Raw genomic sequence first — 144,179 nt, 5'->3', positions numbered from 1 at the left:
CATTTTTAGTATCTGACCTTTACCTTTTAAATAAAGCAAGGTATGTTTAACAAGTGTTTTTGTTTTGCAGATTTTCTTTAGCACTTATTAGCTTTTGTGTCCACTGGCATACTGGGAGTGGTAAGTTTTATTCAGTCAAGTTTTATCATTCTGGTTTGTCAAGATGTATGTTTGTGACTTGTCTTTTGTTTTAGTTGGTGGCTTTCACATTGGAGGTTATCCTAGATACTATGATGCTGGCTTCCTTATGCAGGATGATGTGAATCCAGATCCCATCAGGCCACTAGGATCCCAAAATTTCTCTTACAGTGCTGGCGTTAAGGGTGTGTATAGCAGTGCAAGTTTTAGTCCTCAAACTTATCCCAAGCCAGAACAGCTTAATTCTCAAACTGTAGTCCAGAATGTGGCTCAGCCTAGTGTCCAGCTACCAGCGCAAGCCAGCTTACAGTCTGTGGCCCAGCCTGGTGTCCAGCTACCACCGCAGGCCAGCTACCAGGCACCATCACAACCCAGCAGCCCACAGTCAGTACTATCCAGCTACCAATCAGTGCCCCAGCCCAGTGGCCCGCAGTCTGCACAAACAAGTTACCAGGCTGTGTCCCATTCCAGTGGCATGCAGTCAGCACAAGTCGGCTATCAGTCTGTGTCTCAACCTAGTAAACAACCAGGACTGGCTCGTTACCAGGCTCCACACGCCAGCTATCAATCTGTGTCTCAACCTAGTAAACAACCAGGACTGGCTCGTTACCAGGCTCCACACACCAGCTATCAATCTGTGTCTCAACCTAGTAAACAACCAGGACTGGCTCGTTACCAGGGTCCACAAGCCAACTACCAATCTGTCTCCCAACCTAGTGTACAGGTTCCATCACAAACGAGCAGTCTACAGTCGGCACAAACCAGCTACCAGTCTGCATCACAACTTGCTGGTCTGCAGTCAGCAAGTGCTAGATACCAAGCTGCGTTCCGTCCCAGTTTCCAACTACCAGCACAAGCTGGCTATTCGTTTGTCTCCCAGTCCAGTGGTCTTCAGTCCACACAAGCCAGATACCAGGCTGTGTCCCAACCCAGTGGCCTGCAGTCAGCACAAGGCAGCTACCAGTCTGCACCACAATTCAGTGGTCTGCAGTCCACAGGTGCCAGATTCCAAGCAGTGTCCCAGCCTAGTGCCCAACAACCAGGACAAGCTGGCTATCCGTTTGTCTCCCAGTCCAGTGGTCTTCAGTCCACACAAGCCAGATACCAGGCTGTGTCCCAACCCAGTGGCCTGCAGTCAGCACAAGGCAGCTACCAGTCTGCACCACAATTCAGTGGTCTGCAGTCCACAGGTACCAGATTCCAAGCTGTGTCCCAGCCTAGTGCTCAACAACCAGGACAAGCTGGCTATCCGTTTGTCATCCAGTCGTCTTCAGTCCGCACAAGCCAGATACCAGTCAGTGGGCTCCAGCTTTCAAGCACCAATTTATAAGCCTGCATCTCAACTGGCCAACACTGGTCTTCAGCCCTCTATGCCTGTGGAGTCAAGTTTCCAGTCTTATTCCAGTTCTGTTTCCCAACCCCTGGAGCAACCCAGTAATGTTTTTGTTGCTTCTGGCTATGAGTCCGTATTGCATTCTCCTCAACCTGGTTTTCAGGATCAAGCACCACTGCACTCCCAACCTACCCAAAGCAAGCGTTTGTCTTCAGGTGTGTTGAGACGGTTGCAGCAGTGAATTCATAGCTGAGTAACTGATGTCTTTCATGGTTTAATGTTTGCTTTTTGAAAAAATAAATTGCTTTAAATGTGCTTGTGGTTTTGGTGTTTTCTGAATTTAAATGTGCAGATGATTTTAATGTTGCCAAATATTGATGTGCAAAGCTTGTCGCATACCAAAAAGATTTGAGGCTGTAAAGGTGCTTTAGCAAAAAATTAAGTGACCGTTCTGTTACTTTTCAATATCGAGTGTAGATTGTGTTTTTTTTTTTTTTTTTTTTTTTTTTTTTTTTAAAGCAGTTTAACAAGGCAGCAACATAAAACATAAAGGGGTGTGAATACTCTTGCAAGGCACTTTACAAAATGGGGGAAACTAGTTTGTCCTACACTGGTTGATTACACATTCACACCACTTGTGGGTGTACAGTTGGTGGTCATGGTCTACTTATTCCAAAAGAGTCTTCACTTTTGACTGATTTGATTTCCTTAAACTGAAGTTTTAAAGGAATTTGAACAAATGGAATGAGTCCTTGAGTGATTGTTTTGTCTCTTGGATTTGGATATTTCTCTTTATGTTTCTCTGAAATTGTGCATCCTGTTTGATCATGACGCATATTGAACACTACATGTACATGTCTGGAGATTGTTGAATGGTTCTTTATGAATATCTTTGCAAACACTTTCATGAAGAAAAACACTTTCTCAAATCTTAAGTTTATTAAAGAACTGACAGGTATTGTGCTCAACTGTTTAGATATGCAATACATGGCAATAACCTGCAGGGGAAATCAGTGATCCACCATCAATGAACTGACCAGCCAGCAAGAAGAAAAAAATATAAGCACAAACATATAGTTCTAAATGGGTTTTCACTTTAACTTCTGCCATTAAACAAATATATGACACTAAAATATCTATTGCATTTATTAAATGCCATAGTCTGGCACTGAGGGAATGCACCTCTAAATACAGATGTGCGGGACTCTCACACAATACAAATTATAAGCAAAGTGAAAAATATACAGACCAGCGTTACCAAGGGAATTTATTAAGTACATTAAAGAAACACACTGAGAAGACTACAAAGTGAAATGATTGTGATCCATCTGTTTTCCACTTTCCGCCTTTGCAAAATTGGAATACTCTTTCTCTAGCGTAACATACAAACATCTAACTGGATTTATTTTCCACATTTGTACTTTACACAAAACATAATCTTGAAAAAAGCATCTTGCTCTAATGATAGACATTTAAAAGTAGTCTAAGACATGTCTTATTAAATCTAGTAGTCTGGGCAAATAAATCTAGTAAAACTTTACTTTCAATAACTAACATAATTTTTTTATTGAATATATTCATTATACTAGACAAAAAAAATGGCAGGTGCTTGACAAAACCAGTTAGAATGTCAACCTTTTCTGTGATAAGGACTGTGACACCTGAACCTAATAATTGGATATTACAGGTTCCCATGACAACTGATTGTCTGGACAATTGGTAAATGGCAGTTGCACACACTATTTAAAGTCTAGTTCAACAACAGTAATGTGCTGTGGGAGGCAATTGTGTCTCCTGATTTTGTATTGGAGTTGCTAAGGTGGTTGTTGGAGTTGCTGTTTTGCCTGAACATGGGGGGTACCACTGGCCAGCTCTTAAGGTTTAATATTCATTTTTAGTATCTGACCTTTACCTTTTATATAAAGCAAGCTATGTTTAACAAGTGTTTTTGTTTTGCAGATTTTCTTTAGCACTTATTAGCTTTTGTGTCCATTGGCATACTGGAAGTGGTAAGTTTTATTCAGTCAAGTTTTATCATTCTGGTTTATCAAGATGTATGTTTGTGACTTGTCTTTTGTTTTAGTTGGTGGCTTTCGCATTGGAGGTTATCCTAGATCCTATGATGCTGGCTTCCTTATGCAGGATGATGTGAATCCAGATCCCATCAGGCCACAAGGATCCAAAAAATTATCTTACAGTGCTGGCGTTAAGGGTGTGTATAGCAGTGCAAGTTTAAATCCTCAAACTGAGCCCAAGCCAGAACAACTTAATTCTCAAACTGTAGTCCAGAATGTGGCCCAGTCTAGTGTCCAACCAGCACAAGCCAGTTTCCAGTCTGTGGTCCAACCTGCTGACCAACAACCACCGCAGGCCAGCTTACAGTCTGTGGCCCAGCCTAGTGTCCAGCTACCAGCACAAGCCAATTCCTTGTCTGTGGCCCAACCTGCTGACCAACAACCACCGCAGGCCAGCTATCAGTCTGTGTCTCAACCTAGTAAACAACCAGGACTGGCTCGTTACCAGGCTCCACACGCCGGCTATCAACCTGTGTCTCAACCTAGTAAACAACCAGGACTGGCTCATTACCAGGCTCCACAAGCCAGCTACCAATCTGTGTCCCAGTCCAGTGGCTTGCAGTCAGCACACGCTCGTTACCAGGGTCCACAAGCCAACTACCAATCTGTCTCCCAACCTAGTGTACAGGCTCCATCACAAACAAGCAGTCTACAGTCGGCACAAACCAGCTACCAGTCTGCATCACAACTTGCTGGTCTGCAGTCAGCAAGTGCTAGATACCAAGCTGCGTTCCGTCCCAGTTTCCAACTACCAGCACGGGCTGGCTATCCGTTTGTCTCCCAGTCCAGTCGTCTTCAGACCGCACAAGCCAGATACCAGGCTGTGTCCCAACCCAGTGGTCTGCAGTCAGCGCAAGCCAGCTACCAGTCTGCACCACAATTCAGTGGTCTGCAGTCCACAGGTACCAGATTCCAAGCTGTGTCCCAGCCTAGTGCCCAACAACCAGGACAAGCTGGCTATCCGTTTGTCTCCCAGTCCAGTCGTCTTCAGACCGCACAAGCCAGATACCAGGCTGTGTCCCAACCCAGTGGCCTGCAGCCAGCACAAGGCAGCTACCAGTCAGCTGAAGCACGTTACCAGTCTGTGTCCAAGTCCAGTGGTCTGCAGTCAGCGCAAGCCAGCTACCAGTCTGCACCACAATTCAGTGGTCTGCAGTCCACAGGTACCAGATTCCAAGCTGTGTCCCAGCCTAGTGCCCAACAACCAGGACAAGCTGGCTATCCGTTTGTCTCCCAGTCCAGTGGTCTTCAGTCCGCACAAGCCAGATACCAGGCTGTGTCCCAACCCAGTGGTCTGCAGTCAGCACAAGCCAGCTACCAGTCTGCACCACAATTCAGTGGTCTGCAGTCCACAGGTACCAGATTCCAAGCTGTGTCCCAGCCTAGTGCCCAACAACCAGGACAAGCTGGCTATCCGTTTGTCTCCCAGTCCAGTGGTCTTCAGTCCGCACAAGCCAGATACCAGGCTCTGTCCCAACCCAGTGGTCTGCAGTCAGCACAAGCCAGCTACCAGTCTGCACCACAATTCAGTGGTCTGCAGTCCACAGGTACCAGATTCCAAGCAGTGTCCCAGCCTAGTGCCCAACAACCAGGACAAGCTGGCTATCCGTTTGTCTCCCAGTCCAGTCGTCTTCAGTCCACACAAGCCAGATACCAGGCTGTGTCCCAACCCAGTGGTCTTCAGTCTGCACAAGCCAGCTACCAGTCAGTGGGCTCCAGCTTTCAAGCACCAATTTATAAGCCTGCATCTCAACTGGCCAACACTGGTCTTCAGCCCTCTATGCCTGTGGAGTCAAGTTTCCAGTCTTATTCCAGTTCTGTTTCCCAACCCCTGGAGCAACCCAGTAATGTTTTTGTTGCTTCTGGCTATGAGTCTGTATTGCATTCTCCTCAACCTGGCTTTCAGGATCAAGCACCACTGCACTCCCAACCTACCCAAAGCAAGCGTTTGTCTTCAGGTGTGTTGAGACGGTTGCAGCAGTGAATTCATAGCTGAGTAACTGATGTCTTTAATGGTTTAATGTTTGCTTTTTGAAAAAAATAAATTGCTTTAAATGTGCTTGTGGTTTTGGTGTTTTCTGAATTAAAATGTGCGGATTTTAATGTTGCCAAATATTGACATGCAAAACTTGTCACATCATACCAAAAAGATTTGAGGCTGTAAAGGTGCTTTAGCAAAAAATTAAGTGACCATTCTGTTACTTTTCAATGTCGAGTGTAGATTTTTTTTTTTTTTTTTAGCAGTTTAACATAAGGCAGCAACATAAAACATTAATAAATAAAGGGGTATGAATACTCTTGCAAGGCACTTTACAAAATGGGGAAACTAGTTTGTGTCCTACACTGGTTGATTAAACATTCTCACCACTTGTGGGTGTACATTTGGTGGTCATGGTCTACTTATTCCAAAAGAGTCTTCACTTTTGACTGATTTGATTTCCTTAAACTGAAGTTTTAAAGGAATTTGAACAAATGGAATGAGTCCTTGAGCAATATTGAGTGAGTGTTTTGTCTCTTTCTCTTGGATTTGGATATTTCTATTTTTTTCATGTTTCTCTGAAACTGCATCCTGTTTGATCATGATGCATATTGAACACTACATGTACATGTCTGGAGGTTTTTGAATGGTTCTTTATGAATATCTTTGCAAACACTTTCATGAAGAAAAACACTTTCTCCAAAATCTTAAGTTTATTAAAGAACTGACAAGTATTGTGCTCAACTGTTTAGATATGCAATACATGGCAATAACCTGCAGGGGAAATCAATGATCCACCATCAATGAACTGACCAGCCAGCAAGAAGAAAAAAATATAAGCAATATAAGCACAAACATATACAGGTCCTTTTCAAAAAATTTGCATATTGTGATAAAATTCATCATTTTCTGTAATGTACTGATAAACATTAGACTTTCATATATTTTAGATTCATTACACACATTTGAAAGTAGTTCTAGCCTTTTGTTTTAATATTGATGATTTTGGCATACAGCTCATGAAAACCCAAAATTCCTATCTCAAAAAATTAGCATATTTCATCCGACCAATAAAAGAAAAGTGTTTTTAATACAAAAAAGTCAACCTTCAAATAATTATGTTCAGTTATGCACTCAATACTTGGTCGGGAATCCTTTAGCAGAAATGACTGCTTCAATGCGGAGTGGCATGGAGGCAATCAGCCTGTGGCACTGCTGAGGTGTTATGGAGGCCCAGGATGCTTCGATAGCGGCCTTAAGCTCATCCAGAGTGTTGGGTCTTGCGTTTCTCAACTTTCTCTTCACAATATCCCACAGATTCTCTATGGGGTTCAGGTCAGGAGAGTTGGCAGGCCAATTGAGCACAGTAATACCATGGTCAGTAAACCATTTACCAGTGGTTTTGGCACTGTGAGCAGGTGCCAGGTCGTGCTGAAAAATGAAATCTTCATCTCCATAAAGCTTTTCAGCAGATGGAAGCATGAAGTGCGCCAAAATCTCCTGATAGCTAGCTGCATTGACCCTGCCCTTGATAAAACACAGTGGACCAAAGTACTTTTTTCGGATGAAAGCAAATTTTGCATGTCATTCGGAAATCAAGGTGCCAGAGTCTGGAGGAAGACTGGGGAGAGGGAAATGCCAAAATGCTTGAAGTCCAGTGTCAAGTACCCACAGTCAGTGATGGTCTGGGGTGCCATGTCAGCTGCTGGTGTTGGTCCACTGTGTTTTATCAAGGGCAGGGTCAATGCAGCTAGCTATCAGGAGATTTTGGAGCACTTCATGCTTCCATCTTCTGAAAAGCTTTATGGAGATGAAGATTTCATTTTTCAGCACGACCTGGCACTTGCTCACAGTGCCAAAACCACTGGTAAATGGTTTACTGACCATGGTATTACTGTGCTCAATTGGCCTGCCAACTCTCCTGACCTGAACCCCATAGAGAATCTGTGGGATATTGTGAAAAGAAAGTTGAGAGACGCAAGACCCAACACTCTGGATGAGCTTAAGGCCTCCATAAAGCATCCTGGGCCTCCATAACACCTCAGCAGTGCCACAGGCTGATTGCCTCCATGCCACGCCGCATTGAAGCAGTCATTTCTGCAAAAGGATTCCCGACCAAGTATTGAGTGCATAACTGAACATAATTATTTGAAGGTTGACTTTTTTTGTATTAAAAACACTTTTCTTTTATTGGTCGGATGAAATATGCTAATTTTTTGAGATAGGAATTTTGGGTTTTCATGAGCTGTATTGCCAAAATCATCAATATTAAAACAATAAAAGGCTAGAACTACTTTCAAATGTGTGTAATGAATCTAAAATATATGAAAGTCTAATGTTTATCAGTACATTACAGAAAATAATGAACTTTATCACAATATGCTAATTTTTTGAGAAGGACCTATAGTTCTAAATGGGTTTTCACTTTAACTTCTGCCATTAAACAAATATATGACACTAAAATATCTATTGCATTTATTAAATGCCATAGTCTGGCACTGAGGGAATGCACCTCTAAATACAGATGTGCAGGACTCTCACACAATACAAATTATAAGTAAAGTGAAAAATATACAGACCAGCGTTACCAAGGGAATTTATTAAATACATTAAAGAAACACACTGAGTAGACTACAAAGTGAAATGATTGTGGTCCATCTATTTTCCACTTTCAGCCTCTGCAAAATTAGAATACTGTTTACAAAACTTAATTTCACATCTAATTTTATGCTACGGACTCTCTCTTCATAACCTTGGATTTAAGGTCTCTTTTGACTCTGGAGGCTGTCTTTGTATTTTATTGAAATCATTTGAAGTTTCTCTAGTATAACATGCAAATATCTAACTGCATTTATTTTCCACATTTGTACTTTACACATAAAAAAAAAAATCTTGAAAAAAGCATCTTGCTCAGTACATAGCAAGAGTGGCTTATAGACAACTCTGTGAAAGTCCTTGAGTGGCCCAGCCAGAGCCTGGGCTTAAACTCAATTAAATATTTCAGGAGAAAGCTGAAAATGCGTCTGCCCTCATTCAACCTGACAGAGCTTGAGAGGTGAAGATGTGAAAAAAAGAATGCCAGATAACTGCCAAATGTTGATGTGCAAAGCTTGCCGCATCATAACAAAAAGATTTGAGGCTGTAAAGGTGCCTTAGCTAAGTATTATTAATGCAATGCACTATTTTTAATACATTTATGACAATTCTGTTTTTTACTTTTAAATATGGCATATGGAGTGTAGATTGATGTGAAAAAATAATCTAAAGCAGTTTAACATAAGGCAGCAACATAATAAAACATGTAAAAATAAAGGGGTATTAATACTTTCGCAAGGCACTGTACAAAATGGGAAACTACTTTGTGTCTTACACAGGTTGATTATACATTCACACCACTTGTGTGCATACAGTTGGTGGTCATGGTCTGCATATTCCAAAAAAGTCTTCACTTTTAACTGCTTTAATTTCCATAAACAGGTTTTCACAAACTGAAGTTTTAATGGAATTTTATGAACAAATGGAATGATTCCTTGAGCAATATCAAGTCACAGTGAGTGTTTTGTCTTATCCACTTGGATTTGGAGATTCTTTTTTTTTTTTTTTTTCGTATTTCTTTCAAACTGTGCATCCCGTTTGATCAGCATAAGCATATTGAATACTACATGTCATATATGGAGATTTTTGAATGATTCTTTATGAATATCTTGGCAAAATCTTTCATGAAGAAAAACAAACAATTCCTCCAAAATCTTAAGTTTACTGAACTGAAAGGTATTGTGCTCAACTGTTTGGATATGCAATACATAGCAATAACCTGCAGGGGAATCAATGATCCACCATCAATGAACAGACCAGCCAGCAAGAAGAAAAAAATATAATATAAAATATAAGCAATATAAACACAAACATAGCTCATAGTTCTAAATGGATTTTTACTTTAACTTCTGCCGTTAAACAAATATATGACACTAAAATATTTATTGCATTCATTAAGTGCCATAGTCTGGCACTACATCATGAGGGAATGCACCTCTAAATACAGATGTGCAGAACCCTCACACAATACAATTATAAGTAAAGTGAAAAACATACAGACCAGCATTACCAAGGGAATTTATTAAGTAGCCTACATTAAAGAAACACACTGAGTAGACTACAAAGTGAAATGATTGTGATCCATCTGTTTTCCACTTTCCGCCTTTGCAAAATTGGAATACTCTTTCTCTAGCGTAACATGCAAACATCTAACTTCATTTATTTTCCACATTTGTACTTTACACAAAACATAATCTTGAAAAAAGCATCTTGCTCTAATGATAGCCATTTAAAAGTAGTCTAAGACATGTCTTATTAAATCTTAGCCTAGAAATCTAGACGCACCCTAGCGGCAGCAAAAATTATTTTGCAGCCAGGTGGGTCTAGACACTCTCAATAGACCTTCTAGCTGCAAAAACCCAAATTGGGTCAGGCCAATCACAACGTGTATAGAGTAGGCGGGGCGGGCTTAACATATGACGACAGAGTTGCGACGGCTGCCACTTGAAAAACAAAGAATGGCGGCTGCAGCTGTCGAACAGCGGTCTTTCGAATCGGCTTTGGCCGCGACTCTGGAGGACTTGGAGTTAAGTTTTTCTTTAAGAAACGGGCAAAGAACGGCACTTAAGTCATAACGTCACTTAACGTCACCTTCTTCGTTGCTCTGATTGGTTGAAGCGCTATCCTATTGCGTGCATAGGGATTTTGAGAGACAACCGTTTATCCTGCCCCTCGGAGTAAGCCGCGTCTATGGAGAGTTTCCAGACTAAACATCTTGATGTAAGTCTGGCTCGCCAGGCTAATTAAATCTAGTAGTCTGGGCAAATAAATCTAGTAAAACTTTACTTTCAATAACTAACATATTTTTTTTTATTGAATATATTCATTATACTAGACGAAATTGGCAGGTGTTTGACAAAACCAGTTAGAATGTCAGCCTTTTCTGTGATAAGGACTGTGACACCTGAACCTAATAATTGGATATTACAGGTTCCCATGACAACTGATTGTCTGGACAATTGGTAAATGGCAGTTGCACACACTATTTAAAGTCTAGTTCAACAACAGTAATGTGCTGTGGGAGGCAATTGTGTTTCCTGATTTTGTATTGGAGTTGCTAAGGTGGTTGTTGTTTTGCCTGAACATGGGGGGTACCACTGGCCAGCTCTTAAGGTTTAATATTCATTTTTAGTATCTGACCTTTACCTTTTATATAAAGCAAGGTATGTTTAACAAGTGTTTTTGTTTTGCAGATTTTCTTTAGCACTTATTAGCTTTTGTGTCCATTGGCATACTGGAAGTGGTAAGTTTTATTCAGTCAAGTTTTATCATTCTGGTTTGTCAAGATGTATGTTTGTGACTTGTCTTTTGTTTTAGTTGGTGGCTTTCGCATTGGAGGTTATCCTAGATCCTATGATGCTGGCTTCCTTATGCAGGATGATGTGAAGCCAGATCCAGATCCCATCAGGCCACTAGGATCCAAAAAATTCTCTTACAGTGCTGGCGTTAAGGGTGTGTATAGCGGTGCAAGTTTTAGTCCCCAAACTGAGCCCAAGCCAGAACAACTTAATTCTCAAACTGTAGTCCAGAATGTGGCCCAGTCTAGTGTCCAACCAGCACAAGCCAGTTTCCAGTCTGTGGCCCAACCTGCTGACCAACAACCACCGCAGGCCAGCTTGCAGTCTGTGGCCCAGCCTAGTGTCCAGCTACCAGCACAAGCCAATTCCTTGTCTGTGGCCCAACCTGCTGACCAACAACCACCGCAGGCCAGCTATCAGTCTGTGTCTCAACCTAGTAAACAACCAGGACTGGCTCGTTACCAGGCTCCACACGCCAGCTATCAGTCTGTGTCTCAACCTAGTAAACAACCAGGACTGGCTCGTTACCAGGCTCCACACGCCAGCTATCAGTCTGTGTCTCAACCTAGTAAACAACCAGGACTGGCTCGTTACCAGGCTCCACACACCAGCTATCAATCTGTGTCTCAACCTAGTAAACAACCAGGACTGGCTCATTACCAGGCTCCACAAGCCAGCTACCAATCTGTGTCCCAGTCCAGTGGCTTGCAGTCAGCACACGCTCGTTACCAGGGTCCACAAGCCAACTACCAATCTGTCTCCCAACCTAGTGTACAGGCTCCATCACAACTTGCTGGTCTGCAGTCAGCAAGTGCTAGATACCAAGCTGCGTTCCGGCCCAGTTTCCAACTACCAGCACAAGCTGGCTATCCGTTTGTCTCCCAGTCCAGTCGTCTTCAGTCCGCACAAGCCAGATACCAGGCTGTGTCCCAACCCAGTGGTCTGCAGTCAGCACAAGCCAACTACCAAACTGCACCACAATTCAGTGGTCTGCAGTCCACAGGTACCAGATTCCAAGCAGTGTCCCAGCCTAGTGCCCAACTACCAGGACAAGCTGGCTATCCGTTTGTCTCCCAGTCCAGTCGTCTTCAGTCCGCACAAGCCAGATACCAGGCTGTGTCCCAACCCAGTGGTCTGCAGTCAGCACAAGCCAACTACCAGTCTGCACCACAATTCAGTGGTCTGCAGTCCACAGGTACCAGATTCCAAGCAGTGTCCCAGCCTAGTGCCCAACAACCAGGACAAGCTGGCTATCCGTTTGTCTCCCAGTCCAGTCGTCTTCAGTCTGCACAAGCCAGCTACCAGTCAGTGGGCTCCAGCTTTCAAGCACCAATTTATAAGCCTGCATCTCAACTGGCCAACACTGGTCTTCAGCCCTCTATGCCTGTGGAGTCAAGTTTCCAGTCTTATTCCAGTTCTGTTTCCCAACCCCTGGAGCAACCCAGTAATGTTTTTGTTGCTTCTGGCTATGAGTCTGTGTTGCAGTCTCCTCAACCTGGCTTTCAGGATCAAGCACCACTGCACTCCCAACCTACCCAAAGCAAGCGTTTGTCTTCAGGTGTGTTGAGACGGTTGCAGCAGTGAATTCATAGCTGAGTAACTGATGTCTTTCATGGTTTAATGTTTGCTTTTTGAAAAAATAAATCGCTTTAAATGTGCTTGTGGTTTTGGTGTTTGCTGGTTTTCTGAATTTAAATGTGCAGATGATTTTAATGTTACCAAATATTGACATGCAAAACTTGTCACATCATACCAAAAAGATTTGAGGCTGTAAAGGTGCTTTAGCAAAAAATTAAGTGACTTTTTTTTTTTTTTTTTTTTTTAAGCAGTTTAACATAAGGCAGCAACATAAAACATTAATTAATAAAGGGGTATGAATTCTCTTGCAAGGCACTTTACAAAATGGGAAACTAGTTGTGTCCTACACTGGTTGATTATACATTCACACCACTTGTGGGTGTACAGTTGGTGGTCATGGTCTACTTATTCCAAAAGAGCCTTCACTTTTGACTGATTTGATTTCCTTAAACTGAAGTTTTAAAGGAATTTGAACAAATGGAATGAGTCCTTGAGCAATATTGAGTGAGTGTTTTGTCTCTTTTTCTTGGATTTGGATATTTCTCTTTTTTTCATGTTTCTCTGAAACTGTGCATCCTGTTTGATCATGACGCATATTGAACACTACATGTACATGTCTGGAGGTTTTTGAATGGTTCTTTATGAATATCTTTGCAAACACTTTCATGAAGAAAAACACTTTCTCCAAAATCTTAAGTTTATTAAAGAACTGACAAGTATTGTGCTCAACTGTTTAGATATGCAATACATGGCAATAACCTGCAGGGGAAATCAATGATCCACCATCAATGAACTGACCAGCCAGCAAGAAGAAAAAAATATAAGCAATCTAAGCACAAACATATACAGGTCCTTTTAAAAAAAATAGCATATTGTGATAAAGTTCATTATTTTCTGTAATGTACTGATAAACATTAGACTTTCATATATTTTAGATTCATTACACACATTTGAAAGTAGTTCTAGCCTTTTGTTTTAATATTGATGATTTTGGCATACAGCTCAAAAAATTAGCATATTTCATCCGACCAATAAAAGAAAAGTGTTTTTAATACAAAAAAAGTCAACCTTCAAATAATTATGTTCAGTTATGCACTCAATACTTGGTCGGGAATCCTTTTGCAGAAATGACTGCTTCAATGCGGCGTGGCATGGAGGCAATCAGCCTGTGGCACTGCTGAGGTGTTATGGAGGCCCAGGATGCTTCGATAGCAGCCTTAAGCTCATCCAGAGTGTTGGGTCTTGCGTTTCTCAACTTTCTCTTCACAATATCCCACAGATTCTCTACGGGGTTCAGGTCAGGAGAGTTGGCAGGCCAATTGAGCACAGTAATACCATGGTCAGTAAACCATTTACCAGTGGTTTTGGCACTGTGAGCAAGTGCCAGGTTGTGCTGAAAAATGAAATCTTCATCTCCATAAAGCTTTTCAGAAGATGGAAGCATGAAGTGCTCCAAAATCTCCTGATAGCTAGCTGCATTGACCCTGCCCTTGATAAAACACAGTGGACCAACACCAGCAGCTGACATGGCACCCCAGACCATCACTGACTGTGGGTACTTGACACTGGACTTCAAGCATTTTGGCATTTCCCTCTCCCCAGTCTTCCTCCAGACTCTGGCACCTTGATTTCCGAATGACATGCAAAATTTGCTTTCATCCGAAAAAAGTACTTTGGTCCACTGTGTTTTATCAAGGGCAGGGTCAATGCAGCTAGCTATCAGGAGATTTTGGCGCACTTCATGCTTCCATCTGCTGAAAAGCTTTATGGAGATGAAGATTTCATTTTTCAGCACGACCTGGCACCTGCTCACAGTGCCAAAACCACTGGTAAATGGTTTACTGACCATGGTATTACTGTGCTCAATTGGCCTGCCAACTCTCCTGACCTGAACCCCATAGAGAATCTGTGGGATATTGTGAAGAGAAAGTTGAGAGACGCAAGACCCAACACTCTGGATGAGCTTAAGGCCTCCATAAAGCATCCTGGGCCTCCATAACACCTCAGCAGTGCCACAGGCTGATTGCCTCCATGCCACGCCGCATTGAAGCAGTCATTTCTGCAAAAGGATTCCCGACCAAGTATTGAGTGCATAACTGAACATAATTATTTGAAGGTTGACTTTTTTTGTATTAAAAACACTTTTCTTTTATTGGTCGGATGAAATATGCTAATTTTTTGAGATAGGAATTTTGGGTTTTCATGAGCTGTATGCCAAAATCATCAATATTAAAACAATAAAAGGCTAGAACTACTTTCAAATGTGTGTAATGAATCTAAAATATATGAAAGTCTAATGTTTATCAGTACATTACAGAAAATAATGAACTTTATCACAATATGCTATTTTTTTGAGAAGGACCTGTAGTTCTAAATGGGTTTTCACTTTAACTTCTGCCATTAAACAAATATATGACACTAAAATATCTATTGCATTTATTAAATGCCATAGTCTGGCACTGAGGGAATGCACCTCTAAATACAGATGTGCAGGACTCTCACACAATACAAATTATAAGTAAAGTGAAAAATATACAGACCAGCGTTACCAAGGGAATTTATTAAATACATTAAAGAAACACACTGAGTAGACTACAAAGTGAAATGATTGTGGTCCATCTATTTTCCACTTTCAGCCTCTGCAAAATTAGAATACTGTTTACAAAACTTAATTTCACATCTAATTTTATGCTACGGACTCTCTCTTCATAACCTTGGATTTAAGGTCTCTTTTGACTCTGGAGGCTGTCTTTGTATTTTATTGAAATCATTTGAAGTTTCTCTAGTATAACATGCAAATATCTAACTGCATTTATTTTCCACATTTGTACTTTACACATAAAAAAAAATCTTGAAAAAAGCATCTTGCTCAGTACATAGCAAGAGTGGCTTATAGACAACTCTGTGAAAGTCCTTGAGTGACCCAGCCAGAGCTTGGGCTTAAACTCAATTAAATATTTCAGGAGAAAGCTGAAAATGCGTCTGCCCTCATTCAACCTGACAGAGCTTGAGAGGTGAAGATGTGAAAAAAAGAATGCCAGATAACTGCCAAATGTTGATGTGCAAAGCTTGCCGCATCATAACAAAAAGATTTGAGGCTGTAAAGGTGCCTTAGCTAAGTATTATTAATGCAATGCACTATTTTTAATACATTTATGACAATTCTGTTTTTTACTTTTAAATATGGCATATGGAGTGTAGATTGATGTGAAAAAATAATCTAAAGCAGTTTAACATAAGGCAGCAACATAATAAAACATGTAAAAATAAAGGGGTATTAATACTTTCGCAAGGCACTGTACAAAATGGGAAACTACTTTGTGTCTTACACAGGTTGATTATACATTCACACCACTTGTGTGCATACAGTTGGTGGTCATGGTCTGCATATTCCAAAAAAGTCTTCACTTTTAACTGCTTTAATTTCCATAAACAGGTTTTCACAAACTGAAGTTTTAATGGAATTTTATGAACAAATGGAATGATTCCTTGAGCAATATCAAGTCACAGTGAGTGTTTTGTCTTATCCACTTGGATTTGGAGATTCTTTTTTTTTTTTTTTTCGTATTTCTTTCAAACTGTGCATCCCGTTTGATCAGCATAAGCATATTGAATACTACATGTCATATATGGAGATTTTTGAATGATTCTTTATGAATATCTTGGCAAAATCTTTCATGAAGAAAAACAAACAATTCCTCCAAAATCTTAAGTTTACTGAACTGAAAGGTATTGTGCTCAACTGTTTGGATATGCAATACATAGCAATAACCTGCAGGGGAATCAATGATCCACCATCAATGAACAGACCAGCCAGCAAGAAGAAAAAAATATAATATAAAATATAAGCAATATAAACACAAACATAGCTCATAGTTCTAAATGGATTTTTACTTTAACTTCTGCCGTTAAACAAATATATGACACTAAAATATTTATTGCATTCATTAAGTGCCATAGTCTGGCACTACATCATGAGGGAATGCACCTCTAAATACAGATGTGCAGAACCCTCACACAATACAATTATAAGTAAAGTGAAAAACATACAGACCAGCATTACCAAGGGAATTTATTAAGTAGCCTACATTAAAGAAACACACTGAGTAGACTACAAAGTGAAATGATTGTGATCCATCTGTTTTCCACTTTCCGCCTTTGCAAAATTGGAATACTCTTTCTCTAGCGTAACATGCAAACATCTAACTGCATTTATTTTCCACATTTGTACTTTACACAAAACATAATCTTGAAAAAAGCATCTTGCTCTAATGATAGCCATTTAAAAGTAGTCTAAGACATGTCTTATTAAATCTAGTAGTCTGGGCAAATAAATCTAGTAAAACTTTACTTTCAATAACTAACATATTTTTTTTTTATTGAATATATTCATTATACTAGACAAAATTGGCAGGTGCTTGACAAAACCAGTTAGAATGTCAGCCTTTTCTGTGATAAGGACTGTGACACCTGAACCTAATAATTGGATATTACAGGTTCCCATGACAACTGATTGTCTGGACAATTGTTAAATGGCAGTTGCACACACTATTTAAAGTCTAGTTCAACAACAGTAATGTGCTGTGGGAGGCAATTGTGTTTCCTGATTTTGTATTGGAGTTGCTAAGGTGGTTGTTGTTTTGCCTGAACATGGGGGGTACCACTGGCCAGCTCTTAAGGTTTAATATTCATTTTTAGTATCTGACCTTGACCTTTTATATAAAGCAGGGTATGTTTAACAAGTGTTTTTGTTTTGCAGATTTTCTTTAGCACTTATTAGCTTTTGTGTCCATTGGCATACTGGAAGTGGTAAGTTTTATTCAGTCAAGTTTTATCGTTCTGGTTTGTCAAGATGTATGTTTGTGACTTGTCTTTTGTTTTAGTTGGTGGCTTTCGCATTGGAGGTTATCCTAGATCCTATGATGCTGGCTTCCTTATGCAGGATGATGTGAAGCCAGATCCAGATCCCATCAGGCCACTAGGATCCAAAAAATTCTCTTACAGTGCTGGCGTTAAGGGTGTGTATAGCGGTGCAAGTTTTAGTCCTCAAACTGAGCCCAAGCCAGAACAACTTAATTCTCAAACTGTAGTCCAGAATGTGGCCCAGTCTAGTGTCCAACCAGCACAAGCCAGTTTCCAGTCTGTGGCCCAACCTGCTGACCAACAACCACCGCAGGCCAGCTTGCAGTCTGTGTCTCAACCTAGTAAACAACCAGGACTGGCTCGTTACCAGGCTCCACACGCCAGCTATCAATCTGTGTCTCAACCTAGTAAACAACCAGGACTGGCTCATTACCAGGCTCCACACGCCAGCTATCAATCTGTGTCTCAACCTAGTAAACAACCAGGACTGGCTCATTACCAGGCTCCACACGCCAGCTATCAATCTGTGTCTCAACCTAGTAAACAACCAGGACTGGCTCGTTACCAGGCTCCACACGCCAGCTATCAGTCTGTGTCTCAACCTAGTAAACAACCAGGACTGGCTCATTACCAGGCTCCACACACCAGCTATCAATCTGTGTCTCAACCTAGTAAACAACCAGGACTGGCTCATTACCAGGCTCCACAAGCCAGCTACCAATCTGTGTCCCAGTCCAGTGGCTTGCAGTCAGCACACGCTCGTTACCAGGGTCCACAAGCCAACTACCAATCTGTCTCCCAACCTAGTGTACAGGCTCCATCACAACTTGCTGGTCTGCAGTCAGCAAGTGCTAGATACCAAGCTGCGTTCCGGCCCAGTTTCCAACTACCAGCACAAGCTGGCTATCCGTTTGTCTCCCAGTCCAGTGGTCTTCAGTCCGCACAAGCCAGATACCAGGCTGTGTCCCAACCCAGTGGCCTGCAGTCAGCACAAGCCAGCTACCAGTCTGCACCACAATTCAGTGGTCTGCAGTCCACAGGTACCAGATTCCAAGCTGTGTCCCAGCCTAGTGCCCAACAACCAGGACAAGCTGGCTATCCGTTTGTCTCCCAGTCCAGTCGTCTTCAGTCCGCACAAGCCAGATACCAGGCTGTGTCCCAACCCAGTGGTCTGCAGTCAGCACAAGCCAGCTACCAGTCTGCACCACAATTCAGTGGTCTGCAGTCCACAGGTACCAGATTCCAAGCTGTGTCCCAGCCTAGTGCCCAACAACCAGGACAAGCTGGCTATCCGTTTGTCTCCCAGTCCAGTGGTCTTCAGTCCGCACAAGCCAGATACCAGGCTGTGTCCCAACCCAGTGGTCTGCAGTCTGCACAAGCCAGCTACCAGTCAGTGGGCTCCAGCTTTCAAGCACCAATTTATAAGCCTGCATCTCAACTGGCCAACACTGGTCTTCAGCCCTCTATGCCTGTGGAGTCAAGTTTCCAGTCTTATTCCAGTTCTGTTTCCCAACCCCTGGAGCAACCCAGTAATGTTTTTGTTGCTTCTGGCTATGAGTCTGTATTGCATTCTCCTCAACCTGGTTTTCAGGATCAAGCACCACTGCACTCCCAACCTACCCAAAGCAAGCGTTTGTCTTCAGGTGTGTTGAGACGGTTGCAGCAGTGAATTCATAGCTGAGTAACTGATGTCTTTCATGGTTTAATGTTTGCTTTTTGAAAAAAATAAATTGCTTTAAATGTGCTTGTGGTTTTGGTGTTTTCTGAATTTAAATGTGCAGATTTTAATGTTGCCAAATATTGATGTGCAAAGCTTGTCACATCATACCAAAAAGATTTGAGGCTGTAAAGGTGCTTTAGCAAAAAAAAAATTAAGTGACCATTCTGTTATTTTTCAATATCGAGTGTAGGTTTTTTTTTTTTTTTTTTTTTTTTTTAAGCAGTTTAACATGGCAGCAACATAAAGGGGTATGAATACTCTTGCAAGGCAAAAACAACTAGTTTGTGTCCTACACTGGTTGATTAAACATTCTCACCACTTGTGGGTGTACAGTTGGTGGTCATGGTCTGCTTATTCCAAAAGAGTCTTCACTTTTGACTGATTTGATTTCCTTAAACTGAGGTTTTAAAGGAACAAATGGAATGAGTCCTTTAGCAATATTGAGTGAGTGTTTTGTCTCTTTCTCTTGGATTTGGATATTTCTCTTTTTTTTCATGTTTCTCTGAAATTGTGCATCCTGTTTGATCATGACGCATATTGAACACTACATGTACATGTCTGGAGATTTTTGAATGGTTCTATATGAATATCTTTGCAAACACTTTCATGAAGAAAAACACTTTCTCAAATCTTAAGTTTATTAAAGAACTGACAGGTATTGTGCTCAACTGTTTAGATATGCAATACATGGCAATAACCTGCAGGGGAAATCAATGATCCATCAATGAACTGACCAGCCAGCAAGAAGAAAAAAATATAAGCAATATAAGCACAAACATATAGTTCTAAATGGGTTTTCACTTTAACTTCTGCCATTAAACAAATATATGACACTAAAATATCTATTGCATTTATTAAATGCCATAGTCTGGCACTGAGGGAATGCACCTCTAAATACAGATGTGCAGGACTCTCACACAATACAAATTATAAGTGAAAAATATACAGACCAGCGTTACCAAGGGAATTTATTAAATACATTAAAGAAACACACTGAGTAGACTACAAAGTGAAATGATTGTGGTCCATCTATTTTCCACTTTCAGCCTCTGCAAAATTAGAATACTGTTTACAAAACTTAATTTCACATCTAATTTTATGCTACGGACTCTCTCTTCATAACCTTGGATTTAAGGTCTCTTTTGACTCTGGAGGCTGTCTTTGTATTTTATTGAAATCATTTGAAGTTTCTCTAGTATAACATGCAAATATCTAACTGCATTTATTTTCCACATTTGTACTTTACACATAAAAAAAAATCTTGAAAAAAGCATCTTGTTCTAATGATAGCCATTGAAAAGTAGTCTAAGACATGTCTTATTAAATCTAGTAGTCTGGGCAAATAAATCTAGTAAACCTGTACTTTTAATAACTAACATAATCTTTTCATTGAATATATTCATTATACTAGACAAAAAAATGACAGGTGCTTGACAAAACCAGTTAGAATGTCAGCCATTTCTGTGATAAGGACTGTGACACCTGAACCTAATAATTGGATATTACATGTTCCCATGACAACTGATTGTCTGGACAATTGTTAAATGGCAGTTGCACACACTATTTAAAGTCCAGTTCAACAACAATAACATATGCTGTGGGAGGCAATTGTGTCTCCTGATTTTGTATTGGAGTTGTTAAGGTGGTTATTGGGTTTGATGTTTTGCTTGAACATGGGGGGTACCACTGGCCAACTCTTACGGTATAATATTCATTTGTTGTATCTGAACTTTAGCTTTTATGTAAAGCAAAGTATGTTTAACCAGTGTTTTTGTTTTGCAGATTTTCTTTAGCACTTATTAGCTTTTGTGTCCATTGGCATATTGGAAGTGGTAAGTTTTATTCAGTCAAGTTTTATCATTCTGGTTTGTCAAGATGTTTGTGACTTGTCTTTTGTTTTAGTTGGTGGCTTTCACATTGGCGGTTATCCTAGATACTATGACGCTGGCTTCCTTATGCAGGATGATGTGAATCCAGATCCCATCAGGCCACTAGGATCCAAAAATTTCTCTTACAGTGCTGGCGTTGAGGGTGTGTATAGCAGTGCAAGTTTTAGTCCTCAAACTGAGCCCAAGCCAGAACAGCTTAATTCTCAAACTGTAGTACAGACTAGTAATGCATCTGTGGCCTCTAGCAGCCAGCAACCAGTGCAGACTGGCTCCCAGTCCAGGGGTCAATCCATTGTCAAGCCCCAGAAAAGTAGACTTCAATTTGGTTCCAGGCTGTCTTCTGTTGGCAGGCCTATACTAACCTCAGGTCTTGGCCAGCAGTCAGCACAAGCCAGTTTCCAGTCTGCAGCTCAGCCCGGTGACCAGCAATCAGCACAAGCTAGCTACCAGTCTGTGGCCCAACCTGCTGACCAACAACCAGCGCAAGCCAGCTTACAGTCTGTGGCCCAGCCTAGTGTCCAGCTACCAGCACAAGCCAGCTCCCTGTCTGTGGCCCAACCTGCACAAGCCAGCTCCCTGTCTGTGGCCCAACCTGCACAAGCCAGCTCCCTGTCTGTGGCCCAACCTGCACAAGCCAGCTCCCTGTCTGTGGCCCAACCTGCACAAGCCAGCTCCCTGTCTGTGGCCCAACCTGCACAAGCCAGCTCCCTGTCTGTGGCCCAACCTGCACAAGCCAGCTCCCTGTCTGTGGCCCAACCTGCACAAGCCAGCTCCCTGTCTGTGGCCCAACCTGCACAAGCCAGCTCCCTGTCTGTGGCCCAACCTGCACAAGCCAGCTCCCTGTCTGTGGCCCAACCTGCACAAGCCAGCTCCCTGTCTGTGGCCCAACCTGCACAAGCCAGCTCCCTGTCTGTGGCCCAACCTGCACAAGCCAGCTCCCTGTCTGTGGCCCAACCTGCACAAGCCAGCTCCCTGTCTGTGGCCCAACCTGCACAAGCCAGCTCCCTGTCTGTGGCCCAACCTGCACAAGCCAGCTCCCTGTCTGTGGCCCAACCTGCACAAGCCAGCTCCCTGTCTGTGGCCCAACCTGCACAAGCCAGCTCCCTGTCTGTGGCCCAACCTGCACAAGCCAGCTCCCTGTCTGGGGCCCAACCTGCACAAGCCAGCTCCCTGTCTGGGGCCCAACCTGCCGACCAACAACCTGCACAAGCCAGTTTACAGTCTGTGGCCCAACCTAGTGTCCAGCTACCAGCACAAGCCAGTTACCTGTCTGTGGCCCACCCTAGTGTGCAACCAGTACAAGCTAGTTACCAGTCTGCATCTCTGCTCAATGTACAACAGTCAGCACAAACTGGCTACCAATCTAGTGGACAACTAGGACAAGCTCGTTACCAGGCTTCATCACAACCCAGCAGTCCACAGTCAGCACCAACCCGGTACCAGGCAGTGTCCCATCCTAGTCGCCTGCAGTCTGTACAAGCCAGCTACCAATCCGTGTCCCAGCCTAGTGTCCAACTACCAGCGCAAACCAGGTACCAGGCTCCATCACAACCCATCAGCCCACAGTCCGTACTATCCAGCTACCAATCTGTGCCCCAGCCCAGTGGCCCTCAGTCTGCACAAACCAGTTACCAGGCTGTGTCCCAACCTAGTGGGCAACCAGGACCGGCTGCACAAGCTGGTTATCAGTCTGTGTCTCAGTCCAGTGGCTTGCAGTCAGCACAAGCCAGCTATCAATCTGTGTCCCAACCTAGTGGACAACCAGGACCGGCTCATTACCAGGCTCCATCACAACCCAGCAGCCTACAGTCAGCACCAACCAGGTACCAGGCAGTGTCCAATCCTAGTCGCCTACAGTCTGTACAAGCCAGCTACCAATCCATGTCCCAGCCTAGTGTCCAACTACCAGCGCAAACCAGCTACCAGTCTGCGCCCTGTCCCAGTGGTCTGCAGTCAGCACAGGCCAGCTATCAATCTGTGTTTCAACCTAGTAAACAACCAGGACAGGCTCATTACCAGGCTCCACACACCAGCTATCAATTTGTGTCTCAACCTAGTAAACCAGGACAGGCTCATTACCAGGCTCCACAAGCCAGCTACCAATCTGTGTCCCAGTCCAGTGGCTTGCAGTCAGCACACGCTCGTTACCAGGGTCCACAAGCCAACTACCAATCTGTCTCCCAACCTAGTGTACAGGTTCCATCACAAATTAGCAGTCTACAGTCGGCACAAACCAGCTACCAGTCTGCATCACAACTTGCTGGTCTGCAGTCAGCAAGTGCCAGATACCAAGCTGCGTTCCGTCCCAGTTTCCAACTACCAGCACAAGCTGGCTATCCATTTGTCTCCCAGTCCAGTGGTTTGCAGTCCGCACAAGCCAGATACCAATATGTGTCCCAACCCAGTGGTCTGCAGTCAGTGCAAGCCAGCTACCAGTCTGCACCACAATTCGGCGGTCTGCAGTCCACAGGTGCCAGATTCCAAGCAGTGTCCCAGCCTAGTGCTCAACCAGGACAAGCTGGCTATCCGTTTGTCTCCCAGTCCAGTGGGCTTCAGTCCGCACAAGCCAGATACCAGTCAGTGGGCTCCAGCTTTCAAGCACCAATTTATAAGCCTGCATCTCAACTGGCCAACACTGGTCTTCAGCCCTCTATGCCTGTGGAGTCAAGTTTCCAGTCTTATTCCAGTTCTGTTTCCCAACCCCTGGAGCAACCCAGTAATGTTTTTGTTGCTTCTGGCTATGAGTCCGTATTGCAGTCTCTTCAACCTGGCTTTCAGGATCAAGCACCACTGCACTCCCAACCTACCCAAAGCAAGCGTTTGTCTTCAGGTGTGTTGAGACGGTTGCAACCGTGAATTCATAGAGTAATGTCTTTCATGGTTTAATGTTTGCTTTTTGAAAATAAATTGCTTTAAATGTGCTTGTGGTTTTGTTTACTGGTCTAATGAATTTAAATGTGCAGATGGTTTTAATGTCTTATGTTGATGCGACGAGCTTTGCACATACCAAATGTTTTTAGGCTGTGAAAGTTTTCTGTGCAATATACTCATTTATGTGACAGTTCTGTTTTACTTTTCAATATGGCATATGGAGTGTAGATTGCTGTGGGAAAATAATTTAAAGCCGACTAACAAAGGCAGCAACTTAAAACATGAGAAGGAAAAAAAGGGTATGAATACTTTTGCAAAGCACTTCACAAAATTGGAAACAAGTTTGTGTCCTACACTGATTATATGTTCACACCACTTCTGGGCATATAGTTGGCGGTCATGGTATGCATATTTCAGTGGTGGCTACTGGTCTGTCAAATAGGGGAAGCTCATTTTCGGTCTACATCATAAAATTGTCTATTTATTTAAAAGTAAATTCTGCCCTACGTTCCTTTACAAGAAAATGGTCTGTGACCCTGTCGTACCAACTAGGCGTCTTTTCCAGTGACTTTTCGTGTGCAGTTTCATATGAATGAATGATCTAAAAAAAATATTAAACTCTGTAAAAGTGAAACAAGGAACGTGGTGTATAATTGTGTGAAATGTATGATGAAAATCAAGCAATTTCGCCAAGCAAATATACAGAAATAGGTTGCAGCAGTTTTTATTTCGACTGAACTTGAGAAATCCACGATGGGACTGAGCGGCCGCAGAGAGCGCAAACGAATAGCTTCAGCGATTCCTTATAGGACAAAATCGCTGTCAGTCAAAAGGAGATGCAATCTTTCGACAGACCCTCCAATCATCACGCAGAAGCTCAGCGTCCAGGCCAGCCCACTCCTCATTCACCCCCAGAGACGCTGAGCGTCCGTGGGCGGGACATAATCGCAGCGTTTATCCAATGACCGTCTAGTTTCAAAGCACTGAAAAAAAACGTTCAAAGCAGCCCAGTGTTGCCAGACGTACGATAATTATCGTATTTGTACCATAATTTTGACCTCTGTACGATGTACGATCAATAATACCACAATGTACGATAATTTCTGAATTTTGTGACACCATGGTCGTTGTAATTATAGAGCTTCTATTCTCAAAGATGTAGTTGTGTGGATCCTACGTCTACCTTCATGATTGTGAGGAGACGTGAACGTGGTGTTACGCATCCAATCTTACGTCTTCTCAACCAATCATCGTGGAGAATGGCTCTCTCTCACGAGCACAAGTTAACGTTCCTGTCGCACCAACACGGTCTCACCCCTATTCGTCACATACTGCCGTTTGGTCATTTTCCCCTCACGTCCATAAGCTGACGTTGAGGGTACCCCCTCTTCGTCGCGTGGCACCGTAGAGGGTCATCCGATAGATTTGAATGCAAATCCCTCATCTTTGGATTTTGACGAAAGGGGGTTAGGCATCCAGATGAGAGCAGTTGCGTACAAATACCACGCAGAATCTTCTACGGCAATTACGTCACCAGCGAGGCTCAGTTCGACCAGTTCACCTGATACGTGGTGTACACCTTCAAGCAGGTAAGTGACCGCAACAATCTTTTCATTATTTTAATTATTTCACTGTTTCTGCATCACTTGCATGGGGTCATGTGTTAAAACGGAAGCTTAGTGGAACAGTTAGCGCGGCTGCTAAGTTAGCCTACGATTGAGATTAGCCGAAGCTAACTTCTAACTCGTGCAGTTTGAAATCGATACATAAATAAAACTGTTTTTAATCATATTCACGTGGCTGAAATCAGCTCTACAAATCAACCAGCCTAGTATCGCGTATCATGTAAAAAGTCCGCACATTTACCATATTTTTACCATAGTAACGTTCACTGTTGCTCGACAATGTCCTGTAAATGCACACTAACCACTAGCTTACTATGGTTTTACCACTGTAACTGTAGTCTTACTGTGGTATTTGTAGTACAAGCACACTAACCACTAGCTTACTATGGTTTTACCACTGTAACCGTAGTTTTACTGTGGTATTTGTAGTAGGCTATAAGCACACTAACCACAAAGCTTACTATGGTTTTACCACTGTAACCGTAGTTTTACTGTGGTATTTGTAGTAGGCTATAAGCACACTAACCACAAAGCTTACTATGGTTTTACCACTGTAACTGTAGTTTTACTGTGGTATTTGTAGTATAAGCACACTAACCACTAGCTTACTATGGTTTTACCACTGTAACCGTAGTTTTACTGTGGTATTTGTAGTATAAGCACACTAACCTCTAGCTTACTATGGTTTTACCACTGTAACCGTAGTTTTACTGTGGTATTTGTAGTATAAGCACACTAACCACAAAGCTTACTATGGTTTTACCACTGTAACCGTAGTTTTACTGTGGTATTTGTAGTATAAGCACACTAACCACAAAGCTTACTATGGTTTTACCACTGTAACCGTAGTTTTACTGTGGTATTTGTAGTATAAGCACACTAACCACAAAGCTTACTATGGTTTTACCACTGTAACCGTAGTTTTACTGTGGTATTTGTAGTATAAGCACACTAACCTCTAGATTACTATGGTTTTACCACTGTAACCGTAGTTTTACTGTGGTATTTGTAGTATAAGCACACTAACCACAAAGCTTACTATGGTTTTACCACTGTAACCGTAGTTTTACTGTGGTATTTGTAGTATAAGCACACTAACCTCTAGCTTACTATGGTTTTACCACTGTAACCGTAGTTTTACTGTGGTATTTGTAGTATAAGCACACTAACCTCTAGCTTACTATGGTTTTACCACTGTAACCGTAGTTTTACTGTGGTATTTGTAGTATATGCACACTAACCTCTAGCTTACTTTGGTTTTACCACTGTAACCGTAGTTTTACTGTGGTATTTGTAGTATAAGCACACTAACCTCTAGCTTACTATGGTTTTACCACTGTAACCGTAGTTTTACTGTGGTATTTGTAGTATAAGCACACTAACCACAAAGCTTACTATGGTTTTACCACTGTAACCGTAGTTTTACTGTGGTATTTGTAGTATAAGCACACTAACCACAAAGCTTACTATGGTTTTACCACTGTAACTATAGTTTTACTGTGGTATTTGTAGGATATGCACACTAACCACTAGCTTACTATGGTTTTTTTATTTTACGGTATACTATTTGTAAAGCACAGGAACCACAATGCTTACCACACTTTTAAAAAGTTTTTGTGAAGTAATTATTATTCAGTATTTTTTTTTTTCTGTCTTGCAGTTATGTCAGATCACCTACTCCAGGAGCTCTTTTAAGAAGCCATCTCTGGTAAAAGCCATCACTGTATGAACTGTAATCCATAATTAATCTACACATAGTTTTTCTCTCTCTCTTTCTGTGATTTATCATGACATTTTTAAAATCTCATAATTTTGACCAATTCTGTCAGAAAGCTGCTAGAATTAACAGGGAACTTGAACTCAAAGCTCCCAATGCGGATCTTGAAGAAGCTGTCAAAGAGGCTAAACAAGTCCTTCAATGATTCAATCTTTCACAGTAATGTTGAAGACATTTAGCTATAACTGATTTGCTTTAATCAACGCAGCCTTATTTTAGGTGTTAATAATAACTTTCCTTACAGTCCTTCCTCTCAAATATTTTGGTCACAGATTTTGTTTAGCACATTGTCCCAACATGTGTGTATTTCTCTTTGTTTCAGGGTAAAGGGAAGACCAAAGGAAGGCCTGTCATGGGATTTGAATTGGGCCATGTTGTGCATTCATGGAAAAGACCAAAAGCAAAGGCAAACATTCCAATGGTATGTCAATGTTGGTCTGAGCACCTTGACTGAACTGTACTGCAATATCATATATCAATATATATATGATATTGTACAAGTGTACTCAAATTCTCAGATTTTTCACTTTTACTTCTGTCATTGGCCATTGCCTCAACTCTCATGTTAATTGTGTCCATTGTAAGTAGTCAGAGTGTTTATACCAATCCAGTTCATATTAAGTCCATTGTATTCTCTCTATATCAACCTTTACAAATTGGCACTGCCTCTTCCTGTTCTAACAGTACATGATATCTGCCCACAACTCAGAGGCTCAGAGCCTTTTTTTTTCTATGTTGATTTTTATTTAACACGTCTGTCTAAGAAGCACAAGTCTGGAAATGCTAGTTTATCTTGTCACAAATCAGATCATTGGTAAATTTGGCCAAATCAGATTGCTTAAAGCGGTTCATACCAAGAGCAAGAACAACAATAAGAACTATTTTAGCATCCACACCAACGGACGATAGCGTTCTGTTTACACGCTACAGTCATCTGCCATCTGTTGTCAATGTTTTTGTTGTTCATCATGTGATAAATTCTCTTTCTTCCTGTCTTGCAGGATTTCTCACAGACTACTTATGTATATACATATACAGTGATAGTGACAGGAGTGCCCACAGTAGAGATGGGAGTGTTGACTGTAGAGGAGAAAGTTAAATAATAATAATATTTTATGGGACATTCATATTTGTACTTAACTAGCACACTGTAAATACTGTTACATTTCTATTCCTTAAATTTATTTGTCTTTTACTATACTAAGTGCCTTTTTATTTTATTTATTTTATACATTTATTTATTTCATAATTTTACTATGTTTAATATGTTTATCTGTGCTGCTTTCTTGTTTTATTGCTGCTGGTCTTTTTGAGCTACCAAACAAATTTCGTTGTATAACTACAATGACAATAACGTATCTTTATCTTTATCTTTATCTTTATCTTTATCTTTATCTTTATCTTTATCTTTTAATTGTTATTAACCAATAATTTGTCTTGCATTTAGTCACAATAGAAGCAAACAACAATTACAGGAGAGATATATTTTTAAAGGTAATAATTGTAAAATATTGAAGTATTGTTCTAATCATTTTTTTTGGCCTATTAGTTTGTTAAACATAAGCATTGAATATTATCTGGCATCTTAATGTTTTCTGTAAACAAATTCTCTTTTTATTTTTGAATATTAGACAATCTTTTTAAGGGGTTTTCTATTGCCTATTTTTTAATTACCTCTATGCAAATGCATTTCAAATGCAATCAACTACTTGTTTTGTCTTTTTTTTTTTCTTTCGTAATGGCACAAACTGGAGAGAGAGAATGCTGTTCTGGGCACTGTTTATCTGTGAAAAGTTTGATGTCAATAAACATTGGGAAATGACTACAAAATGTGTGATTCATTATTTTATTCTTATAGTTCATCTGTCAGGTCTAAGAATTGCAATTTTGTAAGGTCCATTTCCAGGAAACAGAAGTGATTAATTGTTTACCCTTAATACACTGTAAATGTTACAGAAGCTAAATTAAACAGTAGGAAAAAGCTTCATGTTTAAATAATCATTAGAGGTGCATGTTTTTTTGTTTTGAAAGCAAATTAAATATTTTGAATTATTGTTCACAGCAATTTATATCTAAGTTTTGAGTTTAAATATTGTACATACATTTATATTAGTGTGAACATAATTTACAATGGGAACCATTATGCCCTTATTTAAAAAAATACAAATTATCCCAGTAATCAAATCTATTGCTGTATCAAGTTAACCAAACAATCCAATCTGTTGTTCCAGTTTTATGTTGAGTGGGGACAAATAAATATTTAACTGATTATCAATATATTTGCCACAAGAACCCGGAAGAACCTGTTATAAATGACCATATGTGGACAAGTAAGTGAGACGACTCTGCTCAATTGGGTTGCCATTTGGAACTCGCTGTGATTGGACTATCTTTTAATCCAAATGAAAAACAACGCTTAATGTTGCAAAGTCCGTGTTGCTCTTATTATTACATCAGTAATACCTTCAGTTAACAACGAAGTGTTGCTATGTTGTGAGAACTTCCTAATTTACAGAGATCCTAACCCTAACCCTAAGCAGATCTTAAACTACAAATAACAGCGCCATTTTTTCGTGTTCTATAGATAGAATGGAAGAGGTTTGTGGGTAATGTAGTTTAAAATGTTTAATATTAAAATAGTGGAAAATGCAATGTTTTTTGAACAAAGGTTTATCTAAACATGTTCATTGTGTAAATATCTATGACATATTTAAGAGGCAGGCTGAAATTTGTTTTTTTACTAAGATCACTTTTTAAAACACCTTTATACCACATTTCCATGTATGTTTGAAAACTGTGTCCAACATTATGTAATTAACATAGCATAAGTAGTTGTCCTGCCAATTTTCTCTTTGACATTATAATCAGACACTGATTTACAGCCATTTGAAATGTTCATTTTTTTGCTCTTCCATGGGACTCTACTGGGCCCCTGGAGATGGAAGGGCAGTTAAAACACAAATCTATTCTCATCATGGACAACACACTGTGCTGAGTCACATTTTTTAGATTGTCTTTTCAACAATTTGCCAATATGTAAGTTGCAAGTCATAGTTATCTTAGAATAAGAATAGACATTTCCTATTTGAATTGCGCTCCATTTATTTCATTAGATCAGGAGCAAGAACACAGTGATGACAGGAAATTAAGACACCAGTTTAAACAACCAATACATATTGTGACACTTCTTTGTACTATCACACAATGTCAGTGTGTCATTCAGTAAGAAAAGGTACAGACAGTGTGGTTTATGCAAAAGCCATACAATTCATTCAATGCAAAGGATCATAATATAAAAGACATCATTTGTATCTTTGTCAAATATTCCTCATCTTTGTCCTTTGTCCATCTTTGCAAAACATCAGTAATGTGCATGCTCATCTTATTTATTATACAGTACAGGATTCATGTTGATCTTTCCCTGGTCCATCACCCTCAGCTGTGCATAAAGTGCCTGTAGCAATATAGTCCATGCAGTCTCTTCTAATAAATCTTTCAGCCTTCCCTTCATGTAATGAAGGTCATTAATATGACCAAATGTCACATCTTAATTAAAACACTCATGGTAATTATGTGTATTGTTAACTAAACGGTGTATTTACCAAACACCATTCCTAATAAAGAATATTTACCATACGTTATTATCCAATACATCACTAAGACAGATACAGTAACATATTAAGACAAATGATATTCAAGAGAAATAAAAATGCGTTATGTTAAAACCATGTTATTTTAACCAGATGAAGCCTCCCAAATGCATGCATGGTTAAATGTCTTCAGCATCATAGAATCACATTCAGTTTCCTGCTCATCATCAGAGCTCTCTTGGTTTTCTTCCTCTTGCTTATCCATATCCCTATCTTAATAATCCCCTTCCATGTCATGAACAATTTCGGTTGTTATTCATCACACTACAGTACAACTGACGGACAAAAGACATGTGACCAATTCAAATCATATCACTTTATTTTCACAATACCATGATCACAAGTGTACAGGCGGTGACATTTTTTTGTGCAAACTGCAGCATGACAGTAAAGACAACAAATGTTCAATATATAGGCAACACACATATAAGGGACTCAATACAGGCAGAGAACAATATGGTAAATAGTATGCTATACAGAGATCATGAAATTAAAACAATCACAGTACGCATACCTTTGCAGCGCAGTGTGGAATGAATTAGTGCAAACAGAATGTCATGGTGCAGAATAGTGAGTTAGAGTCCAGACAGTGCATCTATTAGAGTGCTGTGCATATGAGCTTGATGTGCTGTGTATTGTTTCTGGTACAAGTTCAGTGCAGTCTAATTGCCTGTGGAAAAATGTGTCTGCTGGTGCAGGTTCTGCAATAACTTCTGCCTGATGGTAACGATGAGAGTAATCCATGGCTCTGGTGGCTGGAGTCTCTGATGGTCCTCTGTGCTTTCCTCACACACCAACTGATGTAAATATCCTGGAGGGACATAACATGTATTTAGGGTGTTGTAAATCAATAAACAATATATATTTTTATTTTTAATTGTTGCATTGGACTTACCATTGATTCTTGTTGGAGATATGGGCCAAAAGGATCCCTTCACAACTATTTTGCAGTTGTTCAGTTGAAACAACTGAGTAAACAGTGAAGTTTACTTTTATGGACCGTAACATCTGAGCTGTCACAGTAGAGTTGTTCAGGAATGCAGTCTTCATCGCAGTTAACTGGTGGTTTCAGGCTGCAATGATGCATCTGGTGGCCATTGAATTGATATCGTCAACTGCCTTCATCCTCCTTCAAACAAACAGACAAAACAATAAGTCAACAATATTTCCAGAGAAATAGTGTTGATGAATAGGTGCAGGTGTCAGTACTCACCATATTTGGCCAATCCTGCCCAAATTCCAGATAATGGAATTGGAGATGATAGCACAGTTGATATGCCAATTCTAGGAGCTATAAAAAAAGAAGTGCATGTGAAAATGGTAACTGCTGTCTTTTGAGAGATTAACATCAATTGCTATACCCCATATAACCCTAGCCCATGTAACTACATTGCTTGATGTATTGCATACATACATACCAGTGGAAATGTGCAACTTTTCAGCTCTGTGTTTGGGCACAAGAAGACCATGTTCATTCCTCATTCATCAGGACTGGCTTGCTGGGACTGATTTTCTTTGCATTTTTTGGTCTTCAGCTTTAAAACAATACAATATTTATTGACCCAATTTTTAATTATTATTGTTGTTTAAACATAAATTAAGCAGTTATAATTATATACTTCAAGCTCAAGTTCCCTGGCAACTCTAGCAGGCTCCTGAGTTCATCTGTACACATTTCTATTCAGAGTCTGAGAAAAGGCCATCTTGCAAACTCTAAGCTTCTATTTTTCAACAGAGCACAAAATAATGTGTTAAGTGAGGGAGTAAAGAAATAAGATGAAGAGAAATAGGCAGAATTGTGTAAGTTTAACAAAATGAGAAGAAAGCAGCATTAGAAAAAAAACAACAACAATTATTTAACAGCAAACTAAAATGAAATATAATTACCTGCTGATGGTTTTGTTGTAAGCAGTTTAAAGGCCTCTTCACACCAAGGATGAGTCCACACCACAGCTATTTGACATAAAATGACACAGAAACAATATGGTTGGAATCTCTTTCAGAACAGATTTTTCCAGATTCCAAAACATTGACAGCCAATCAAAATCCACCACACTATAAATAGCCTGAGCATTTAAATGCAGACAACATAACTGCAGCACACGCTTATAATAAAAAAAAAAAAAATGTTATTTTCTGTTAGTGTGTTAGTCATTATAATTCTTGCTCTTGGTGTGAACAGCTTTAAGTGATCTGATTTGGCCAAATTAACTGAAGGTCTGATTTCTCACATGACAAGTTAGAGATAGGAGTGAGTGTTGACTAGAAGAGAAAAAAATAAAATAAAAATCAGTAGACATGCAAGGCTTGGTAAATTGTATTAGTTATTAATATTTTGACATGACACTTTGTTGGTTGTTCTTTCTGATGGGGCTGTAGGGTATGTAAAGATGCTGCACAATTTAACTACAGTACAGTTCAGTCAAGGTGCTCAGACCAACATTGACATACCATTGGAATGTTTGCCTTTGCTTTTGGTCTTTTCCATAAATGCACAACATGGCCCAATTCAAATCCCATGACAGGCCTTCCTTTGGTCTTCCCTTTACCCTGAAACAAAGAGAAATACACACATGTTGAGACAATGTGCTAAACAAAATCTGTGACCAAAATATTTGAGAGGAAGGGCTGTAAGGAAAGTTATTATTAACACCTAAAATAAGGATGCGTTGATTAAAGCAAATCAGTTATAGCTAAATGTCTTCAACATTACTGTGAAAGATTGAATCATTGAAGGACTTGTTTAGCCTCTTTGACAGCTTCTTCAAGATCAGCATTGGGAGCTTTGAGTTCAAGTTCCCTGTTAATTCTAGCAGCTTTCTGACAGAATTGGTCAAAATTATGAGATTTTAAAAATGTCATGATAAATCACAGAAAGAGAGAGAGAAAAACTATGTGTAGATTAATTATGGATTACAGTTCATACAGTGATGGCTTTTACCAGAGATGGCTTCTTAAAAGTAGGGATGCACCGATACGAATCGGCCGATCATGCTTGCGCGTTTTGTCAGTAAAGCCGGTTCTGTAATCAGCGGTAAATGCCATCAGGTGCGTGATTTCACGTTGAGCCGTATATACTACACACAGCCGTTGTTTACCGACGAGCTGCGCAAATCAATGTTCATTATCAGTGTGAATGTGCGCAGCTCGTCAGTGAACAACGGCTGTGTGTAGTATATACAGCTCAACGTGAAATCAAGCACCTGATGGCATTTACCACTGATTACAGAACCGGCTTTACTGACAAAACGCGCAAGTGATCGGCCGATACGGATCGGTGCATCCCTACTTAAAAGAGCTCCTGGAGTAGGTGATCTGACATAACTGCAAGACAGAAAAAAAAAATACTGAATTACAATTACTTCACAAAAACTTTTTAAAAGTGTGGTAAGCATTGTGGTTACTGTGCTTTACAAATAGTATACCGTAAAATCAAAAAACCATAGTAAGCTTTGTGGTTAGTGTGCTTATACTACAAATACCACAGTAAAACTACAGTTACAGTGGTAAAACCATAGTAAGCTTTGTGGTTAGTGTGCTTATACTACAAATACCACAGTAAAACTACGGTTACAGTGGTAAAACCATAGTAAGCTAGTGGTTAGTGTGCTTATACTACAAATACCACAGTAAAACTACGGTTACAGTGGTAAAACCATAGTAAGCTAGTGGTTAGTGTGCTTATACTACAAATACCACAGTAAAACTACAGTTACAGTGGTAAAACCATAGTAAGCTTTGTGGTTAGTGTGCTTATAGCCTACTACAAATACCACAGTAAAACTACGGTTACAGTGGTAAAACCATAGTAAGCTTTGTGGTTAGTGTGCTTATAGCCTACTACAAATACCACAGTAAAACTACGGTTACAGTGGTAAAACCATAGTAAGCTAGTGGTTAGTGTGCATATCCTACAAATACCACAGTAAAACTACAGTTACAGTGGTAAAACCATAGTAAGCTTTGTGGTTAGTGTGCTTATACTACAAATACCACAGTAAAACTACAGTTACAGTGGTAAAACCATAGTAAGCTTTGTGGTTAGTGTGCTTATAGCCTACTACAAATACCACAGTAAAACTACGGTTACAGTGGTAAAACCATAGTAAGCTTTGTGGTTAGTGTGCTTATAGCCTACTACAAATACCACAGTAAAACTACAGTTACAGTGGTAAAACCATAGTAAGCTTTGTGGTTAGTGTGCTTATAGCCTACTACAAATACCACAGTAAAACTACGGTTACAGTGGTAAAACCATAGTAAGCTAGTGGTTAGTGTGCTTATACTACAAATACCACAGTAAGACTACGGTTACAGTGGTAAAACCATAGTAAGCTAGTGGTTAGTGTGCTTATACTACAAATACCACAGTAAAACTACGGTTACAGTGGTAAAACCATAGTAAGCTTTGTGGTTAGTGTGCTTATACTACAAATACCACAGTAAAACTACGGTTACAGTGGTAAAACCACAGTAAGCTAGTGGTTAGTGTGCTTATACTACAAATACCACAGTAAAACTACGGTTACAGTGGTAAAACCATAGTAAGCTAGTGGTTAGTGTGCTTATACTACAAATACCACAGTAAGACTACAGTTACAGTGGTAAAACCATAGTAAGCTAGTGGTTAGTGTGCTTATACTACAAATACCACAGTAAAACTACGGTTACAGTGGTAAAACCATAGTAAGCTTTGTGGTTAGTGTGCTTATACTACAAATACCACAGTAAAACTACGGTTACAGTGGTAAAACCATAGTAAGCTAGTGGTTAGTGTGCTTATACTACAAATACCACAGTAAAACTACGGTTACAGTGGTAAAACCATAGTAAGCTAGTGGTTAGTGTGCTTATACTACAAATACCACAGTAAAACTACAGTTACAGTGGTAAAACCATAGTAAGCTTTGTGGTTAGTGTGCTTATAGCCTACTACAAATACCACAGTAAAACTACGGTTACAGTGGTAAAACCATAGTAAGCTTTGTGGTTAGTGTGCTTATAGCCTACTACAAATACCACAGTAAAACTACGGTTACAGTGGTAAAACCATAGTAAGCTAGTGGTTAGTGTGCATATCCTACAAATACCACAGTAAAACTACAGTTACAGTGGTAAAACCATAGTAAGCTTTGTGGTTAGTGTGCTTATTAGGGATGCTCATATTGACCGTTTAACCGTTAACCGACAGTAAGAATTTTAACCGATTATTACTATCAGTTAAACGGTTTAAAAGGGTTTTTTTCTATTCTTTTTTTTTTAACGTTTGCTGCATGGTGAAAGAAATAATGCTATTTGTAAGTTATCTGTTTACTCACGCGCGCGTGTCGACACGTGCAGTGTGGCTGTACAGACATATTTCGCTTCACCTTTACTTAGTAAACAGATGTAGTATATGCAACTCAATGGCAAGAGGCGATATTGGGTTATTAGAGAGTGAATCCGTGAGTGAATGTATTCAAATTCTGAATGAATTATAGTCTAGAAAGTGCGCAATAGGCGCTCCCGTTACAATCACTGGAAAGCTATCACTCATCTTAGAGTAGTTCATCGCAATCTCATAAAGTTATTAAAAAGTAATAAAATAACCTTTACACTGCACAATTAATCTCTTATTTATATAATGCCAACACTTTCTTTGTTTTAATAAGAGAGTTCGTGAAAGTGTAGTTTCAGCAAAACTGAAACCGGCACTTTGGTTGGTGAGTGGATTGTAACATAGCCTCCTCTGATTGGCCACAGTGATAATCAAATCAACATACATGTCTGTGATTGGCTATTGCTGAACGCTGTAAAACACGCGCTTCTCCTCACGCATATGACAGTGGATGGAAGTCCCGAACCGCAAATTGAAAGGGTTTTTGTGATGGTGTTTTTTTCGCGGATCTAAGAGTTAACAGGCAGCGGTCCTGCCTATCCGTACAGCATGTGGACATGTTAAAAACTAGGCACACTGAGGTATTGGCTGGCCTGCTATATATTTTTATGTCCGACGAGAAGAATAAGACCGGTACAGTTCTTCAAAGCGCATAAAAGGATTCAGTGTGTTTTAGTTTTGTCATCTTAATTAGGTAGTTATTTAATTTATACATATTTAGTGTAGGCCTATTTATATTATTCTTTTTTTTCATTCAGATTTTCTCTGTTCTCAGAACCGCTGCTGATGCGTGATAATTTAAGTTATATGTCAATACAGTTTTTTATGTTGCACTGTATGCTGCTGTTTGCACGTTAAAATAAAACATTTGCTTGTATTTTTAATGTATCATCACAGATACTCGTGCATTCTATTTTTATTTTAAACTAATTTATTATTCAAATTTTATCAGTTAACGGTTAATGTTCGGATAACGAGCAGCGGTTGTCGGTCAGGAAAATTAACCGAAATGAGCATCCCTAGTGCTTATACTACAAATACCACAGTAAAACTACAGTTACAGTGGTAAAACCATAGTAAGCTTTGTGGTTAGTGTGCTTATAGCCTACTACAAATACCACAGTAAAACTACGGTTACAGTGGTAAAACCATAGTAAGCTTTGTGGTTAGTGTGCTTATAGCCTACTACAAATACCACAGTAAAACTACAGTTACAGTGGTAAAACCATAGTAAGCTTTGTGGTTAGTGTGCTTATAGCCTACTACAAATACCACAGTAAAACTACGGTTACAGTGGTAAAACCATAGTAAGCTAGTGGTTAGTGTGCTTATACTACAAATACCACAGTAAGACTACGGTTACAGTGGTAAAACCATAGTAAGCTAGTGGTTAGTGTGCTTATACTACAAATACCACAGTAAAACTACGGTTACAGTGGTAAAACCATAGTAAGCTTTGTGGTTAGTGTGCTTATACTACAAATACCACAGTAAAACTACGGTTACAGTGGTAAAACCACAGTAAGCTAGTGGTTAGTGTGCTTATACTACAAATACCACAGTAAAACTACGGTTACAGTGGTAAAACCATAGTAAGCTAGTGGTTAGTGTGCTTATACTACAAATACCACAGTAAGACTACAGTTACAGTGGTAAAACCATAGTAAGCTAGTGGTTAGTGTGCTTATACTACAAATACCACAGTAAAACTACGGTTACAGTGGTAAAACCATAGTAAGCTTTGTGGTTAGTGTGCTTATACTACAAATACCACAGTAAAACTACGGTTACAGTGGTAAAACCATAGTAAGCTAGTGGTTAGTGTGCTTATACTACAAATACCACAGTAAAACTACGGTTACAGTGGTAAAACCATAGGAAGCTAGTGGTTAGTGTGCTTATACTACAAATACCACAGTAAAACTACGGTTACAGTGGTAAAACCATAGTAAGCTTTGTGGTTAGTGTGCTTATACTACAAATACCACAGTAAAACTACGGTTACAGTGGTAAAACCATAGTAAGCTAGTGGTTAGTGTGCTTATACTACAAATACCACAGTAAAACTACGGTTACAGTGGTAAAACCATAGTAAGCTTTGTGGTTAGTGTGCTTATACTACAAATACCACAGTAAAACTACGGTTACAGTGGTAAAACCACAGTAAGCTAGTGGTTAGTGTGCTTATACTACAAATACCACAGTAAAACTACGGTTACAGTGGTAAAACCATAGTAAGCTAGTGGTTAGTGTGCTTATACTACAAATACCACAGTAAAACTACAGTTACAGTGGTAAAACCATAGTAAGCTTTGTGGTTAGTGTGCTTATAGCCTACTACAAATACCACAGTAAAACTACGGTTACAGTGGTAAAACCATAGTAAGCTTTGTGGTTAGTGTGCTTATAGCCTACTACAAATACCACAGTAAAACTACGGTTACAGTGGTAAAACCATAGTAAGCTAGTGGTTAGTGTGCTTATACTACAAATACCACAGTAAAACTACGGTTACAGTGGTAAAACCATAGTAAGCTAGTGGTTAGTGTGCTTATACTACAAATACCACAGTAAGACTACGGTTACAGTGGTAAAACCATAGTAAGCTAGTGGTTAGTGTGCTTATACTACAAATACCACAGTAAAACTACGGTTACAGTGGTAAAACCATAGTAAGCTAGTGGTTAGTGTGCTTATACTACAAATACCACAGTAAAACTACGGTTACAGTGGTAAAACCACAGTAAGCTAGTGGTTAGTGTGCTTATACTACAAATACCACAGTAAAACTACGGTTACAGTGGTAAAACCACAGTAAGCTAGTGGTTAGTGTGCTTATACTACAAATACCACAGTAAAACTACGGTTACAGTGGTAAAACCACAGTAAGCTAGTGGTTAGTGTGCTTATACTACAAATACCACAGTAAGACTACAGTTACAGTGGTAAAACCATAGTAAGCTAGTGGTTAGTGTGCATTTACAGGACATTGTCGAGCAACAGTGAACGTTACTATGGTAAAAATATGGTAAATGTGCGGACTTTTTACATGATACGCGATACTAGGCTGGTTGATTTGTAGAGCTGATTTCAGCCACGTGAATATGATTAAAAACAGTTTTATTTATGTATCGATTTCAAACTGCACGAGTTAGAAGTTAGCTTCGGCTAATCTCAATCGTAGGCTAACTTAGCAGCCGCGCTAACTGTTCCACTAAGCTTCCGTTTTAACACATGACCCCATGCAAGTGATGCAGAAACAGTGAAATAATTAAAATAATGAAAAGATTGTTGCGGTCACTTACCTGCTTGAAGGTGTACACCACGTATCAGGTGAACTGGTCGAACTGAGCCTCGCTGGTGACGTAATTGCCGTAGAAGATTCTGCGTGGTATTTGTACGCAACTGCTCTCATCTGGATGCCTAACCCCCTTTCGTCAAAATCCAAAGATGAGGGATTTGCATTCAAATCTATCGGATGACCCTCTACGGTGCCACGCGACGAAGAGGGGGTACCCTCAACGTCAGCTTATGGACGTGAGGGGAAAATGACCAAACGGCAGTATGTGACGAATAGGGGTGAGACCGTGTTGGTCGCACTTAGGTCAGTTGTTTCAAAACTGAGGTTGTTAGTTTAAAAATAAAGTATAGAAATTGAGTGCTGAAAAGGATAAATAGCTGTAACATCTAGATAAATAGCTGTATTTTGAACGTTTGACTCGGGTAAGATAATTAGTTTTTATCATTACAATAAGGTATAGAAAATGAGTGCTGAAAAGGACAATAGCTGTAACATCTAGATAAATAGCCGATCTTTATTTTGAACGTTTGACTTAAATATGATAATTTTCTCCCAAATACGATAATTTTGAGCTTCTGGTACGATACTTGGACATTTCCAATCTGGCAACACTGAAGCAGCCCCATTGAAGTCAATGGACGCTGGGCTTCAATGGGAAAATGCACTGTGACGCTACGGGAATGTATGAGAAGAAAATCAAGTCAGCCGACCTGCTATATCTAACTGATTCTGAACGAATTCGTCTTTGAGATGAACGTTTTCTAACGCATTTTTAGTCAATAAAATGTTAATACAATAGTACGTAATTTGACCATTAATTTTGTGACATTATAGGGGAAGCTGAGCTTCCCTTGCAGTCTTAAAGAAATCGTCACTGGCATATTTAAATGTCTTCACTTTTAATTTCCTTAAACTGAAGTTTTAATGGAATTTGATGAACTAATGGCATGAGTCCTTGACCAAAATCAAGTCACAGTGAGTGTTTTGTCTCATCCTCTTGGATTTGGAGATTTCGGTTTTTTTTTTTCTTCTTTGAAACTGTGCATCCTGCTTGATCAGCATTAGCATATTGAACACGTTATGTGACCCTGGACCACAAAACCAGTCATAAGGTTAAATTTTACAAAACTGAGATGTCTATATATCATATGAAATCTGAGGGTGCAAAAAAATCAAAATACTGAGAAAATCACCTTTAAAGTTCTCCAAATTAAGTTTTTAACAATGCATATTACAAATTAAATTTAGATTTTTGGCATAAAAGAAAAATCAATCATTTTTACCCATACAATGTATTTTTGGCTATTGCTACAAATATACCCCAGCGACTTAAGACTGGTTTTGTGATCCAGGGTCACATGTGTACATATATGGAGATAGTTTATTCACCTCCAAGGTGTATATGACTTTCAGATGAATCCAATTGTTTTATTTTAAAGTTTTCTGGCTCTTCCAAGCTTTACAATGGTAGTTACGTGGGCCTTTTTAACAAACCTATAGGGGTTATGCCCAACAGGCTTCCGTTTTCTGCTAAACAGGTCTCGTTGCTTCCGGTTCACGCGTTTTGCATATCCCTCTTTAAATATGAACATGATTTACTCAAGATTCATTCAAAGTAGACACTAAAAATGATCATAACCAATGTCCATCACATATGTGGATTGATATATAAAAGTTTTAAATTTTTATTCTTTTCACTAACATTTATATATAAATATCGAATGAAACGTCCACAATAAACAGCTGGCTTGTTTAACTGATTACCTTAAAAGTCCGTCGATATCGCCATTATTTATTACGGCTATTAACACGTTCTCCGACAAGCGGAAGCAATGAGACCTGTTTTCCGGGGTTGGTCAGGTGACGTTCGACATATAGCCTATAAGGTGCATCCATAAGTGATTGTTCTAAAAAAAAAAAATATTTACAAAAAAACGTTACAAATGGTCTTCATTTACTTTGGGAAATTTGTACTTTTAGGAGTACAAAGATGGGTACTTCAACTCAAGTAAAATTTCTACTGAAAAAAACGACTTTTACTTGAGTTAGGCTGGCCATGTATTAGTTTTCAAAAAAGAGGACGGGGCATTCTTAACCCTCTGGTTGTGTTCGGGTCAAATTGACCCGAAAAAGATTTTCATTTTCCCAAAAATACTAGTTAATGTTATCGCCTTGGACTCAAATTTCCTGACTTTGTTCACACAGGGTATAAGTACTTCTCATAAAATTTTTAAAAAATTTATTTATTTTTTGTGGGTTTTATTTAACCTAGTCACACTCCTGGTGTTCCCGGTCAAAAATGACCGGACTCCAAACAATTGCTTATAAATCTCTTATTATGCTATATTATCGCTAAATATTGGATTCATTCTTTTTGTCAACTTGTTTTCTTTCATTTAGGACTGGTTTTGTGTTTCTATTTGCATCTGATTAATCGTAGGCCTCATTTATCTGAGAGTAGGTACCGTGTTTTTTGAGTGAAAAAATCATTTTTTATGAATAATTTTCACAATATTAAACCAAAAATTATAAAAATTTGCACAGTTTCTCACACTAGTGTGCCTTAATGTTTAATCAGGAAGTTTGCTTTTAAATGCTTTTATTTTGTACAAAATTGCAAAAAGTCACACTTGTGGTGTTCCCGGTCAAAAATGACCGGACTCCAAAGAATTGCTTATAAATCTCTAATTTTTCTATATTTTCACCAAATATTGGATTCATTCTTTTTGTCAACTTGTTTTCTTTCATTTAGGACTGGTTTTGTGTTTCTATTTGCATCCGATTAATCGTAGGCCTCATTTATCTGAGAGTAGGTACCATGTTTTTTGAGTGAAAAAAATCATTTTTTGTGAATAATTTTCACAATATGAAACAAAAAATTATAAAAATTTGCACTGTTTCTCACACTAATGTGCCCTAATGTTTAATCAGGAAGTTTGCTTTTAAATGCTTTTATTTTGTACAAAATTGCAAAAAGTCACACTTGTGGTGTTCCCGGTCAAAAATGACCGGACTCCAAAGAATTGCTTATAAATCTCTAATTTTTCTATATTTTCACCAAATATTGGATTCATTCTTTTTGTCAACTTGTTTTCTTTCATTTAGGACTGGTTTTGTGTTTCTATTTGCATCCGATTAATCGTAGGCCTCATTTATCTGAGAGTAGTTACCGTGTTTTTTGAGTGAAAAAAGCATTTTTTTATGAATAATTTTCACAAAAATAAACAAAATAATATGAAAATTTGCACTGTTTCTCACACTACTGTGCTTTTATGTTTAATCAGGAAGTTTGCTTTAAAAAGCTTTTATTTTGTACAAAATTGCACCAAGTCACATTTGTCAAAAATGTCCGGCCATTGAAAGTGAATGGGGGAGATCACAAAAAACAGGACCTTTATTTGAAATGGTTTTATTTTCTAAAAAGGGGCACAAATTAACACTTATGCAGTTCCCTGTAAAATCTGACGATTGTGACACAAAAAAAGAACACATTCAGATTATTTATATTATAACATTTTATGGAACAACAAACCAAAACTGTTATATTTCAGTTCCTGCAAACAGACACTGTCAAACTGAGACAATATCATGTAACAACAAATCTGACTATTGTGACAGAAAAAAAAACACATTAGCATTGCCATATAGAGAACCACTTCAACGAACACCTGGTTGTTGTTTGAACTCATGCATGCATTGACACTAGCATTATGTGTCTTGCAAATGGTATTTTTTTTTTTAATTATTCACATGACTCTCAAATAAATTTTGCAAATGTTTGCTCTCCATTTGCAACAGACCATGGATGTTTTCACATCTTTTGGGGCACAAAATGTGCATCTCTTCATTTTCTCTCAAAACCTATTGTCATAATGTTTTAAATGTTCAGGAGCACAACATGCAACTGAACACTAATTGTGATTTTTTTTTGCCCCGATTTTCCACCGATTTACAGTCTGGAGAAACTGAGGATAGTTGCTGAAAGTCAGGGCAAATCTTCAGATTTGAGTCGATGGATTCCATAAAATTGCGTAGTGTATGATGGTCACAGACTCCGAATTTTTAGCTTCAGACTTTGATTTCATCTAGTCGGAGGATAATCAAACATGTTTGATATTTTTAGCCCATTTGAGAACCTATACTGTTTTCATTTGTTATGCGACTCATAGCAAAAAGGCGCACGTTTCTGCATGAGTTTGTTGTGATCAGACTTCAAAGTCTGCTAGTGTATTATCCTTATGTAGTGTATGATGGCCAGTTTTCCTCTGTCACTGTTTACAAAGTTGGTAAGTGTATGATGCCTATTGTTTAAAAAAATCTGTTCAGATTTTAAAAGTCATGTAGTGTATTCCAGCCTTTATGCTCATTCTTCCCCATTCATTTTCAATGGGCGGCCATTTTTGGCAAGTGTGACTTTGTGGAATTTTGTACAAAATTAAAGCAATTAAAAGCAAACTTCTTGATTAAATATTAAAGCACACTAGTGTGAGAAACAGTGCAAATTTTCATATTTTTTCAACTCATATTGTGAAAATTATTCATAAAAAATGATTTTTTCACTCAAAAAATGAGGTGCCTACTTTGAGAAAAATGAGGCTTACAGTTATTCAGATGCAAACAGAAACACAAAACCAGTCCTAAATGAAAGAAAACAAGTTGACAAAAAGATTGAATCCAATATTTGGTGATAATATAGCATAATGTGAGATTTATAAGCAATTGTTTGGAGTCCGGTCATTTTTGACCGGGAACACCACAAGTGTGACTTTTTGCAATTTTGTACAAAATAAAAGCATTTAAAATCAAACTTCCTGATTAATCATTAAAGCACACTAGTGTGAGAAACTGTGCAAATTTTTATAATTTTTTGTTTCATATTGTGAAAATTATTCATAAAAAATGATTTTTTCACTCAAAAAACAAGGAACCTACTCTCAGATAAATGAGGCCTACGATTAATCAGATGCAAATAGAAACACAAAACCAGTCCTAAATGAAAGAAAACAAGTTGACAAAAAGATTGAATCCAATATTTGTTAAAAATCTAGCATAATGTGAGATTTATAAGCAATTGTTTGGAGTCCGGTCATTTTTGACCGGGAACACCAGGAGTGTGATTGGGATCTGAACACAACCACTATCAACCTTCGTTTTATTATGGGTAGAATGTGAAATGTTTCAAAACAAGCTTTTCAGTCAAATGGAATTCATGCGAAATTTCAAACTTTTAACCCACAGGAGAAAACCAAGCTGCAACAGTTTAAAATCAGCCCAGTTCCATGAAAAAAAAAAATGTGAATTTGGCAACCCTGCACCCAAAGCGATTTAAATACTCTGCGTATTGATAGCGACTCTGGGATGCATGGAAATTATATTTAATATTATGTTTGCGGGAGCTGCGTTAAGAAAACAGTCCAGGTTCTCTTGAGACTAGCATATTCTCACCGGTGCATGCGCTACGCCAATGTCCTACAGTACGTCATCCACCCAGAATGGCTTCTGCCTACGACAGTTAGCACTATATATAATTTTCTAGGATCCTTCAGGCCCACACAATGCAAAAACATGATTTAAAGGTTCTACATTTAAATTTGAAGTAAACATTGGTGCAAAAAAATATTATTGGAGAGGATTTATTAAAACACATTAAACAAATACACTGAGTACAAAGTGAAATGATGGTAGTTCACTTGTCGGTTTTCCATGTTGCTTATCTCTGCAAAAGAGCAATACTGTTTACTGTTTTCTCATAGCTGTTTAGAAACCAGGACAAAGATCCCTCTGGTCCTAAGTAAGTAATCTGAAGACATCTCACATGCTGTGCGTTCATTGCAACAAAGGTGTCTTGACCAGGGTCTTTTGGTAGCTTTTAAAGCCTAGTTTGTACTTGAATGAAAAGACTTCTAATATTAGACTGAAGCTTTTTAAATACTTAATACATTCATTTTGGCTTCAGTTTGATTGCATTTAAATGGAGCTTAATGCCGATATCAATATTGTGATAAAAAGTACAAATGAAATGGTGTAAACTCATCACACAGGATTAAAACAAAACTTCATTTCACAACACATTTTATGCTGCTGGCTCTCTCTTTATAACCTTGGGTTTAAGGTCCCTTGACTCTTGAGGCTGTCTTTGTGTTTCACTGAAGTCATTTGAGGTTTCTCTAGCGCAAGTGTGCGTGTGAACATTTAACTGCATTTTTTTTTTCCACATTCGTAGTTTACACAAAAATGATCATTATCTTGAACCCCTTAAGTTAAAACTACTGCAAAAGAAGCTATGATCACGTTTACGGTCAGCCGTGACACTTTAGTGCCATTTACATTGATGCGGAGATGCAGAAAACAAACAAAATACTTCATCTACATTAATTAACACGACTAATACCACAGACTGAAACTGAGTATACGAGTTATTGAAAGAGGTTTCTACTGCGTTTGAAATGGCCCATAGGAGATGCCGTCTCTATGGTCACATCTGATCTCCGTTTAAAGTGCGCTGCTTTAAAACACAGTTACATTTCAAATTGAAACAAAAACAATCCATATCCACACCACTTATGGCACCAGAACAATCATTTCAATACTATCCATAAGCTCGGCTTAGTCAAACCGACGCACTTAGGGTCCAAGTTTTCAGCAATTCACAAAATGTCAAGCAAAATGCATCCGACAATAAAAGGATATGATAATAATACAAAACGTGGAGAACCAAGTTTACAAATGAAAAGTATCTGAATGTGTGGAATTCAGGAACATGGTCAAAACAACGCACAAATATCCCTGTGGAGCGGAATTCACTTTGTTCCAGAAATTAAAAACAGAAATATTCCAAACATGCTGTTAAAAGCATGAATATAATATAATAATAGGATATAATAACAATATCATTTCGGCTTGTCTCTCAATTTGTAAAATCAAACAAAATGTCTTTACAAAAATGCACTGTACCAGAAATCTGAAACTTACTCAAGACATTTCAAAATTTAAAATATAAATTTTAATTGAATTTATATAAAACAACCAAATATGTCAATTCTGAGACTGCTTTTATGTTACCAAAATTTCCAGAGTAAAAAGTGTATAGTTACCCTATATATTTTCATTGCAAATTAATTACTATAAACACATTTTGTTTTGTTTTTTACAAACCGAGGGACATACACTACCAGTCAAAAGTTTTTGAACAGTATGATTTTTAATATTAATGTCACTGAGTCTGCATTTATTCGAAGTACAGCAAAAACTGTAAAATTCTGAAATATTTTTACTATTTAAAATAACTGTTTTCTATTTGAATGTTTTAAAAACTAATTTATTCCTGCGATTTCAAAGCTGTATTTTTAGCATCATTACTCCAGTCACATGATCCTTTAGAAATTATTGTGATATTCTGATTTGCTGCTAAAATAAAACATTTATTATTAGTGTTGAAAACAGCGGAGTAGAATTTGTTTTGTAACATTATAAATGGCTTTGTCATCACTTTTGATTAATTTAAAGCATCCTTTATAAATAAAATTATTAATTTCTATCAAATTATACTGAAGTTTTTGAATGGTATAGTGTATATGTTACTAATTATATTTTAAAATATATTTAAATAGAAAAAGTTATTTTACATAGTAAAATATTTTAAACTTTTTTACAGTTTTTGCTGTACTTTGGATCAAGTGAGCAACAGAGACGTCTTTAAAAAAACATTAAAAATCTTACTGTTCAAAAACTTTTGACTGGTAGTGTACCAAAATATTTTTGGTGGTATTCAACAGCCGAAAATGAAACATTCCTTTAAAGTTGTGTACATTTTTCAAGACTTTCAAAGTATCAGCTTTCCATCTGCCATTGCTTTAATGCTGCTCTGTCCTTTAAAAGTGCAATCTGTAATTTTCGTCTACTCAGTATTATTTAGTAGGTCATGTGATCTAACACTTCATAGGCTACTGCTAATTTAAAGTGTAAAGTGTTTTAAATAAGTTCCAAAACTTACTGAAAGCACCTTTTAACCTGCAACAACACTCTTTTTCTTTTTAAACAGGAATGTAAACTAAAAAAACAATCCAGAACAATTCAAAAAGCAAACATTAGCTGTGACATACTGTAAATCATTTGACGTTTTCCAGAGAAAATGACAGTCATTGCACTATTCTGTGTTTAGATGCACTACACAGCAATAACCTGCAGGGGCAGCAACAATACGCAATCCATGAGCAGAGCCAGGAGCAAAGCACAGGCTGCAGAGGTGGGACGTCCGGTCCTTGAACTGGCCTGGAACTTGTAGCACCTCCAGATGGCTCAACAATAGCAGAGATGAAAATGTCCTTCATGGCCATCAAGAAAAACAAGCCATGATGTTAAAATAATAACTAAAAAACAAAGAAAAAGAAAAAGAAAAAGAAAAAGCTCAGAGGACTGTCAGAACAGTGGTGCCCTCTTCATAAGCGTCCTTAGTCTCTCCTTTAATCGTTCAAGACTTTCGTAATGCAGAAGTTAAAAAAGAATGGAAGAGAAACCGAACTCTACCGAATAAAACTTACAGGCGCGTACAAGTACAGATTCTGAAAGACAAAAGTGCAACTGATAAGGTTTGCTGTTTAATATTCATCGTTCTTCGCAGTTTTGTCTGTAGGTATTGTACAGAAAGAGGACGGAACAGCTGCAGGCTAGTCCTCAATGCATATAACATCGCTAGGTTTGCCTGATTTCAAATCAGGGGTGGCCACATCTCGCAGAACATCACTGGACTTCTTCTCCAGGTGGCTGGTTGGGGCCGGAGGTCCATTTGAGGACACTAACAAGAGGAAAACAGCAGTATTATATTTCCATATATTCAATTACTTTTACAGTCAGGTAAGTTTTATTCTTAGATTGTTTGTCCAGAGTGTTATTTTAGTATTATTTGTATACTATTAAACGATTAGTTCACTTCCAGAATACAAATTTCCTGATCATTTCATTACCCCCATGTCATCCAAGATGTTTATGTCTTTCTTTCTTCAGCTGAAAAGAAAGTAAAGTTTTTGAGGAAAACATTCCAGGATTTTTCTCTATATAGTGGACTTCAGTGGGGATCAATGGGTTGAAGGTCCAAATTGCAGTTTCAATGCAGTTTCAAAGAGCTCTACACAATCCCAGCCAAGGAATAAGGGTCTTATCTAGCGAAACAATTAGCCTTTTTTTTCTCGTCTTGTACTAGCGTTGGAAAGGTCACACATGGTTAGTTCTTTGCCTGTGTACTTCGGTTCAAAAAGGTAAGGTAGGGGACGAAAAACTCCATCTCATTTTCTCCTCTATCTTCAAAATCGTCCAACATCGTTGTTTTACCTTTTTTGTAAAGGATGTTTGACTGTCTTTGCACATTCGCTTTGAAAACTCTGGGTCGGTACTTCTGCCTATGTCACGTGTAAGCTTTCCAACAATTCCAAAGCTAGGTTATATACTTTTTTTTTTTTTTTTGAAAAAAGGACAGATCGTTTTGCTAGATAAGACCCTTATTCCTCGGCTGGGATTGTGTAGAGCCATTTGAAGCTGCATTGAAACGGCAATTTGGACCTTCAAACCATTGGCTCCTATTGAAGACCACTATAGACCTTATTCAGCCCGCCGCCATTTTGAATCGAAAACGAGGCTGTGAGGGATAGCAGTCCAGCAGCGCCCACTGTGGCGTATTGTTGCATACCGGGATGTAACGTTAGATCGTATATTCATAAAAATAAAGAAAAAAATATCATTTCACTAATTTCCACAGGACAAAGACCTTCAGAAAATGTGTATTATTAAAATTCGACGGGACGTAGGACCTAACTTTCAGGTAACAATATTGCATTTATTTAAGAAAATGACTGTGGAAACTAGCCGGTTGGCTAATTGCTAATTTATAATGTGAGCATGTTTATCTTCCTTTAAACGTTTACGCAGAGCTAAAATGTTATGTTTTACTACAACAGCTAAACAACTAAATATCTCCATTTTGTATAAATTACAAAGAACACCTAACATTTTACTCAGGATTGTTTTTCAAAAACACTGACTGGAATTAGGAAGCTTAAAGGTCCACTGAAGTGCCTTGAAACACGCAGCGTAATTCTGTGGTGACGTACTTTTAACTGAAACAAAGACATATCGCCCAGCCCCGCCCACTAATTTTGAATAGCCAATAGCGTTCCATTTATATCTGCTCGGGCAAGAGCAGTTGAGCTCGGTAAAGCCGCATTTGTAAGCTTATGACAGCCCCAGACTAATAAATTACCGCACAGATTCAATATGAAACTTGCTAAAACGAAATAGAGATTATTATCATGCTGAGACTGTGTAGTTTAATACATGCCGACCCACATATGAGCGCTTATGATCTCCTCCGCGTCTTTGTGTAGGGGGCGGGACACTAGGGACTCTAGAGAGTATTTGATTGGACAGAACGTTTGATTAGAAACTGAAGTGCACGGTGATATCATCCAAATCCTTGATCCATATAGGCGGAAGTGACGAGACTGTAAGTTTTGAATGCCCATATCTTGTAAATGCGAATTTTGTCTTTGTTTTGCAGCACACTAGCTTATAGATAACCTTAAGGCTAATATATTCATACTAAAAGCCAAAAAACTTTAATTTTGATTTCAGGGGGACTTTAAGGAAGCTTTCAGCTCCGTCTGTGTTTACCTGGACTCAAAGACCTCACGAAAAGAAAACCTTGCGATCGTAAGTGAAAAAGATATTATTTTTAAATGATGTTTTAAAGATTAACATGTTTAATAGTTTGTGTTAAGAGCCTGCAGTTAGATCGTAAGCCTCTTGTAGACATGTTAAGTCATACAAAAAACAGTGGGTAGAAAGTTTATTTTTATGCAAAGCGATCAAAAGATAACATTTATTTATTAGTTTGCCATGTAGTGTTTGAGGTAATCCACTTTTAAAATCGCAAAACGATATTCAGGACATTATTTTTTGTTTTTGTTTTGCTTTAGACATGGAAAATGTCATGTTTATCGTAATTTCATAATAAAGGTCGGGAAGACGCTTATGACCTAGCTGCAGGCTCTTAACACAAACCATTAAGCATTTTAATCTATATAACATCATTTGAAAAACTCTGTGTAAGCGTTTAAAGGAAGATAAACATGTTCACATTAGAAATTAGCAGTCTTTCCACAGTCGTTTTCTTAAATAAATGCAAAATTGTTACCTGAAAGTTATATGTCCTGTGGAACAATCCAGTTTTCTGGAGCTCTTTGTCCTGTGGAAAAATGTAAAATGACCTATTATTTTACGGTTATACGATCTACATCCCGGTACGCAACAATACGCCACAGTGGGCGCTGCTGGACTGCTATCCCTCACAGCCTCGTTTTCGATTCAAGATGGCGGCGGGCTGAGTAAGTCGTATATATAAAAACCTGGAATGTTTTTCTCAAAAACAAATTTGGAATGACATAAAGATGAGTGAAGGCCTGTTCAATCCAAAGCAGACAACATAAATGCAGCATGTCTTTATAATAAACAAAACATTACTGTGCTTTGGTGTGGATGCTGATATACAGTTTAGGTCAAAATTTTACATCCCCCTTTCAGAATCTGCTAAATTTTACCAAACCAATATGGCATGTTATTGTTTATTTAGTACTGACCTGAATAAGATATTTCACATAAAATATGTTTACATATAGCCCACAAAAGAAAATAATAGCTAAATAAAAAAAAAAAAATTCCCCCGTTCAAAAGTTTACATCCCCTTGATTCTTAATACTGTGTTGTTACCTGAATGATCCACAGATGTGATTTTTTTGTTTAGTGATAGTTGTTCAAGAGTCTCTTGTTGGTCCTGAACAGTTAAACTGCCCGCTGTTCTTCAGAAAAATTATTCAGGTCCCACAAATTCTTTGGTTTTCCAGCATTTTTGTGTATTTGAACAATTTCCAACAATGACTGTATAATTTTACATCTTTTCACACTGCGGACAACTGAGAGACTCATATGCAACTGTTACAGAAGGTTCAAATGCTCACTGATGCTCAAGAAGGAAAAAAACATGCATTCAAAACCCGGGGGTGAAAACTTTTGAACAGAATAGAGATGTATACATTTTTCTTGTTTTGCCTAAATATCATATTTTTTCATTTAGTACTGCCCTTCAGAGACTACAGAATATAGTTACATTTAGTTTCTAGAAGACAAAATAAGTTAAATTCACCCTGATCTTTACCCTCTTAATGCATATTTTTTTCTTCTGAGTTGCATATGAGTCCCTCAGTGTAAAAAGATGGATCTCAAATAATCATTGTTGGAAAGGGTTCAAATACACAAAAATGCTGAAAAACCAATTTATAAATTCAAATTATTTTATGTGAAGTATCTTATTCAGGTCAGTACTAAATAAATAATAACATGCATTTTGTATAATCCCTCTTATTTTGCTAAAATAATTAACATTTTGCCGATTCAGGGGATGTAAACTTTTGACCTTAACTGTAGTTATCATTATAGTTATCGTTCTTGGTGTGAACAGGCCTTAAATGATGACAGAATGTTAATTTTTGCGTGAACTGTTCCTTTAACCAGTCCACTAGGTTTTTGATTATGTGTTCTTTATTTCACGGCTAATGTAGGCCACTAACCACTGACGTACGGCCCCAGGGGCATCTGGCTGTAGTTCACCATTGCGGTGCCTCCAGGTCCACGGAAGCCTCCGGCAAAACTGCTATTATACATCTGAGAACAGCCGAAAGAGCCCTGAGGGAAAGGCTGAGAGGAGATGAAACAGAACATTCTTACATAAAGGTTCATCCACATGAGGCCCATCTATTATTCATCTTATATGGATTACACATATGGCAAAAGACATGTCACGCTGACCTGCTGAGGTGGCGGCTCGTTGCCCCGGCTGGTGAGCCTGCTGAGGATGCCCCGCTCTGACATCTGGAGCCGGGCGGACACAGGTGGGACCCTCGAGAGCATGGAGGGCAACCGCGTCACGTCAGCCTTCATATCGCTTAATAGCTCCTCCAGCTGATTCAACACTGAAACCACACCAGTTTTATTCATCATTAATACTTTTATTATCAAGGAATGATAGCAAACAGATGTTTTAAACTTGCTTATCAAATAAATGTAGGCTTGGTGAGCATCTTTCAAAAATATTTAGAAATATAACAAACCCTAATCTTTGGAACAGTAATGGACATTTAATTTCTGTTTGGTTGATAAAGCTACTGAGATTACCAGCAAGCAACATGGGGCAGTTCCAAGCATCAGGGTGTTTGTTATATTTTTAGAAAATGACCTTTGTGCAGCACAGCATTGGCTGGCTTGTTACCAGCCAGAGACTCTTTGGAGAGGTGCTGATGGGACTCAGCCAGGCACTCCACCTCTGCGAAACGTGTGTTGAGGGCCATGGCGGGGTGACTGGGATCCTGGGTCATGTTTAGGTATGCAGCGCGCCGTAGCTGCTCCTCAATTACCAAAGCCTGTTCCAGGAGCTGAAATGAATGAATGAAGAATGTGTGAATATAAAATATAATTTTTTATTCATTTAAACAAAACACACAATAACTTGTACCTTAAAACGTCTGGCAAGAAATTTATTCTTCATTTCTAAGTAGTTCCCTTTGTGCATTTCAGTCTTGAAAGGCTCATTGAGGATGGCGTACCGTGGGTCATTCTGGATGTCCTGCCAGCGGGCATAGCCATGTCTGAGAGATCAGCTGGTTAAGAATTTGCTTCATATAATGAAAAAAGTTACTTACAATTATAATGAAGCCCGAAAACAGCACTTTAAAGAATAAGTTATAATATGTTTAAAGACATAAAACACACATCTACTGTTAAAATCAACACTGAATCAATGCATTGAATTGATCGAAAATTTATTACATTCATATTGTTACAGACATTTCTATCTCAGATAAATTCTGTTCTTTTAACCTTTATTCATCAAACAAAAAGTTAGAAGTTTTAAACACTGATAATGACAGATTTTTTTAAACACCAAATCAGCATATTAGAATAAGGATCATGTAAACACTGGAGAAATAGCTGCTAAAAATTCAGCTTTGCCATTACAGGAATAAATTACATTTTAAAATGTACTAACATAGAAACCTACAACAGCGTTTTAGTGCCTCGTTAAAAAAAAACAAAAAACTAAATCTAAGATTACGAGATTAAAGTCTTAATATTTCAAGAATTACATTTGGCCTTTATTCTCGTAATTTAGACTTCATTCTCCAAACATTTCAACTTTATTCTCAAAAATATGTGACTTTACTCTTGTAATTTCAAATTTTTTTCTGAAATATTTTGACTTTATTCTTGTAATTTCGACTTTATTCTTGAAATATTTCGACTGTCTTAAAATAATTAGATTTTATTCTAATTCTTGAAATATTTCCACTTTATTCTCAAAATATTTCCACTTTATTCTAGTAATTTAGACTTTATTCTCGAAATATTTTGACTTTAATCTCATAATTTTAGATTTTTTTTTAACATGGCAATAAAACACTGTCATAGAAAACAGTTATTTTAAATTGTAATAATATTTCATAATATTACTGTTTTTACTGTATTTTTGCTCTAGTAAATGCAGCCTTGGAGCATAAGAAACTTATTTTAAAAATATCAAAAAACCTACCAACCCTAAACTTTTGAATGGTAGTGTAACTTGTATGAATGAAAAAAACAAAAACAAAAAAACAAACAAAAAAAAAATATGCCATTCTAATTCTCCATTTAATTTGTTCACACTGTCACTACGTGAAGGCCCAAAAGGAAAAAAAAAGGAAAAAAGAAAGAAAACACCCCTATAAAAAAAAAAATCTAAAAAATGAGAATAAAGTCAAAATTAAGAGAATAAAGTCAAAGCGTTTCGAGAATAAAGTCAAAATACTTTGAGAAAATATTTTTGTCAAAATTACAAGAATTACTTTGTAGCAATTACAAGATTAAGTTATAATATTTTGAGAGTATATTCTAGTTTATTGCGCATGCAAATGGCCCGGATTGGAAGCACCGGGAGATATTCCAAAGTCTCAGCTTTTAAAATGTGTTAGTTTTACAGCAAAATACAAACAATATGTCTATTACAATAATGTGTTTTTCATGCTCTAATGTGGCCTGGCAGATTGCTGTATTCGCCTCAGTTTAAGCGGCATGTGAATCAGTCATCTTTCCGATTACAATGAGATATTCGTTTTATTAAATTAGGCTATACTTTTTTTTTTTTTTTCATTCCTTCTGATGTTCCTGATGATTGAAATGAAGAGGAAAACCACATTTACAATTTGTATTTCGTAATAAAACTGACAGAATTTGAAAGCTGAGCTGTGTTATATTAAAAGCAACAAAGCACAAAATTATTGCAAATACTGGGTGGCTGGCAAGACACATTAAACTATAAAACTGACAGATTTTGAAAGCTGAGACTTTCTTTTAAAAGCAACAAAAGCACAAAGCTTATTGCTATTATCGGGTGGCTGGCGCACTACAAATAGGCCTAATGAATGCAATCAAAGACATGAAATATTATTTCCAAGCATACTGTCCCTGCGAGTATAACACATGGTATGATTTCTGCTAATAATCCCAAATATATTCAAAGAAATTCTGGTGACCTTGCAACTTCCACCGATGCTCCCAATCTGGGCCATTTGCATGCATAGGCTATACTCTCAAAATATTATAACTTTAATTAATACTACTTAATTCTCATAATTTCGACTTTATTCTCAAAACATTTTGACTTTATTCTTGTTACTTCGACTTTATTCTTGAAACATTTGGACTTCATTCTCAAAACATTTTGACTTTACTCTCGAAATATTTTGACTTTATTCTCGTAATTTTGACTTTATTCTCAAAATATTTTGACTTTATTCTTGTAATTTTGACTTTATTCTCAAAATATTTAGATTTTATTCGAAATATTTTGACTTTATTCTTGAAACATTTTGATTTTATTCTCTAAATATTTTGAATTAATTCTTGAAATATTTTGACTTTATTCTCAATTTTTTTTACTTTTCTCGCAATTTCAAAATTATTCTCGAAATATTGTGACTTTATTCTCAAAATATTTAGATTTTACTCTCAATTTTTTTTTACTTTATTCTCGTAATTTAGAATTTATTCTCAAAATATTTTTACTTTATTCTCAAAATATTTAGATTTTATTCTCAAAATATTTAGATTTTATTCTCAAAATATTTCGACTTTATTCTCAAAATATTTCGACTTTATTCTCAAAATATTTAAATTTTATTCCTAAAATATTTTGACTTTATTCTCGTAATTTCAACTTTATTCTTGAAATATTTTGACTTGATTCTCGAAATATTTTGACTTTATTCTCATTATTTTGACTTTATTTTCGAAATATTTTAACTTTATTCTAGTAATTTGAACTTAATTCTTGAAATATTTGGACTTTATTCTCAAAATATTACAACTTTAATCTCATGATTTTTTATTACGTTTTTTTTTAACGTGCCAATAAAACACCATCATAGAAAACAGTTATTTTAAATTGATGTAATATTTAATAATATTACTGTTTTTACTGTATGTTTGATCTAGTAAATGCAGCCATAAGAAACTAAAAAATCAAAAAACTTACCAACGCCAAACTTTTGAACAGTAGTGTAACTTAGGAATGTAAAAAAAAAAATAAATGATGCCATTCTAATTCTACATTTCATTTATTCACACTGGCACATCACATTCATTTATGTTTACAACTACGTGAAGGCCCAAAAGGGAAAAAAATTAAGAAGAAATAAAACACCCACATAAAAAATAGGCATTATTGAAGGAATAATAATAATAAAGCTCAAATGCGCTATGGAAGGAACAGTGAGGATACGTTACGATGCCAGCCAGCAGCCAGTAGTCATGGCGACGGTGCCAGATGTCGTACATTTTGCCAGATGACACAGCTGCGCGTTCCTCGTTCTGCCACAGCGTGTGTAATTCTGAACACACATAAACACTCATGCACATCAGTGCATTCTTTATCTTTGCTATCATTCACACAGACATTTTTTAGCTGCCGTCCATGATACAATACGTGGCCATGTGTTGATGCCCGTTGATGCGAGACAGCAAATCAGAACGACGTCAGTAAGACTACAACTCACCTGTGAATCCTCCATCTGCAATGTTAAACATAAACCGAGTCTTGACGCTGTTCTTGTCATCCCTGTGGCTCTCGTCCACGTCGTCCCTCGCGTCTTTCTCGCCATTCAGTTGGTTCTCAGGGGGGTCTTCAGATTTTAAATCATCAGGTATGGCTGCAGAAAATACATAGTTTGACACAAAGCATATGGGTTGGTACTGTACTTTTTTGTTCAATTAATTTTTTAAGCCTTAAGGATTCAATCTTTTTGTTGTGAGAATTAATAAACTAACATTTTTTTACCAATTACCAATTAAATTTTATTCCAATTTTTACACGTTTTTGTGTTGACTGCATGTGTCAAGCTTAACCATTTTATCCAAATAAAAATACAGTATATATATATATATATATATATATATATGTACATATAATTATATATATCATTATATATATATATCATTCATTTAAAATACAATAAAATTTAATATGCTCCCTTATTCTTTTATTTATTTTAATATGTAGTCAGAATAAGCATGTTGTTTGAATTTTTGCATAAATATTGTTACACTGAATGACAATTTAGCATTATTTCAACCAAATTTTGACATTTTATTTTCCAGAAACGTACTTGAAACGTTAAAAGTGGACAATTTACATACATTTAATGTGCTTTCTATGGACATAACATCACAAAATCATCGTAACGTCTTTAATCCATGTATATATATTTGTATATATGTATTAATTCAAAGGAATGATACATTTATCAATAAATACAAACCAACAAACCAATTTTATTATAAATGTGACTTTAATCAAATTTATATTTGTTTCCTAAATGTTGTTTGGATACGTTTAATTTTTAAGGCTAAAAAAAATTAAATCACACAAATAATCTATATTTAAACATTCTTTGGTAACATGGTTTCATAAAAATTGCACAGAAAATGAATAGTATATAAAAAAGTCTCAAAGAACAATTTTACTGACATTTATATTTGTTGAAAAAAAAAAAAAGATTCAGGCCCAATTTTGTACCCATTTAGTAGAAAGTAAAATAGATCTGGAGTCTCGCCCACCACTTTTATTCTGTTTTTGTAAGTATAATAAACAAATACCACAAATACTGACCTGGTTTTTGCTCCTTATCATCTACTTTTGCTGGGCTGGGTTTATTTTCCCCTCTCTCTGGAGAAGTTTCTTTCCCTTTACCACAGTCTTGAATAAAATATTTTAATATTTTGTTTATTGAGAGAAATGTTTATAGAATCATTACAGGCACGGTGAAGAACCCTCACCTGGTGGTGTCTGATTGGCTGACTGCTCACTAGGTTTAGTGGGCGGCTGTGATTGTTTGGACGATGGCTCTGAGTGGACAGGAGAGGTGTCATTCTTCTCGGTCTCTTCCATTGCTTTTCCTTCTGGACTTCCGCTTTTTGATTCTTCTCCCTCATTGGATTTCTCTGGTGCAGGGGAGGGTTCTGGCATAACCGGCTGCTGTAAAGGAGATACAGTTCAGGTCAAAAGTTTACATACACCTTGCAGAATCTGCAAAATGTTAATTATTTTACCAAAATAAGAGGGATCATGCAAAATGCATGTTATTTTTAATTTAGTACTGACCTGAATAAGATATTTCACATAAAAAGACATTTACATATCATCCAAACAAGAAAACAATAGTTGAATTTATAAAAATGATCCCGTTCAAAAGTTTACATACACTTGATTCTTAATACTGTGTTGTTACCTGAATGATCCACAGCTGTTTTTTTTTTTTTTGTTTGTTTGTTTAGTGATAGTTGTTTGAGTCTCCTGTTTGTTCTGAACAATTAAACTGACCGCTGTTCTTCAGAAAAATCCTTCAGGTCACACTAATTCTTTGGTTTTTCAGCATTTTTGTGTATTTGAACACTTTCCAGCAATGACTGTATGATTTTGAGATCCGCCTTTTCACACTGAGGACAACTGAGGAACTCATATGCAACTATTACAAAAGGTTCAAACGCTCACTGATGCTTCCGAAGGAAAAACAATGCATTAAGAGCCAGGGGTGAATACATTTTGAATTTAAAGATCAGGGTAACTTAAACTTATTTTGTCTTCTGGGAAACATGTAAATATCTTCTTTAGCTTCTCAAGGGCAGTACTAAATAAAAAAAAAAATGATATTTAGGCAAAGTAAGAAAAACATCTTTATTCTGTTCAAAAGTTTACACTCCTGGCTCTAAATGCTTTGTTTTTCCTTCTGGAGTATCCATGAGCATTTGAACCTGCTGCAATAGTCAAATATGAGTCCCTCAGTTGTCCTCAGTGGGAAAGATGGATCTCAAAATCATACGGTCATTGCTGGAAAAGGTTCAAATACACAAAAATCCTGAAAAACCAAAACATTTGTGTGACCTGAAGGATTTTCTCTGAAAAACAGTGCGGGCAGTTTAGGACTCATGAACAACAATCACTAAACAAAAAAACTGTGGATCATTCAGGTAACAACACAGTATTTAAAATTAAGCGTATGTAAACTTTTGAACAGGGTCATTTTTATAAATTCAACTATGATTTTCTCTTGTGGACTATATGTAAACATCTTTTATGTGAAATATCTTGTTCAGGTCAGTACTAAATAAAAAATAACATGCATTTTGTATGATCCCTCTTATTTTACTAAAATAATGAACATTTTGCAGATTCTGCAAGGTGTATGTAAACTTTTAACGTCAACTGTATTTCTAGATGACTTTGATCTGACCTCTGGCTCCAGTGATTTGGTGTTCTCTGGTTCTGTAATCTCCTTGTCTTCTTGAGAACCAGACACTGACTCTGTTTTTTCTGTAAAACGAATGTTACTGTCTAGTTAACCAAAAAACAGCAGGGTTTCATTGTGTGGTACAAACACACACACACACACACACACACACACACACACACACACACATGTTGGGTTTACATGTTTTATGGGGACATTCCATAGGCGTAATGGTTTTTATACTGTACAAACCGTATTTTCTATCGCCCTACACCTACCCTACACCTAAACCTAGCCCTCACAGGAGATTGTGCACACTTTTACTTCCTCAAAAAAACTCATTGTGCATGATTTATAAGCCTGTTTCCTCATGGGGACCTGAGAAATGTCCCCACAAGGTCAAAATCTACTGGTATTCCTATCCTTGTGGGGACATTTGGTCCCCACAACGTGATGAATACCAGGTACACACACACACACACACACACACACACACACACACACACACACACACACACACACACTCACACACACACACACACACATGTTGGGTTTACATGTTTTATGGGGACATTCCATAGGCGTAATGGTTTTCATACTGTACAAACCGTATTTTCTATCGCCCTACACCTACCCTACACCTAAACCTAGCCCTCACAGGAGATTGTGCATACTTTTACTTCCTCAAAAAAAGTCATTGTGCATGATTTATAAGCCTGTTTCCTCATGGGGACCTAAGAAATGTCCCCACAAGGTCAAAATCTACTGGTATTACTATCCTTGTGGGGACATTTGGTCCCCACAACGTGATGAATACCAGGTACACACACACACACACACACACACACACACACACACTTTCACACACCTGAAGGAACAGGTGTGCTCGGTTGAGTGGGAACCGGACTGGCAGGAACAGGCGTGTTGGGGTCCGACGAGACACTTTCTGTAAGTTTTTTCAGCTCCAATCCTACAGGAATCAAATCTGGTGTACTAAACTTCCCATTCACATGCTCAAACTCCTGAACCTATAGACACAATATTAAAGAGGTTTTTATTTGTTAAATGCATCTTATTTTCAATATAGTATATATAATAAACAATCAAGTTCAAGTTAGATGTTTATATCCATCAAGTTAAAAACCTGTGCACATAAAATTCAGTAAGTAATTCATCACCTTCTTGCGGACCAGAGACATGACACCAATCCGGGTGAGAACATGTTGACGGGACAGGCCTTCCCTCGGGACCCCATCTGCAAATGTCTCTGCTCCATCTGCCCCTGGCTCACACAGGTGCCTCATGAACAGAGATACATAAGCCCTGAAAAACACACAAAAACAAACAAACGACCAATGAAAGAAAATGTAAAAAAAAATAAATATATATACAAACTATTACACATAGACACGCTCATACCTGAATTCCTTCTCACTTTTCCCTCGCAGGTCACGGACCAGCCAGTGAGAGTTGAAGGCATCTTGTGGGGGCATACCCCAGCGCATAATCGCATTCAGGAAGGCTTTCCGCTGCCGGGCGTTAAATCCCAAAACCTGAAATCCCAAAGGTAAATAGCCAAAGCTTCACCTGAAGAAAGGCATTATGCACAAACTCCTTCATTTCATAATATTGTAAGAAGATTTACCTCTATATTTCCACTAACTCTAGCCAGCAAAGGCGGCAACGGTTTGTCCCGATCGCTCTTCAACTGTCTGCGAGAATGTCTGCGTCCTCCTGGGGAAAGAGGTGCATACCAAGTACGATAAAAGTCAGTAAGATCTTTTCATGTCTTTAAAAGAAGTAATTTATGCCCATCAAGGCTAAGTTAATGTGACATATTATGTGAAATAAGTTGCTGTCGTCTATTTTAGTATATTTTAAAATGTAAATGATGCAAAGCTGAATTTTCAGCATCATTACTCCAGTCTTCAGTGTCACATTTTCCTTCAGAAATCATTCTAATATGCTGATTTACTGCTCAAGAAACATTTCTAATTATTAAAGTTAAAAACAGTGAAAACAAATCTTTTATAACATTATAAATCTCTATACTGTCACATTTGATGAATTTAATGTTTCCTTGCTGAATTTAAGTATTACTTTCTTGAATTTTTTTTAAAGGGATAGTTCACCCAAAAATGAAAATTTGAGGTTTATCTGCTTACCCCCAGGGCATCCAGGATGTAGGTGACTTTGTTTCTTCAGTAGAACACAAACGAAGATTTTTAACTCAAACCGTTGCAGTCTGTTAGTCATATAACGGCAGTGAATGGGCACCAAACCTTTGAAAGTAAAAAAAAAATATGCACAGACAAATCCAAATTAAACCCTACGGCTCGTGACGATACATTGATGTCCTAAGACTCAAAACGATTGTTTTTTTGCGAGAAACTGAACAGTATTTATATCATTTTGTGTATCAAAGGTAAAAATTATATAAATACTGTTCAGTTTCTTGCAAAAACCGATCGCTTCGTGTCTAAGGACATCAATGTATCGTCACGAGCCGCAGGGTTTAATTTGGATTTGTCTGTGCGTGTTTTTTTTTACTTTCTAAGGTTTGGTGCTCATTCACTGCCATTATATGACAAAAAGACTGCAACAGTTTAAGTTAAAAATCTTTGGTTTTGTTCTACTGCAGAAACAAAGTCACCTACATCTTAGATGCCCTGGCAGTAAGCAGATAAACATGAAATTTTCATTTTTGGGTGAACTATCCCTTTAAACAGCAGTGTGTGTATATATATAATGACTCCTACCTTCAGGACGTTCCTCGAAATCTTCATCCTCATCCTCGGACCCGACAGAGTACTCTGATTGATTATCTGAAAGATCGTCCTGCCACTCTGAGAACAGGATTGAGGGGGAATGCTTGCAAACTCATATACACTCATATACACAGTTATATGCTTTATGAGCTACAGACCCTTTTCCTGAACGCGGAAGTCACCCCTGACTCTTAACCTGAAGAATGCTTTGCATTTCCGGTCTCCAGTGTTCCCAGTCAAAGTTGCCTATATTCCGATTTGATAATCTAATGTTAACCCTATTAAAATGTTTTTTAAAAGCACATGGCTTTATAGCGCCATCACTTTGCAATGTCGCAATGACCGTCATTTGTCAGTGCCTTACTCCTCAAGGTTTAATGAGTGTGTGAATTACACGAAGCTGCCGAAATAAGCCAAATTAAAAACAGATGGATGTTATTTGAATGGGTTACTATGGAGATCTGACGTTAGAATTCGAAATGGCGGTGCTCATCGTTCACTTAGGAAAAAGGTCTATATCATTGTCAGCATCTGTGTTTGGGTACCTTGGTCCTCCTGAGAGGCGTCATTATAGTTGACCTGTTTGCGGATGCGTTTCCCTTTGCCCAGGTTCCGGGCCAGATCCTCCTGCTGCTGCTCGTAATGGTGCCTCAAGAGCTTCTCCCAGTAGTCTGGATCAACATTCTCTTCCTGCTTAATAATCTCCCTCTGGACCTCCTCCTGCAGGAACACACACACACACAAATACAGATCATATATCACGGGCCTATTATTGACTTTAATTAATCTAATTATATTTATTGTAAACTAACAATAATCCTAAACATTTGGGATTTGTATGAGATAATATCATTTTGTAATTTTGTTATTATTTAGTCTCTTTTTTAGGTTGGTTGAAGCTGTTCCAGCACAGAAAAGGACTGTGGTGGAAATCCACACGTTTTGATCTTTAGGACTTACTGTCTGTCATTTTGCTGTTGCTGAAATCTGATGCATCTACACGGGTTTCTATAGCAATGATGTAAGCATCAGCAGGAGATTTTCTCATACTGAGAGTAGCTGTCAGTGTGAAATAAGGATGGAAAACTGAAAGTTTTGCTTTTACCCATGTCTATCATGACATCTCCCTGCAGGAGCGTGAGAGAATAAGCGACATTTTACACATTCATGTCCAAAACCACTGACACTCACTCACCATTCACTACGTAGTGAATGTCACAAAAAAGAAAAAGAGAGTGAAGAGTGAACCACATGGCTCCAAATGTTGTGTGCTTTTTATAAAATTGCATGCACTGCTGCTCAAAAAATGAAAAGAAGATTAAAAAATAAAAGAAGATTCTTATGCTCATCAAGACTGCATTTGTTTGATAAAAAATACAGAAAAAACAGTAATATTGTGAAATATTATTTAAATGTAAAATAACTGCTTTCTATGTGAATATATTTTAAAAAGTAATTTATTCCTGTGATGCAAAGCTGAATTTTTAGCATCATTAATATAGTCTTCAGTGTCACATGATTCTTCAAAAATCAGTCTAATATGTTGATTTATTATCAGTGTTGAAAACAGTTGTGCTGCTTAATATTTTTTTTGGAAAAAAGTAAAAATAGAAGGATCTTGCACTTGTTTCCATTCACATTTAACATGATTTCAAGTGAAATATAAAATCCACCAGAGAGTAAATAAAATACGTAAATAATACAAATATTAATTTAATTTGGATTTGTATAAAAAAAATGTATTACAAACGAATTTTAAGAATTTATTTATTTATTTATTTATTTTTTTCTCTCTGGTGGATTCTAATATTTTTTCCGAAACCTGTGATAGTTTATTCAGGATTCTTTATTAAATAAAAGGCTAAAAAGAACAGCATTTATTTCAAATAAAAATCTTTTCTAACAATATAAAGTACCACTTAAACGTCTGTGGTCATAAAATTTTTATTCTTTCTTTTTGAAAGAAATTAATACTTTTATTCACTAAGGATGTGTTAAAGTGACTTATATTGTTAGAAAAGGTTTCTATTTTAAATACATGTTGTTCTATTTAATGTTTTATTCATAAAAGAATCCTGAAAAAAGAATCACAGCTTCCAAAAAATATTAAGCAGCACAACTGTTTCAAACATTGACAATAAAAGTAATAAATCAGTATATTAGAATGATTTCTAAAGGATCATGTGACACTGAAAACTGGAGTAATGGCTAATGAAAATTCAGCTTTGAATCACAGGAATAAATTCTTCTTTTAAATATATTAAAATAAAAAAACATTATTTTAAACTGTTTTTTCTGTATTTTTGATCAAGTAAATGCAGCCTTGTTGAGCATAAGAGTATTATTTAACAATAACAAACATTAAAAATCTTACTGATCCCAAACTTTTGAATGGCAGTGTATACTACGGCTCAAAGGTTTGGTGTTTTTGGTTACATTTATTTAATAAAAAAAATTATACTGACCTCAAAATTTTGAATAGTAGAGCGCGCATCAGGTTAGAATTTTAACAAAACTTACGAAATGAGTTAATAAACATTGCATTGCATGCTTTTTGTCTTCTCAGAAAAAAAATCTTATGTCAAACATGTTTTTTTCTGCCTGTCTGAACAAAGCCACATTGCTGCTGTCCCTCCATACAATACCAAATGCAAAAACAAACAACAATCCAAGAAGCCTTTCTGAAAGAAGCTGCAACTTGCACAACTATGCCCTCTTGAGCATAAAAGAGTAAAAGAAATACAAATTTCTAAGGTTGTCATTTTCAAAGGATTGACTAGCATTCATCTCTGATCTCTTGTTTAATAGAAAGAGGCCTGAGGAACAGACAGTGAAGCATTTGTATCTCACCTCTCCGTCCTCCTCTCTCACCACATACTGAGCCACCTTAAATGAGCTCAGGTACTCGTTCATGTTCTGGATCTCTGTGTCTTCGGTGGCATCCTGGCTACGATCCAACAGTTTGGAAATGGCGTTATCATCATAGTGGATCACACTGCCCTCTTCTCCTTCTTTATTATCTCCTACAGATGAGATTCAAGAAGTGAACTACCGGAATCCACAAAATCCACAAAGTGGCGAAATGTTTATCGGCTCACCCATCGTTCTGGCGGCTTCCACATCGTCTTTAAAAAGCTCTTCGGTGCCAAACTTGAGGATGTCGTCTAGTTCCTGTTTGGACATGGAGCCCGTCTTAGAGCCCAAGCCGGGACGTACCACCAGGTGGGTCAGCATCATCTTTCGCTTGGCCACCTGGGTAATACGCTCCTCTACGGATGCCCGAGTCACAAAGCGATAGATCATCACCTTTTTATTTTGGCCGATACGATGTGCCCTGCTGAATGCCTGCAAGGACAAAAAAAATTACAGAAAAAAATACAGAAAACAGTCATATTTTCAGCATCATTACTATAGTCTTCAGTGTCACATGATTCTTCAGAAATCATTCTAATTTGCTGATTTATTATCAATGTTAAAAACAGTTGTGCTGCCTAATATTTTTTTGGAAAAAAGAAAAAAAGGAGGATATTGCACTTGGTTCCATTCACATGTAACATGATTTCAAGTCAATAATAGAATCCACCAGAGAGCAAAAAAAAAATTTATTTGGATTTGGATAAAAAATGTATTATACAAATGAATTTCAAGAATTGATTTATCTATTTATTTTTGCTCTCTGGTGGATTCTAATATTTTTTGTGAAACTTGTGATACTTTTTTCAGGATTCTTTATTAAATAAAATGTAAAAAAAAAACAGCATTTCTTTTAAACTAGAAATCTTTTCTAACAACATGAAGTACCATTTAAAAGTCTGTGGTCAGTACATTTTTATTCTTTCTTCTTTTGAAAGAAATAATACTTTTATTCACAAAGGATGTGGTAAAGTGCTAAAAACTGATAGCAAAGACTTATATTGTTAGAAAAGATTTCTATTTTAAAGAAATGTTGTTCTTCTTAACTTTTTATTCATCTAAGAATGCTGAAAAAATAATCATAGCTTCCAAAAAATATTAAGCTTATTAAATATTAAGTTTATTAAATAATATTTTTTAAATAAAAAGTTTAAAAGAACAGCATTTATTTAAAATAGAAATCTTTTCTAACAACATGAAGTACCATTAAAAGGTCTGTGGTCAGTAAATTTTATTCTTTCATTTTTTTGAAAGAAAATAATACTTTTATTCACCAAGGATGTGGTAAAGTGATAAAAAGTGATAGCAAAGACTTATATTGTTAATAAATGCTGTTCTTTTTAACTTTTTATTCATCGAAGAATGCTGAAAAATAATCACAGCTTCCAAAAAATATTAAGCAGCACACCTGTTTCCAACATTGACAATAAAAGTAATAAATCAGTTAATATAAAAAAATACAAACAAATATCAAGAATTTATTTATTTATTTATTTTTGCTCTCTGGTGGATTCTAATATTTTTTTTGAAACCTGTGATACTTTTTTCAGGATTCTTTATTAAATAAAAAGAGAAAAAGAACAGCATTTCTTTCAAACTAGAAATCTTTTCTAACAACATGAAGTACCATTTAAAAGTCTGTGGTCAGTAAATTTTATTCTTTCTTCTTTTGAAAGAAATAATACTTTTATTCACAAAGGATGTGGTAAAGTGCTAAAAAGTGATAGCAAAGACTTATATTGTTAGAAAAGATTTCTATTTTAAATAAAAGCTGTTCTTCTTAACTTTTTATTCATCTAAGAATGCTGAAAAAATACAAACAAATTTCAAGAATTCATTTATTTATTTTTGCTCTCTGGTGGCTTCTAACGTTTTCTTGAAACCTGTGATACTTTTTTTTCAGGATTCTTTATTAAATAAAAAGTTAGAGCAGCATTTAATTAAAATAGAAATCTTTTCTATCAACATGAAGTACCATTAAAAAGTCTGTGGTCAGTAAATTTTATTCTTTCTTTTTTTTGAAAGAAAATAATACTTTTATTCTCCAAGGATGTGGTAAAGTGATAAAAAAAAGTGATAGCAAGGACTTTTATTGTTAATAAATGCTGTTCTTTTTAACTTTTTATTCATCAAAGAATGCTGAAAAATAATCACAGCTTCCAAAAAATATTAAGCAGCACACCTGTTTCCAACATTGACAATAAAAGTAATAAATCAGTATATTAGAATGATTTCTGAAGGATGTGAATAGAGCGCTATATATAATAATAATATGTCTGTCTATAATATAATGTGTGACACACACACATGCATGTACTCATATATATATATATATATATATATATATATATTGCATTGTTTGCATTACCTGAATATCATTATGTGGGTTCCAGTCAGAGTCATATATGATCACTGTGTCTGCGGTTGCCAGATTGATACCCAATCCTCCAGCACGTGTAGACAGCAGAAAACAGAACTGCTGAGCCCCGGGTGCTGCGCAAAGGGTGACAGACAGTCAGTATGAATGCCTTAGTATCCACTATCCCCCCACAACACTGCAGTTTCACTTCTGGCATCCTCACCGTTAAAGCGATCGATGGCCTCCTGTCGCAGCCCCCCTGTGATGCCCCCATCAATACGCTCGTATTTATACCCTTCAAACTCCAGGAAGTCCTCTAGCAGATCTAGCATCTTTGTCATCTGATAGAGGGATCAACAGTGCAGGATGAGACACAAACAGTGGCATCCAACAAAGGGACAAATGGCAGCGTTAAGCAAAATGTTAAGCACGGCTCATACTTAATTCCATCTATGCAAAATACAACAACAAGAGGGGACACAAGCACGACCCTCCTCTTTAATCAAGCTTAAAGGACTTAAGAAACATGCGACACGCCGTAACATTAATATGTATGTTTATTTTCAAGCACTTGGGAAATAAAAGGGTGGCAAAATGAAGTCTCATCGAGACATCCTCGCTGTACCTGTGCCATTCATCAAATTAATGGATGCAGTGATTCCACAGGCAATTTAAAATGGGAGGGAAAAGAGTCTGAGGACTAAACAATAAAGCGGAGATAAATATAGGCCCCGCCTTTTCATTTGTCAACTCCATTTAAAAGATGAATGAGCTCCGCTCTTATTTTCTATTCACAGTTACCATCTAATTAATCTTCTACTGAATTAAAGGCAAGACCGCCAGATATTTAAGGTTTTTTTTGTTATTCAGGGTATTTAGAGGGAATAAATGCCGCACAGTATCCATCTTATTTTTTTAATGCGGAAGTAAGCTGTTTTCTGGTAATGTGTTAGACTTCCGGTTGATAAGGAAATAACGTTAAGATTAACAAAGTGCAGTAAATGGTAACACTGTTTGCACTACAAACCATTGTGTTCATAATTAAGATAATATGTTACAATAATATAGTAAGACACACCAGTTTGCAATATCATGCAAAAAAAAAGAGCTGGAAGAGGATGAGACCGGAAGCCAGACATATTACATTTACAAATGGCCGTGCCCGCTCTTACCAGAAAAATAAGGTGGATACCTGAGAGAAGATGAGAACCCTGTGTCCTTCGTCTTTCAGTTTTTTGAGCATCTTCTGAAGCAGGGTGAGTTTCCCTGAGGATTTCACGAGGAGGTTGCCGTCATAAGAACCATTGGGTAAAACCGGAGCTTCCTGTGTACACAAAATGAAAACATAAAAAACACTTGATAAATGTTAATAAAGTTGTTTTATAGACTATATAAACTATTCAAAAGTTTGGGGTTGGAAAGATTTTAAAAGATTTTGAAAGAAGTCTGACACTCACCAAAGCTGCATTTATTTTATCAAAAACAATATTTTGAAATATTTATACAATTTAAAATATATAATTTATGCCTGTTATGGATTTTCAGCATCTAAATACTCCAAAAAGTGTCACACGATTCTTCAGAAATTATTCTAATATGCTCATTTGGTCTTGAATAAACATTTCTTTTTATTATCAATGTTGAAAACAGTTGTGATGCTTTATTTATTTTTAATTTTTTTTGTGGGAACACCTTTTTAGCATTCTTTGATGAAGAGAAGGTTTTAATGAAAAGCATTCATTTGAAATTATTTTATTTATAAATCTTATTTGTAACATCTAACATTTCCAATACCTTTACTGTCATTTTTGATCAATTTAATAAAAGTATTCACCCAAAAAAATAAAATAAATAAATCTTACGAATCCCAAACTTTTGAATGGCAGTGAACTTTCATTTTTGTTTTGTTACAATACACCATCTGTAGCAACCAGTAAAACAGCTCAGAAAACAAGAACGGTGTTCAGCACCAAAAAGCAAGTGTGCTGTGGGTGGTTGGCAGTAGGGCTGCTCGATTTTGGAAAAAATCATAATCACAATTATTTTGGTCAATATTGTAATCACGATTATTTAACACGATTATGACTGGGTCCAAAACTTTATATTAGTGATTAATTTAAAGACAGCAATACAACAGAAAAAAAGATACAAATGAAAAAAAGTGCTTTTTTAAAAAAAAATACTGAATACTTTTATGCAAGTCTAAAGTAGTTTAACAATACTAAAGAAATTGAATGTAAAATAAAACAGCGTCTTCACTGTAATAATTAAACATGCTTTGTTTCTTATTAAAACTACAAAAGTCCTTCATTCAAGAGCAGTGAGTGATTTTTCTCTTTGTATTTTTACGTTTTATTAATATTAAGCACTCCTTTAAGAGCCACACTGATGCAATATACTGTTACACACGCACACGTATTTTCATTCTCAACTGTTTATGTTCATTTAAGACATAACTGACACGGGTTTACATGAATAATCACCAAGCGCCTCATTCTGAAATATTTTTGAGTGTATTTGACCGTTTAGGCGCGCATCTTGAGTTAAAAGATAACTTTACATGTCCGTGTTCTCCTCCGTCTCTGAGCGCATACACAGTACACCGCAAGTTCTCATTCTGGCTTTTTAAAAGCACAACATCAAAGAAACATTAATAAATTAAGCACGTCCTGTTTTATGAAAGTCACGTTACATGATTTTGCTGATTTGCATGTGAAATTAGGCTTTTATGGAGGAGCAAAAGCGCACCACTGGAAAGGGGTGGAATAGGGCGCAATAACCGTTTAATCTCGATTACTGTTTTTTTTTTTTATGATCGTTTGAAGCCGAAATCGAAATCGAAACTGAATTTCGATTAATTTGCACAGCCCTAGTTGGCAGGGCCCTTTGCCGGCAGTTTGATTGACAGGCGATCTGACCAATCATAAAGCCGAATCTGCCATTTTGTCTGACAAACAAACCAGACTGGAGAGTAGATTAATGTTGAAGGACTTTAACTTAAAAACAGGTTTTGTATTGACATCTTTCCACGGTTGAAACAAGATACCCTCTGATGTTCATTCATGTTTATTTTGTGCTATAACTATTTTGTGCTATAAGAGGATGAGAGAAAAACTCCCATCTTTTTTCTCCTCCAACTTCAAAATCACCCTACATCGCTGCAGAAGTACCGATTACAAAGTGAACGTGCAAAGAAGATCAAACACCCTCCACAAAAAAAAAGGTAAAACAGTGATGTAGGATGATTTTTGGGTTGGAGGTTGGAGAAGAAAATTAGATGGGAGTTTTTTTTTTTTTTTTTTTTACCTACCCTAACTGCCATGAACCAAAACACACAGAGTGGATGCAGAGCTAAACAAGGCGAGCATTTGAGATTAAAAAGTATATAAATTGTAATTTTTTTTAGACAATAAACAATCCTTTTGCTAGATAAGACTCTTCTTCCTCAGCTTAGAGCCCTTTGAAGCTGCATTTAAACTGCATTTTGGGAGTTTTGGGAAGAAAGAAAGACATGAAAATCTTGGATAACAAGGGGGTGAGTAAATTATCTGTAAATTTTTGTTGCGGAAGTGAACTTTCCCCTTTAATGTGTTGTGACAGATCACTGTATTGCCTTATTAGATCAATCGACACGTGAACCGATCGTCTTTTCTTATTTACGTAAAGCAAGAAATAAACATGAATGAACATAAGAGGGTATCTTCTTTCAACCAGAGAAAGATATCAATACAAAAAATGATTTTTAAGATCAAAGCCACAGACATTAATCTACTCTCCAGTCTGGTTTGTTTGTCGGACAAAACGGCAAGTTCGGCTTTATGAATGGTCAGATCGTCTGTCAATCAAACTGTTTGCGAAGGGTCAATTATTAAGGCAATTATTAAGACCCAAGTGTCTATGATATTCTGGTTCCTAGATATGGCTCAGATCCCTTCAGTGTAAGAATGGGATTGTTTTATAATCCACCAAGTGAAGTCTATTTATGCAGGAAAGCACATCTCTTTAAGCCACTTAATTTGAGGTATCATTCACGTCCATACCATATTCGCATCCACAATTCTGAAAAACTCTTAACTCCAAGTATAAGCAATAGTAAAAGTGGTGCTTGCCTTAGCAAGCATCATTAATAGTCAGCAGGCAATGTTTCTAAGAGTAAACAACTTTGAAATCACAGAACTTTTTGTCCTTGAACATGAGAATGTAAGATAAGGCCGATATTATGCATCAGATTCGATGCAGACATAAGAAACAATAGACTCCTGGACAAAGGTCTTTAAATAGATTCTGTTATAAAACAGAAAATGTATTGGCATCACATGTGCTAACAATAAACCACTGCAGTGATATAAACTGGGGGCCTCCATATGTTTTCCTCCCCACTCCTGCACTCCTTACCACTGCAGCCACTGGAAACAGGTAGGGATGGTTGCAGCATTTCTTTAAATCCATCATGATGTTAAGAAGAGACACTTGGTTCCCTCCTCCCTTGGAATTCAGCGCCTCAAAGTTACGTGTTAAAATGAACTTGTAGTATTTCCTGTGAGAGAAAAGAAACATGAAATGATCTTGCATTGGAAATCACATGAAATATGACACTGATTATTTAATCATTTAGTATTGGGAATCAAGAAACTCAGACTGACTTCTGCATCGGGCTGAGCTCTACTCGCACTATGAGCTCGGTTTTTGCCGGCATGTTCTTAAACACATCTGCCTTCAGTCTCCTGAGCATGTGTGGCCCAAGCAGGTCGTGTAGTTTCTTAATCTGGTCCTCTTTCGAGATGTCCGCAAACTCCTCCAGAAAGCCCTCCAGGTTACTGCGCACGACAACATTTTCATTTGGATATAAGGGAAGATAGAATTCACTTCCATCAAATCATATGAAAAACATGTTCCAATTTAAGCCCTGCGATCGCTCTGCGGGGGATCATTATTCTACGAGCGGATCTACAGTATGAATCACCAGGTGAATCATGCAGTCGGCAATCTTACTTGAAGCGCTCCGGGGTGAGAAAGTTGAGCAGGTGAAAAAGCTCTTCGAGATTGTTCTGCAAAGGGGTTCCAGTCAGGAGCAGCTTATAGTAGATTTTGTAGCCATTCAGAATTCTGAAAAACTGAGCATTCATTTATTGATTATAATCTATTGATTAAGTAATCATGAAAATAATTCAAGTCAACACTTCTGTTATATTAATCAAAATATTACAATATAAAGTAAGGATCAACAAGCCTGAATCTGTCATTCAAAATCTATTTGGTAATAATAAATCTGAAAATATTTTTTCTACTAGAATCTTTTTTTTTCACTGAAATATCCCACTAGAATCTTAATTTTTTTTCACTGACAATGAAAATATTTGAAGTCAACATTTCTGTTATATTAATAATAATATTACAATATAAAGTGGAGATCAAAAAGTCTGAAACATTGAAAAATCTGTGATTCAAAATCTTTCTCAGGGTTCTTTGATTGAGAGAAGGTTTAAATGAACAGCATTTATTTGAAATAGAAATCTTGGTAACATTTTATTTTAAGGACCTATTCTCAGTATTAACTAGTTGCTTCTTAGCATGCATATTACTAGCATATTAGCTGTTTATTAGTACTTGTAAAGCAAGTACTTGCCTTATTGTGCATGATTATATTTTAGATCCCTTAATCCACCCCATACCTAAACTTGACAACTAATTTACTAGTTAATAGTGAATATGTGTTCCCTATTCTAGTGTTACCAAAATCTTTTGTATCTTGTATCTTTTGTATTTATAATGTCTAACATTTACAATGTCTTTACTGTCATTTTTGATCAATTAAATAAAATTATTCATCCAAAAAAAATCTTACGGATCCCAAATTTTTGAATGGAAGTGTACTTCCATTTTTTTATGTTTTATTACAATACACCATCTGTAGCAACCAATAAAACAGCTTTGCCGGGACTTTGATTGACAAGTAATCCCCTGATAATAACCCTGATAATATTAAACCTGAAATATTTTCCCAAAGGAATCTTACATTTTTTCACCGAAATTTCCCACTAGAATCATATTTTTTTTTTCATGGACATTGACAAAATATTTAAAGTCAACATTACAGTTATATTAAACAAAATATTTCAATATAAATTGGGGATCAAAAAGTCTAAAACACTGAAAAGTCTGTGATTCAAAATCTGTTTGATAATAATAAACGTAAAAAGATTTTTCCACAAGAATCTTAGATTTTTCACTGACATTGAAAATATTTAAAGTCAACATTTCTGCTATAATAATCATAATATTACAATATAAAGTGGGGATCAAAATGTCTACAACACTGTCAAATCTGTGATTTAAAATCTATTTGACAATAATAAACCTGAAAATATTTTCCCGCTAAAATCTTACATTTTTTCACTAAAATTTCCCACTAGAATTCCAATTTTTTACTGACATTAAAATATTTAAAGTCAACATTTCTGTTATATTAATCATAATATTACAATATAAATTGGGAATCAAAAAGTCTAAAACACTAAAAATCTGTGATTCAAAATTTATTTGATAATAATAAATCAGAATTTTTTTCTCACAAGAATCTTGCATTTTTTCCAAAATTTTCCACTAGAATCTTAATTTTTTCACTGACATTAAAAATATTAAAAATCAACATTTCTGTTATATTAATCATAATATTACAATACAAATTGGGGATCAAAAAGTCTGAAACACTGAAAAATCTGTAAATCAAAACCTATTTAATAATAATAAACCTGACAATATAATCTTAAAATTTTTCACTGACATTAAAAATATTTAAAGTCAACATTTCTGTTATATTAATCATAATATTACGATATAAATTGGGGATTAAAAAGTCTGAAACATTGAGAAATTTGTCATTCAAAATCTATTTGATAATAATAAACCTGAAAATATAAATCTTACAATTTTTCACTAAAATTTCCCACTAGAATCTTTTTTTCACTGACATTGAAAATATTTAAAGTCAACATTTTTGTTATATTAATCATAATATTATAATATAAATTGGGGATTAAAAAATCTGAAACACTGAAAAATCTGTGATTCAAAATCTATTTAATAATAAAATGTACAACAAAAAATATATATCAAGTAAAACAAGTAAAAATATTAAATATGTCTGAACTATTGGGAAAAACTGGTATCAAATTATATATTTAACATTGGTATTACATTATATACATACATATATATATATATATATATATATATATATATATATATATATATATATATATATATAATCTTTCCTTAAATTCTGTACCTTTGACTGGTTATTTTTCAGTCGGTGGGCTTCATCCACAACCAAACAGGCCCAGGCAATAGAGCCAAGTATAGCCTGATCAATGGTGATCAGTTCATATGACGTCAGCAGCACATGAAACTTTATCGGAGTGTCCTTCTGTGATGAAAAACTCTGATCAGAAAAAATGCACCTCTGAATGAAACCTTCAGAAGTCAGGATGCTATTGGATGTTGAAATATGTAATCAGGTACTAGTGAGAGGATGACGTAAATCAGCTTTGGTTTTGGTGCAAAATATTCAAATGGGACACGGTATCAGACATCAAAATATTGCACTCTCTCACCTTCATGCGGAAAACCTTGCGACCCGACTTGACAGTGCCATCCTCAAAGGTGAATTCATTCTCGCGTATGACAGCCCTGCTGTCTTTGTCCCCTGTGTAAGTCACAACATAGAAATCAGGAGCCCACATCTCAAACTCTCTCTCCCAGTTGATGATGGTGGAGAGTGGTGCGCTGACCAGAAACGGCCCTTTGGAGTGACCCTGAAACGAGTAACTCAGTTACACTCTGTTCTCTTCCTCTTTCAAATGCATTTGAAAAAGTTCAATTGGCGCCCAGACCTCTTTGTAGAGTGAGTACAGGAACACTATAGTCTGCACAGTCTTGCCAAGCCCCATTTCATCAGCCAAGATTGTGTCGGTTCCTTGGGCCCAAGAGAATCGCAACCAGTTCAGGCCTTCCAGCTGGTATGGGTGCAGAGTTCCCCCTGTGTCGTCAATGTACCATGGCTGCTGTTCAAACTTGATGGTAGGCTGTGACCAATGACACACAAATAGAAGAGAATGATACTGACATTCAGTCTATGCAAATAGTATAAATTCATAAAGCAAAATAGTAATTGCCCTCACATCCACAACCGGAGTGTCTGGTGGAGGTTCTCTCCTCTTTAATTCCTCTTTGAGTCTCTTTCCCTTTCTGAACAGCAGGTGGTGATGGTCTTCACCGAGCACCTGATCCCTGGTAAAATCACAGTCAGTGAGTGTTTGACACTTTTTACACACTTTGTGTGACAAATTTCTTTGTTTTTTATTTCATCATTATAAGCACAATTTTTTCTGATATATAATGAAAAAAAAGCATAATTTTAGTATTTTTTTTAATGTAATTACAAATAGCAAAATTACTATTACAATATTACACATATTAATAACTATTAGAATGCATTGATCTATAATGAAATGTTTAGTTTTAATCAGTGTAGTTTTCGTTGACGCCACTTTATTTCATGACGATAACGAGACGATGACGAGATAAAAATGGCTCGTTGATGACTAAAACATGACGAGACATGTGTGAGTTTTCGTTGACGAGACGAGAATAGACGAAAATGTTAGTGGGTGGTCCGTCAGACGTTTAAAATGCATGACATTTCTGCTTATTGTGCATGCCAATTAAAACCGGAAAATATCTGCCGCTATGGCAAGCCGTTTTAGCATTAAATACTCTTTGCTATACTAGTATGGCAAGCCGTTTTAGCATTCTATCCTTGTTTGTCTTTTATGTTTTAAAACATTCCTTCATTATTGTAATTATTGGTGAAAATAGTCGATCCGGAAGCTCACATTGTGTTGAACTATAGATCTGCTATTTTCAAAACTTTCAAGTGAGACTACCCAACAGCAAAATACTTACTGACCTACATTAATTTGTTAAAATACTACTTTTTCCCCTTTTTTGACTAAAACTAGACTAAAACCTTTTTGACTTTTCGTCGACTAAAACTAGACTAAAACCTTTTTGACTTTTCGTCGACTAAAACTAGACTAAAACCTTTTTGACTTTTCGTCGACTAAAATTGGACTAAAACTATCACATATAGAAGTGACTAAAATTTGACTAAAACTAATAAGCATTTTAGTCCAAAAGACTAAGACTATGACTAAATCTAAGATGGTTGTCAAAAACAACACTGGTTTTAATCACATTACATAACGGCATTCCCCCCTTACAATTGTGATTTTGTCTTTCAGCTATGTCATAAGAAGTGATATATAGTTCACTGTATAAAAAGAACATACATGTAGGGCTGCAACGATTAATCGAATTCGATTTTCAGCGCGATTTGGCGTGGCTTGTCAGTGATTTACGGCGGGGTGTTTGAATTGCCGCTCCAGCTGAACGCACGTGATGGAGATTTACTACTAATCAAAGTACCGGCTTCATTGACTAAACGCGCCTCACAACATCGTTCGATTAATCGTTGCAGCCCTACATACATGTTTAATGTAAATTTAGTAATTTTTCAAATCTAATTATAAAAAGGAAAATTACTATTACAGCATTACACATATTAATAGTCTAAGCATGTAAAAAAAAGTACTATGAAATACTTTCTGGATGATTTCTAAAGCATGATAGGAAAACAAGTAAAAAATGTATTAATTGTAGTTTATACTGAATTTTACTTTTTTATATTAATATTTTAACATTTGTATTTAATATTTTTCATGGTGAAAAGTTCTGATAAATAATTTACTGTAAAAATTAAAAAGGTAAAAAAAATTCAATCATTTGAGTAATTTTTAAATCGTAATTACAAATAACAAAATGACTATTACAACATTACACATATTAATAACTATTAGAATGTTAGCATGCATCTATGATGAAAAGATAAGTTTTAACGTTAAGTTTTAAGTTTTCGTGTTAAAATTGTAATTTTGTCTTTTTAAAACTAATTAAAACAGGAAAATAACTATTAAAACATTACACTTTTTTATAATCTAAGCATTAAAAAGTACAATGAAATACATTATACTGGACAGACATAAGAGCATGATAGAAAAACAAGTAAAAAAAGTAGTTTATACTGCATTTGTAATTTTTAATATTAATATTTTAATATTCGTATTTAATATTTTTAATGGTAAATAGGTTTCTAAATAACATTTATTCCCAATCTAGCTAATAACTAGAGAGACTTTAGAATAATTTGGAAGCCCTGTTAGCCATTCTGGAAAAGTTTTTATTTTATTTTAGAAGTGCTGTCTATTTCATTTGGATGCTTGTTTGTTGTTTATTACTAAAAACGTTTCACTGAAATTATTGAATTAAAATTATAGAATTAAGAATGAACAATATTCTACAGCATTTATTAATCTTAGTTCATGTTAATTTCCATATTAAGATCAAAACTCGTGCTTTTTAAAATCAGTTAATGCACTGTGAAACAACATCACAACAATGAACGGTGTATTTTCATTAACTAACATGAAAAAATATGAATAAATACTGTAATAAATGTATTGCTCTTTGTTTGTTCATGAGTTAATACATTAACTAACATTAACCAATGGAACCTTATTGTAAAATGTTACCAATAAAACATTTAGCTTGAAATTCTGAGGATGATTCTCACTTTTTATTGACAATTATTATTAAAGCTTCAGGCCCTACAGTATTTAGTACCCTCTTCATAGAAAGCCCTGTACAGTGTGTGTGTTTGCACTCACTCAAATCCACATGAAATTCAAATGAAATGGCTTACCTGTGGTCCCAGTAGGCTTGTTTAAAGCTGTCATAATCCGGGACGTCAAAGTCATCAGTCTCCCAGGTGCACTGATCGTATGGCAAATCTCTCCACTTAATCAAGTAGTGTACATCTCCATCCTTGTCAAAACTTCAACATACACAACACAGTCTTAACAGTCATTTTCTGCATGCTGTCTGAAGTACAGCATTAGCACTACTAACTATGGCCCACCGTACCTATGGTTGACGATCCGGTGAATGATCATCCACTCTGGCTTAATGCCATAACGGTAGAACCGTTCCTCCATGGCTGCATAATGAGGGTCTTTGCTCCTCCTCTTCTCGTTGTTAAGCTCCTCCTCCCCAGAGCCGTAGTCGTACGGTGGCGGTTCATCCATGTCGTTCTTCCGCTGATAGTTGCGGTACATTACCGTGTGATACAGTTCCAACTGATTCAAGGGAAAGAGCCGAAACTTAATCAGAGATACTGGAACAAGCCAAAAGAGCATGCATTATTAAATTATTGTTGGCTCTTCTGAGGTGAAGTGGGAATCCCACCTGAAGTTCGCTGACCCAGGAGCAGTGCCAGTAGGACAGCCCGGCCCATTTCACAAACAGCTGCCTCTCTGGACGACCCTTCAGCTGCGTTTTAACCAAACCGTCCAACTTCTCTCCATCTCGCCCAAGGGGAATCTCAGGTGGTAGAGGAGGATCACCCCACGCCCAATGCAGAATCTTCTGGACTTTTCCTTTTAGTGGTGGACACTAGAGGAAATACGGATTATGGGTGATGAATAGTGCTCAACTGTGCACAATGTTCACAATTCACGATTTACTTGTGCTTTAAAAGTTAATAATTTGTCATTTTAAAATGTCACGAAAAAGCTCACCCTCCTGTAAGATCTTCATTCATCTTCGGAAGACAAATTAAGATATTTTTGATGAAATCCAAGAGCTTTCTGACCCTCCATAGACAGCAATGCAACTGTCACATTCAAGGCCCAGAAAGGTACTTAGGACATAATTAAAATAATCCATGTGACATCAGTGATTAAACCTTAAAGAAGTTCACTTCCAAAACCAAAATTTACAGATAATGTACTCACCCACTTGTCATCCAAGATGTTCATGTCGTAAAGAAATTATATTTTTGGAAGAAAACATTTAAGGAATTTTCTCTATACATAGACTTCTATGGTGCCCCAAGGTTGAACTTCCAAAATGCAGTTTAATACAGCTTCACATGATCCCAAATACGGTTGTAATTATTATTTTTTTTTTTATTGCAATTATATAGTTTTATATAGTGCCTTATCTAGCGAATGCATTTAAACTGCATTAAACTTGGGTCACCATAGTTCCAATAATGAGAAAAATCCTGAAATGTTTTCCTCAGAAAACAATTTCTTGACGACTGAAGAAAGAAAGAAATGGACATCTTGGATGACAAGAAGGTGAGTACATTATCTGTAAATTTTTGATCTGGAAGTAAACTTCTCCTTTAATTTTTTTAAAGGTATGAGACCTTTTGTGGATATACTGTGGTGTTCTGACATAGAACCCGGATGCGCTGCACCTTGTTTTAAATAATTTGTGTTCAGAAGATGATCGAAGGTCTTACGAACTTGAAACGACATGAGGGAGAGTAATTAATTACATAATTGTAATTTTTGGGTGAACTATCCCTTTAAGAATGATTTAAACCAAACTGATTCATGCAGACGTTTCTCACCATGCATCGTGGACACAGCCATTCTCCATTGGGAATTTCAGGAAGTGGTGGGTTGAGACAGTGAATGTGGTAGGAAGAAGGGCAGGTGTCACAGCACAGCAGCTCTCCCCCGTCCTTACACACTCTGCAGAACTCCATGTGGTCATCTTCCTCCTCACCAGCCACCTCGTCTTCCTCCTCCTCGTCATCTTTGGCCTCCCACTGAATACCTTCTTTTTCCTGAGAGATGAGGCAGTAAACTGTCAGTCTGAATAGCACAGGTTGTGTGGCCTTGAATATATATGACTTGAATATACTAGAATGTGTTTCTTTGCTTGATATGCTTGTTGTGAAGCAAGGAGGGATTTCCTCACACAGTGGGGGCAGCTCCATTTGCCCTCGGGGGCTTTCTCCAGTTCTGGATCCAGACACACCAGGTGATATGCTCTTGGACAGGTGTCACATAGAATGATCTCTCCACCCTGCTGACAAACCTCACAGTAGTCTTGATGGTCTGTCTCATAGCCGTCTCCATCCTCTCCTACATTAGCAAGAGAGTTTAAAGAGAAACCTAAATGGTTTATGGAACAGAAGTACTGTGCAATTTCAAGTTCTAAATTAATGTATTGCGAATCATTGATTCAAAACTGGACTTCAAAACAAAGCGTGTATCGTGAATCATTTGATTCAGATCAGGGCTTCAAAGCGCGTATTGCAAATCATTTGATTCAGAACAGGACTTTAAAGCATGTATTGCAAATCATTAATTTAGATCGGCACTTCAAAGCAAAGCACGTTTCGTGAATCATTTGATTCAGATCGCGACTTAAAAGTATGTATTGCGAATAATTTGATTCAGATCGCGACTTCAAAGTGTGTATTGCGAATAATTTGATTCAGAACGGGACTTCAAAGCGTGTATTGTGAATCACTTGATTCAGAACGGGACTTCAAAGTGTGTATCGTAAATCATTTGATTCAGAACGGGACTTCAAAGCGTGTAGTGTGAATCATTTGATTCAGAACGATACTTCAAAGTGTGTATCGTAAATCATTTGATTCAGAACGGGACTTCAAAGCGTGTAGTGTGAATCATTTGATTCAGAACGGGACTTCAAAGCAAAACATGTATCGTGAATCATCCGATTCAGATCTGGACTTCAAAGCATGTACTGTGCATCATTTGATTCAGAACGGGACTTCAAAGTGTGTATCGTGAATCATTTGATTCAGAACGAGACTTCAAAGCGTGTATTGTGAATCATTTGATTCAGAACGGGACTTCAAAGTGTGTATTGTGAATCATTTGATTCAGAACGGGACTTCAAAGTGTGTATCGTAAATCATTTGATTCAGAACGGGACTTCAAAGCGTGTAGTGTGAATCATTTGATTCAGAACGGGACTTCAAAGCAAAATGTGTATCGTGAATCATCCGATTCAGATCTGGACTTCAAAGCATGTACTGTGCATCATTTGATTCAGAACGGGACTTCAAAGTGTGTATCGTGAATCATTTGATTCAGAACGAGACTTCAAAGCGTGTATTGTGAATCATTTGATTCAGAACGGACTTCAAAGTGTGTATCGTGAATCATTTGATTCAGAATGGGACTTCAAAGCTTGTATTATGAATCATTTGATTCAGAACGGGACTTCAAAGCAAAACGTGTATCGTGAATCATTCGTTTCAGATCGGGACTTCAAAACGCGTATCGCAAATAATTTGATTCAGAGCGGGACTTCAAAGCGTGTACTGTGCATCATTTGAGTCAGAACAGGACTTCAAAGCATGTACTGTAAATGATTTGATTGAGAACGGGACTTCAAAGTGTGTATTACAAATCAGTTAATTCAGAATGTGACTTAAAAGTGTGTATTGTGAATCATTTGATTCAGAACGGGACTTCAAGGCAAAACGTGTATCGTGAATCATTTGATTCAGATCGGGACTTCAAAGTGCGTAGCGTTAATCATTTGATTCAGAACAGGACTTCAAAGTGTATCATGAATCATTTAATTCAGAACAGGACTTCAAAGCATGTATTTATTGGAATCATTTGATTCAGAACTAATTTTTTCGTTTTTCATTAAAGTCATAAACCCCATGCAGTTCCTTCACAAACAAAAATTTGTTAAACCGTGACATAATATAATGTTTAATGCACTTCATATTGTTAATAACAACAAATGGAATATATTTTCTTACTCTTTACTCTTTATGTCAATATGGTACAAGATTTTCGTACTTGATACATGAGTTAGGTCAAAAGTAATCTAAAAGTAATCAAAAAGTAGTTTGATTATATTACCTAAAATGTGTAATGTAATGGATTACGTTACTAACTAAAATAAACTAAAATTAAAATATTCACTCTTGTGAAAGGAAGTGTATTCAATAATGATAATAACAACATCAATAATAATAATAAATTTACTTTTTCTTTTTTTCCGTCCTCGGCGGGCCGACTTCTTTTTGGGTGCCGCTGAAGTGTCTGAGAGTACAGAGGCACTGTGAATGCTGATGTCATCAAAATCTGAAAAGTCGTCTAGGAAATCCTCCTCGCTCTAAGAAATAAGGCATTAAAACAGTTAAACCATTCACTAAAATTAGGTCACACTCCTCAAACTGGATGATTTCATGTGACAGTTTATGCAAAAGTCTTACAATAAGTCTTCATAAAAAATGAAAAGGTCATAACATGGAAAACAACTTCAGAAAGAACCTAATAAAACTGGGAGGAACGAGAACACTAGTCAAGTATATCCATACAAACCATCCATGAATTGTTCTGGCAAGTGGAAAAGCTTAAAAAAAAAATCTTCGATTCTCTCTCAATTGAAGAGCTATGGGGGAATCTTTCCATGTGATACAGGTTAAGCCCTAGAAAGACTTCAGTGAAAGCGCATTCTCACCGAAGAGCCTTTTTTCCTTTTTCCACCCTGGCCTGCTTTCGATTTGGACTTCTTCGGTTTCCCTTTCTTTTTTGTTTCTTTTACTGGCTTGCTTTTTTTTTTAGCACCAGGCCCTGCAATGCAGTCCAGATGAGATAAACAAAACAGAAACGTTTTTTGTGAGATCTGAGAACAATACTCCTTTCTTCAGACATAAACACTTTTTTTCTTCTAAAGAATCTACATAAGCACACTTTAACTATAAAGCGTCAACTATATATAAGATATTCATAGGATGAAAATATGAAGTGTGGCAGTGAAAAACCAAACACATTTTTATAAAGAATTCCCAACAGCCAATCATTAATCATGTAACATAAGTGGAAATCTGATCCTATAGATATATGACATCAACAAAAAGAGCAATACCCTTTCCCTCTTTGGTTTTGGCTTTTTTGATTGGCCCAGATGGTGAGATCTGTTGGATACTTCTAATACAGATGGGCGGAGCCACATTGACAGTTTCCACAGCAGCGGCCACGGCAGCCGCTACAGCAGTTGCAGAGGTGCCTTTGAAAGGGTTGTTCGCGCTAAACTCTCTCCATTTAGCTCCAAGGACCGTCATCATTTTTGACATGGGGATCTTGGGGTTCTTCTTGGCAATGAGGGGCCTGGCCACAAAATAAAAAATAGCTAAGAAAAAAGTATTCTTAGACACTGAAGATGAGAGGCCATGCATTGAAGTGATTTTATCTCAAGTACTGGATGTTCTCAGGCACTACGAATGAGAAATCGGAAGTATATACTAAAAGAGTGTCTATTAAATGAAATATTATGCTGGTTACAGTAGACAAGCATGGTGTGGGTCTGACAGTACATCTTGTTTCAATGCCTGTTATTAGAAAACCTGTCATCATAATGTCATTACTTCATACAGGCATTAGCAATTGCCAGAAGGAACGTTTTAAAATAGAACAAGACATCTTGACAGCAGGGCATTAGAACGTCCATGCAGAAGGAAAACTGAAATCCTACCTAAGAAACTGGCTGAAGGCTTTGTAGTTGGTGATGGTTTTATAGTCATCCTCTGAGAAGGCATACTGCACATCTTCGAGACCCCACTCTTGCATCAGCTGACCGGATGACTTTGGTTCCTGGTGTCACATGAGAAACTGTGAGAAATTCTTTATTATAAAATTAGAGCATAATAGAGCATTTCTAAGTGAGAACCTTCATGTTTCCGTCATCGTCATCATCGTCGTCCTCATCTTCATCTTTCTTTCGCTGTTTAGTTTTCCTCTCCTTCTTCTCTTTGGGCTTCTTCTTTTTCTTCTTCAGGGAGGCGTAGGTGCTGCTCTCACTCCCGGATCTGTGGCCATGATCCTCTCTGTCTGACATGTCATCTAGTCCGCTAGGAAGCCCCTGTGAGTACAGGCAGAGACATTATTGAAAAAGAAGTTGGACACTAGTATAAAAATGAACAGGAGGAATTTTAACGCTCAGTATGGCGGCTGTAAGAAATGAAACTTCTTTTTTCTGGAATCTGCACATACACGTTAGCTGGACCCAACTGAAAAATACATATCAGTTTTTTAACGTGATTTTAGCATATTTTATGATATCATTATTGTCAGATTTGATTGCTTTTGAACAGTTTAGGAAATTTCTCCATTAATAGTAGCCAGTGTTTTGCATTTATTACCAGAATGATAACTGAAACTGATGTTTCATTAGGAACCATAAATATTTTTATACTTCCATTACAACATAAAAGATCTTTAACATTGTGGTTTGCACCATTGCTTTAGCTAAAACCACGATAAAAATTGCGATATAGCTTACTGCGTTTTGCAAACCACAAAATGCTGCAGTTAAAGTATAATGCGCTGGAAGGCATGTTTTCCCCCTGATTTTCTGCCAATTTACTGTCTGGAGAAGTTGACGCTAGTTGCCAAAAGTCAGAGGCACTTTGGAGATTTGAGCTGACAGATTTCATAGAAAATCACGTAATGCATGATGGTCACAGACTCAGATTTTTTAAGTTCAGACTGTGATTTCACCCAGTCAGAGGATACTAAACATGATATTTTGAGAACAAGTCGTATTCCTTGGAACAAGCCGCACGTTTCTGCATGAGTTTGTTGTGAACGGAACAACTTTAAAGTCTGGTAGTGTGTGATCCTCAGTCGTTAAGTGTATGATGCAGAGTATTTTAAGATCTGTTCAGTTTTTAAAAGCTGTGTCGTGTATTCCAGCCTTGAAGAGCTGCACTGTTAATTTACACGTGAGTGTAAATGAACACAGCATGTGTGTTGGTAATACAACATGAGTCAGTTATGCTTTGTATTCAAATTCAGTTTTCAAAAGCAACATTTTTTGGACAGGTGATCACAACATTTCACTGGATTTTTCACTGGAATGTTTCCTAGCAGTTTTCCACCAAAATAAAATCTAAGGCTTAAATATTGTGATTTTATAACTATTATGAAGCATTTATTTATTCTTTTACAGTACAGTTGTATTACAATAGTAATATAGTTACTGTCTTAGAGATTAATAATAATAAATATTAAAGATAATAGGCACCGTCCTTCGGATGAGACGTTAAACCGAGGTCCTGACTCTCTGTGGTCATTAAAAAATCCCATGGCACTTCTCGTAAAGAGTAGGGGTGTAACCCCGGTGTCCTGGCCAAATTCCCTCCACTGGCCCTAGTCAATCATGGCCTCCTAATAATCCCCATTCATTGAATTGGCTCCATAACTCTCTCCTCTCCACCTGTAGCTGGTGTGTGGTGAGCGCACCGGCGCCGTTGTACTGTGGCTGCCGACGCATCATCCAAGTGGATGCTGCACACTGGTGATGGTTGAGGAGAGATCCCCTATATGATTGTAAAGCGCTTTGGGTGTACGGCAATACACAATGAAAGCGCTATATAAATGCATCATTCATTCATTCATTCATTCATTCATTCATTCATAATAACAATAATAATCTCTAAGTATTTTACTTAGGGCCTTATAAAATCTGCTTATAAAATCCCCCCCCCCCCCCCCCAGACTCTGTTTTAATTGTTAAATTTAAATATATATATTAATATAGTTCATTTAAATCATAAAACCTACACAATTTAACAGCAATTTATTAAAAGTTGAACAAAAATAAAATTTTTAAGTCCCTGTGAAATCCGTTTTACTTTCCTCCCCTCAAATTAATTTTTATTTTTTACCAAATTCTGTTTGTTTGTTTTTTTTCTTCAAAAAATTCCATTATAATGGTTTCATTAAAGGTTTAATTCATCTTTAATTAATTGATTTTATAAAAAAAAATAAAAAAAAAAAATATATATATATATATATATATATATTATTATTATTATTATTTTATTTCTTTTTTTTCCCTAGAAATAACGTGTTGTGTATTTACATTTTTCTGGTAAATAAATGTTCTGAAAAATATTATTTAAAAAGTAATGCTTTAATAACTTAATTACATTAGCCCCTTAACTGTCACCGTCCCACCTGTGGGACGCTTGGCGCTCTTTTTTTCCGTTGCCCTTTTTCTCTATCAATTGTTTTTAGTAACCATCATAAATTATATATCATTTGAAAGCTTAGAAGCTCAAGAATCATCCAGTGGAACCATTTTGAAATTGGACATTGCATTACCATGGAAATGATACTTTAAAATCGTTTGGTGGTCTCCTCCCCCTTAGCGGTGTCATATTACAAAATGCATTACGGTCTTTTAGAATCACAACTTTTTACAATCTTGACAAAAAACATATCATTGGAAAGGTCTGAGTCTCAGAATTGCATATTTGGTGGTTATTTTGTGATTGAATAAAAATTTTCAGAAAATTTTAGACTTCTGTGACAGAAAAATGAAGAAAAAATATATATGGCATTTGGATGGCACCCGGTGGCTGTTTGTGGTATAACGCCCTAAACAAATTTTCACAGGAACCTTAACTTTTTTCATATCAACTTCAAATTTGGAACATAACTTATTTAGATGTGTGGCTTCAATTTGATATCAAATTTAGGATAAAACTTGTTATGAAAAATATGTATTTTATATAAAATATAATAAAGATTGTACAGTGCATTTTGTTTACAGTAAATTTAAACTTCTATAATTTGTTGATACTTTATTTTTTGGAAAAAATTCCCCTTCTGCAATAATCTGCGGATTGTCTTCTTTAAAAAGAGACCAACTTTAGATCTGTATTCCAAAGTGTTCATGAATTACAACAATTGAAGTTTGGATAGTGCACTTTCATGCCTATTTAAAAAAATGGGGGTGACAGTTAAGGGGTTAAGCAATATATTTCTGTCACAGTTTCTTCAAGTTAAACCAAACTCTTATTTTGACAGGTTGCTGTGAAGACCTTTAAGTTTCTGTTTGTATATGACATGAGGATAGATAAGAAACTGTAAAATTCTAATGAAGTGACTCTCAGAGCAGTTTTAGAGATTACGTTTATGTGTTCATGTACTACATTGAGGCGGCAAAGGCTGAAAGCACTGCAAGCGTCACGCAAGCTTCAGTTTGTGTATAGTAAGTGAAAAGTATGTCTGCACCATTCATTCACACAGAGAAACACAGAACATGCTGGATTCATATTTAAATAGTATTTTTGCAGTGTAATATTCACAGACAGTAGTCCATATCACGTTTTGATTTAAGTGCAAGGACCTACTTTTGATTTATTCATCCAAAATTTGGCAAATTCCATGACATTCTGTGTTATACAGTAAATTCCATAATTTTTAGGGCCATATTTACTGTTATTTTACTATTATTTAATAATAGTAATAATAGGCAATTAACACTATACTAATTTCTCCATTCATAGCAGCTATATTTGCATGCTTACGTCTACATGCCTGGAGGTCTTCCTTACATGATCACCAGTTGACTTGACTTGTTCTAAAAGGACTTTTGTTCAAGCTTATCAAAAACAGTGCTTTAAACTTTATAGTGGACATTTCAGGAGCACAGAAATCTTGCCTCTGCAAAAACACAACTGAAGTACTTGTAAGAGGCATTAAACGGAGATCCTTCTAATTGGTAAAGACCTCACATCCACAGACTTTAATTAAAACCAGGCTTTTACTATGGCGTAACTATTGATAAATGTAAAATCAACTCCACATTTTCAATAAAGGAAAAACCAGATCATTACGACACTATTATTAGTAACATCTGGAAGCAGGGAAACCAATCAAATTGATCATACTGCTAGGGAACACACGTGTTTCAGTGGGTGAATTACTCTGTGTGTGTGTGTATATGCGTGATTGGAGAAAGCCTGTTGCTGTGCTGCAGCTGTGCACTGGCTGGCAGATGTCTCCCCGGCGCAGGGTAGGCCGGCATTGCCGCAGAGCGCACAAGCTCCACCGGCAGCCGTTCTGAGTTTCCATGGAAACCAAACTGTGCAGTGTTGGGGGTGGGGGGTGCAGGGGGGAGCTCTCTCTACTGCAGCAGCCAATGGAACAGCGCCATCCAATCAGACGCGTTTGCATAACGAGCTTGTTATGAAGAGTCCCCATGGTTGCAGTGCCTGTGTTCTAGGGCCCGTCTAGACAAATCTCAATCACGTACATGGGGGAGGGAGAAAGTGAGAGAGGAAGGAGAGAGCGAGTGAAAAAGGAGGGGTGATCATACAAGAGGCAAAGACTAGAACCACTAAAGAGCTTCACAGCTGGAGCTGAAAGGTCTCCCAAAATCCAAACCACAATTTTCTTTTACAGTGTACCTCAAAAGAAAAAAATAGACCTAATGTAAATAATGGCTTGACAGCATCCTGCAGTTCTCCCCTATAGAAAATGCAGTTTTTAATGGAAGAGTTCTTTCATCGTTTTCTCACCTTCATGTTCTTGCAAACTGTTTGAGTTTCCTTTTTCGGTGGAGCATGAAAAATACATTTTAAGCAGATTGCCACTTTTCCAGGTATCAGATATGATTGTCTCTTTTGTCTTGTGACTGTTCACAATACATTTGAATGTTAAATTGAATTGAATGCAAATTAGTATTGTGACCTATGGTGGATGGGAAAATTTTCAACAAATCTCAGGCTTTTCCTCAGACATAGTTATTGTATTGCTTTACAAGCTGGAAAACAGAAAATGAGTTAAATGAACAAACTAAAAATTGTTTATTAATTCATCTGTATTATTTTCCAATAAAAATATCTAAACATACTTAAAACAATGAATATTTTCTGTAGAAGTAATATCTATTGCTGTCAAATCGATTCATTGCGATTAATCACGATTAATCACATCCGAAATTAAAGTTTGTGTTTAAATAATATATGTATAATGTTTAAACATTTGCCTTAAATATATCTTAAATATACACAGCACACACACATAGGCTATATTATGAAAACAAAAACTTTTATTTTGGATGCGATTAATCGTTATTAATCGCGATTAATCGATTTGACAGCACTAGTAATTTCACATTATACATTACATTTTCATAGAAAAAATTAATTTAGTTTATTTGTCTAATGCCATTTTTTGTTTTTGATTTTGTAACACTTTACAATTAGTTAAGGTTCCATTAGTTAATGTAAGTTAATGCATTAACTTAACAATGTACAATGCATTTGTAATTAATAAATGCTTTTGAAGTCATTTTTATTGGTAATCCATGTTAACTAATATTAATTAGCATAAAATGACAGAATTTTTATTTTTGCATGAACTATCCCGTTGAAGTGTGTGTTGAACTGGAACTTTTTCCATTTCTTCCGTTATTAAAAAAAATTAAAATAAAAATATCTTCACTTAAATTTATTTGCCTCATGACTTTTTTTAGTGACACTGCAGTAAGGTCCCATTAGTTAGTGTTAGTTAATGCATTAACTAACAATACGCAATGTATTTGTAACTATGATTAATAAATGCTTTATAATTATTTTTTTTTATTGTTAATTCATGTTAACTGATGTTAATTAACATGACACAATTTTCACTTTACATAAACTATCCTTTTGAGCATGTGTTGAACTGGATCTGTTTCCATTTTTCCATTCATTAAAAAATAAAAATAAAATGATCTTGACTTGAATTTATTTGCCTCATGACATTTTTTTGTTGTTGTTTTTGTAACGCTTTACAGTAGGGTCCTATTAGTTAATGCAATAACAAACAATACAAAACGCATTTGTAACTATGATTAATAAATGCCTTAGAAGTATTTTTAATGTTAATTCATGTTAACTAATGTTAACTAAAAAAACATATTTTAAAATGTTACCTTTTGTCTTCTTTAAACAAAAAAACTAGCCAAATTTATTAAGGTTTATGCATATAAAATTATTGTTTTGAATGACATTTCAAAATGTTTGTTTAGAAAATAGCACAATCATTCTAATTGTAAAATATTAAAAACTTAAAATTCAAGAATTTCCTGCAGTGTATGTTGCATCTATGCTACTTTTTTGTCCTTTTTGGAGCTTGACAGCCCCAGTAACTAGTCACTTTTTTTGGAAAGTATGGAGAGGAAAAAGCAGCGTGAACACTCTGCCGCAGAAGAAAGTCAGTCATTCAGGTTTGGAACGACATGAGAGTTAGAAAACGATGAAAGAACGTTCATTTTTGGGTGAACTCTGCCTTTAAAAATTGCATTTTCTGTGGGAAAGAACTGCATAATAGTGTCAGACATCTTTGGGATCTATTTCCCCAAAAACATCCTCATTTTCAACACACTGAACCAGAAAAAAACGCTCATCTGTACTACTGAAATGTCACTTATCGTTGTTTACATCTGACAAAGCATCAATTCTCACTCTCCCATTCCAATCCCCTGACTCTCCACAGTCTATCAGGCTCCGGCGCAGGTGGCCGGCTTTGGCGAGCTGAGCTGTTAAGACTTGCGGACAGCAGAAGGGCAGGCGGTGGTTTTGACCCGCATTGATTTGAGCCCGTGTCTGACACGGCACTGCAGGGAGAGCATGACTGACGCCAAGCAGGGCTCTTAGCGGCTGAGGGGAGACCTCTCTGCCCTCTCCACGGCACATTTACCACTGCTGAGAAGGAGGGAGGCTTGAGAGAATGACTGAATCTGTGCAAGGAGGCAGATAAAGCGAGGGAGGAAAAAGAGAGGAATCCCTCTCATTATCTCAATGGTAAATACAGTCAGCTGGGGGGACTGTGACCGACTGACCTGTCAAACCTTTTATCTCTCGCCAAGAGAGCTGACTGGAAAAGGGCTGATCGGTAAAAAAATACGACAGAATACCCCGAGGTCAAACAAGTTGTTTCATACTGATCATTCAACTCATGGGAGCAGCGTTTATGCCACGGCCTTGCAAACAAAAGTGCACCTGGCCTTTCCTATGAGTGCTGTGTTGTAATGCATGCTGAAGGCAGATCAGGGCGCTACGTCTTGTATGGATGGACTAATGTCAGCCTTTTCTAGGAGAAAGCCCTGATTTTTTTTATATATGACAGTCCCCATTTTTGGTGTCCTGTCTTCTGTGGAACACAAAAGAATATATATTAAAACAGTTTTCAAAATATCTTCTTTTATGTTCCACAGAAAAAAATCAGTCATGTTTGGAACAACCTTAGAGTGAGTAAACAATGACACAATTTTCATTTTTTGCATGAACTGTCCCTTTGAGTGTGTGTTGAACTGGAACTCTTCCCATTTTTCCCCATTCATACAAAAAAACATTGAAAGCAATGATAAATTAAGCAAACAAGTAGCATCTGACTGAACTTTAGAGCATACTAAACTGTCTGAACTTGACTTGCCCAGGTTTTTACTTCAGAAATCTGGTCACCTCACTGCACTGGTGACACATTTAGTAACGGACCATGACATTCAAACCAAAACAACAAGGATGCTCTCCACCTTTTTCCTGATCACGGAAGTCTCGCCCACTTGGAACCATAGATATATATACATAGATACCGCATTGGACCGCTCCAAGCACGTAGATGCGTCCGCCATATTGGAACGGTCCACTTGACGTCATTCACCATACTGTAGGTTCGCAGACCAACGACCAACGGCAGGACTGTGGCTTTTTGAATTTTCAGTGATTACTATGAGATCTATGGGTGAATGACGTCAAGTAGACCGCAGTGAAATGGCGGATGGCTTACGTATAACGGCCCATACAAACAGTCGCTAATGAGGCATCTACGTATATATATATATCTATGCTTGGAACAATGCTTTACATTTCCGGTCTCTGGTGTTTCTATTCAAATTAATGTTTTTTCCAACTGATAATATAACTGTAAAATGGTTTTAAACACATGGGGCCATAGTTTAATCACTTTGCAATGTCACAATGAGTTTAATGAAAGGGTAGATGACATAAAGCGACGAAGGTTAGCTGCATTGAAAACACATGATGGCACATACATACAGCTCCCAATGGAGGCAAATTTTTTATATTAATTAATATTAGTTATATTGAAAAAGTTTCAGTTTGATTAATTCAGTCTTTTTACCCAGTTCTAATATGGATTTCTATGGAGACCAGTACATCAGTTAGAATCCATCATGGCTCATCAGCTGCTCAGAAAAAAGGTGGATAAATACTAGAAATGCAGATTTAGCCGAACAAATCTGTCACACGGAAATCACTTGCATGCTGATGATGTGGTAACGACATCTATTTCAGTCAATTATATAGCAATTAAAAGTTCCTTACCTCCTTTTTCTTCTTTTTCTTAACTTTGGGCTCTTTTCCCTCCGTTATCTTGCCGGGTTTCTTCTTCTTATGCTGTTTGACCGAATCATCCTCAGAGAAGAATCTCTCTAAGGGTGACAAGGGGACATTCCTCCGACGTTCACCTTCCTCATCCTCATCTGAGAAAAAACACAAGAGGTTCATGCTTATGAGATTCATGCATACATCACATCACCCCCATCTAGTCATCCATCCATCCGTTGTTTAATCTGTCTATCTATCCATTATGTTTTCTCTATACGTCAGTGTTAATTTTAACAGAAAATTTTGATTTAGTTTTAGTCAGTCTTTTGACTAAAATGCTATTTGGTTTTAGTAATATTTTAGTCTGAAAGGTTTTAGTTTTAGCCAGTTTCGCAGACAAGGCCAAAGCCTAGTCCTAGACTAAAGGTGCATTCACACTTGTCATGTTTGGTTCGATTAAAACGAACGCTGGTGCGATTGCTCTGATAGTGCAGTTTGCTGCCATCTGAACCCTGGTGCGCACCAAACAAGCGGATCGAGACCACTAAAAAGACGGGTCTCGGTCCACTTCCAAACAAACTCTGGTGCGGTTTCGAATGATATATGAATGCAACATGGACCAAATGCTTCTAAACAAACCAAAAACAGGAAATAATGAAATGATGTAACACTATGCGTCATGAACAAGCGGTATATCCAAAACGAAACGAGCAGAGGGCAAACGTGGTAAAATGCCTTTTATGAGCTCTTCGTGAGTTTGCAGGCAGAGAAAATAAAATAATATACATTCAACAGTGAGCATGCTTAGTCCAGCAGATAGCACTGCATGTTCGACACAAGCAGTGCCGCTTTAATTCGAACGCACCTTTTCTTTTTATTTGGAGTGTTAGGTGAATTCCGTCTCAAAATACACGTCATTCAACCCGACCAATCAGGTTTTGAACGCATCACTATGCCTTTAGGTTCGGTATCTTTAGGTTCGCTGTCAAAAATGCCAGTGTGAATGCTAAACGGACCAGGACCAAATGTATCATTTTACTTTTTTTTGGTCAGGACCAAATAAACCAAACGAACTGAACTACAAGTGTGAACACACGCTAAAATGTTTCTTTGTTTTGTCTCAAGATGCACACCAGTACTGTTTTTTTTCCTAAAACACGTTTTTTAAAAATACTTAAATGTTCTAATTGAACTATTGCCTAATCCTGGCTTAGGCTAAGTCTGTGAAACTGGGCCTAAATATCATAAGATTTGAGTCGACTAAATGTACAGTAAATTTAGTTGGCTAAAATCTAATGGGTTTAGTTACAGTGTAATGCATTTATTAAGCATTTCTCTAAATTTGTAAGGTTTTATCATGATAGACACCCAATTAACTCCCACAACACACAACATGCCTTTATATTAAAATGAAATAAAACCACTTCTCATAAAGAAACAAGAACATGGTCTTCTTTTAAATGAAATACCAATGGTTATACAGGCTAATTATGCATTCTTTACAACAACTTAAATACCATATTCTTCATCCGTTCAAACAGACATATTTATTCACATAAATAAATTTAGATTAATCTTTATTAGAGCTACTAAAGTGATTCAATCAAGAGCAGTGAATGATTTTTTTGTCTTTCTTTTGACCGAATGCACGAACCAACTGTTTATGTTCACTTAAGTCGCAACTGAGTGTATTCATCTGAATACACACACTGCAAATTTTAAAGGGTGAATTTAACTCTCTTACCAGTGTATATATGGATACCACCAGTAAAGTGTTAAACTAACACTTTTGAAATTGTTAACATTTTTAACACCCTGATAGTGTTAAAAACAGACTCTTACAGTGTAAAATTTTAAACACCAGAATGGGTGATTAAAAAAAACACCAAGTTTGGTGTTCAAAATAAACACTCATGGATTACCTGATCAACACTGCACCAGTGTTCATGTGAATATATTAAAAAATAAACCCACAAAACAATACACGTTTATATTTATTTATTATTTAATTTAAATATTTTTCCCTGCACCAAAATGTCTTCACATTCAGTGTTTTCAATACATGTAAAGACATGTTTTTACAACAATTAAAACATCAAAATGTCAAGGCAAATCAATACAAATGCACAAAATACATATTCTTATTTGGGCCATATGTGCTTTTCATGTCATAAGGTTTGTAATGCTTACATTTATCGGCTTAAACAACAGTCTTTGCTAAGAGTTTGGACCTCGTTGGAGAGAGTAGTCTCATTCTTTGTTTTCAGCATGACGAGATGTATTACTCTGCAGCTTTTAGCCAAGCTAGATAGCCACTCACATTTGCAGCATCACAAAAGTGCTCCAGTAAAATTGGAAAACTAAATAACGAAAATATTCACATCCATTTATCAGGTGAAATATCAGAGACAAGTATCAAGTACAGTAGTCAAGTCACCATTATATGTGACCCTGGACCACAAAACCAGTCTTAAGTCGCTGGGGTATAATTGTAGCAATAGCCAAAAATACATTGCATGGGTCAAAATTTTTGATTTTTCTTTTATGCCAAAAATCATTAAGAAATTAAGTAAAGTTCATGTTCCATGAAGATTTTTTGTAAAATTCCTACGGTAAACATATCAAAATGTAATTTTTGATTTGTAATATGCATTGTTAAGAACCTAATTTGGACAACTTTAAAGGTGATTTTCTCAGTCTTTTTTATTTTTTTGCATCCTCAGATTTCTGATTTCAAATAGATGTATCTCAGTCAAATATTGTCATATCCTAATAAACCATACATCAATAGAAAGCTTATTTATTGAGCTTTCATATGATGTATAAATCTCAGTTTTGTCAAATTTAACCTTATGACTGGTTTTGTGGTCCAGGGTCACATATTATATAGCGCATTTTACAATGCAGATTGTCAAAGTAGGTTTACAATGTTAAACACAGAAATAATGTGTTAAAATAGTGTTCCATTCTCCTCTGGCCTGATAAAACCAGTTGTTTAAATCTAGGCTGCAATAAAGTCAGATTGAGTAGAGGACTTGTCTGGTCCTGTGGTCTTGTGCCAATGGGTGTGTAGTTGACGAGGTGTTCATTAGGGTGAAACCTGTCTCTAGGGCTCATCTAGTTGTCCTGGTCTCTGCTGACAATCAGGGCTGTAGAGGTCGTCTCTAGGTGCTGATCCACCATCTGGACTGGATCCAGTGGACTGCAATGTCCATCTGATCTGGATAAAGTCTGGATCTGGGTGGCTACAGTGGCCTCGGAATAAGAACAAAACAGACTAGTATTATTGTAGATGCCATTCTTTCTTACGATGCAACAAAGTCATAATTCATAAATAAATGACAGTGCAAACATACCAAAAACTTACATTTGATACATTTTTGGAAGGAGATCAGACGCTTTAATATTATTGTTTAATAATCAAAACATTAGGCATGACGATCAATAATCTTAAAATATGCAGTTGTGGCTTATCCATTTATCTAGCATGTGTCCTAACAAAGCTCTTCTCATCCCACTTAGAGTATACTCTTCAAGCACATCATCGTGAAAGAAAGAATAGAAAGAATATCTCTCTGAGAAAAAGTTTAGGAGTGCACAACACATAAATATCACTATAAATCAATATGACGTTCACAAATATATTTTTAAATAAGGTAAAACACTTACTTACGTTTCCCTGTTAAAAGCAACCTTCACGTCAGCACCGCATAGCAATTCAAATCTGTGAGAAACATTTAGGCTGGTTTAGGCACAAACAGCATACAACTATCATCATAAAGTAGTAATATCCTATATAATACATAATGTAAATGAGATAAAACACTTTCTTTCTGTGTTTTTCTTGATAAAACCAACTTCCCCGTCTGCTCTGCATTGGGAGTGAAAGAAAATGTAGCTCTGAGAAAAAGTTTATAAGTGCACAACACATAAATATCACTATTAATCAATGTGATGTTATAAAATGCATATTTTAAATGAGGTAAAACACTTAATACTTACATTTCCCTTTTAAAAGCGACCTCTGCGTCAGCACCGCATAGTAATTCAAATTTGTGAGAAATGTTTAGATGCACACAACATATTAACATTGTCATAAAGTAATATTATACTTTACATAATGTAAGTGAGGTAAACACTTACTTCCTGTGTTTTCCTTGACAAAACCAGCTTCCCCGTCTGCTCCGCATTGGGAGTGAAAGAAAATTTAGCTCTGAGAAAAAGTTTATAAGTGCACAACACATAAATATCAATACAAATAAATATGACATTATAAAATACATATTTTAAATGAAGTAAAACACTTACTTCTTATGTTTCTCTGTTAAATGCGACCTCTGCGTCAGCACCGCATCCCAATTCAAATCTGTGAGAACATTAAAGGAACACTCCACTTTTTTTGGAAATTCTCATTCTCCAACTCCCCCCGATTTAATAAGTTGAGTTTTACCGTTTTGAAATCCATTCAGCCGTTCTCCTGTTCTGGCGATATCACTTTTAGCATAGCTTAGCATAGATCATTGAATCCTATTAGACCAATAGCATCACGTTCAAAAATGACCAACGAGTTTCGATATTTGTCCTATTTAAAACTTGACTCTTCTGTAGTTATATTGTGTGTACTAAGACCGGTGGAAATGCGAGTTTCTAGGCTGATAAGATTAGGAACTACACTCCCATTCCGGCGTAATAGTCAAGGAAGTTTGCTGCCGTAATAAGGCTGAAGCAGGAGCAGTAATACCACGCTGCACATGTGCAAATGCTAAACTAGCTGGGAACTCATTTCTGATAATACTCCGCCTGCTTCGGCCTAACATCTTCATCTTGTTTTTATTCATGAATGAAAATGTCAATAGATTTTCGCTGTAGTTTTTAGTAGTTTAGTTCGTTATCATCTCATTTTCGTGTGTGAAAAAAATGTTGTTGGCAAAAAATTATGCTGAAAATTTTTCGTCAAGGAAAATAACACTGCTGACCTGTTGATATACAGTCTTCAACCCAATCTAATGAGAAAATGTAAATGCCAAGTTCTGTCCTGAAACTCTAGATGGCGCAGGTTGATGCAAACTGATGATATTCACTCCTTAGCACAAGCTGATTGGTTCATGTTGCATACGCAGCCAATGAGCTTGTTCCTTTACATTTAAAGGGTTAGCATTTACTAGAGCAGTTCCTTTGAAACCCTCCCTCTGCTACAGGTTATTATATATGCTACTTGTAGCAGCAGCAGCAGTATGTCTATCTATCTATCTATCTATCTATCTATCTATCTATCTATCTATCTAAATATCTATCTATCTTTCTGCCTGTGAAAGGTTTGCCTGTGAAGTGAAGGCTCCTTCGCTCCATTAGAGGGAAAGCTTAGATTTTTGTTGACACACTGAAAGGGGAGCGAAAGGAGAGAGGTGAGGTCTCTGCCACCTGCTGAACTGTGAATCTCTCACTGTAAACAAAAAACTACTGTCTGGCAGAGCATATTCACTGTAACACTTCAGTGATGCCATGCTGTCAAAAAGGCAAAGTGCAAAAAAAAGACATCAGGAAGGCATCGTCTGCAACCGGAGCACCACGGTGCAATTCCTGCCGCCTGTCTATCGTCAGCTCAGACGGCGGCCCATGAAATATGCAGTGCGTGTGGTGGAGTCAATCAGCTAAAGCCCTGTCCCGCAGCCCACCACGCCCCGTGGGAGCTGCCGGAGATGGGGCTTTCCCAGCCTCTTGGATGCTATCCTCGAAATCCACTTAACCTTCATTTAGCTGCCACTGTTTGAGGACTTCAGCTCCGGTGAGAGCAGCCCCTGCACGGTTCAAGCCTCGCTTGCAGCCTTATAGGGCATTTTGAGTATTTACTCACGTAAAATACAGAGCTCCCCATCTCTCTGTCAGTCGCTGGGAGGTTTTTTCTTATTTCAATCTTCTGCCGCACATAAACAGAGCAGTTGCCTGCGAGATGACGGATATTTAGGGCAGTGCGTCTGCAGTAGATCTCACAGGGAGGCTCTTTCATGTCGGCAGAATATGTCTGCTGCCTGCCAGGCGAATCAAGCTCACATCTCGTCTTCATTCATGTCTCACTTACAGTCGTGGTGATGCAACACAGCACTCTTGAAGTGAGGATATCTGGCAAAGGTTTTACACTGCCAACTGATTTTGAAGCGATTCGGATTATGTTTATCCAATTCCAATTTAATATGCAAAGAATATAATGAATAATAAATCATCTGTAGCCTGATTTCCCCAAAACCGTAGCTCTATTTTTGCATACCGAACTCTTTGCAATAGGCAGCGTTTTGTGGAATATTTCTGAGTAAACAGAGCCACTGTTAGGAACCGCCAGGTGTTTAAAAGCTGTGCTGCTGCCATTCGCTACTGGTAGCGGGCCTGAAAATGTCACGACTGTAGCCACACATTTGTGTGTCAGCTAAGCACGGACATCGGGGTAACTTTGACCTTGCAACAAGGGCTGGGTCAGTGCCGCACTCCATTAGAGATGGGATTCACGGCCAGTCTCGCTGTTAAGAAGAGGAACGTTTACAGGAAAACGCATTAGCTGTCTGACAGACTGCGTATGTTAATAGTGCCCCCACCGTTAATGTGATGAGACAGCATGGTTGGAACACCCCCTCATCGAGACCTTCAAGTTTTATAGGCCGTATCTCTACTTTCTGAAGACTATATCGATTCTCTAAGTCCCAAGGCTGATTCGCAAACCTTTGCTCTGCTTTGCAAAGACACATAGTGGCAAAAATTGCAAGTACACAAGCAAAGCAGTCTAAAATTAATGTCCTAATAACCTATAAAACAAGAACAAAGCCTCTGTAATTGAGTTTAGATGCTATAATTGTTTTATTCCAGTATGCAAATTTTGCACTGCAGTAATTTGCTGGTAAAATGTGACACACTGATGCAGAGACTGATGACACATAGACATAAGTGTGTGATGCAACAATGATTTACACGCACGCACAAACTCTAGCAAAGAGGAAGGGGTGTCAGCTTTCACAGCGCAGCTTCCAAAAATAGCCCCCACCAAACAGAGCGATGAGCAGCTCATGATTATCTTTCAATTTCAAAGATAAGACTATGTAAAAGAAACCAGATTTCGACTGGAGGAAATAAAGAAGGGGGCAGAAAGCACTCAACCTAATGTCTCCTAATGAGGATCAACATAAACAGGATCTCTCACAAGCATTGTTGGGGTATGACGGACAAATAAAACGGCACTAACAAGAACAAGGCAGAAAATATAGAACGTTTTTCATTATGAGTATAATGATTCTGTATTTTTTGGTCAGAATGATTTAAAGAGGGTATAGGGCCCTATGATTTCCGCAATGCGGAAACGGGGAGGGAATCACGGAATCCAATCATAAAAATGGAATTCACTGTATAACACGGAATGTAACAGATTTTGCCAAATTTTGGGTAAATAAATTAAAAGTAGGTCAGTACGCTTAAATCAAAAGGCACTCTTAAAAATAAAAATTCTTTATTGGCATCAATGGTTCCATGAAGAACCTTGAATATCCATGGAACATTTCAAATGCAGAAAAGGTTATTTAGATTTTTCAAATGTTCTTCAAAAAAATGGTTCTTTTAAGAACGGTTCACTCAAAGGTTTTTTGGAGAACCAAAAAGGATTCTTTTATGGCATCACTGCAAAATCATTGATTTTTAAGAGTGTACACGCTTAAAAATAAAGGTGCTTCATAATGCAAGAACCTTTTTTGTCTAAATGGTTCCATAAAGAACCTTTAACATTTGAAGAACTTTTGTTTCATAAAAGGTTCCTTGTGGCAAAAGAAAGTTCTTCAGACTATGAAAAGATAAGAGATGGTTCTTTGTGGAAGCAATAATGGTTCTGTTATGGCATCTCTGTGCAGTATCTTTTAAAGCACCTTTATTTTTAAGAGTGTATGGACTAGTGTCTGTGAATATTAAACTTCAAAAACACCTTTTAAATATGAACCCCACATGTTCTGCATGTTTATGTGTAAATGAATAGCACAGGCATACACACATACTGAAGCACGCATGACGTTCCCTTTGTTTTCAACCTCTGCTGCCACAATACAAGAGTACATAAACACATAAACATAATCTCTAGAACTGCTCTGAGAGTCATGAGCATTTTACTGTTTCTTGTGACAAAAACTATGGTCATACAAACAGAATGAATCTCTGGTCTTTACAGCAATACATTGGTTCTTTACATTTAATTAAACCATTAAAATGGTTATTTCATATGGACTTAATTTCTGTTAAACTTTTAATAAATTGCTGTTGTATTGTGTAAGTTTCATGATTTCAACTATACGTGCTTTTTGATTAACATTACAATTTAATTTAACAATTAAAACAGAGTCTAGAAAAATTAAAATGGAAAAAACAGAATCCAAAAACTTTAAGGATGAATTTGGGGAAAAAACAAATTAGAATTTGGGAAAAATGAAATGGATTTCATAGGGCCCTAGTTTTAATTCTGTCAGCATTTACTGACACTCATGTTGTTTCAAACCTGTAGGACTTTCTTTCTTCTGCAGACATATATTTTTACGTTTGTCAATGTAACTCAAGTCAATGATGTTCAAATATTTTCATTCCATAGCCAAAAATATATCTGACCCTGGACTAAAAAACAGTCTTCAGTAGCACGGGTGTATTTATGGCAAGTAAAATAAAGATTATGTTCCATGAAGATACTTTGTAAATTTTCTACTTTAAATATACCAAAACTTAATTTGTGATTATTAATATGCATTGCTAAGAACTTTATTCGGACAACTTTTTGTGATTTTAATTTTTTTGCACCCTCATATGTGACCCTGGACCACAAAACCAGTCTTAAGTTGCTGGGGTATATTTTTAGCAATAGCCAAAAATACATTGTATGGGTCAAAATTATTGTTTTTTCTTTTATGCCAAAAATCACTAGGAAATTAAGTAAAGATCATGTTCCATGAAGATTTTTTGTAAAATTCCTACTGTAAATATATCAAAATGTAATTTTTGATTAGTAATATGCATTGTTAAGAACTTAATTTGGACAACTTTAAAGGTGATTTTCTCAGTATTTTGATTTTTTTGCACCCTCAGATTCCAGATTTTCAAATAGATGTATCTCGGCCAAATATTGCCATATATCAATAGAAAGCTTATTTATTGAGCTTTCATGTGATGTATGCATCTCAGTTTTGTAAAATTTAACCTTATTACTGGTTTTGTGGTCCAGGGTCACATATATCAGATTTTCAAATAGTTCTATCTCAGCACAATATTGTCCAATCGTAACAAACCAAACATCATTGGAAAGCTTATTAATAATGTTTCAGATGATTTATAAATCTCAATTTCGCAATAGACCCTTATGGTTTTGTGGTCCAGGGTCACACATATTTTTTTGTGATCCACAGACAAATAATTCAGTTGTACAGACTTCGAATGACATGAGTATATTACAGAATTCAATTTGTGCATGAACTATTCATTAAATCTGCTTTGAATTTGAAAATTGCAAATCTTTGGAACTCTGCAAAAACAAATCAATCAGGAGTCTCTGGAACTGCTCCATCCTTTGTTCCTGATGTGGCACACAAGGAATGTGAACACAAGTTGCAACAATGTAAATCTAACTGATAAAAATGTGCATATCTTACTGTAACAGAAGAGATGCACATCCATTAACCAAATCCGACATTAAAAACCATGCAATTATTGAGCTTGCCATTGAATTCCTTATCAAGTTTTATTCTCTTTTTTTTTATAAATCATCTGTTTGTCTTTTTAGATCTGCGCTTAGGGCATGCAACAGTGATCACTTCATTGCTCCTAGCTGGGGGCACAGTCATGTGTTCTGCAGTGTTTGGATCGTGCAGTGAACACTTCTGATTGCAAATCTCACTTTGATGGGCTACAATACAAACTGCATTTTCAATACATTTTACTTATGCTTGTTATATTCACTATAATTAATTGAAAATATGCTTTATGGGTTCTTTAAAGAGTGGATTGATTGTATTGTAATTATTACGAGGTGGTCCGCAATTAAATAACTTAAGAGCTCATTTCACATCTTCGAAATTAGCTAAATTTATATGCATTAATCTCACCAAAACATTCATCAACTACCGCAGCTAAGAAATCGGTGAAGGTGTTCAGGCCTGCACTGAAAGCAATCACAATGAATGGGACTAAACAGCATAACCCAAAATCCTGCCCAGTCCCGCACTGCATAGATTTCTCATTTTTAGCACATGCGGGGGCTTACTGTCTACACGGAAAGAGCACACTGGCTCATGAATTATTTCTCAATTATTAATTCTTCTGCATATTGCGCATTATTTCAAACCATTTGCAGCCCTCAGCAGCCATGCTACCACGTCGTAAAAAAAGAAGAAGGTAAATACGCGTTTGGGGTGCAAATGAGATACTTGTGCTCAGGTCGGTCACGTGATTAATTCGCGACTAATTCAGAGGCAGCCTAGACCAGCGAGAAACTATAAATGTATTGATTTTATTGAATTGAAGGCCGTGAATGTTGAAGGCATGCGGGCAGAAAGGAGTCTTAACTACACAGCTTCTCCATTACATTACTGAGAACCCTGCTCTCACAACCAGTGGCTTTTGAGACTAATCTGTCACATCAAAACAAATTGATGAGTCTTTAAAGGGAAAATAGATGTATGGCCTATATCTACACAGGAAGCACAAACAAAGTGAAATCATAAGGACACACTAGTCACCGCTAGCGATTAAACCATTGATAAGGTTGGCTTTGGAGTTAACCTTGAATGCAAAGAGAAGGATAATAATGTGTTCTCATTGCCTGAGAAAAATACATGCAGCATTCACATAAAGCGCCACTTTTCAAGAACAATTTTCTGTAAAGCAGCTGTTGGATAAAATATCAGTTTCAACATTCATTTAAAATACACAAAGGCCCATCTTTTAGCAAACACACCACAGGTCTAAAGCTGTAGAAAAAAAACTGATTTGTAACAGAACTGCAAGCCTGCTAATCAGTACAACCATACAGAAATAAACAATGTAAAAGACAATACATTTTTATAATAATTATGAAATCTCTGATCATTTATTAGAAAAAGGCAAGTGTAACAGTACAGTAAATATTTTTGAATGGCTATTTTAAGTAGCTTTTTTATATAATTGTGACCCTAGACCACAATACTTAAGTCTTAAGTAGCACATGTATATTTGTGGAAATAGCCACAAATACATTGTATGGGTCAAAATTGTAATTTTTTCTTTTATGCCAGAAATAATTAGGAAATTAAGATCTTATTCAGTTAAAATATTTAGTAAATTTCCTACCACAAATATATTAAAACTTAATTTCTGATTAGTAATATGCATTTCTAAGAATTGTATTTGTACAACTTTAAAGGCGAGTTTCTCAATATTTAGATTTTTTGCACCCAACTATTTTTCAAATAGTTGTATTTCGGCCAAATCCTATCCTAACAAACTACACATCAGTGGAAAGCTTATTTATTCAGATTTCAGATAATTACAGAAGAATGATTTGATTGATAACCACAGACTGAAGAAGACAACTGTAGGGTTGCACATTAAAATTACAGCTAGGACGCCTAAAGATATAAAATCCCCAAACCTATAACATCACCACTATTTTACTGTACACTTCTAATCAGTTGTCACTGCAAATTTGCAGTAAAGTTTTTACAGTTAAATACCTAAACCTTTTATAAGACACTGTGGAGGCTGTCTTGGCTAAAGTCTGTGCCCCTCTAACAGACCACATAGGCAGTGGATCATTGTAGCTGATGTTTTCCTGTCACACGTGGCTCTATCAAGCACATGCAGCACTACTTTTACAAGACACTGTGACCATAGAGTAGCACTATCACCACCCGCTCTTTAACGTCCCTTAGCCACAACACCTTTTTGGAAAACCGGTCGTTGGTTTAGATCAGTTCTAAACAATGCATAAACCAGCAGAGCTCGGTCTTGCATACTATTTTTACAGTGAGACTGCAGCATTGCCATATATTAAAACAGTCCATCAGGTTTACAAATCCTTGTGCACAGTGGGTGCAATATCACAGCAGACAGTGGGTGCATGCATAACTCATTTATATGCAAAGAAAAATGCGCCTGTAAAAAAAAATCACACACAAAAAGCTGGATGATGGAATACGAAGAGCTAGAAAGAACGATTTTATCTGAAAGCGAATCGCAGACAGATGGTCTGCTGGCGGACAGTCGCGCTTTAGTGACTCAAATACAGTCGGACAGTGCGCCGTTATTTTTGGACGAACAGTGTCCGGTGTGAGAACAGAAGCTAGTGAGACTATAATAAATCGCACTCGCGTCAAGCCCCTTTTCCTCCGCATTTAACTAGGCGTAGCAGCGCAGTTGTGAAGGGCAGAACTCTCCCTCCCCTGTGACTCTTTACCCCCTCACCTGGCACGTCGTCCTCAAAATCCATATCGTCTTGCCCCTCATCTTCATTGCTTAGCGATCCGGGCATCTTTACCGCATAACAAGAAAATCACATCCGAGATACAGGAATAAAGTCCTGAAACTTAACCCTCTGAATGCCCAGATTTTCAGCTCCAGAGGAGGCGTCCACTGAAGGTGAGGCTAATTTTCTTTTAATATGCTCTCAATAAAATAAAAGATGGCTGCCCGGTATTAAAAAAAAATCTTTCCCTTTCTCCCTCTTCTCTATCCAAATCCTCCAGTCTGAAAATAAGAAAGAGACAAAAATGGAACACACATGCCCAGATTGTGACGTCTGGTCGGTTGCCATGGCAATCCATCCCATAGTTTCCCGACACAACTAGTTAGTGCTCTTCGCCTGGTCACCGGCTTAACTAGTAACGTTACTGAGAGTCTGGCGGCGGTCTCGCCGTGCCATTGCCCTTTTCCCGCTCAAGTTCGAGGAATGTGAGGTTATACCGGGAGACATACGGAAGAAAGTTCCCCCACAGTCCCTTTCTGTCAGACGAGGGAAGCGCATAATAGGAGCTGGAAAGGGATTTTGTTGTCCTGCTTTTTTATTTTACAAATTTAGGTCGGGCAAATTATATATCCAAGGTCACGAGTGAACGTACATATCTCTGACGACTTTGTTTGAAGATGTTTTAAAGGGACTTAAAGGGGCAGTTCACTTCAATAAAAGAGATGAACCATTGTCATTTAACGTTACTCACCCTCACATAGTTACAAACCTGTACGACGTTTGTCCAACGCAAGAAAAAGCGGAGTGTTCTGAACTTAACCTACAGCTCTCGGTCACCGTTTACTTTCATTTCATCATCTTGACATACACTGAAAGTAAATGGTGACTGAGGCATTCTGCCTCATTTTGGATGAACCAAAGCGTTAAAACTAAGACCAGGTTTGTGTTCAATTAGAAACTGGGTATACTGCTCGAAACTCCAAATTAATTTAATCTCTCCGCATTAAAAAAAAAAAACCTAATTCATTCTCGTGAACCCGCTTCAGGACAACCCGCTAATCACGAACCGTTGCCAAGGATACTGCAGCGAGACGCTCTACGTGATGAAGCGAGACAAAGACATTTAAAATAATCTCCAGTACATGCTGTACAATCAAAAACCATTAAAAACCATACAGAAAGATAGCATAAACCAACCTAAGTAGGTTTGCTGGTCTTCCAGTGTAATGCTAGTCAAGTATGGTTCTGGAGACATTCACCCGCCACACGCTCCCCCAGAAAAAAACAAAAAAACAAAAACAGCTAAAACCAGTCTAATCTGGTTGGCTGGTCTCTGCTGGTCAGGTCAGCAGGCTGGTTTTAGAGGGGTTTTGGCCACTTTTCTTTAGCTGAGCAGGCTAGAAAACTAGCTGGAACAACCAGCTAAAACCAGGCTGGGAGACCAGCTAAAACCAGCTACCTCCAGGCTAAACCAGCCAGCTCTTTTTTTTCAGCAGGAAATTGTTCAAGAGACACCATGCTGAAAAAAAACTTGGCTGGCTTTAGCTGGACAGCAGGCTGGTTTTAGAGGGGTTTTGACCACCAGCTAAAAACAGCCTGACCGGGCTGGGAGACCAGCTAAAACCAACTACTTCCAGCTTAAACAAGCTAAGACCAGCCAACCAGCCTAGGCTGGTTTTAGCTGTTTTTTTTCCAGCAGGGATAAACCCAGCAACCATCTTAGGCTGGTTTAAGATGTTCCAGTATAGTTGCTCCCCAGATTAAATGAACTCTCTGAACCCTCTGAGTGCACAAACTTTGTTGCTATGGAAATTATTGGTCCTGTCTCTGAGTGGTGGTAAAGGAATCCTATATGCTTTATTGCAGTGTAAAAAAAAAAATTATGAAGACTTCTGTTGCGCTAAAAATAGACCAAAATGCACAATTATAAAGCAAATGGATTTACACAGTACTTTGTTTTCCTCACAGCAAGAGACATTGTTTTGAACATACTGACACAAATGCACCAGAAACAAAGAAACTTATATCTTTTGAAATTTTATTGAATTTACAAAAGAGTGGCATGGATTTAATCTTCATCGTCCTCCTCCTCATCCTGGTTTATCTGGAAGTAGCGCAGTTCATAGCTCTCCTTGGTGTTCGCTACTACACGCAGCCAGTCACGCAGGTTGTTCTTCTTGAGGTACTTCTTGGTAAGATACTTCAGGTACCTGAAAAGAACATAAACACTTAAGTTTGCCTCATTCTGCATTGTTGCAATTCACATGACACTGAAATATGGTCATAAACGTTGGAACGATATGCGAGATGTTTCATGTGAATTCAAAACATTACAAATACAGTTAACACTGATAAGCTATGAAATTGTATGGAAATGCTACATATAAAATGTTCACATTTTGTAGTACTAAAACTCAAATATATACACCATATCTGTTCTCACCATTTGACTTACTGGGCAAACCAATAGACCATTAAAGGAGTAGTTTACTTCCAGAGCAAAAAATGACACACACACACAAAAAAAAAAAAAAAAAAACACAAATAATGTACTCACCCCATTGTTATCCAAGATGTTCATGTCTTACTTTCTTTAGTCGTAAGGAAATTATGTTTTTGGAGGAAAACATTTAAGGAATTATCTTCATATAGTGGACTTCTATGGTGCCTGCGAGTTTGAATGCAGCTTCAAAGGGCTCCAAACGATCCCAGCCGGGGAATAAGGTTCTTATCTAGCGAAATGACCGGGTCATTTACTAAAAACATAAAATTGATATACTTCTTAACCTCAAATGCTCATCTTATCTAGCTCTGTGTGCACTCTGTGCATTCTGGTTCAATACAGTTAGGGTATGTCGAAAAACTTCCATCTTATTGTCTCCTCCGACTTCAAAATCGTCCTACATCGCTGCTGTAGTACCAACCCGGTGTTTACGAAGTGAATGTGCCGTCCCTTTAAAACAGCTATGTAGAACGATTTTGAAGTTGGAGAAAAATGAGATGGGAGGTCTTGAACGGGACTGCACAGAGTATGGATGCGCACAGCAAAGCTAGACAAGACTAGCATGAGAGGTTTAAAAGTATATACGCTAGATAAGGCCCATATTCCTTAGCTGGGATCGTTCAGAGCCCTTTGAAGCTGCTTTGAAACTACAGAAAAGATAAACTCACAGGCACCATAGAGATCCACTATATGGGGATAATTCCTGAAATGTTTTCCTCAAAAAACAAATTTCTTCGACTGAAGAAAGAAAGACATGAACATCTTGGATGACAAGGAGGTGAGCACATTATCTATAAAATCTTTGCTCTGGAAGTAAACTATTCCTTTAAATTCTGCTTTGTGTAACTTACCACAGTAATTCAAAATATCTTAATTAGTGGTGGGCCGTTATCGGCGTTAACGTGCTGCGTTAACGTGAGACTCTTATCGGGCGATAAAAAAAATATCGCCGTTAATCTATTTTCAAAGTAGGGTTGGGAGCTGGGTCTAAACTACGCAAGATATGATGACTTTCACCTTGATATTTTAGCGCGGATGACATATACCTAGTCGAATTGCACTGTAGGGGGCGAGAACGAGTCTTCAACTTCTGTGAAATTACCACATCAGATGAGACGTGCAGACATGGATGCAGTTATGAAGCCGCTTCAGGGCAGGTGCGTTGCTAGACCCTTTTTACTGGGGCACGTGAGTTATCATTAACTTTGATAATCCCGAAATAAAGACATTAAACTATATGCAACAACTGAATTGACGCTTCTAAAAGCAACGCAGTTTAATCGAAGACTATGCACGCATATAGGCTATCCATGCCCGTGCGCGTCTGTGTATTTAACGGCTACGCGCACGTCGTGCAGCCTTTTGCGCAGAAGTACTTGGTTACACAAGTTTGTATAGTTAATTATGTTGTAAATGCAATTGTCAAGCAGTTTGTGATGCATTTTGGAAACAGGAGATGAGCGCCTGATCTAATGCGCCACCTGGCCCGTTCTCAAAGACTTACTTTTAGTCATTATTTGGGTAGCACCATTATTCTGAATGCCTTCAGCAGAATTCAAATTAGCCATTTTAATCTAGATTAATCTAGATTAATTCCAAGATTTAATCTAGATTAATCTAGATTAAAAAAATTAATCTATGCCCACCCCTAATCTTAATTCAAGATTTTACATAAAAGCTCCTATCATAATGTGTAAAATTAGTGGTAGTGGTTCTCCTAACAGCTTTTGAGGCCATTCTAATCAGATCTTGCTTCTCAGACAGATATTCATCAAAGACTTGTAGATGACATGGCACAACACTTTCTGAATAGAGAATATTAACATGCAATGCCTCATAAAAGACTTGCATGAAAGTCACTGTACAAAGATCATAGTAATGTGTCCCAATTCCATCTTTTTAACAATTAAGTCACATCTTAGTAGCTCGGGGGTGCCCAAACTCAGTCCTGGAGGGCTGGTGTCCTGCAGAGTTTAGCTCCAACTTGCCTCAACACACCTGAGTAGCTATTTCAGATGCGTCTAATTGGGTTTGGAGCTAAACTCTGCAGGACACCGGCCCTCCAGGACCAAGTTTGGGCACTCCTAGAGTAGACAAATACACTTAGAAAAATATTTATAGGTCACATCATCAACTCTCAAAAATGATTTGCTATGTCTACCACACTAACAATAATAAGGCAGACATGAAGGGGCTGCTTTCTGTGTTTAAACGGGGCATTAGATTATTATTATTTTTTTATTTTTTATTTTTTTTGTATTTAGTTAGGTTTCTGGCATCTCAGGAAAGCTTAAAAGAAAACACAGCCAGTTTGTTTTGGACTGACGGAGTCTGTCTCATTCAGTGATCCGTTTCAATTTTCAGTTTCTACGTAGATAGCTAGCTATTTGAATAATACCACCTCCGAGCCATGTGTGAATATAGCCGTATGCCTTGTTTCAACATGCCCCATTGAAAAAAGAGGGGTGGGGTGACCAGTAGCTCATTATCATTTAAAAATGCGTGCACCAAAACAGATCACCGCAAACAGAGCTTCTTTTGACAAGTTAAAAATGAGGGTCGTTTTGCATGCCCATTGATGAATTTTTAACCAAAGTATGTTACAGACATTTTACGAAGACCCTAAAGAATCATACCAATGGGCGTCTTCTGTTTCCTTTAAATGATTATTTCACTTGCAAAATAAAAATTCTCATAAATTTACTCACCCCCATGTCATCCAAGATGTTCATGTCTTTCTTTAGTCAAAAAGAAATTAAGGTTTCTGAGGAAAACATTCCAGGATTTCTCCATATAATGGCCTTCAATGGTGGCCAATGGGTTGCAAGTCCAAACTGCAGTTTTAATGCAGCTTCAAAAGGATTTACCCAATCCCAGCCAAGAAATAAGGGTCTTACCTAGCAAAACAATGTCAATTTCTAAAAAAAAAAAAGGGCAAATTTATATATATATATATATTTTTTTTACCACAAACGCTCATCTTGCACTTGCTCTGCGATGTGTGTCTAGGACTTCACACATTATGTATTCACGCCAAAGTCACGCACAGTTAGTTCTTCATCTGTGTACTTCGGTTCCAAAAGGGAGGAAAGAGCGAAAAATTTTCTCCTCCAACTTCAAAATTGTTTCAGCATTTGTCATTAAAAAGTACATACATTTAATTTTTTTAGTAAATTACAGATTGTTTCACTAAGACCCTTGGCTGGGATCGAATAGAGCGCTTTAAAGCTGCATTGAAACTGCAAGTCGGACCTTCAACAAAAACCTGCAATTTGGACCCCCGTTGAAGTCCACTATATGGAGAAAAATCCTGGAATGTTTTCCTCAAAAACCTTAATTTCTTTTTGACTGAAGACAGACATGAACATCTTGGATGGCAAGGGGGTGAGTAAATTATCAGCAAATTGTTATTCTGGAAGTAAACTAACCTTTTAAAACTACAGCTCTCCTAAAAAGTCTGTTACAGTAAGCAGGCAAACGTTCAGCATCCTACCGTATCAAATGAAATGCAAGATTATAGTCTATATATAGCACCAAAAAAAAAAAAATAATTTTGACAGTACCTTAAAACATAAACATTTGATCGCAAGATGAAAGCACCCTTCAGTTTATCATAAAGCAAATTAGGGACGAATCTAAAAACACATCAAATCAATGACTAAACTGGCAGTACGGTACTGCGCACTTTCAATTTGCAAAAACATTGTAGGCTGTTAGTCTCACAATGACGATATGCATGTGTCTTGCAAACACTGCACTGTGGTGTGCATGCATGTGATTCACCAACGTTCTGACTGTGTGAATATAGACGGACTGATTTATAGAGAGGAAACTAAATGTTCAATGACAAATCTATTTGATTTTGTGGGCTAAATTTAGACTAAAACCTGTCAACATGGCAAACAATTTCTTTAGGTATAAACACTTAAAAGTACTTTCTGCACCTTTCAATTGAGCTTTAATACAAATGATTAAACATCTTAGAGTATTACAATACAGCTTATATGTGATCTGAGGAAAAACTAGAAATGGCATTATGCACAATATGAAGAAAATAAGATCTTAAGACTGCATTGGAAATAACAGGAAGTGGGTGATAATGGCAAAAACCACATTAAGTGCACAATGTTTTATAACGTATGTGCTAAATTTCTCGGTTCCATTATTTTAATGACAACTTTTAAATCACATTTTAATTTTTACTAACTTTTCTTTATTATAGAGAAATAACAGCAATAAACTAGTAATTAGCAGCCTTCACAAGCATTTGGATCTGATTTCAGACTTACCTCTTAGAGAAGGGGACCTCAGATGTCACTGTAATTTTGCTCTTGCTTCTCTCGATGGAGATCACGCCACCACCCAGGTTGCCAGATTTACCATTTACTTTGATGCGCTCCTGAAGGAACTGTTCCTGCAGAGAGACACATGCAAACATGCCCATCAGATCATAAAAATATAACTGCAAAACCATCAACCATCCAAACCCTTGTGCAGCTGTGAAACATAACAGTTACTGTACTTTTAGGAGTTTTTTTGGAAATAAGACATTGTTATTGGTTGATTACATTCAAAAATGAATAAAAATCAGAATAGACCATAGTGGACGCATTTGACTATTGCATGAAGTCCACCCTGCAACTTATTCTGGCCATAAACTGACTGGAACTCACAAACAACCAAATAATCCAATGTTTTCACGACACGTCATTTATTGGCGTCACCGAACGTAAATCATGCCAATGAAATGAATAAAACTCACATATTTTGCTGATCATTCCTGCTAAAAAATGATCAATTTGTGTCATGTTTTGGCCTGTACTAATCGGTCGTACTGGAAAAAACATTTGGAGTACTACAGACTGCCAAAAGTTCTAACAAATCAAGAAGGGTGCAAAAAACTCTGAGGAGCAAAAGGTATTTGTGGTTGGACACACAGAACTAGGAATTCCAGAGCAAGAATCTAGACAACATTTGTGTTTTTTTTTTTTTAAATTTCCGGTCAGATTGGTGAAATATTAGGCTAATATCCTAATTAACACTGCTCGTACATATCTTTACCACCTATTAACTTAAGTTTGTCAAAATATTGCACCCTTTTCTGCTTACCAAGTCTTCTCTATATGATTAAGCAGCTTTCACACATTGTTTCAGTGGTTTATACAGCATAAATTAGCAGAACAATGTATTTAGTAGTATATTAACCATGCAATGCTGTGGCATCTGTGTAACTGACCAAATCATGATGTAAGTGCAAACGCTCTATAGAAACATAACTGTAAAGCCATTCAGACTCTCGCGGAGCTGTGATACATTTAACAGTTACTGTACTTTTAGCACTTATTATTGGTTGATTACATTCATTTTGGACACATTAGAAGTCTCTAACTTATTCTGACCATAAACAGACTGGAAGCAACTGACAAACCACCAAACGTTTTTACTTTTGTTATAGCATGCCATTCAGGAGTAAGTATATCTGAAATGGAAATAAATCAGAAACCAGCACAAAGATGGCACTGTTTCCTGAAAAGAATGCCAGAAATAAACAGCGATGTGTACATTGCACTCCTTGCAATTAGAAATTTGCACACAAGTCTGTTAAAAAAATATTAGGCTCATATATTGGAGGAGGAAGAAAATACATGTGCACCGTTTTGAAAAACACCCAAAAATGCTTTTGGGTCAGGTAATCTGAATGGATATTTCTGGCTTTGTGTGCATTCTGCATCAGATCATAAGTTTATACACTTACAAAGTTAGCAGCATCCATGATGCCATCCTCCACAGGGTGGGTGCAGTCCAGGGTGAACTTCAGGACCTGCTTTTTCTTCTTCCCACCCTTGGTAACCTGCTTTTTCTGAAGGACACAAAAAGATACATATGGATAAAACCACAAACTTTTAGTGGTTTAATTAAAATGCTTGTAACACCCAAACTAATGCAAATACATCTACACTAAAGATAACGTTTCTCCTATCAATTATCAAAATGAGCTCTTGCAAAACTGGAATCTGACAGCATTAGTGACAACGACCTACGATTACACAAGTTTAAAAGTAATAACTAAATATATATACACAAGACCGTTGAGAAAAATTTGAAATTATTTTTCAACGTAGGCATATCGTTTGAGCTAAGTTAGCTTTGCGGTTTCGTTTCACATGTAGCAAAACTGATTTCAAAACAGAATACCAAATATATAATTGTCTAGATCAATTCATCTATAAAGTGTTGTCGAAAAACACGCAGTATTTTATTAACTATTCCGCTTTAGTAATGAGAAATGCTAATCAGCTAACTGGAGGTTGCTACAACGTGGTTGCTCACAAGCAGGCCTCGCTGCAGACCTCCAGTAAACAAACGCTTTTAAAAACAAACCAAATGCACATATTTTTTTCGTTAGCCAGATTAATTAAACGCTTCATGGTTCGGCTTTAATCTGAGCTGGTTTCTGCAAGAGTAGAGGGACGTGACACATTGTATTTTATCGTTTTTCAAAAACTTGCTCGTACTCACAATCGGAGCCATGGCCGACAGTTTGGCAGAAAGGGAGAGGAGAAGGAGCGCATGCGCATTGAAAGCTTCCCGTTATAATCGATTCCAGACGTAATCGATAGAATCCGTTATGCGGAAATTGATTCGTACAACCACTAGATCATCATTATAAACTAATACATGACTAATTCATTGTGTCTTATCATATCTGGTCTAATGACTAAAAGTAGTAATAATACGGAGCCTAAAATATACAGAAAATCTGAACTGTCTTGAAAATATTAGAATAATATAACTGATGAGATTATTGATATTCCAATGGACAAAGAGTAGATTTATTTTTGTTGCTCTCCTAACAGGGTGCACGGGATCTGGTTTCTCATATTGTAAGACTAAAGTTCAGCTTTACCTTTGGCAACCCCCTTTGTATCGAGTTCCCCTCCCCTCCATCATAGTCAGCTGCTTGGCATCAGGCTGCTGTTGAAGAGTCCCAGCATTACTGTCATTCCTGCTGTAGATAGTGGTCAAGACTATAGTGTTAACCCACTGGCCCCTCCTGACACGAGCCAAATTTACTGCGTAGGCAACTGTGCTTTGTTCGTAGAGAGGAAGTGAGAACTGTCTTCACATTCACTTAAGCCACTCAAGGAGACATAATACAGAGATTTCTTTTGCTGGCTACATTATGGATTCTCTAAGGCCACTATTAACATTGCATTGTGTTTGGAATAACGAATATGAAAACTAATATCGGACAGTACCAATTTTTTTGGATAAGGTAAGGTGCTTTTTTGGGAAATAGCATAGTGTTAGTAAATTGTTTTGTCTCTGTAAAAGCCAAATGTTCAAGAAAATAATGAAAGAGATAGATTTGTGTGGAATATCATAGCACTATTTATGTATACACAGCACCCTTTATTTGACAGGAAATAGATAAATAGTATGTCAAAGCACTAGCCTGTCAAAAGTAAACATCCAAACATGTTTAATATGAGAAATATCTGAGTCTGGACCACAAAATCAGTCCTAATTGATATTTATACAGCATATGAATGCTGAATAATTAAGATTTCCATTGATGTACAGATTGTTAGGATAGGACAATATTTGGCCAAGACACAGCTATTTCACAATCTGGAATCTGAGGGTGCAAAAAAAAAAAAATTGTATTAAGAAAATCGCCTTTAAAGTTGTCCAAATGAAGTTCTTAGCAATGCATATTACTAATCAAAAACTAAGTTTTGATTTGTTTATGGTAGGAAATGTACAATATATCTTCATGGAACATGATCTTTACTTAATATCCTAATAATTTTTGCCATAAAAGAAAAATCGATAATTTGGACCCATACAGTGTATTTTTGGCTATTGCTACAAATATACCTGTGCTACTTAAGACTGGTTTTGTGGTCCAGGGTCACATTAAAGAACATATGGTGTCATGTGCAGATATCTCTCAGTCAGGGTCAGAAATGAACTTTTCCATTAAGAAATTAACTTTTTTTTTTTTCACTACTCAAAATTAGACTATTAAAAATGTAATGCCACAAAAATGTTTAAAGCTTTGCCTATAATATCCTAGCTATCAGGAAATGCTTTTAGAACTTTGGCTAATGTTCTTTCAAAGTTATATATATATAAAATGTAATTTATTCCAGTGATCAAATCTACATTTTCAGCATCATTACTCCAGTCTTCAGTGTCACATGATCCTTCAGAAATCCTTATAATATGCAGATTTGCTGTTCAAGAAACATTTGTATTATTATTAATAATATTTTAGATAGTTGAGTAGTTTTTTTAGGATTCTTTGATTAAAAGAAAGATCCAAAGATCAGCATTTATCTGAAATAAACAGCTTTTGTAACATTATACACTATACAATAAAAAAAAAAACAGTCAGTATATTTAGCAGGGATGCTTTAAACTGATCAAAAGTGATGATATAGACATTTATAATGTTACAGCGGATTTTTATTTCAGATAAATGCTGTTCTTTTATGGAAAAAAAATACTAACATAATTGTAATAATTTCTGGAGGAACTGGAGAAAAATTCAGCGTTGAAATCACAGGAATAGATTTCATTTTAAAATATATTAAAATAGAAAACAATTAATTTAAATAGTAAAAACATTTCAAAATTGTAGTTTTTGCTGTACTTTGGATCAAATAAATGCAGGCTTGGTGAGCAGAAGAGACTTGAAAAACATAAAAAAACTGTTCTGTTCTGTACTGTTCAAAAACTTTTGACTGCTAGTGTAGAGCATATTATTGCTAACTGGGATGTGCACTAATTATGGATAAAACAGAAGTGACACTGGATTAAAACTAAGTATTTGCCATTTTTTCCAGATGGCAGGAGGAATCATCGTCTCTTATGATGACCTGTTTGATCCAGACTATGCCAGCCTCCATCCTCTCGTCTGTCACCTGTGTCATGAGCAATTCCGCCAACCATGTCTTCTGGACTGCTACCACATCTTCTGTGCCAGTTGTCTGCGTGGCAGGACCAATGACAATCGCCTCAATTGCCCCCTCTGTGGGTAAGTACAAAAATCACATATGGGGTGATAAATGAAACCCATACTGGTGCATTATGTTTGACCAATTAAAGCGACATATGTTCACATTTGCGCCATGTGAAAAAAAAAAAAAAGCACTACTCAAAGTTAAATAAGATAATGTAGAAGCTGCCTTCTTGAGATCTCAGTACACTACAGGAGCCTTTACCTCTAGGATTTTAGGGGTGAGGAAATGGAAATCATGACAGAAGCGCTCAATCAGAACCAGCCACTGCAGACTGAAGCCAAGTTGCTCCATAATGGTTTACATTTGGGTCTCCACTTGTTCTAGTTTTCTTCAAGCTGGATGTTGGGTTAATTCCAAACTGATTTTATGCCAAACCTGGATGCCTGTAATCTTTCTTCGTACAACCCAACCATTACAGTTTTGTATACATGACTGTCAAGTCTTCCGTTTTGAAGAGTTGTCCAAGGGTTTGATGACTAACATATGTTCTCCTCATTGTTTGATGCATTTCAGCCTTTTCAATTCATCTTTTTCATTGATCATTTCTTGGTCTTCACTCTGGGTTTCCCAAGGAACCTTTTTGTTAACAATTCTTAGAACTTTTTCCTCACTAGCCACTTTATACTTTAACAAGGAAGTAAGCCTATAGGCTAGACTTCCAGTTTATTAGCCACTATAGGGAAGCAATGAGATGAATAACATTGTGCAGGAAACAGTAAAACTGTTTGCACTACAAACCAGTGTGTTCAAAATTAAGACAATACATTAAATAATATGGTAAGGCAGGAATTTGCAATATCAAGCAAAAAAAAAGAGCTGTTTTGTACAGCTCAAAATAGCTGGATGCAGATGAGACCGAAAGCCAGACCCATTAAATTTACAAATGGCTGTGCACGATCTTACAGGTAAAATAAGTTAACGTTAATAAAGAACGTTATGTGCAATGGAGATGTTCCAAGATGTTCCTTATGGAACCATGCTGATAAAAAAGCCTTTATTGTATTGAATTAAGTTAAAGCACAAACTCATGGTACATGCAACAAACAGACATAATTCTTCCAGGCCAGGAGGTCCTGTTGAGAGCAGCGCAGGACAGTTGGCTTAAGGACAGCTGCAGAACGACCCCAGTGTTCTGATTTTAGCACCATAAGAAGCACTCCACATGGCAGGCTCTCCGATCACATCACAGCATTGTCATTTGACAAAAACAAGCATCTTGGCAAAGGTTCACAGTGCATTGATCCCACAGCTTACAGCAATTACACACAATCTGGTGCTGACCTATTTCATCTTGTTTAAAAGTGACTCAGAGATCTGCTATTTTTTGTGCTTCTTTACAATGTACAGGGAAAATCAGAAGACTAGTAATGCAACTAATGAGCAATAGATGATATGTGGATCAGGGCAAATAATCAGACAATTTTGGAAATTTTGGATAACTAGTTGAGTTCCAAAATCTACCAGCAGTTGGTCAGTACATTTAAAAGTTTTATCCACCTTATTTTTCACCCTTAGTTGCAGGCAACGTCAGTTTTATGGGTCTGGCTTTTGGTCTCATACAAGTCAAAACAGCTTGTTTTGCTGATTGATATTGCAAATTAGTGTGTTTTATTTTAATGTATTATCCTTCTTATGAACACACTGGTTTGTAGTGCAAACAGTTTTACCATTTATTGTTATTCTTCTCGTTATTTTCCTATAGAAGCTAAAACAGTAAAATTCTGAAATATTTTTATTATTCAAAATAACTGCTTTCTAAATGTAATTTATTCCTGTGATCAAATCTAAATTTTCAGCATCATTACTCCAGTCTTCAGTGTCACATGATCCAAAATTCTTTGTATTATGCCAATATTACAACTATTTACAACAGTTAAGGGCTTTTTTTTTTTTTCAAATTTTGATGAATATAAAGATCCAAAGATCAGCATTTATCTATAATAAAAAGCTTTTGTGACATTATACACTATACCATTCAAAAGCTTTTTTTTTTTTGGAAAGAAATTATAGAAATTAATGCTATATGATAATGATAGAACTTTGGCTAATGTTGATAATAAAGACATTTACAATGTTACAAAAGATTTCTATTTCAGTGTAATGCTGTTCTTCTGAACTTTCTATTCATCAAAGAAACCTTAAAAAATTCTACTCAGCTGTTTTCAACATAACAATAATAATAAATGTTCTTGAGCAGCAAATCAGAATATTAAAATGATTTCTGAAGGATCATGTGACTGGAGTAATGATGCTAAAAATTCAGCTTTGAAATCACAGGAATAAATTACATGTTAAAATAGAAAACAGTTATTTTATATAGTAAAAATATTTTAAAAATTTTACTGTTTTTGCTGTACTTTGGATTAAAAAAACAAAAAATCTTACTGTTCAAAAACTTTTGACTGGTAGTGTATATATAAATAATTACATATTTTCAAATGTAACTTATGATTTGATACTTAAAAAGTAGTTTAATTATTATCAATGTTTATGACAGTTGTGCTGCTTAATAATTGTTTAATATTACTATTGCTTAATATTGTCCTCATCGAATACTCTTTTTCTTTTTACAATAGTGTATGTAGAGATCAGCATCAACTAAGAAAAACATATTTACTGACCACTTAAGAGTGTAAACTTAGGATACTCTCTGAATCATTTCCCACTGTTTAGGTCTTAATTATGTCTGCCGATCCAACTGCTGTAGATAAAACACTATGTTTTGTAGCTTGTTGTAATTCTAGCCATGTTTTGAGCACATAGTGTCTAATGATACAGCAGCAAAGCTTTTTCCCTGCTATATTTATCCATTGTTGCTCACTGCAAACTTGCATTTGTGGCATCTAAGTAGCCTGGCTTTACGAGACCAGCGTAATGGTGCCAGCAGTGTGTGGTTCAGTGGGTAAAAGTAGTGCTTCATTCAGCACTGCAGTCCATTACCACATCCTAACACAATAGAAATGCTGCAGTGTGCTTTTCCAAAGTGTAGAACTTTTTTATTGTCTAGATTCTATTATATGGTAGGCTGTTTGTTTGTATGCGAGTGTGGTGGTGTATTCTTTCAGTTTAGTGTGAGTGTGGGATCTCACTTTGCCACTTAGAGTTGCAGATAATGAAGCTTTTGTACTTCGCAGCACCACACACTCCCTCATGCAATGTAATCTAGGAATCCACCACTTTGAAGCTATTACTGGCACAGAAAAGATGATTATAATGAAAACGAGATAAATTTGTAAATGGACAGAGGGACAGGATGCATACTTGTGTTAGTGTGTCATACAGTAGGGTCCAAATGTCTGAGAAAACACTGAACACATTTATATACAGTGGTGTGAAAAAGTGTTGGCCCCCTTCCTGATTTTCTATTTTTTTGCACGTTTGTCACACTTTAATGTTTCAGATCATCAAACAAATTTAAAGGTTGTATCAGCGATTTCTAGCCTGAAACATAAAGTGTCAAATTCAGCTGACCTTTCATCACGATCCGCTCGCTGCCTGCCCCATAAATTGTCTGTGAAAAAAACGCGTCTCTCTGGTCAGCCTAGGGTCCGAGATATGCCAAAAAAACAATCGGCACTACCAACCTTTCCACAGATAAACAAACAGTGTTCCAACCAATCAGCGTCAGGGGTTTGGTGTTGTGGACTTTTGCTCCGCCTCCCTCACATCCCTGCACCAGTAGGAAAGTCCACAACACCAAACCCCTGAAGCTGATTGGTTGGAACACTGTTTGTTTATCTGTGGAATAGTTGATAGCGCCAATTGTTTTTTTGGCATATCTCGGACCCTAGGCTGACCAGAGAGACGCGGTTTTTTCAAAGACAATTTATGGGGCAAGCAGCGAGCGGATCGTGAAGAAAGGTCAGCTGAAATTGACACTTTATGTTTTAGGCTAGAAATCGCTGATACAACCTTTAAATATTAATCAAAGATAACACAAGTAAACACAACATGCAGTTTTTTATTATGAAGGGCCCTGTGTGAAAAAGTGTTTGCCCCCTAAACTTAATAACTGGTTGGCCCACCCTTAGCAGCAACAACTACAATCAAGTGTTTGCGATAACTTGCAATGAGTCTGTTACAGCGCTGTGCAGGAATTTTGGCCCACTCATCTTGGCAGAATTGTTGTAATTCAGCCACATTGGAGGGTTTTCGAGCATGAACCACCTTTTTAAGGTCATGCCACAGCATCTCGATAGGATTCAGGTCAGGACTTTGACTAGGCCACTCCAAAGTCTTCATTTTGTTTTTCTTCAGCCATTTAGAGGTGGATTTGCTGGTGCGTTTTGGATCATTGTCCTGCTGCAGAACCCAAGTTCGCTTCAGCTTGAGGTCACAAACAGATGGCCGGACATTGTCCTTCAGGATTTTTTGGTAGACAGCAGAATTCATGGTTCCATTTATCACAGCAAGTCTTCCAGGTCTAGAAGCAGCAAAACAGCCCCAGACCATCACACTACCACCACCGTATTTTACTGTTGGTATGATGTTCTTTTTCTGAAATTTGTGTTACTTTTACACCAGATGTAATGGGACACACACCTTCCAAAAAGTTCAACTTTTGTCTCGTCAGTCCACAGAGTATTTTCCCAAAAGTCTTGGGGATCATCAAGATGTGTTCTGGCAAAACTGAGACGAGCCTTTATGTTCTTTTTGCTCAGCAGCGGTTTTCGTCTTGGAACTCTGCCATGCAGGCCATTTTTGCCCAGTCTCTTTCTTATGGTGGAGTCATGAACACTGACCTTAACTGAGGCAAGAGAGGCCTGCAGTTCTTTAGATGTTGTTGTGGGGTCTTTTGTGACCTCTTGGATGAGTCGTCGCTGCGCTCTTGGGGTAATTTGCTAATTTTTTCTAAAAACTGTGGGTAGTTTAGAACAAGCAAGGGACTCTGAACAACTATCACTAAACAAAAAACACAGCACAGTATTGAGAATTAAGAGTATGTAAACTTTTGAACAAGGTTATTTTTATAAATTCACAGGGTTCCCAAACCTTGGTTAACTTCAAATTCAATGACCTTTCAAAAACTTTCCACGTCTAATACCCTTAAATTCAAGAATTTAATGTGGGGACACATCAGCACATCAAGTGAGAGCAAGGTTACATTGTGTTACCTTGTAAAATAAATTGTTACAGTTTTCATGTGTGAAACAGTTTTTTTTTTGGTTTTTTTTGCATTTATTTTTGTCCATATGACAGAGATCTGATATTCTATTTGTTGTAAATGCATATAAATTAAGCAAGCTAGTATGCACAGGCTATGAAATGTTGGCGAAACAGCAGGAAACAATAAAAAAAATTTTTTTTTTTCAGAAAACTTCTTCCGCACAAAATAATTTCAAGCACATTCAAGGACCTGTAACTATGTATGATTATTTTCAAAAACTTTCCATGGCTTTGAAATAATTTTTTCAGATGCACAAATTTTCAAGGATTTCAAGGACCCGTAGGAACCCTGAATTCAATTATTTTCTCTTGTGGACTATATGTAAACATTTTGCTTGTGAAATATCTTATTCAGGTCAGTACTAAATAAAAAAACAACATGCATTTAGTATAACCCCTCTTATTTAGATCAAATAATTAACATTTTGTAGATTCTGTATGTAAACTTTAGACCTCAACTGTACCTATATGTGACCCTGGACCACAAAACCAGTCATAAGGTTAAATTTGACAAAACTGAGATTTATACATCATATGAAAGCTCAATAAATAAGCTTTCTGTTGATGTATGGTTTGTTAGGATAGGACAATATTTGGCTGAGATACATCTATTTGAAATCAGAAATCTGAGGATGCAAAAAAATCAAAAAGACTGAGAAAATCACCTTTAAAGTTGTCCAAATTAGGTTCTTAACAATGCATATTACAAATCAAAAATTACATTTTGATATGTTTACAGTAGGAATTTGACAAAAAATCTTCATGGAACATGAACTTTACTTAATTTCTTAATTATTTTTGGCATAAAAGAAAAATCAAAAATTTTGACCCATGCAATGTATTTTTGGCTATTGCTACAAATATACCCCAGCGACTTAAGACTGGTTTTGTGGTTCAGGGTCACATATATGTATAAATTAGATTTAAATAAATGGTCAAATTGTTAAAAATGTTAAGCGTATTTACTAAATATGAATTTATGTTTCTTGCAGATACCCCTCAGTCCTGATGGGGACAAATGAACTTCCCCCAGAGGACCGTTTGCTTGGGTTCCTGGTGGATAATTCGACAGACAGTGTGGCACAGTGTGCTAACTGTGATGTGGAATGCAAAGCACAGGTGCCTGAACACCATACATGCACTTCATTTATTTATAGGCATCAGCAGTAACAGCAATAGTAATCTCTTTGACTGTATGTGCATGTGTACACAGTATGCTGGGCCGATGTATTACTGTAACACCTGCAGCCAGCCACTGTGTGGAGAGTGCAGAGAACTCACACACAGCGCCAGGATGTTTTCCCAGCATGAAATTGTGTCACTGGCCAAACGCACCAAAGAGGGCCACCGCAAGTGCTGTGAGTTTATTCCATCATCATCCTAATACATGTAGATTACTTTTGCCATCTAACACTCAATTAAAAAGATAGTTCACCCAAAAATGAAAATTCTAACCTTTCACCCTTATGTCATTCCAAACCGTAAGACCAAGACATTATTATATTTTTGATTAAATCCGAGAGCTTTCAGACCCTGCATAGACTACCAATGCAACTACCAAGTTCAAGGCCCAAAAAGGTAGTAGGACATTGTTAAAATAGTCCATGTGACATCAGTGAAACAACCGTAATTTCATGAAGTTATGAGAATACCTTCTGTGCACAAAAAAAAGTCTTTATTCAACAATAATGTGTCAGTTGCACTGCTGTCTATGCAGGGTCAGAAAGCTCTCGGATTTCATCAAAAAAATCCTAATTTGTGTTCCGAAGATGGACGAAGGTCTTAGGGGTTTGGAACGACATGAGGGTGAGAAATAATGACAGAATTTTCATTTTTAGGTGAACTATCCCTTAGAAATGCATATATCATCAACGTGTGTGAAGTAAATACATGTTTCCTCTGATGTTTTGCGTTTTTACATCAGCGCTCCATGAAGAGTTGTACATCATGTTTTCAACAGAGAAGAAGTCCATGCTGTGCATCAAGTGTTTCAGAGACATGCAAATGTAAGACTTTTCAGTTTGAATAATAAAAGATCAAATTTCAAATTAAACGAATGTGACAAATATTTAACTTTGTGATATAGCGAGAATCGCACCAACTGCATTGACATCGAGACTGCATATGGGCAGGGATGTGAAATACTGGATCAAGCTGTTCTGGTAAGTAAGTAAAAAGAGTTAGAAGAAACAGTTTCAGAAGTGTGTGTGTGTGTGTGTGTGTGTGTGTGTGTGTGTGTGTGTGTGTGTGTGTGTGTGTGTGTGTGTGTGTGTGTGTGTGTGTGTGTGTGTGTGCGTGCGTGTCATATAAACTCTACTTTATAGAAAAAAGTACACATTTTGCAGTGAATATTACATTATAAATAATGTACACTGTTTGGTGTCAGAAAGACTGGAGTAATGGCTGCTGAAAATTTAGCTTTGCCATCACAGGAATATATGTGACCCTGGACCACAAAACCAGTCTTAGGTAGCACTGGTATATTTGTAGCAATAGCCAAAAATACATTGCATGGGTCAAAATTATAGATTTTTCTTTTATGCCAAAAATCATTATTAAGTAAAGATCAAGTTCTATGAAGATATTTTGTACATTCCCTATTGTAAATATATCAAAACTTAATTTTTGATTAGTAATATGCATTCCCAAGAACTTTATTTGCACAATTTTTAAAGGCGATTTTCTCAGTATTTTGATTTTTTTGCACCCTCAGATTCCAGATTTTCAAATAAGTGTATCTCGACCAAATATTGTCCTATCCTAACAAACCATACATCAATGGAAAGCTTATTTATTCATTTATTATGATGTATACATCTCAATTCCCAAATACTGACCCTTATGACTGGTTTTGTGGTCCAGGTTAACATATTACATTTTAGAATATATTAAAATAAAAAATATATTTAAAACTGTAATAATATTTTACACTATTTCTAATTTTACTGTATTTTTAAACAAATAAATCTATTTATAAGAACATTACAAAAGCATTACAAATAATAGTGTACAGTTGAAGTCAAAAGTTCATATACACCTTGCAGAATCAGCAAAATGTTAATTATTTCATAAAAATAAGAGGCATCATACAAAATGCATGTTATTTTTTATTTAGTACTGACCTGAATATTTCACATGAAAGATATTTACATGTAGTCCACAAGAGAAAATAATAGTTGAAAATAGTTTAACAGTTTACATACACTTGATTCTTAATACAGTGTTGTTACCTGAATGATCCAAAGCTGTGTTGTTGTTGTTTTTACTGCTAGTTTTTTACACGAGTCATGTTTGTCCTGAACAGTTGAACTACCCGCTGTTCTTCAGAAAAATCCTTCAGGTCCCACAAATTCTTTAGTTTTTCAGCATTTTTGTGTACTTGAACCATTTTCAACAACAACTATATGATTTTGAGATCCTTTCACACTGAGGACAACTGAGAGACTCATATGCAACTATTAAAGAAGGTTCAAATGCTCATTGATGCTTCAGAAGGAACCACAAGCATTAAGGGCCAGGGGGTGAAAACTTTTGAACAGAATGTAAATTTTTCTTATTTTGCCTAAATGTATATATATATTTTTTCATTTAATACTGCCCTTCAGATGCTACAGAAGATACTTACATGTTTCCCAGCAGACAAAATTATTTAATTGTTTTTTCTCTTGTGGACTTAATATAAACGTCTTTTATGTGAAATATCAGTACAAATTATTATGTGTATACTGAAGAATACAATGATTGTCAAATTTTGAAAAGAGATGACTATAAAGTTCTAGAAGCTGCTGGAATGTATGAGCAACATCTGGGTTGAAGAGTAAAACTGAACCCCACTGTGGAGGGCCGACAAGTGGCTGCATTTTGTACTAACCTGTTTTGCCATGTAGGCGGTGAAGGAGCTCCAGACGTCAGCGCGAGAGGCCATCGTACTGCTGAAGGCCATGCTGGGTGAAGTGCGGACAAGCGCAGAGGAGGAGGAAACTGCTATCTGTACTCTATTCCACAATATGCAGGTGAGGTAACACTCCAGAAGGGGGCGCACTGAGACCACAGACCAGAATAATAAGCAGCTCTGTAAGAGATGAAGAATTCTTAGACATATATCATGTGTTGTCCAAACCACATAATTTAAGGATAATGTAATTTACGTTAAACAGGTTAAACATGTGCTCAAAGCATCACTGAAAATTGTTGAGGATGAGCATGTTGAGGATAAAACAGTCTAAAAGTAAAATCCATTCTTTTCTTCCAAGGAAAAGCTCGCAGAGAGGAAAAAGGCCCTCTTAAAAGCTGCTGAAAGGTAAATATTGTCCAAACAGATCCGGTAAGTCTAAATTGTCTATCCGTTACCCACAGGGCTCTGGCAGAGCGCAGGGTTGTGGTGAGATGGTCTGTGTTGGAACAGCCGTTGCTTGGGTTGCGTTTCATGAGTCCTGTTATTTGTTGAGAATTTTTTTTTCCGTCCCCTTCCCATCATTGCCTGGAAGCTGGCTTGATGTCTTCCAGGAATTAAGCTATTTATGTCAGGCTGCAATCTAGGACTCTGCGTGTATGTGTGTGTGGGTTTTTGTATTGGGGGCACGCAAGAGCAAACAAAGGACGAAATGTTAAAATATGGATGGTTGGGAAAATATAGTGTATTTTGTACGTAAAGTTTATGCATTGTGTATACATCGGCCTATTGGCTACTAATATGATTTTTATCATTATTATTATTTTTTTTTTTTTTATGGCAGTCAACATGTAGAGAAGGAGAAGGTACTAAAGGAACAACTTTCTCACTTGGCCACCCTCCTGCCCACTCTTGAGGTGCTTTAAGAAGATAGTTTATTCAAAAATAATGATTATGTCATCATATAATCACCTTCTTGTCATTCCCAAACTTTGTGACTTTATATCTTATCTCTGTTCTCAGGTGCACCTGGTCATCTGCTCTGCTTTTCTCAGCTCAGCCAATAAGTACGAGTTCTTAGATATGGGATATGTAAGTAGATCTTTTTTAAATACACTAGCTGTTAAAAGTTTGGAATAAGTAACATTTGCAATTAATGCCTTTAAAATGCTCACAAAGGCTGCATTTAATTGATCAAAAATACAGTGAAACTAATATTGTTAAATATTATTATGATTTTAACTGTTTTCTATCTAATTTTCAGCTGTCATTACTCCAGTCTTCAGTGTCACATGATCCTTCAGAAATCATTCTAGTATGCAGATTTGCCAATCAATAAACATTTCTTATTATCTTTTTTTTTTTCAGCAAGGATAAGGTTAATTGTTCAAAAGTAACAGTAAAGACATTTTTTCCACAAAAAAAATAATTTTTTAAAAATTATATTGTTCATTTAAACATTCTATTAATTCCGGAATCCTAAAAAAAATGCATCACTGTTTCCACAAAAATAATAAGCAACAAAAACCGTTTTTAAACAATGCTAAAATTAAGAACCATTAATCATTATTAATCATTGGTTACCAGTAATTAATAATAATTGAATACCAAATTAACAAGAATTATTTCTGAATGACTTCTGATTTCAGTTTTGCAATCACAGGATTTAATCACATCACATTCAATGTTGTAAATTAATTTCTTAATATTTTTTATTATTTTAAACTGTAATAATATTTCACTATATTACTGTTTTACTGTATTTTTGATCAAATAAATGCAAAATTAAAATAAACTGTCAAAAACATTTAAAAAATGTAATCATTCCAAACCCCGTTTCCGCCACTGAATAAAAAAAATTCATGCGACTTTTTGTCTTACAATTCTGACTTTTTTCTCTAAATTGTGGAATATAATCTCGCAATTGCGGGTTATAAAGTAAGAATTGCATGATATAAACTTGCAATTGCGAGTTATAAAGTCTGTATTTTTTCTTAGAATTGGGAGATATAAACTTGCAATTATGAGTTATAAAGTAAATATTGCAAGATATAAACTCACAATTTTGACATTTTCTCGGAAATGCATGATATAAACTCGCAGTTGAGAGATATTAAGTTAGAATTGTCAGATACAATCTTACAATTCTGACTTTTTTTCTAAGAAGTTGTGAGTTATAAAGTCAAAATTGCATGATATAAATGTACATTTCTCATAATTGCACTCTTTAAATGCAATTGCAAGTTATAAAGTCAGTCACAATTTTGACTTTTTTCTCAGAATTGCGTGATATAAGCTTGCAATTGCGAGTTTTAAAGTCAGAATTTCGAGATATAAATGTAAAATTCTGGCCTTTTTTCCTCACAATTCTTACTTTTTTTTCTCTAAAGTGGGATATATAAAGTCCAAAAAAAATGATATGTTCTCAGAATTACAAGTTTATATCTCACAAATCTGACTTACAGTATCTCACAAAAGTGAGTACACCCCACACATTTCAGCAACCATATATATGTATCTATATGTATGTAATCTTCTTAAGGGACAATACTATAGAAATGAAACTTGGATATATTTTAGAGTAGTTGATGTGCAGCTTGTATAGCAGTATAGATTTACTGTCCTCTGAAAATTACTCAACATACAGCCATTATTGTTAAAATAGCTGGCAACAAAAGTGAGTACACCCCAAGTGATGACAGCAGTATGTTATTTAACCATGCAAAGCCACATGTCCTATTATTTTTATGTTTTTGTCTGCTTGACAGGACCATATAAAGTTGTGTATCTTGTATTAGAGCAGTTAAAATTAGGTGCTTTAAGCACAATTCTCTCATACTGACCACTGGATGTTTAACATGGCATTTCAAAGGCAAAGAACTCTATGAGGATTTGAGAATTAGAATTGTTGTGCTCCACAAAGATGGCCAAGGCTATTAGAGGTTCAGTAACACCCTGAAACCGAGTTACACTCCAATGGTCAGGGTCATACAGAGGTTTACAAGGGTTTACAAGCCTTGCAAGGGTCGATCAATGAAGTTGAGCACTCGTTCTGTGTGTCAGGTGCAGAACCTGGCTTCAAAAAAAGACACATGAGTGCTGCCAGAATTGCTTTAAAGGTTGCTGAAGTAGAAGGTCAGCTTGTCAGTGCTCAGACCATATGCTGCACACCGCAACAAGTTGGTTTGCATAGGCATTGTCCCAGAAGGAAGCCTCATCAGAAGCTGGCTCACAAGAAAGCCCGCAAACAGTTTGCTGAAGACAACCAGTTTGCTGAATTACTGGAACCATGTCCTGTGGTCTGTTGAGACTAAGATAAACAAGTTTGGTTCCGATGGTGTGTGGCGATGCCCTGGTGAGGAGTACCAAGAAAATTGTGTCTTGCCTACAGTCAATATGGTGGTGGTAGCATCATGGTCTGGGGCTGCATGAGTGCTGCTGGTACTGGGGAGCTGCAGTTCATTGAGGGAAACATAGATTCCATTATGTAGTGTACATTCTAAAAACAGAACATGATGCCTTCCGTCCAGAAACTAAGCCAAACAGCAGTTTTCCAACATGATAACAATCCCAAACACACCACCAAGATGACAACTGCCTTGCTGAGGAAGCTGAAGGTGATGGGGTGGCCAAGTATGTCTCCAGACAAGCACCATGTGTCTAACGTCCAGCAGCTCTGTGAGGAGTGGAAGAGGATCCCAGAAACAACCTGTGCAGCTCTGGTCAATTCCATGCCCAGGATGATTAAGAGTTCCAGATAACAATGGTGCTAACACAATATATTGACACTTTGGACAAGTTCACTTAGTTTTCACTTTAGTACTCACTTTTGTTGTCAGCTATTTTGACAATAATGGCTGTATGTTGAGTAATTTTCAGGGAACAATAAATCTATACTGCTATACAAGCTGCACATTGACTACTCTAAAATATATCCAAGTTTCATTTCTATAGTATTGTCCCTTGAGAGAGATATGTGACCCTGGACCACAAAACCAGTCATAAGGTTAAATTTTACAAAACTGAGATATATACATCATATGAAAGCTCAATAAATAAGCTTTCTATTGATGTATGGTTTGTTAGGATAGGACAATATTTGGCCGAGATACATCTATTTGAAAATCTGAAATCTAAGGGTGCAAAAAATCTAAATACTGAGAAAATCACCTTTAAAGTTGTCCAAATTAAGTTCTTAACAATGCATATTACTAATCAAAAATTACATTTTGATAGGTTTACAGTAGGAATTTTACAAAAAATCTTCATGGAACATGATCTTTACTTAATTTCCTAATGATTTTTGACATAAAAGAAAAATCAATAATTTTGACCCATACAATGTATTTTTGGCTATTGCTACAAATATACCCCAGCGACTTAAGACTGGTTTTGTGGTCCAGGGTCACATATACTAAAATGGTTGCTAAATTAGGGGGGTGTACTCAGTTTTGTGACATACTGTAACTCACAAATGCGAGATATAAAAATGCAATTCCAATTTAAAAAATCTGAATGTTTATATGACTTTATATGACTTTATTTCTCAGAATTGCGAGTTTATATATCACAATTCTGACTTTATAACTCGCAATTGCGGGATAAAATTGTAGAATAAAATGTCATAATTACCTTTTTTAAAAAAAATTATTCAGTGGTGGAAATGGTCTTGAATATTTGACAGATTTTATTTGATGTCCTATGACCCCTAACAGCAGTTAATGGACAGACTGTGTAGCATTGTTAAGCTCCCTCACAAGCTTCGTCCTGTCCAGAGTACTAAGGTGAGTTCACAACCAAACATACCATCCTTTGTGCAAATCTCTGACACCAATTAAGATATGTCAAACCTACAGATAAACACAGACTACCATGCTGAGTTTGCCCACTGTCTGGAGCCTCTTTTAATGTTGGGCCAGCGGAGGCATGGCTCTGTAACTGCAGGAATTGCCTTGAGTAACAGGTGAGCAGTTTATCTGTTACATCATTCATAGTATTATGCAAGAAATATTATAGGGCAGTGCTGTTATTCTACCTCTGTTTGTTTGGCCTTGTACTTGACCGTGTTGCTTACTTTGCTCAAATGTTTTTGAAAAATACATGAATTTATGTTGGTTATATTAAAGAACATGTGAATATAGTATCTGATCCTGGTTTTATAATCAAATGTTGAGATATTTATAAGGGGCTGGACAATAATTCGATATCAATATATATCGCGATAGAATTTTTTTCAATAACGGTGATACGATTTTTAAACCCATTTCCGATATTTCGATATACATTTGCATTTTTTTTGTGTGTGTCCTCGGCAGTTTTTTCCTTAGGCTTTTTAATATTGTCCATATCAATATCGGAATTATATCGTATCGACCGAAATTAAGAAATATATCGTGATATAAATTTTTGCCATATCGTCCAGCCCTACTAGCACAGTCATATTGTGAAAATCTAAACTGCACAACATTTTTGTAATGAATTAATGATAATACAGATAACAATAAACAACATTTATTCAAAATAGAAATCTTTTCTGAAAATATAAGTCTTTGCTATCACTTTTTATCAATTTAACACATTCTTGCTGAATAGAGTATTAATTTCTTTCAAAGAGAGAAAGAAAGATAAAAAATACTAATCCCAAACTTGAGGTGATTATTGTTAAAAAAGTAAAAAAAACAGTTAATTTTTTTTTTAAAATGTTCTATTTTAAATAAATGCTGTTCTTTTAACATGTTATTTATCAAAGAGTCCTGAAAAAAGCATCACAGGTTCCAAAAAAATGAAGGCAGCACAACTGTTTCCAGCATTCATAATAAATCAGCATATTAGAATGATTTCTTAAGGATCATCTGACACTGAATACTGGAGTAATGATGCTGAAAATTCAGCTTTGCACCACAGAAATAAATTATATTTTAAAGTATATTAAAATAGAAAACCACTATTTTAAATCAAATAAACACATCCTTGGTGGGCTCCTATAAAAAGCATTAAAATTGTACTAATCCCAAACTTGAGGTGATTATTGTTAAAAAAGTAAAAAAAACAGTTAATTTTTTTTTAAAAATGTTCTATTTTAAATAAATGCTGTTCTTTTAACATGTTATTTATCAAAGAGTCCTGAAAAAAGCATCACAGGTTCCAAAAAAATGAAGGCAGCACAACTGTTTCCAGCATTCATAATAAATCAGCATATTAGAATGATTTCTTAAGGATCATCTGACACTGAATACTGGAGTAATGATGCTGAAAATTCAGCTTTGCACCACAGAAATAAATTATATTTTAAAGTATATTAAAATAGAAAACCACTATTTTAAATCAAATAAACACATCCTTGGTGGGCTCCTATAAAAAGCATTAAAATTGTACTAATCCCAAACTTTTGAGCGGCAGTGTTTATATTTATCATTTTTAATAAAGCACTGATATGCTATGTTGAGGGTCTCAGATACTCAGAGACTGAATTCTGTTTAATGACTCAACAGGAAGGAGACACTGGAATTACTCTGGTGCTTACTCAGGGGGTTATTAAGCTCCCAAACAGAGAAACATTTATGTAACCCTCCCTGACAAGCACCAGGTGGCAACTGTCCTGTTATAGCCAGAGTTAGTTCTGTGTCTATGAGGTGCCAGGAGCTGAGGTGATAACATGAGGCACAGGGACACGGGAGCCAGACTTCCTGGAAAGCTCTCATTCTGGGAGAAGGGCTCAGAGAGTTATGCCACTGACTGGACCGCTTCAGAGCTTTATTCATAATACAGCTGTATATAAGTACTGTTTCCAAATCAGTTTGGCTCTTTAGCTTGCAGAGATGAAGATTAGTGCAGCAGAAGTGTACGTGTGCTGGTATCAGTGCAAACCTATATGAACAGAGCTTACAATCCTAAATTCCTGTTCTCTGAATCCACCTCAGATCTCGTTGAATTCTGATTTGTGTTCGAGTTGCTAGGGAGTGAACTATATAGAGTTTGTACAAGCACTTTTCCAAGAAACTGGAGGAGAGGACTTGTGTTGTGAGAATCTGCTTAATATCCCATCTATCTGCATAATGTAGCAGCTATTTTCAGAGCTGATGAATGTTAGCTGTGCAGTTCTAGCTTTTGAAATCAGTTTCGAGTTTGTCTAGTATGCCATAGTGCATTTAGTTATACAACAGACCCAAAAAGTATCTGGAAATTAGTATTTAAGTAATTGCATTACATAACAAAAAAATCAATCCATGTGTCATCTGCAAACAAATTATGATCTCTTCTCAGACCTAACTTCAGCTAACTGCTGGCATTAATAGATTTTTTGTTTGAAATTTCTTCATATAGGAAAGAAAAAAAAATCTTATACCCAAGAATGCTTTGACCATATATATGAAAAAATATATAACAATTGTATGTTTATAAAAAAAAGTAATATATTTCAAATGTATATTAAATATATATCAACTAAATACATACCAATACTTTTTTTTCAAGTATGAAAAAACTTTTTTTTCCTCTTATACTCAAAAATGGTTGAATCATATGAAAGCATATAAAAATTGTATAATGTTTATAAAAAACCTTAATATATTAAATATATCTAAAATAATTACATGCAAATAAATATTTATTTTTTCATATTTCTTCATATATTAAAAAACATATATATAAAGAAATATGAAACACACATTTTTTCTCTTATACCCAAAAAAGCTTTGACCATATATTTGAAAAAATATAGCTTTAATATTTTTCATATATCTATCTATCTATCTATCTATCTATCTATCTATCTATCTATCTATCTATCTATCTATCTATCTATCTATCTATCTATCTATCATATAAAGAAATATGAAAAAATATATTAAAAATGTTTATTTTAAGTTAACTAATATATTGAAAATAAGTAAAAACAAAAATATATATGTATATATATATATGTGTGTGTGTGTGTGTGTGTGTGTGTGTGTGTGTGTGTGTGTGTGTGTGTGTGTGTGTGTGTGTGTGTATGAGGAAATATGAAAAAAATATAGACTTTTTTCTCTTATGGCCAAGAATGCTTTGACCATATATATAAAAATATTTTTTTTATATATATATGAAGAAATATGAAAAAATATTTATATATAGCTTTTTCTCTTATACTCAAGAATGCTTTGACAGTAAAATATTCCAATGGTATGAAAACTTTTTTTAAATAGCTGTTTTAATATATTTTAAAATGCTATTTTTTCCTAGAATGGCCATTATTCTAGTCTTCAGTGTCAGATTATCATAGAAATCAGAAAGAAAGAAATAAAATAGATAGAAATCATTCTAATATGCTGATTTGGTATTATTAGAATTTTCTTCTTAATATTTTTATGAAAACTTTTTCTTTTTTTTATTGTTTGATGAATAGGAAGTTCATAAAAAAATTGTAACATTACAAATGTATTTTCTTGTTCCTTTTGATCAGTGCAATGCATCCATTTGATATTTTGTTATGCAATGCACTGTCATACATTTTTAGGTCTGACTTAAGTGTTCAAACATTTGATGGAGCCTTTGCAAAATATCAGCCCTAATCCTGTTATCCCATTGCCATGATTAAAAGTTTCCATATTGAATTTTCATTGCCACGCCACCCCATCTGCTCCGCACGTTTTCACAAAAGACTCGGGATTACAGCCTCAATGCATCCGCACGGAATGGCCAAGGTGATAAGAGATCAGAATGAATACAGCCATTCCGCCACAGCAGCCTCCATCTCTCCATAGAGAGTCCATTGACGCAAGTCCCTGTGACAACTTTCCACATCAATCATCCGTACCGGTCTCAGGTTTGCGAAGCCCTCCACCAAACCTCCTCCTCCATCTGCCCCCGTGCCAACAGACAGGATAGTACGGAGGTCAGGCTTCTCTCACTATTTTTAACAGAATTTCAGAGAAGTGTCTCAGATTCTCCTCGTGGCACAGAGCTCACACAAAGGTGAGCACTTTGTTCCTATGCTGCTGATGTCACCGCTGGTGCCAGCATTTTAAATTGGTAAAAGTTCGGGGGTGGGACACTTGTCACTTAGCCTCGGAGAACATACAGTGTCCAGACTCACTCTTGGGACTTGTAGCAACACGGTCCGTGTAACTAGGATAGAGAGATTAAAGGAGCTTTTACACTAAGGTAACTCTCTTTTTTTGACGTTTGCTTCATTATCAGCTTCTTACTGTTAAGCTTTTAATTCCTGTTCCTGAATCTCAGGAATTTCAAACAGAGGTTTGTGGATGCAGAGGAGGGAATGGTGAATTTCTGTGCACTGTTAATTGTAGGGACTGTCAATAGTCATGAAGCTCTGAAAAGGTGATAAGCAAACAGAATAGCCGTTCAATTTTATTCAAACTAAGTCTGAATGTCTGTTTTGATGGTTGTTACATAATCTGTTATCGCTCTGATTCAGACGTAGAACATTTTAATTTTTAGATTAAAATTGATATTTTTAACTAAAACTATTAAAAAGTATTTTTGTTTATTTTAAATAAAAAGAAAAGAAATGATAACTGTTAGGTTAAAAAAAGTTAAAACATAAAACTCGAAATGTTGTCTTGACTAACTAAAATAAATGTTGATGTTGAAGTACTAAATTAAAGCTGATCAGAAATTTAAAAATATATATATATATTATTCTTTTTTTTAATTATTATCTATTCTCAGGCCTAATTTTAACTTGCAATAACCAAACAATTAACTTGCCATTTTAACAAGTATTAATTATAAAATTATTAAAATTAAATTTTAACATCAGAAAGTGTAATAAAATATCAAAAAACATGTTTTTTTCAATATATATCAAATATGAAAAAATATAGATTTTTTTATAGCCTACCCAAGAATGGTTTGACCAAAAACAGTAAATATTGTAATATTATGATTTTTTTGTTTTGTTTTACATCATTTCTACATCTTTTATTGCGCTGCTTCATATGTGGAACATTTTATCAGTGTTGGTACTATAAAATAATCTATTATAAACTATTAAAATCGTTTTTTGTTTATTTGAAATAAAAAAAAAAAATTAACTATTAGGTAAAACAACAAAACATAAAAGTTAAAGGTGTAGAACTGAACTAACTGACTAACTGAAATAAATGTTGAAGTTGAAGTATTAAATAAAGCTAAACAGAAATATAAAAACTAATAAAATGACAAAAGCACATCAAATTACTAAAACACACAAAACAATTTAAAAAACAAAACTTATTTCAAAATAATACTAAATAATATAATACTATATTACTGACACTAAAACAATACATTAGATTTTTATTTAATAAATATTTTAAACAGTGTGATTTTGGTACAAATAAATTAAATTAAAAATTAAACTAAATTACTTTTTTTAAATTTTAATTCAATTTGTTTGATGTGCTTTTACTTATTTTTTTTAATTGTTATTAAATTTGTGTTGTTGAATGCCTATTTGTAGATTTGCATTTATAACATTCATCTTTTTTAAATAAGTGTTAATATTGTTCATTAAAACTATTTTAGTTTTCATTTATTTTAAGTAAAGATTAAAAGAAATTGTAACTATTAGGTAAAAAAATAATAATTCAAAATACTACTAAATATTGCATTAGATGTTTATGTATTAAATACAACAATGTGATTTTGGTTAAAATAAACTAAAATTACAAAATAAAATAGATGTTGTTTTGTTTGATATGCTTTTACCTGTTTATTGTAATTGTAAATAACAAAATGGATATTAAATTTGTGTTGTTAAATGCCTATTTGAAGATTTGAATTTGTGCTTGCTTTTTCTTTAACTTAACATCTGTCCAATGTCCGGACTATGTGGAATTTAAAAAACTATTCTGACTCTGAAAACCCACCAATCTACATGTGATAAAATAGAATAATGAGAGCATAAGTTAAATAATTAATATTTCTTTTGGGGAGTTTTTTTGAATAAAGCATTGTCATACTTCTCTCTCTCTCTTATCCCACCACAGACTGTCCCCTCCTCTGTCTATGACGTGCCCGTCCCCTTCTCTCAGAGATATGCCTTTTGGCCGCAGGCCCACCTTTCACCGAAACATTTGCACCAAGGTGCTGCTGGCTGAGGGCAGAGAGTCACCCTTCACAGAGCACTGCCGCAATTTCGAAAAGAGCTACAGGGTGAGAATGGCTTTTTATTATATCTAAATATTCCACACATGTATACTCTAAACAATGTTTTGTTTTGTTTTTCAGTTTTGGGTCTCATAAAACACTGTTGTGTTTATGTGAATTATTTTATTATTTCCATGCATTTTTCATATGCCAGATTCTTCAGACAGAGGTCCAGAGGCTGAAGGACGAGGTTCAGGAGATGCACAGAGACCTGACAAAACATCACTCTCTCATCAACACAGACACTATGGATGAGATCCTGGAAAGTTCTCTACTCATTGATGAACAGATTGCGTCTCAGTACTCTGCCGTGCAGACCCAGAGGGCAGTATTTGAGGAGGTGAGGCTAAATTATAATTCAGCTGCAAAAAAAAAATATTCTTTTAAAACACAGCAGCACCTTAGCATATTCTGGATGTGTTTCTAGATATGGGATGTGACCTTTCAGAGAGTAACCGATGAGCAAGAGATCTACGAAGGTGAGGAAAAACAACAAGCTGCCTCAGGGCTCATTTTACCATGCATCTTAAGCTGTTTCCTTCCACTAATTAGTGAACTAATTTGTTTACTAATTACAGCACAGCTCCATGACCTTCTGCAGCTAAAGCAAGAAAACTCCTACTTGACAACCATCGCACGACAAATCGGACCCTACATCTTATCCATAGCGAAAGTAAAAGAGCGTCTGGAACCCAGGTAGTTTTGCTATTTTATTATTGAAATGCCCATATATTATATTCTTAATTTCCATTTGTTTAAAGGGATAGTTCACCTAAAAATAAAAACAACCTCATGATTTACTCATCATCAAGCCATCATAGGTGTATATTACTTTCTTCTTTCTGATCAATACAATCGGAGTAATATTAAAAAATCTTACACAAATGCATTGATTCGCTTTAGAAGGCCTTTATTAACCTTTTTATGACTTTATTGGACTTCAAAATCTCAACAGCCATTCTAAAGAGCTGTGTGAAGCACTTCTTATGATGGATGGACACACTTTATTGGACTTCAAAATCTCAACAGCCATTCACTGCCATTCTAAAGAGCTGTGTGAAGCACTTCTTATGATGGATGGACACACTTTATTGGACTTCAAAATCTCAACAGCCATTCACTGCCATTCTAAAGAGCTGTGTGAAGCACTTCTTATGATGGATGGACACACTTTATTGGACTTCAAAATCTCAACAGCCATTCACTGCCATTCTAAAGAGCTGTGTGAAGCACTTCTTATGATGGATGGACACACTTTATTGGACTTCAAAATCTCAACAGCCATTCACTGCCATTCTAAAGAGCTGTGTGAAGCACTTCTTATGATGGATGGACACACTTTATTGGACTTTGAAATCTCAACAGCCATTCACTGCTATTATAAAGCTTGGAAAAAAACAGAATTTTTTTAAGATAACTTGATTGTATTAATCTAAAAAGAGAAAAGTCATATACACCTTGAGTATTTGAGGGTGAGTAAATTACGAAGTAATTTTTCATTCTTTATTGCATTTTTGGGTGAACTATCCCTTTGCTGAAAATGTACTCACCCTCAGGCCATCCAAAAGTTAGCATTACTTCACTAACACACCAATGGATCCACTGCAGTTGAATGGGTGCCGTCAGAATGACAGTCCGTTTGTAACTTCAAACTGTTAATTGCTTCCAGCCAAAATATCCATCCATAATGTTGCTTTCTCCAGTGAAAAAGTCTTCTTGTCTGAATTAGGAGAGAAATATACACAGATTAGGCACAGTTTACAAGTAAAAAAACAGGTCTAAACAAATATGTCTGTAAATTTTGATGTGAGAGGACAACTTTTTTTACAAGAGGAAACATTTTAATAGATTATGGACTGCAAAAGCCTACCTGATCTCATGACAAAAACATACCTGTTGGAACTTTTTTTTCTTATTAGTACGGCATGAAATATGTACCAATAAGTACATGTGACTGCAGTTTCCAACATAAACAAACACTAGAGGTGGTAAAACAGTGAGCACTTGTAATCATTTCCATGCAGTTATGAATACAGCTCCATGTTTTGCTTTCCGGACATAACAGGCTTGCTCAGTAGCTCAGCCGGCACAGAATTTAGGATGCAGAATCCTTGGGTACAAACCCCATGAAAATCACGACTCACAATGAAAGAGCTAAAAGATTGCAATTGCGCTTTTACATCACATTTGCTTTGGTGCATACTATCGGGTAGGTTTAGGTTTAGTGCAGATGGTACGATATTTTAAATTGTAAGGAGTGAAATGATCTCCTCATGGAATTAAAACCCAGGAACTCTTGCAAATGGCATGCAACAAAACAATAAAGCTAATCTGGGAAAGGGATCTTCAAAGACAGCAAACTACCCCCATATGGATATGGAAATATGGATATTTTTCTTACAAAAATGCATAGATTCACTACATGAGGCCTTTATTCACCCCCTTGAGAATGAATAAATAATGGGATAATTTTTATTTTGGGGTGAACTAACCCTTTAATTGATGGACTGGAGTCATATATTTTTATCTGTCCAGAATGTCATTCTGAAGGCACCTATTTAATGCATTGAGGTCATTGGTGAGCAAGTAATGTAATGCTAGTGATGACATTTCTCTAAAGAAGAAACAAACTCAAATACATTTTTGATGGCCTGAAGGTATATAAATTGTCAGCATAATTTCATTTTTGGCTGAACTACTCTTTTAATACGGGTAGTTGGATATTTGTATTCACAGGTTTCAAAATCCTGAGAACGACTGCATGGACACTGTAGTAAAAATATCTGAGGACACCGCAATGACTACTGAACAAAACAGGTGATGCATTTGATGTTACTGTAACACAGGTCAAAGTGCATATATTAAAACAATATAAGACAGAATGACATATGATTTCTTCCACCAGCTGCAATGAGAAGAGTCGCTCAGCGGTCTACGATCGAGACTCTGGCACAGACAACTCTCTTATCCTGTCGCCTGGTGAGACACTACTAAAGAGCAGTGACTTCTGCTGGCAAGGAAAGCAGATAAATATTTCAAAGGTCTCCTGCGGCAAAGAGCTGCCACTATAGAGCTGCATGTCGGAATGGTGGTGAACACTGGCCGCAAATGTGGCATGTGCTTTCAAGCATGTGCTAGATGTCAACACATGAACATGGGGCTTAACAGTGACTGTAAAATAAGAATGACATGAATGAAACATTAATAACATTTTAAGTGCATCAAATCAAATGCACCTTAGGTATAAAATGTTTGGATCGGATGGCCCATAAATGTTTCACAGACCAGTGGATTGTGACTTTTTTGAGGGTACTTTGCAAGTATCAGTGTAGTTATTGTTTAAGAAATTACTTAAAAAATAATTAACACTAAATATAAATATTGAATAAAAAACTAATAAAAATGACAAAAGCACATAACAAAAAAAATGTTTAATTTAATTTTAAAATTAAAATCTAAAAATACAAAAAGTAATAAAAAAGATAAAATCATTGCTATGTTATTTGTTTTTTTTTAATGTGTGATGTCAAATTAATACTTCTTGTGAGTACAGCCTTTCTGAGCAAAAATAAAATCTTATAAGAAATTATCTATTTAAAAAGTTCAAAGATTTGCTTATCCCTCAAACCAGCTGGATGTTCATAAAATATTTATGCATTTAAAGGAACAGTAGAGACTATCTGTATACCAATGCCAACCAATAAGATTCTACATATAAAAATGAGGGCGGGGTTTCTCAGTGAACTACAGCCATTAGGTTTCTGTGAAATACTGGGTCTGCTGATTATGACTGTCATCACCTTCCCTTTATGTAAGAATGGAAAGAAGGCTGGACATACTGTCATCGGATCAGATTATAGCACTTCAGACCAATGCCCCAGAGTATACTGCATTAAAAGACATAAAGGATAAACATCTAGTTAAGTGTGGAGATTTATGAAAAAAGACAATGATCTTATCATATATAAGAACTATGCGTACTGAGTAGCCAGGTTTGACATCAATATCAATGGGAGATAAATGAGAGCCAATGGCATTTGATGTCAAACGTGTGACACAACTAGTGGGAGTTGAATTTGCATACACTACCTATGTTGAAAAGAGTTGTGCTGATACTTGATACTTTTTGCAGGATTCTTCGATGAATGGAAAGTTTAAAATAACAGAATTTATTTAAAATATTTTGTTTTTGTATCAGTGTAAAAATCTTTTTAAAATGTAATGTGTACTTGCTAAATAAAAGTATAAATTGTTAAAAAATCTCACTGACCCCAAACTTTTCAGTGGTTGTGTATGTGGGAATGCATTTGTAAAAAAAATGAATGTACTGAATATAATAGAAAAATGTAATGTCCAATGATTCTGTTGTTTGTTTCTAATGCAGTTAACTCACCAAAAGTGCAGGCTGTCACCAATAAAGACTTGGCAATAGGTCCTATAAACTTTTCAGATCTTTGACCGTGACACCAGATGACTACTGACAAAACAAAGTCATCTCTTCCAACTATCTCACCTGTCCCTGGCTCAACTTTAAATGGCTAGACAGCAGCTGTCTTCAAAACAAACAATTAGACATTGTCAATGTCTATTTTTTGTCTATTCAATGACTTATTTTATACGAGAAGAACATTCTCTCACTGTCATCTTGGTTTTCAATATAATTACAATGTTGCTTATGTTATTTAACCTATAGCACAACTATAGGCTTACTCTTTTGTCTAATCATTATAGGCAGACATGTTTTATTGCACAAGGACTTTTCAAAGCGTCCTAATAGATTTCTTTCAAGTTTTTCTGTACTTTTATGCTTGATCCAACAATGACTAGAACAGCGCTTTCTAATACCAGACTAACCTTGTGGCATGAATAAAGCTACAGAACCATAACTCCATATATACATACATACATAAAGTGAATATTTGTTACAGTGTTCAGATACAGTGAAAGAAATGGGGTCACTGCGACCTTCAAGAGCACGCTGTCAAAGTTCAGACATTTGGTGACAGCATATTGGAAAGCGGGATGAATGAACGAGAGTTCAGGATTGCTTGTCTCAACAGTCATATATCATCTCTCCTCACCGCCCTTCAAGGTCTTCATAAATACACACAAAGTGCCTAGTTATTCTTCCTCGTTATTTTTTACTGTTTTACTAAGGTCGAAGAGGTGAAATATGCTTACCTGGTTATTTGTAAACTGTGTGATATTCTTCCTTCTGGCGGTTTGGTCCACTCCAAACGAACATCCACAGTTCATTGACTCACTCTGACTCTACATACAGGATGCAAACGATTCTCTAACGAGTAACTTTCAAACTGGATGCTGCAAGAACAATGTAACTTTTTTGTGTTCATAATTGACAAAATAAGCGAGTACATCAAGAATATATTTTCCAAACCATGTTTTAGGCTTATCCTGAATCACTACGGTTACGGTACATGTATAATAAGTTTTTATATTCGGACTATTTTAGACTGGTTCTAGTAGAAATTGCTGCGGAGTAGTCCAGTACCTGCGTGACTCGTCATAGACATAAACTGAGAAAAGTAGCTCCGGCTACAATGTCCTTCCGCAAGACGCATGATGTAGTTCTGTTTATTAACCGCTAGAACGCCAAAAGTTACGGACTGCAGGTTTAATATAATAACTGTAATGTAATAATGATATAATTCGCTCCAAAATAACTATTTTTGCTCCACCAAAGAAAACTGTGTCAAGGTCGAAGTGTCAACCGTTACGAGCAAAGCACAGCAGTGTCATTTCTCTCCTGAATTAATCAGTCCCTGCTGAAAAAAACAGCTAATACCAGTTTAGGCTGGTTGGCTGGTCTTAGCTGGTTTAGGCTGGAAGTAGCTGGTTTTAGCTGGTCTCCCAGCCTGGCCAGGCTGGTTTTAGCTGGTGGTTTCCCACCCTTACCAGCTAAGACCAGCCTGGCCAGGCTGGGAAAGTGGCCAAAACCCCTCTAAAACCAGCCTGCTGACCAGCTAAAACCAGGCTGGTTGACCAGCTAAAACCAGCTTTTAGCTGTTTTTTTAGCAGTGTGGCTCATTAGGGATTCATTTGTTTCCTACCTGTGTTTTGAGCGATTCACGAGAGTGAATCATTTAGTGATATATTTACTTGGTTCATTTCGGAATGAATCTTTTGAATAAATGAGTCATTAAAGACGTAACTTGTCACAACCTACTGGGATATCGAAGTATTATGTGACCCTGGACCACAAAACCAATTGAGAAAGCTGAATAAATAAACATTCTATTGATGTATGGTTTGTTAGGATAGGACAATATTTGGCTGAGATAAAACTATTTGAAAATCTGGAATCTGAGGGTGCAAAAAAATCAAAATATTGAGAAAATCGCCTTTAAAGTCTGAATAAAGTCCTAAGCAATGCATATTACTCATCAAAAATTAAGTTTTGATATATTTATGGTAGGTAATTTACAAAATATCTTCATGGAATATGATCTTTACTTGATATCCTAATGATTTTTGGCATGAAAGAAATATAGATAATTATGACCAGACAAAACATTATTGTTGGCTATTGCTACAAATATACAAATAATGTGCTACTTGCAGATTTTGTGGTCCAAAGTCGCAACAATATCGCTGCATTGAAGTAAGAACAATACCACAGTCAAATATTTCCTAATTATTTTTTATTTTCATAGCTGTTTTGTATTTGTGCTTATGTCTGGTATCACTTTGACATGTTTTTTGAAATGGTACTGTTACTGTAATGCAAAAAATACATTGGCTATCTGTCAATCATGTTGTGGCAAATGTGAAGGAGTGTAACTATGTTCCATTATGTCATTGCATAACAAAAATGTACAATACTTTGTAATATTCAAATATAGTTTACACTTTATAATAACTTTCATTAACAATACTAACCAAAATGATTACATTCTAAAACACAAAAAAAATTCATTAGTTAATTTGTGTTCAAATAGATGTCATGAAGCATTAGATAATATATTATTATTAAATGTAATATATTATATTTAAATCAAACATAATCATATTTGTAATGCTTGTTAATGATTTCTTAATGAAAGTTATTACAAAGTGTCACAGAGAATCGAATAACATTCATCAGAAGGCTGCACGACATCACAGAAAAGCAAGTAAACAAACAAACTGCACAATCAGAACAGTTATAAAGCTCTTTTCCCAAATGGAAAAAACATTTTCATCAACTTTGGATTCAGCGATGAGTTCAACTCAGAAGGCAAAAAGAGAGCTCTTATATGTCGTACAAAAATAGCATGTGTAAAAAGGAATCAGTCATTTTCAAAATCTGTCTCTCGTTCCAAGTCTGATAATTCTGTCCAGGCATTTGCATTAGAGTTTTTATTTTCCATAAAACATCTCCAGAAGAAGTTCCTCCATGTTGACAGCTCCAATGACCGGTTTGAAGAAGAGACCGGCCACCACGTTGGCGT

At 36.5% G+C, this 144,179-nt stretch overlaps 4 protein-coding genes and 1 long non-coding RNA gene across 6 annotated transcripts in view; 1 reads left to right on the top strand and 4 right to left on the bottom strand.

The window, feature by feature from the left end:
• Positions 1-31,345: 31,345 nt before the first annotated feature.
• Positions 31,346-33,984, bottom strand: LOC141293232 (uncharacterized). 2 transcript variants are annotated; one of them, XR_012340685.1, is made up of 7 exons: positions 33,832-33,984; positions 33,342-33,440; positions 32,778-32,843; positions 32,309-32,425; positions 32,104-32,181; positions 31,786-32,019; positions 31,346-31,701 (listed from the first exon to the last, which is right to left on the bottom strand). It is a non-coding gene; the product is annotated as an uncharacterized lncRNA (long non-coding RNA). The 2 variants fall into 2 exon arrangements; XR_012340684.1 differs by having other exon boundaries at positions 33,342-33,984.
• An 11,201-nt stretch (positions 33,985-45,185) lies between these two features.
• chd5 (chromodomain helicase DNA binding protein 5) lies at positions 45,186-105,074 on the bottom strand. Its single transcript, XM_073825486.1, has 41 exons — positions 105,008-105,074; positions 95,705-95,818; positions 92,561-92,718; positions 84,106-84,297; positions 83,911-84,029; positions 83,305-83,546; positions 82,897-83,009; positions 82,419-82,548; positions 80,356-80,522; positions 80,003-80,221; positions 78,829-79,035; positions 78,508-78,719; positions 78,287-78,418; positions 75,648-75,756; positions 75,360-75,551; positions 75,081-75,281; positions 74,756-74,893; positions 72,460-72,581; positions 72,111-72,284; positions 71,863-72,004; positions 68,660-68,791; positions 67,691-67,808; positions 67,477-67,601; positions 65,294-65,540; positions 65,046-65,218; positions 62,741-62,915; positions 62,187-62,273; positions 61,073-61,161; positions 60,847-60,980; positions 60,606-60,750; positions 60,296-60,455; positions 59,431-59,510; positions 57,977-58,175; positions 57,810-57,896; positions 56,698-56,850; positions 56,424-56,532; positions 53,124-53,256; positions 52,848-53,043; positions 52,421-52,584; positions 52,183-52,309; positions 45,186-48,362 (listed from the first exon to the last, which is right to left on the bottom strand). The coding sequence occupies exons 1-41, from the start codon at positions 105,072-105,074 to the stop codon at positions 48,235-48,237; spliced, it is 6,111 nt and encodes a 2,036-aa protein (XP_073681587.1). The 3' UTR covers positions 45,186-48,234.
• Positions 105,075-107,029: 1,955 nt separating this feature from the next.
• Positions 107,030-114,076, bottom strand: rpl22 (ribosomal protein L22). The gene is made up of 4 exons (XM_073825998.1): positions 114,031-114,076; positions 113,267-113,371; positions 111,801-111,925; positions 107,030-107,218 (listed from the first exon to the last, which is right to left on the bottom strand). Exons 1-4 carry the CDS (start codon positions 114,040-114,042, stop codon positions 107,077-107,079), a joined length of 384 nt encoding a protein of 127 aa, XP_073682099.1. The 5' UTR covers positions 114,043-114,076; the 3' UTR covers positions 107,030-107,076.
• A 2,107-nt stretch (positions 114,077-116,183) lies between these two features.
• rnf207a (ring finger protein 207a) lies at positions 116,184-141,052 on the top strand. Its single transcript, XM_073826215.1, has 17 exons — positions 116,184-116,554; positions 122,699-122,825; positions 122,920-123,064; positions 123,631-123,712; positions 123,793-123,868; positions 125,594-125,719; positions 125,960-126,006; positions 126,443-126,515; positions 126,622-126,690; positions 130,314-130,382; positions 130,455-130,561; positions 136,569-136,734; positions 136,883-137,068; positions 137,156-137,207; positions 137,307-137,424; positions 139,465-139,545; positions 139,634-141,052. The coding sequence occupies exons 1-17, from the start codon at positions 116,364-116,366 to the stop codon at positions 139,797-139,799; spliced, it is 1,881 nt and encodes a 626-aa protein (XP_073682316.1). The 5' UTR covers positions 116,184-116,363; the 3' UTR covers positions 139,800-141,052.
• A 2,334-nt stretch (positions 141,053-143,386) lies between these two features.
• The window catches only part of nr0b1 (nuclear receptor subfamily 0, group B, member 1), a 3,558-nt gene continuing 2,765 nt past the window's right edge, over positions 143,387-144,179 (bottom strand). The window contains exon 2 of the mRNA XM_073825821.1: positions 143,387-144,179. This exon is cut by the window's right edge and continues 150 nt beyond it. Within this exon, the coding sequence (XP_073681922.1) occupies positions 144,088-144,179 (92 nt within the window). The 3' untranslated portion in view covers positions 143,387-144,087.

The sequence above is a fragment of the Garra rufa genome, chromosome 20, assembly GCF_049309525.1.
Source record: "Garra rufa chromosome 20, GarRuf1.0, whole genome shotgun sequence".
NCBI classification, from domain to species: Eukaryota; Metazoa; Chordata; class Actinopteri; order Cypriniformes; family Cyprinidae; genus Garra; species Garra rufa.
Note: the sequence above shows the minus strand (reverse complement) of the source record. Positions and strands in the feature narration are given on the sequence as shown.

Excerpts from the sequence above, each read along its gene's own strand:
- rpl22 (XM_073825998.1), bottom strand. Across the intron at positions 111,926-113,266 it reads TCATGGATGCTGCTAACTTT|GAACAGTTCCTTCAGGAGCG; the intron begins GTAAGTGTATAA and ends GTCTCTCTGCAG. Across the intron at positions 107,219-111,800 it reads GAGGTCCCCTTCTCTAAGAG|GTACCTGAAGTATCTTACCA; the intron begins GTAAGTCTGAAA and ends TGTTCTTTTCAG.
- chd5 (XM_073825486.1), bottom strand. The coding sequence starts at position 105,074 with ATGCCCGGATCGCTAAGCAATGAAGATGAGGGGCAAGACGATATGGAT. Across the intron at positions 83,547-83,910 it reads GCCTTCAGCCAGTTTCTTAG|GCCCCTCATTGCCAAGAAGA; the intron begins GTAGGATTTCAG and ends TTTTGTGGCCAG. Across the intron at positions 80,523-82,418 it reads AGGACGGAAAAAAAGAAAAA|GAGAGGATGGAGACGGCTAT; the intron begins GTAAATTTATTA and ends TTGCTAATGTAG.
- rnf207a (XM_073826215.1), top strand. The coding sequence starts at position 116,364 with ATGGCAGGAGGAATCATCGTCTCTTATGATGACCTGTTTGATCCAGAC. Across the intron at positions 123,869-125,593 it reads TACTGGATCAAGCTGTTCTG|GCGGTGAAGGAGCTCCAGAC; the intron begins GTAAGTAAGTAA and ends TTTGCCATGTAG. Across the intron at positions 137,425-139,464 it reads AAAGAGCGTCTGGAACCCAG|GTTTCAAAATCCTGAGAACG; the intron begins GTAGTTTTGCTA and ends TTGTATTCACAG.